The 142,246-nt window shown below is 52.5% G+C and overlaps 1 protein-coding gene across 10 annotated transcripts; it reads left to right on the top strand.

Moving 5' to 3' along the window:
• The first annotated feature begins 61,953 nt into the window (after nt 1–61,953).
• TBX5 (T-box transcription factor 5) lies at nt 61,954–103,457 on the top strand. 10 transcript variants are annotated; one of them, XM_084867353.1, is made up of 9 exons: nt 61,954–62,170; nt 66,021–66,205; nt 67,662–67,756; nt 69,810–69,929; nt 70,638–70,785; nt 74,109–74,261; nt 81,570–81,661; nt 93,457–93,683; nt 102,387–103,457. In XM_084867353.1, exons 2-9 carry the CDS (start codon nt 66,059–66,061, stop codon nt 102,959–102,961), a joined length of 1,557 nt encoding a protein of 518 aa, XP_084723479.1. In that variant the 5' UTR covers nt 61,954–62,170; nt 66,021–66,058; the 3' UTR covers nt 102,962–103,457. The 10 variants fall into 10 exon arrangements, with proteins under 10 accessions (XP_084723479.1, XP_084723476.1, XP_084723474.1 ...); XM_084867350.1 differs by having other exon boundaries at nt 62,054–62,155; nt 102,384–103,457; XM_084867348.1 differs by having other exon boundaries at nt 62,057–62,170; nt 102,384–103,457.
• Nucleotides 103,458–142,246: the final 38,789 nt, after the last annotated feature.

Below are 142,246 nucleotides of genomic sequence, written 5' to 3'. Positions count from 1 at the left end.
GTTAAATAAAACCGTTTTCCCCAAATGCTTTTTTGACTCGTTAGTGTTTTTCTTCTCTCTCTCTCTCTCTCTTTTTTTAATCCCAGAAAGCCTGTATTTTATGAAAAGGCTTATAATAATGGGGAAGATTTATGGGGCGTTTACCCCGGGTCAGACACTGTGCCAAGCACTTTCAAAGCATTATTCCTTTCCTTTTTCTTTTATTTAAAAATATATTTTATTATTTATTTATTTATTTTTTTTTTTACAGAGAGGAAGAGCAAGGGGTAGAGAGGTAAAAACATGGATGAGAGAGAAACATCCATCAGCTGCCTCCTGCGCCACCTCCCCCCCCGCCCCCCGCCCATGGGGATGTGCCCACAACCAAGGTACATGCCTCTGACCGGAATCGAACCTGGGACCCTTCAGTCTGCATACTGACACTCTATCCACTGAGCCAAATTGGCCAGGGCACATTCTCTCTTTTCATCCTCACAACAGGAGAGAGGGGCCCTCTTTTACCGTCATTCTACAGAAGGAGAAACGGAGACCCAGGAGGGGAGTCACATGTGTAAGGGCCGCACAGCAGCCCGAAGGCAGAGGGCAGAGACCAGGTGGGTTCCTCCAAAGACCCAGGTCTTCAGCGACCGGCCGCGGTTGTGTCATCGTGCTGCCTCTGTCTGCCCCAAGGGACACGGAAAAGCAACAGGCGGGGACCGGTTCAGAGAGGCGAGGCCACTTGCGTGGAGTCACACAGCGTGGGAGGCTGCGGAAGGAGCCTCCGGATCTGCATTGCTTTCAGACGGGCCTTCGCTGCCCTGCCCGTGTCCCCCAGGAAGAACCAAACCACCGTCCAAAAACAGCTGCCCTGCAGCCAGGAACAACCCAGGCATGCACTCCGGGGACTGGAGGTGTTTCAGCGAGCCGCAGAGCCTCAGGCCGGGAGCGAGGGCTCTGGAGGCCTGCAGCCAGGGGTGGGGATGGCGCAGGCAGAAAACGGAGGAGGAGAGCCTGGGGACAGACCAGGTCTGGATCCTGCCTGCCATTCCGGGAGAAAGGGACTCGGCGTCCGTGCGAGCCACAGAGAGAGAACCGGCTGGCTGGTCCCCGCCCGTGGCCGTGACCATCTCTGGAGGACGTGTCCTTGAAGGAGAAACAGCTGCGGAGGCACACACTTCCTGCATGAAGCAACCCCGCGCCCCACGGGAGCCGGGGACGTCTGACTTCAGTGTGTGGTGCCTTCCGTGCAGACGTAAACACAGCGAGGCTTTTAGCTTTTTCGTAACAGCCGCGCGGGAAAGGTTTTTTATTTTATTTTATTTTTATTTTTGGAGGTCAGGGACATTTGGGCTTCTGATTTTTCGGTTCACCGAACAAGGTGGGCGGCTGGAAATGGATGACCTAGGAAAAGAGGCTGAACTATTATTTCTCCCGGTGACTAATGATGACAGTCACAAGGATGCTCGTAAGGGTTGTGAGCACATTTGCTCCTTCGTCTCCGCTGCCCATGGCTGAGGGACAGAGAGCTTCGTGAGTCTTTCCGTTGCACCTGCGGAGAAACCGAAGCACAGTAAGATTAAGGGACTCCCCCAAGGCCACACAGCCAGCACCCGGAAAAGCCAGGACTCGAACCCCGTCTTTGTTGCACTCCGGGCACCATGCTAGGAGCCTCGTGGCCAGGGGCCAAAGCTGATGGAACACACTGAACATCCCCCAAAGCATCCGAGAAGCGGCGGCCGGAGCTTCAGGAGCGGGACTCACAGGATTCCTTCCCTCTGGTCTGGCCGGGAGGTGCATCCGAGAGCCGGAAGCTGCTGTCCAGGACACCAGAGACCGGGAGCGTGGAAGCGGGGGTAAGTGCTGAGAGAGGGGCTGGGATTCCCAGGAGGCACCAGCCCCCAGGACAGATGCCGCGTGGGATGTCCTGTTGGCTAGTGAGTGGCCAGGAGAGACGCATTATCCAACTTGTTCCGGCCAACAGAGCAGCCACCACTTGCCAAGGACCCGTGAGCCATGCCCACCGCAGTGGTAAATAAACACTTGGCAGGCAAGAGCACATTTTCTCCCCCCAACAATCCGGGGGTGAGGAGGGGCGGGGGGGGGGTAGGCAATGACTGGGCAACCGTGTGCAGCCCTGCAGATCACGCCCTTCGCAGCCTGGCCTTTGCACACTGGGTGTGTATTACAGCAGCATTCCAGCAGATGGCAGTAGAGTGTCTTGTTTTCGTGGCATCTGCACAGAAGTGAGGTGACTTTTGCTAGTCTTGCAAAGGCACAGTGTGGGCTAGCCGCCACCCTGGCCATGACCAAGCCTCCCATTGGCAGGTGGGCACGCTGAGGTTCGGAGAGGTGCATGGGGTCCCTGGTTAGAACGGAAGCCAGCTTTCAGACCTGGACCGCCTAACCGCAGCCTGGGCTCCCAGCTAGTCACCGGCTTAGGGCTCCTCAGACAGACGATGGGACATGTGTGGCCCAACAAGACGAGGACGAGGCACGAGAGGTGACCTCGCCTGAGGCTCCATCGGTGCTTCTGGAGAGACACGGAGACCTCATCCAAGCGGGAGCTCTGCTCCAGGTCTCCAGGTCTCCAGGCCTGGCCCCGGCCACACAGCACCGGCTTCTGACAGAGGATGCTCCAGATCGGAGTGGAGAAAACCCGCTGCGATGCCTGTTTGGGCTAAATTCCACAGATTTGGGTTTGACTGCCTTCTTCTCCTGCTTCCAGCTGTTGTGGCCTGGAGCAAGGGACCTGTGCCTCGGGAGCCTCGGTGGCCACATCTGTAAAATGGGATCACAGCAGTCCCTACTGCAGGAGAGGAGTGGACTGGAGCAACATGTTCAGCGTGATGCCTGGCATTTGAGCGTGACCCGGTGTGGGTGTGGCATGCGTCTGGTTTGCATGTGGTCGAATCGGAAGCTTTCATCTGTATTATGGACGGACCGCAGCCCAGCCCAGCGGGCAGCGTTAGGCCTGTGGGGGTGTTTTTCTTTCTTTCTTTCTTTTTTTTTTTAAATATATTTTTATTGATTTTTTTTACAGAGAGGAAGAGAGAGGGATAGAGAGTTAGAAAAATCGATGAGAGAGAGTCATCGATTAGCTGCCTCTTGCACACCCCCCATTGGGGGTGTGCCCGCAACCAAGGTACATGCTCTTGAAAAGAATCGAACCCGGGACCCTCCAGTCCGCAGGCCGACGCCCTGTCCACTGAGCCAAACCGGCTTCGGCTGTGGGGGCGTTTTTCCCCCGCTTCCCCGCCACCAGGCCTTCCTGGGAGGCTCTCTGACTTGGGGACGTGCCGTCACCCCTCCTGGGCAGCGTTCTTTGTCTCCCGCGTGCAGCTGGGGATGGGGAGCTCGTGGGGAGTGGGGGGATCGGAATGGTTTGTGCAGCTGTGGCTGCCCGGGGTTCCCTTATGGAGGGAGAAAAGGAAAGGGAGAGAGATGGTCCATCTAGGAACTTTCACGAAGTCCTGAATGTATTTTGCAAACGACGACGATGACTTTTAATAATCCAAGCCCCGCACCCTCGGCCCCGGGAAAGCCAGGGTGCCACCTCCGCCGGCACCTCGGTGACATTTGGAACCCAAAAGCCTGTCCTCTCACTTCGGCCTAACGATGTCACCAGAAGGCAGCGATGGAATTTCCACACCCCCCTCCACTCCCCCCGCGCCCCCCAAAATAAAGTTATTAAGCACGCTGGGGAACTTACAATTTTTAACATTTATTATATAATTGTTATGATTATTACCACTCTAATTTATTTCCCTACTTAAAAACGTTCTGGCAACTGTAACTCATTTTAGGCCGGTCGGTGCAGACCGGGAGACCTGGGGTTATTTAGAGAGAGAGAGAGAGAGAGAGAAGGGGGGGGTCGGGGGAGAGCATTTAGCCAGGTGTGTGAGTCTCAGGTTTCCTCAAAATTGCTCCAGGCCCCACTCCGTATAGAAATAAGCACAGAACAGTGTGTGCATTATATCAATATTATGATAATGTTCACCGAATGCGGATCCTAAGTGATTAATTCGGTCGTTTTCCAAAATTTATCCCCGGGGGTTCCGAGCGCCCCTAAGCAGCCGGTGAATGGACGCAGGCACACGCCTAATCCCATCTTCCGACGGCCCCTCGGAGAAACGCCGCGGCCGCGCAGAACGAGGGGCCCGGGACGGGTGGGTGCCGTGGGCAAAGCAGAGTATTCATTGTGGGCTCCGGCTTGTCTCTCCCCTGCAGCAGGGGAAGGGGAGGAAAAGGCGGGACTGGGGAGGCTGAACGCCGGTGAAATGGGCTGGAGCCTATCACGGCGGAGTCTTCCGCCAGTATTTTATTTATTATTATTATTATTATTTTTAAAAATACATTTTATTGATTTTTTTTACAGAGAGGAAGAGAGAGAGGGATAGTTAGAAACATCGATGAGAGGGAATCATCCATCAGCTGCCTCTTGCACACCCTCTACTGGGGATGTGCTCGCAACCAAGGCACATGCCCTTGACCGGAGTCGAACCCGGGACCTTTCAGTCCCCAGGCCGACACTCTATCCACTGAGCCACACCGGTTTCGGCTCCGCCAGTGTTTTAATATTCTGCAGATGAAAAGCTCTTCTGGCGAGAAGTTTGCCTCTGAGGTAAGTCAGCCTGAGGGTGTGGACAGTTAGAGTGCCAGTCGGCTCGTCATCCGTGGGCAGTCTGATGCTTTGGGTCTGTGTGGGGAGGGTGCCACTGGAGGTCGTGGTGATGGCCGGAAGGAGAGTTTATTGAGCACATACTATGTTCCGGGCACGATGGGAAGGCAGTGGTCTCAACGGAGGAGAACGAGACCCTGAGGGGACCTTTGACAGTATCTGGAGACTTGAAGGTTCCAACGGGCAGGACCAGGGCATGCTACTGGCCCCCAGGGGAGAGAGCAGGGTGCTGCCCGGCACCCACAATGCCCGGGACGCCCCCCCTCGGAGAACTCCCAGCCCCAATGTCAATGGTATCCACACGGAGACACCCTTAGCTCCAGGCTCCAAATGCATCAACTGGTTTGACCTTCGCTACCGTTCCTCAGGTCCAATGTCATTCTCCCTTTCTCCCGCCTCACAGATGCGAAAGGGAAGGTGAAGGTGCTAAGAGGACCGCCCAAGGTCACCCAAGGACGTGGCGCCAGGATGCCAAGCCGGGCGTGTGGGATGCGGAGGGTCCTACCTCCAGCCCTATGACAGACCGCCTCTCTGCGGACGCCCCGTGAAGCCAGTGCGTTGCTTACACACCCAGGACCTGCCCGGATGCGCCTCCATCCATCCGTGTTTATCTCGGTCGGATCACGACAGACGCTGCCACTCGTTCACCCGTGGAGCTCGCATCGGTTCTGTAATCGGGAGGAAACGGGGAAGTTTTTTAAAAATGCCAGGCACCCGGGCGAGCCGTGCATACTGTGTACACTTTGAGCAACGAAAGAGACAGGAAGCCAGGTGCCTCTGCGGCGGCTGCTCTTGACTTTGGGAGGACAGAAGCGGGATGCCAGCCGGGCCGCGGGCGGGCGGGCGGGCGGGCGGGCGGGCGGGCGGGCGGAGGGCACACGGGGGAACGGACCCGCCGCTCCGGTCTGAGGTGGGAAGTGGCCGCTCACCCTCTGTTTTACACGCCGTCTGTTAAATTGCTTTTTTCCTTTATACCCATAGAGCGTTTTTTATTATTTTTCCTTTTCCATAAATTACAGTGATTACAATAATAACCTGCAGTGCCCGTGTGGGATCGCTCTAAAAGCATCTATAACCCGTGTTTATGTAAAGGAGGGCAGACAGTTTATGTGTGTTTTTTTGAGGGGTCTCTCGTAGCTTTTTATAGGTGCGCAGAGAGGTGCAGGGGACGCCCCCCCCCCCCCAAATAATCACTGACGTCAGCACGTACGGAGCGCTGACTTGTGCCAAGAACCAGGCGAAGGGCTCTGCAGGCACCGTCTGTCTCAACGGGCCTCAGGGCCACCTGCACCCCCGTGGGATGGAGGGGAGATGGCGGCACAGAGAGGTTCAGTCACTTGTCTAAGGACGCACAGCAGCAGAGCCAGGATGGGAGCCCAGAGCCACCAGACGGAGAGCTTTCGTCATTCGCCTCCTAAAGACAGTGAAGCGGCACAGGGCTCAGTTGTTCCTTCCAGGTGTGACATTGGATTCTTCCCAAAGCGGGTTTTAGGAGCAGGCAGCATAGACCCCAGTGCCTCCACCAGGGACCTGGGGCCTATGTGCTAGGACACATCGCCTGTGCGGCCGCTGGAAACTGGGCAGAGAACCCATCCAGGGCTCCATAAGGCTCCCCGCTCCCCGGGGATGGGGATGGGGATGAGGATGGGGATGGGGATGGGGACGGGGACAGGAATGGGGGTGGGGATGGGTATGGGGATGTGGAAGGGGAGGGGGAGGGGGAGGGGGGAGAGGATGGGGATGGGAAAGGGGAGGGGGATGGGGAAGAGGAGGGGGATAGGGTTGGGGCTGGAGATGGGGAGGGGGATGAGGATGGGGATGAGGGTGGGGACAGGGACGGGGGTGGGGATGGGGACGGGGGACGGGGATGGGGGTGGGGATGGGGTATGGGGATGGGGATGGGGGATGGGGATGGGGATAGGGGCGGAGAGGTAGCTTCCACCAGCTTAGAAGGGGGTGGGAACCAGGACCCAGAGAGCAAAGGGAGGGGACAAGCACTGGGAATGGCGATAGGTATTTTATAAACTGTTGTTTTAAAAATATATACCTTTTTATTGATCTCCGAGAGGAAGGGAGAGAGGGAGAGATAGAAATATGGATGAGGAGAGAGAATCATTGAATCATTGCTGGGCTGCCTCTTACATGTCCCCCCCCACCCCCCACTGGGGATCAAGCCTGCATCCTGGCCGGGAATCAAACCATGACCTCCTGGTTCACAGGTTGACCTTTAACCACTGTGCCACACTGGCCGGGCAGCTATGAGTATTTTATTTTTTATTATTTTATTATTTTTATATATTTCTTTATTGATTCCAGAGAGGAAGGAAGAGGGAGAGATAGAAACATCAATGATGAGAGAGAATCATTGATTTGCTGCCTCCTGCACGCCCCCTACTGGGGATCGAGCCTGCAACCTAGGCATGTGCCCTTGGTGAGAATCGAACCTGGGACCCTTCCATCCGCAGGCTGACGACGCTCCATCCACGGGGCCAACCTGGCTAGGGCCGCTATGAGTATTTTAAAGCTGCTTTAAGAGCACGAGCAAAACTCAAGGCAGCCGGGGAGGGTGGGCCTGCCCCTCGAGGCAGCGGCTGTAAATAGTGTGTTGCCTGACTCCTAATTAACCACAAGCCACCGTGTCCTCACGAGGGACGGTCTCCCCTCGTGGCTCCCCGGAGGGTAGAGGCGGGTGTTACATACTTGCGTGCGGTGAGCGGGGACGGTGGTGAGACCTCCAGTGGGTTATTACCTGGGAAACAGTGACCAACTCTGGTTACCCCCAGACGGGGCAGCCCCAAGGCCAGGAGGAAGGTACTGGAGGGGACACGGTGCCAGCGGTGACTCCACACCCACAGAACGGATGGTGGGGGGGGGGGGGGCAGCCAGTGCAGTCAGCAAGGTGAACAGTATTTTTTAAAACATCAAGATGCATGCAAAATGGCCTGTGACTTTCAATTTTACTTAAATTTTATTTTATTTATTTTTAAATATGTTTTGTTGATTTTTTTTTTACAGAGAGGAAGAGAGAAGGATAGAGAGTTAGAAACATCGATGAGAGAGAATCATCCATCAGCTGCCTCCTGCACACCCTCTACTGGGGATGTGCCTGCAACCAGGTACATGCCCTTGATTGGGACCTTTCAGTCTGCAGGCGGACGCTCTCTATCCACTGAGCCAAACCGGTTTCAGCTACTTAAATTTTAAATACACACAAGACCTGACAGGTCTGGGATGAAGGTGAGGCCAAGTAAGACGCCATCTTTACTTAAAACCGTGGCTGAAGAATTTAAAAAGAAACCCCACCCGTGTGTAAGGAAGGTGTAGTCCTTACCCATTTCTGTCGGAATCTCCAAGTCACACGGTTTCTTCTGTGTGGTGGTGTTCATCCTCACCCGAGAATATCTCCCCATTGATTGTTAGAGAGCGTGGAAGGGAAGAGGGGGAGAGACACACAGAGAGAGACATCCATGTGAAAGAGACACGTGGATCAGTTGCCTCCCACATGCATCCCCAACCAGGAATCAAACCTGGGACCCTTCGGTCCAAGGGCCGACACTCTATCCACTGAGCAAACAGTCCGGGGCTTATGCACTTTTTTAACATCCATTAACAGCTGGCATGGATAGGATAGTAGCTTCAGGTGCACAGCTCGGTGACTCAGCATTTCTGTGCTGCAGGAAGTGGTCCCCGCCATGCGTCCAGCCACCATCTGTCACTGCAGAAGCTGCTCCGACGTTCCTGACCCTCTTCCCTCGGCTGTGCGTTCAGTCCCGTGACTTATTTCATACCTGGAGGTGTGTCCTTTTTAACCCACTTCCCCTCTGCTGCCCACCCCCGTAGGTGTGTTCTCCGCATTTATGAGTTTGTTGCTGCTTCATTTTGCCTGTTCATCTGCTTTATGGGATGTTTTACATCCTACACAGAAGTGCGATCAGACTGTCTTTGTCTTCCTCCGTCTGACTGACTTCCCTCCTCCCCATGCTCTCTGGATCCAGCCGTGTAGTCTCAAATGGCAACATTTCATCTTTTTTCGAGGCTGTCTAGTCACTATTTTTTATTTATTTATGTATTTATTTATTTTAAAAAATATATATTTTATTTTATTTTTTTATTTTTTTATTTCTTTTTTTTTTAAATATATTTTATTGATTTTTCACAGAGAGGAAGAGAGAGGGATAGAGAGTTAGAAACATCAATGAGAGAGAATCATCGATCAGCTGCCTCTTGCACACCCCCTACTGGTGATGTGCCCGCAACCAAGGTACATGCCCTTGCCTGGAATTGAACCCGGGACCTTTCAGTCCGCAGGCCGATGCTCTATCCACTTGAGCCAAACCGGTCCCGGCAAAAAAAATATATATATTTTATTGATTTTTTACAGAGAAAGGAACGGAGAGGGATAGAGAGTTAGAAGCATCGATGAGAGAGAATCATTGATCAGCTGCCTCTTGCACACCCCCTACTGGGGATGTGCCCGCAACCAAGGTACATGCTCTTGACCGAAATCGAACCTGGGACCATTCAGTCTGCACGCAGGCCGATGCTCTATCCATTGAGCCAAACCGGTTTCAGCTAGACACTGTTTTTTAATCTCAGGGTCCAGTGGCTTCTGGGCTCCTGCTTTCAAACGTGAGGCGCCTGAGTCATTCATTCTCAAATGACTATTGCACATCTGATGCCCCCATAAGGCGACCAGAGATGGTGAGCTGTGCCCGGCTGTGCCCACTGCTGTGTGCCAGCCACACCCACCTGACCCCAGCGGCTCGGAAAGCCGGGGCTCCTTCTGCCGGAGAAGCCTGGTTCCATCTCCAAGGCCCCCTCCTCGCCTGGCCCTCCCCACAGAGTGCGCCCGCTCCCGTGTATGCAGGAGAGCTAACTAGAACCGAGGGCGGGAGAGGAAGCTTTGGCTCGAGTTTAAACTTCAATTTCCAACCAGTCGGGAGCAGGTGGTGGGCCAGGCCGACTTCAAAGGTGAGGCTGCCCTGGGCGGGGGAGGCGCCAGGTGTGCGGCCGGAAGGGAGGCATCTGTGGGCCTCATGTGCGGGCGGCCCCGGCCCCCGGGAGCCTGGTGTGCGGTGAGAATGTCTAGCTGGGGACCTGGGGCGCAGTCCCCAGAGCCCCTGCCTCTGGGCAGAGGCGCGGAGGCCCCTGGACGGAGGAGCCCGTCCGGAGGGATGGAACCTGGGCGCCCGCCACCGCGGGGCGGGCATTTGGCACAAGGGCACCCACACATGTGCCTTCCTGAACGCCTCCTGGCGGTCCCGTGAGGCAGGCGGGATTCTTCTCCCCATTTTACAGATGAGGCAGCTGAGGCTCAGAGGGACGTTCACGCAGCCGGGAAGGAGCAGGGCCCTGGCTGAAGTGCCTTCATCTCGCCTCTATCCTGTGCCTTCCAGCCGAGACCTGGGGGGGAGTCGGGGAGCCGAAGCGGTGCTCACCATGAAGGCGGTGCTTCGTCCACAGGAAGTCTGAGGCCGGTGGGTTGCAGGGCTGTGGATCCAGCGGTCCAGGGGGCATCCAGGGCCCGGACTCCCTCCTCCTCCTCCCTCCACTGTCCTCGGAGTGTGGAGCTCGCCTTCGGCAGCAAGACAGCACGTGCTCCCTGGCCGGCTACATCGGGAGACCTGCGTTCTCAGCATCTCTCTCAGAAGGACACATTTTCCGGAGGCTCCGCTTCTGTGGCCTCCGACGGGGCTCAGCTGGCAGTTCTCACTGGGGTCTCTCCCGAGGCCGCAGTCAGAGGGCAGCGGGGGCCACCGTCCCTCAAGGCTCCACTGAGCTCAGCGTCCAACACACACTTAGTCTGGGAGGACTGGAGGAAGGGAGGGAGGGAGGCCAGGCACCCCTGTCCCCTGTCGCTGCAGGCAGCCTCTCCCGGGGCAGGGCAGAGCTCTGGTTGGGAGCGGCAAAGTTTCCTCAAACTGAGCCTCAGAACCACGCAGCATCCCTGAAAGCATCTCCTGGAGTCCAAGCCAGTCCCGGGGCCAGCCCACGTTCAAGGGGAGGAGACCCATCACCACAGGCCCCTTCCTCCCAGCACACCTGTCCTTACGTGTCCCTGGCCAGAGTCGGGTCACTGGGCCCTTCCTCCTGACAAGGGCCTTGGGGTTGGCCGTCCCATTGGGAACGTCCCCAATAAGGGCTCACCATCAGAGTGTTCTGGGAAGTCACCAGGGAAGGCTGGCCCTTGCCTCCCAGACACAGCTGTGACTTTATCGTGGTTGATCCTTCCCTGATCCCTTCCCCAGCGTCCAGGCACCTCCTTATCTCTCCCGAGACAGACCGGGGAGTCAAGAGCCGAAGACTTAGCCCGTTTCTAAACCGCTGCCCATCCCCTGTTGTAAACACACCAAGGCTAGCACAAGGCTCTCTCAGATGTGGTAAAAGTTCAAGTTGATTTCCGAGGGACACAGACCAGTGTGCTGTCTGTCGGGGGACTGTCCCGGTGCCGGGTTCAGGTTCTGGACTCCGAGGAAGCTCTCCTGCGTCCACAGTTGCTTCTCCATGAGCTGAGGGGGGAGGGAGGTGGCCTGGGGTCACAAACTGAGAACCGGACCAGTCAAGCGACCTGTCTGCCAGGAGGTCTGAGAGAAATGGCTTAGCCTCCGAGAGTTTGGGACTCCTCATCCATCCATGGTCATGATCAAACCAATAAAAACGGTTGTTGTGATGCCTGAATGAGATTTTTCCTTTTGTCTTTCTTTTTAAATATATTGTTATTAATTTCAAAGAGGAAGGGAGAGGGAGAGAGAGAGATAGAAACATGAGATGAGAGAGAATCATTGATCAGCTGTATCCTACACATCCCACCCTGGAGATTGAGCCTACAATCCGGGTATATGCCCTGACCAGGAATGGAATGGTGACCTCTTGGTTCATAGGTCAACGCTCAACCACTGAGCCATGCTGACCAGGCTGGATGGTCAGAACCAAACACACAGTAACATATAAACAGGGCGTCGCTGACCTCAACAGCATCATCCAGCAACTGATGAAATCAACAACAGTGACACACACATTCTTCACAAGCTCACACGGACACTCTAAGACAGATCTCAGTCTGGCCATAAAACACACCTGACCATGAATACAAGGATAGAAACCATATCATATATACCCTTAGATCACGTTAGATTAAACTAGAAATCAATGGAATTTAAAACTAGAAAGAAGGGTAGAAAAATCCCAAAATATTTGAAGACGATACAACACTTTCTAAACACACGAATAAATAAATCTAGTAATGGGCTCATCACCGTTCTTATGAGAGAATGGACCGAAGGTGAGGGTAGGATCAGAAGCCAGGACTTGAGCTCTATCCTTGCCTGGTCTTGTGTGTGTTCCTGGGAGATTCTCAATTTTCTTATCTGAACAGGATAGGAGGGTGGCCTGCACGTCTGTCTCACAGGATGGGGGGGGCTAGGCGGGGGAGGGAGGGCTGGGGGGAAGTTCAATGGAGATAAGAGACGTAGATGAGATTTGAAACCCATCAAATGCTCTGTTGATCATTATGAAAGAGGAGAGGAAAAAGAGAGAGGAGAGAAAAGCGAAAAGCAGGGTTTTTAAAGGATGGGGTTCCAGTAGCCGCCTGGCTCCCCGGGAGCAGATGCTGAGACAAGGTAGCTGACCGAGGAGGTGGTCCCCAGGGAACAGGGGAAGTGGGCAGGAAGGCAGGGAGTCAGTGCAGGGTTCGTCATCAAGCGAGTTACCCCTGGGAGCTTAGTTCACCGGGGAATTGTGGGAATCAGTATAGACCAAACACCCCAAAGCAATCCACCCTAGTGGCAAGAAAGCTGTAGTATTTATCCACCACCTTCCATTAGCCATTGACGAGGGCTGCCCTGGGGCAGAGGTGGAATTCCAATTGCCCAAGAGCAAGCAGGGCAGGCCCAACAGGCTAGAGCAGGTGCTCCGGTAAAGAGTCTCAGGGGCCTCCCACGGGAAGGTCCACCCTCGTGCTGAAAATGAGAATATGAACGGATATGGGCGGGCACAACTGTAACGGATGACCTCAGCTACTCCTAGATTCAACCTGCTAACTGGGCAGGACTGAGCGTGCCGCCATGGTCCGTGGCGAGGCCGTCTATGCTCATGGCGTATCATTCTGAAAATCCTCACGACCTCGGAGGCGGAGCCAGATGATTCAGAGTGCCCAGATGATTCAGAGTGCGTTGCGCTCTGGGTCTGACGTGGAGTGCACATTTGATTGCCATTAGGCATTGTCATTATTGTCACAATAAAGTCAGGGTCTCTCACCGAGAAGTGAAACTCGGAATCTCTTCCTCGGTGACTTTTTAGAAATGTATGTTTTTATTGATTTCAGAGAGGAAGGGAGGGAGAGCGAGAGAGATAGAAACATCAATGCTGAGAGAAACATGGATCGGCTGGCTCCTGCACGCCCCCTACTGGGGATGGAGCCTGCAATCCGGGCACAGGCCCTGACCAAGAATGGAATTGTGACCTCCTGGTTCATAGGTCAACGCTCAACCACTGAGCCCTGCCAGTCGGGCCCTCGGTGACTTTTGATGGGCCTCCTTCGACATCTGACTTCCTTCATCCTTGAGAGGAGATGCAGTCAGTGGGGTAATCAAGAGTGCTGGGTAGGCTGAAACCTGTGTGGCTCAGTGGATAGAGCATTGGCCTGCAGACTGAAAGGTCCCAGGTTCAATTCTGGTCAAGGGCATGTACCTTGGTTGCGGGCACATCCCCAGTAGGGGGTGTGCAAGAGGCAGCTGATCGATGATTCTCTCTCATCGATGCTTCTAACTCTCTATCCCTCTCTCTTCCTCTCTGTAAAAAATCAATAAAAATTATTAAAAGAGAGAGAGAGAGAGAGAGAGAGAGAGAGAGAGAGCGAGCTCTGGGCACTCAGAGTCTCTTAGCAGGAAGACCTGGGCAGCCAGAAGCTTTGAAAGGGCACCTTGCTCCCTCCTGGCTTAGGACCCTCTCCCTTTTCTCAAGGCTTGGCTTTCATGCATCTGGAAGTCCTTCTTATCCCACCCAATTACCCATAAATCTCTTTTTACGAGGCTTTTCCCACCAACCCAGTCACTTGACACGTATTAAGGAATCCATATTATTGAGGGCGAAGGAGGAAAGTCATTTTCTCCCTTCCTTTCTTGTGGGCCTACAAAAGAACTCTTTTCATGTGCGTTTCATAAGTATCAGAAAATGTGGGCAGGCGAGCGAGCGAGGAGAAGTATAAACACACTGACTGACCGAGGCACCCGGAGATAACCAGCTCCACGTATGTCTCTTTAAACATTCCTCGGTGCACAGACGCACCGCTACCCTCGGACTCGTTATCCTTTCATTCCCTTTCACAGGAAAGCCTTCACGTGGTTCCCATTTCCAAAGCTGGCCGAGAAGAAAGAGTGAAAAATCTACCTCCCACCTCTGTGCCCTCAGCTGCTCCCCAGCCCGCCCCCCGTCCGTCCAGCCATGGCCACGTCCGTGGGCCTCTTTCTTCTTTTGTCTGCACGGGGGCTCATACTGACCCACCGGGGCTGGCCTTGGCTCTTTCCTTAGCAATGCCTCTCAGAGATGGTTCTCCTGCTGAAGCCGTGGTAGAGCGTCGGTCTGCGGACTGAAAGGTCCCAGTTTTGATTCCGGTCAAGGGCATGTACGTTGGCTGCGGGCACATCCCCGGTGGCGGATGTACAGGAGGTGGCTGGTCGATGTTTCTCTCTCATCGACGTTTCTGGCTCTCTGTCTCTCTCCCTTCATCTCTGTAAAAATCAATAAAACATATTATAAAAAAAAAAGAGAGAGAGAGATGGTTCTCCTGCTCCTGTTCAGGGCTGTGCCATATTCCCCTGTGGGGATGAGATCACGATTTCTCTAACCCAGGGGTTGGCAAACTCATGAATCCACAGAGCCAAATAGCAACAGGACAAGATTGAAATTTCTTTGGAGAGCCACATTTTTTTTAAACGTAAGCTTCTTCTACCGCTACTTCTTCAACATAGACTCGCCCGGGGCCTTGGTGTTTTGTGGAAGAGCCACACTCAAGCGGCCAAAGAGCCGCATGTGGCTCGAGAGCCGCAGTTTGCCGACCACAGCTCTAACCAGACCCCCACTGCTGGGCATTTGAGATGTTTCCAATCGTATGTTACCCCAAACACGGTTGCAATGACTACCATGGTGGACATATCCGATTTGCAAGTTATGTCTAGAGATGGAACTGCTGGTCCAGAGAGCCAGGGCCCTTGTTATTTTGATAAAAACATTTTGGCATTCGGAAGAAAACACAACCAAACTACTTCGTCGCCTGGTTGGGTGTTTTAAAACTTTCCTGGAGGAGGAGAGAACCAAGATGACGGCGAAGGTAAATGCCTGTCCTCCCGGCCGGCCACAACCACATCAAAATTACAACTGAAACACAGAGCCGCCACCACCACCCAGAACCGCCTGGAAGCTGGCAGGCCGGGACGCCTGCAACTAGAGAAGCAAAGAAAGAAGCGCATTGAGGCCTAGGAGCAGCGGAGGCAGGGAGCGGGCTGGCCCTGCACCCACGTGGGCTGCTTTTTATATTTTATATTTTATTTTATTATTTTTAAAAATATATTTTATTGATTTTTTTTTTTTACAGAAAGGAAGGGAGAGGGATAGAGAGTTAGAAACATCGATCAGCTGCCTCCTGCACACACACCCCCCGGGAATGTGCCAGCAACCAAGGTACATGCCCTTAACCGGAATCGAACCTGGGACCTTTGACTCTATCCACTGAGTCAAACTGGTTTTGGCGAGTGCTGCTTTTTTTTAATCAGGAGGGAGCTCCGGGAGGGGGGGGGGTGTTGCTCCCGTGAGAAGCAGGGGTCCCAGCCACCAGCGGGGGTGGCTGAGTGACCCAGAGGCTGCTAGAAACCCAGGAGTCCCTCTTAAAGGGCCTGTGAACTTACATGATGTCACTTCCTCTGCGCTCCAGGGCTCGGTGGTGGCCTTGGGGGAGTCCAGGGACAAACAAGGAGGACCTGGACTGTGTGACATCGGGGCAGGACCTCAGGGACGGCTTTCTCCCAGACAGGGGTGCTCCCAGGGGTCACTGTTCCTCCCGCATCGCGGAGCTGAAGGGCAGCCATGTCTGAGCCACACTGTTAGCTCCGCCCTGCTGATTCCCTGAGTTCCCGCCCCATGCAATCCACAGCCCCACCCAACCTGCTCGCAGCGGCTTTTGCATATGAATGGCCTGTCCTGGCTCAGGCTTCAGACTTGGCTGAAATGTTTAAACCAGCAGCAGCTGGAGCAGTGTGCCCCCAACCATCCATAAGAGGCCCAAGACCCGGCACTGGCACCGGCCTGCCTTGTTCACAGCGGGGCCTCGCCTGGCCACCTCCAAGCCCAATATAAACAGGAGGAAGCTGCAGATCGCTGTGGCTCCTGCCTGGAGGCCTCAGGCAGTGGCTGGCTCTGCCCCTCCCCGGAGGCCCCAGCGCCAGTGCACCGGGGGGACAGCTTCAGACTCCAGCAGATTACAGCTCTACACGCCCCCCAGCGACACACTCAGGGGGCAGACGCAGTGAGCACCAAAGCACCCCTGAAGCAAGTCCTGCTCCACAGGGTGTCTCCTGCACAGCAGCTCTTCCCTTGTGGCCATAGCCTGTCCTCACAGCCAATTGGCCTGCAGGTCAATGCCTCCCAGTGACACCAACAGCAATCAAGGCCCAACGACCAGACTGTGCACACAGCCCACACAGGGGCGCACCCAGAGTGCCCAGCTCAGGTGACTGGGAAGACTGAGCCACCATAAAGATTAAAAAAAAAAAAAAAGTCTTGCCTGGCCAGTGTGGTTCAGTGGTTAAGCATCAACTTATGAACCAGGAGATCCTTATTCGATACCCGGTCAGGGCACATGCCTGGTCAGGGCACATGCCCGGCTTGGGGCCTAGATCCCTAGTTCCCAGTGTGGGATGCGAAGGAGGCAGCCAATCAATGATCTCTCTCATCAATGATGTTTCTAGCTCTCTCTCCCTCTTCTTCTCTGAAATCAAAAAAACATATTTTAAAAATTTTTCTTAGTGACGAGGAAGAGACAGAGATTGTGCGTGAGAGAGAATGCATGAACTCTAGAATGCATGAACTCTAGCTGTATCCCTGCTCACGTCACCTAGCTTCAATTTGGGAATGGTCCGACTGTACTGCCCTTTGCAGAATTAAAAACCATTGCGGAATTCGAACTGCTTTGTAGCCAAGGAGAAAGTCACTTCCAACCATGGGATTCAATGAGAAATATTGGAAAAATTCTGCTCATGCATTAAGGAGACCGAAAAGGATGAAGAAACCCAGGGAGGGCCCTGGCCGGGTGGCTCATTGGCTGGAGCCTCGGCCCAGACACCAGAAGGTTGTGGGTTTGAGTCCCAGTCAGACACACACCGAGGTGGAGGTTTGATCCCCCAGTCACATATGCATGGGAGGCAACCAATCAATGTTTCTCCCCCTTTCTCTCTCCTAAAAATCAATCAACATACACTCGGATGAGGATTTAAAAAAGACACACCTCGGGTTTTCTTTTCAATCAATAAACTATAGATCCCTTTAAAGTAGGTTTTCTTCAATAAGAATTCAATGCATGGGCAAATAAATGATTTATAAATGACATTCCTCCCTTTTAAAATAAACACCGCTGCGCCAGAAATTTAGATAAATAAAATGACATCTATTTATCAAACGGACTCTTCTGTGCCTCCTCACCCACGGCCTCGCTAAAGGAACGGTTATCTAACCGCCGGGTCAAAAGTGCAAGAGTCCAGACTTATTAATTCTAAGCCTCGCCAGGCCATTGATTAGCTCCGTGGGGGGAAGAGGGGGAGGGAAGGGCCCGTGGACCCCTCCGGCCCCCGGGTCTGCTCCCCTCCGGGGTGATACGGCTTTCCCGGCCTCGGCCTGTGTATTTAACAGTGTTTGCATAGTGCTCAGATAAAAGGCGCGGGGTGAGACTTAAGTGGTTGTTAAAATTGTCAGCCCCAAAGTCATCAGAATTCCAATTGATAACCCACAGTCTCAGTGAGAGGAGAATCTGTTTGCTTAGGGAGGCTGGCTTTCCCTTTTTAATGACCAGGAAACTCCCCAAGTCTGCCCTCATTTGGGGGCGTTCTTATCCCCAGAACCTTACATTTAATTAGTTAATTAATTTATTATGATGATGATGATTATTATTATTATTGTTATTCCTATAAGCGCTGAGCTGAGCGAGCAGGAAGGCCTCAGCGTGAGCTTGATGGGAGCTCAGAAAAGACAGGGTCCAGGACAGAGGGTCTCAGCGTGATGGAACCGCCATGGGACTGTGTCCCAGGGGGAGGGGCCACCTTGCTAAGGCACATGAGGAGCTGGGTACCTCTGCGTTCAAGTCCCAGGTGTCTGCACTGTTGATCCATTGCTTCTTTTTTTTTTTTTTTTTTTTTTTTTTTAAATTTCAGAGAGGAAGGGAGAGGGAGAGGGAGATAGAAACATCAACGAGGAGAGAGAATCATTGATCGGCTGCCTCCTGCACGCCCCACGCTGGGGATGGAGCCTCCAACCCAGGCATGTGCTCTGACCGGGAATGGAACCATGACCTCCTGGTTCATAGGTGGACGCTCAACCACTGAGCCATGCCAGCTGGGCAGTTACTCTTTTGCTTAATGGCTCCTTGCTGGAACCCTCTCAGGGGCCATCCCCCCATTTAACAGGTAGATAAACTGAGGAAGAGACCACCCCACAGAAAGGCAAGGCTAACAGCTAGAATGCCTGATGTTTGTTCTATTATACAAGATCCCTGCTCCTCAGAAACCTTGCAGCCCACTTCCATATTCTACTAGACCCGTGGTTGGCAAACTGCGGCTTGCGAGCCACATGCGGCTCTTTGGCCCTAGAGTGTGGTTCTTCCACAAAATACCACGGCTTGGGCAAGTCTATTTTGAAGAAGTGGCGTTAGAAGAAGTTTAGGTTTAAAAAATTTGGCTCTCCAAAGAAATTTCAGTCGTTGTACTGTTGCTATTTGGCTCTGTTGGCTCATGAGTTTGCCGACCACTGTCCTAGACTAAAGCTGGCCTCAGGTTTACAAATATCTGCCGTGGTAAGAGAATGGTCCGAGAGTCCTGGGCTCTGGCTACAAAGGCAGCCCACGTTCTTAGGGCTGAAACCCGCCATCGCTGCTCTGTGACCATGGCAAGTAAATCTCCATCGGCCTCGGTTTTCCCACCTATAAAATGGGGAGAGAAATGGGACTTACCTGGAAACGTTGTGAACGTGCAGTAAAACAATCCACGTAAAGTTAAGTTACGCGGATTAAATAAGAATTGCTATCAGTCTGGTGTGAGCACAGTGCCTGGCTCCCAAGATACCCCAACACCCGGTACTGTTATCTTTGCTGCTCCCGTCATTCCTGTGGAAAGGTCACGAGCCTGGGAGGCTGAGTCGCCGCCCGATGGGACAGTTCCTCCAGAGAGCAGGCACGCTGTTCACTCGAAGGTGTTGCTGGAGGATGAACGAGAGCACAGACACACAACTCTCGGTCACAGAACAAATCTGGAATAAATGGTAAGCATGATATTTACCTGTGGCACTTACCTCCAATGAACCCTACAGAAATGGCGGGAATGATATGTGTGATCACGTGACGTTTCACAACGTATTTCCCTCTCTGTGCCTGCAGATCTGCTTCTAGGAGTGACAATGACGCCCGTGGCAGAACGCAGACCGCGGGGGCGTAAGGAGACCCTGGGCTGTGCAATGGAGCAGGATAAAATCGCTGGTGCAGCCTGGCCAGTGTGGCTCAGTGGTTGAGCATCAACCCATGCACCAGGAGGTCGCCGGTTCAATTCTCCATCAGAGCACATGCCTGGGTTTCAGAGTCGATCCCCAGCAGGGGGCGTGCAGGAGGCAGCCAATCAGTGTTGATGCTTCTCATCAATGATTCTCTCTCCCCCTCTCCCTTCCTGTCTCTCTCTGTTTCCACTTCTTCTCCATCTTCTCCAAAGCCAGCTTGCAGGGGTTTTGTGGGCTTGTGGCTCCTAACACGGACTTCTGGCCATCCCTAAGGGTTTCGGCAAGGGAGGGCAGTCACTAACTTTCGCGAACGTGGCTGGTGCCAGGACCGCAGCCCATCATGAGGGACCTCCGTCCCCTCCCCCGGGGCTCGGTGGCCCCGCTGTCAGAAGTTTCAGAGGCCATTTGGAATCACTTAGCCCCAGGGTCACCGGGCCTCTCTCCAGCCCTCTGCGATGCCCAGCTTTGCCATTTTCTCCTTTCAGTTTCGCTGGGTTTGTTCATTCATAACAGCAACCAAATGTCCCCCAGGCCTAGAAGGCCGTCCTTCTCGCTCCCCTTGGCGACGTCAAGCCCCTCTGTGTCACCTCCCGGCCTCTCAGAATAGCCTCTTGCTGGGAACCCACCTAACGGACTCCACCCCTTTCCAGTCCCCTCGGGGCCGGCCTGGCCGCTCTCCATCCGAGGGGAATGGGCGCCTGGGAGGCAGCACCCCCGCCTTTCACCCGGGCCCTGCTCCGGTGAGCAGGACAGAATCCGGGTTCACCAACCCCCAGGATCCGAAACCTGTTCCCCAGCAAAGGAAGCTTAGGGAAAGCTACCAAACAAAAGCCCCCGGGGGTGGGTGGGTGAATGAACTTGAACTCTGTCGGTTGCACACGTGGGAGAGAGAGTGCAAGTATCTTACTGCTGAAGAGTTTCCAACATACATGGAAAAGACACTCTGCTCACCCACCAGGATGTCACCATCCAGCTTCAGACACAGACACGGCGAGGGAGATACAAACCTTCCAAAATACTGTAATCTTTTTTTAAAAATAGGCTTTTAAATGGATTTTAGAGAGAGAGGAAGGGAAAGGAGAAAGAGAGGGAAACATTGATGAGAGAGAAAACTATCCATTGGTTGCCCCCTGAATGCTCCCTACTGGGGATCGAGCTGGAGACCCGAGCATTGCCCTGACCTGGAATCCAACTGCCACCGTTTTGGTGCTCAACCAACTGAACCGTACTGGCCACGGCCAGAATTCTGCAGTCTTGCTGCCCAGTGTTCACATCTTGCTGTAAGCACACCATCTTTTTAACGCGTAGGTAATGTGCACACAGAGACACACACGTATAAGGAATACAGAATCATAAAAATGCATCCTACTCTCAATCTGCTTTTCTCACTTAAAATTGTACTGTTAGCAGCTCCATAGTATTCCATCCATAGACAAAGCACAATTTTACCGATCTCCTATTTTTTGCATGTCTGAGCTCTTGACTTTTCTGTTATTATACATTTCACTGCTGTGGACATTCTTATAGATAGTCCGGAGGCCCAGTGCGCTAAATTCATGCACTGGGGTGGGGGAAGGTTCCCTCAGCCCAGCCTGTGCCCTCTCCCAGTCCGGGAGCCCCACTGACCGGCATTCTCCCTGTGGAGAATGGACTGACCACCAGGGGGCAGCTCCTGCATTGAGCATCTGCCCCCTGGTGGTCAGTGCACATCATAGCAACAGGTCGTTTGGCTGATTTGCATATTATTAGCCTTTAATTATATAGGATGTGTGTCCATATTTCTGGTTATTTCTTTAGAAAATTTTTCTGGAAGGAAAACAGTCATGCCTGCCCCCTTCCAAATGAACTGCAAACTGCCAAGGCACCTTCAGCCAAGATGTTTCTGTTTATGATCCCCCCAGGACTGCAGTCGAGACTCACTGTTTCAGTTAAGATCAGGCCCCAAAGCTCTGGGCTGGAAGGCCCAGACACTTGGCACGTATTTCTCATTATAATTCTCCGTCCCCAAATCAGAGAGGCCTGAGGAGAGAGAGAAGGAGCAGTGAGAAAGAGGAAGAAGTGACTCCAGTGGGAAAAGGGAATGACAGGTGGGCGGCAGAAAAAGGGGAGGAGGGGAGAGAGGAGAAAGGCAGAAAGAGTGATGGAAAAATGGATGGATGCATGAGTGGATGGATGGATGGATGGGTGGGTGGGTGGATGGATGGATGGATAGGGGAGGGACAAAGGGAGATGGTTGAATGCAGGACAGAGGAAGGAAGGGAAGGAGGGAGAGAGGATCACACAGGGGCAGAGAAAGAACAGGAGTGAGTGTGGGTGGAAAGATCAAGAGGAAAAGAATGGGTTGTGCTTGGCTAGAGAGCTAGAACCAGTGGGACAGGAGACAGAGAGGGGCAGACAAACCCACGGTCATTATTCTAAACAAGGAACAAGACACTGGGACCAAGGACTCTTCCCAAGGGGGTGCACATAGCCTTGGCTCCTGGCCACCCCACCTCCCCTGAGCCAAGGCCACAAGCACTGAGGGTCCTTTCCCCCCTTCCCCTTACCCCCTACCCTCCTACCCTCTGCCACCTGGGAGCCAGTCTTCCCTCGGAGCTTCCCAGGTTTCTCAAGAACCCGCTCCGTGTTTAAAAACCATGTGAACAAACACTCAAATACCACTTGGGAAAAACCCTTTGCCTATGTGATTTGAGCCCAAATGTAGAAAAGGGGAAATTTATAAAAATTAAGTGGTGACTGTGTGGGGTGGGGTGAGAGATGCATGGACAGGACAATGCCTTAAGGTTCCCTGCGCCCCGGCCGTGGAGGCCACATGGACAGCCAGGACCAAAATAGGCCCGCCTGGCCCCCAGCTCCGGGCCCAGCGGGGCCCGCCGCCAGAAAAGCCTGCCCCTCCGCACGGAGCAGAGCGGCCAGGGCCGGCCGGGCCTCCGGGAGACCATTTAAGGCTTTGAAAGCCTCCTGCCCTGAGATGCAAGTCCAGCGACACCCCCGTGCTGGGAGCGGATGAGCATGTTTTGTGCCTGGGACATCTGCTATCTCTGAGTGGAATGTAAGAGATGTCTGAGCCTCCCTCCTCTTCTCCCCTCTCCTTCCCCGCCACCCTCCCCTTCCCTCCCGCCCCATTCTGTCCCTAAGCAGCTCCAGTGACCCTGAGCAGGACTTGATCCTGCAGGATCCCCAGAAAACCAGCCCATCAAGTTCTGGTTGGTTGGTTGGTTGGTTGGTTAGTTGGTTGGTTTGGCAGCATCTCCTACAGCAAATAGCGATTGGAAGGCCACACTTTCCGAATGCATCAGGGATGAACCACACAGTGAAAAGGCCAAGTGAAGAGCCATTCCGATTGTGAGCTGCCTTCGCAGAAAACAAAACAATTCACAAGACGCCCACCTGGATGCCTGTGGTTGAGGCCGGGGGAGCGGGAAGCAGAGAGGCACTAACTGGGGCCGTTGCTTCTGCTTTTCTCTGTTGGATTTTTTTTTTTTTTTTATCACATGCATTTATTATTATTAAAAAAAAAAAGAAAAAGAAAAAGAAATCTATAGTTGTTGCTGAAACCGGTTTAGCTCAGTGGATAGAACGTTGATCTGAGGACTGAAGGGTCCCAGGTTTGATTCCAGTCAAGGGCATGGTTGCAGGCACATCCCCGGTAGGGGGTGTGCAGGAGGAGGCAGCTGGTCCATGTTTCTCTCTCATCGATGTTTCTAGCTCTCTATCCCTCTCTCTCTCTTCCTCTCTGTAAAAAAAAAATCAATAAAATATATATTTTTTAAATCTATAGTTGTTGCGATTGTTACTGTTATTTAAAGTTTGGCAGGTTTGATTCAAATCCCGCCTCACCTCCTACTACTAGCTGTGGGGCGTGGACACGTGGCTTCAATAGTCCCCGGCTATAAAATGGGGCAATTGTATTGCCCGCCTCTTAGGGTTATTGCTAAGTAGGAGCGTGCAAGCCCCAAGCACCCAGCTGGCATGTGTGTGCTCACAAGGCCCCTCATCATCACCGCCACCACCATCATCATCATCACCACCACCACCACCACCATCATCATCATCATCATCATGTCTGGTGCTGGTGTCAGTGGCGGTGCCCCTGCCCCCAGAGAACCAGGCTGATTGTTTGCTTCCTGAGAGCCAGGAAACCCGGTAATATCGCCCACCGGCTGCCCTTTGAAGTAGGGCGGGGGAGCCATGTGTGAGGGTCCTGAAGGTATAGATCTTCCCCCGCAGATCATTAGGCCCGCGTCTGTCACATTTATTTTGAGGAAGCCGGTAGGCAGCGGGTGGGGGAGGTTAACTGCCCTGTGGATCCTGGGCGGCCCTGGTCTCCAGATGGGGGGGAGGGTCCGCAAAGCCTGGAGTGACCCCTGCGGAGTGGTGAGGCCTGAGGGCCCGGGGCCTGAGGCCTGATGAACGGAGAAGCTAGACTATCAGCCTGGAGGAGGCTGGCGCAGCCGTAGCTCTCGGCCCCGGACACTGGGCCACCAGGAACCCCCAATTCTCCCCAAAAACTCGGGAAGGCACCAGCCTTCGTCCTCGCCTGCGAGTCAGGCTGGCCTCCCTGAGCCTCACTCCCAGGGCCAGCCGAGGGCCACTCTGTTTGAAACCCAGAGGCGAGGATCCTTTTATGGGGCTCGTGTTCTTGGGGGTAGACGGCACCCCAGGCCAAGCCAGTGAGGGCGCCCCTCCCCTCCACCATTGGGCTTCTGACTCCCCACAAACCTGGAGGAGCAGCCAGAGGGCCCCTGGGGGCTGAGCTCCCTGCAGCTGTGAGCCGCCCGAGCACCAGTTCACCTTTCCCAGCCCCCAGTGACCCGTCCGAACGGTGGGGAAAGCAATCGTTACACCTCACAGACCTTTCTGGAAGGATTCAAACACACAATCGATGCTAGGTCCCTATGATTATTCCTCTTCCGGTGGCACAGGAGCCAAGATTAGCTTCCTCCTGAGAATCCTTTCCTGCCCCTTACCCTGCCATCTTCCGAAGGAGAAAACAAGTCCATCCATTAACCGGGATGCCTCCGCTCTGACCAGAAAATAACCTGGAACACACAGAGGCCGGGGCAGACTGGTAGAAAGTGACCCCCCCCCCCCCCCCGTGGATCGGAGAAGGGGGTGATCTCTCCACTCCACACTGATTTTCTGACCACCAAAAATACTCCTTTTTACAGACCCGCTGCGGCTCTGTAGATTAGCTGCTTGGCTCCGTGCTCAGGCACTCAGCGCCCACCCCCCAGAGCTCCCCGGCCCGGGCAGAAGGTGTGACTTCAGACATAATGGTAAGGATGGGGGGGGGGGGGTGCAGGCCTGTGTGTGAGGTGATTGTAACCAGAAACACCTCGGCAGGCATCTCGCTGCTGTCCTGAGCGGCTGCTGGCAGGCAGCCGGGCCGGAGCCGGGAGCCGGCCGAGGTGCCCTGGCTGGCCGCTGACCGCCCCTCCGGGCCGGCTGGCCGATAGCTTATCGGACCCACTCCGGGGCACCCAGTGCCGCCACTGGAAACGCGGCTGGTGGCCGGTGCATCCTCCATGGAGCCGGGCGCATAGGTCCCAGGACCCGGCTGCATCCATCCCCCGCGACTAGGTAAGGCTCCAGGTGGGTGAGGAGCGAGCAGCTGCCCTCTCACCGCCCTCGCCCTCGGGGCTCTGTGCGCGCTGGGCCGGGAGAAGGCTGGCATTTTGTGGGCAACAAAGTGGGGAGCGTGGGGACTGGGAGCGGAGGTGGGGGCCGCAGCAGAGATGCTGGGGCGCCCCGCGCAAGCTCGCAGCACGAGGGCTTCAGGGTGGGCATGATGGACGGGAGAGCAGGAGGTGCTGGGGCACAGGCTGCACACCCCAACTTGTCCGCAAAGGTGCGCTTGCTCGAAAGGTGAGCCTGACCTCCCCCAGAGCTCCCCAGTTCTGGGGTCCCCAGTCTCCCCGGCTCCGCGCCTGCGTCTGCGCCTGCGCTGCACTCGTTTGCTTCCACCGCTAACCCGCGTGCGTGTGTCCTGGGGTCCCCGCGTGGGGCAGGAAGGCCTGCCCTGGCAGCTGGTGGGGTGCATCAGAGAACGACAGGGTTTGGGGGCCCGGAGCCCGGGCTAGCCTCCACGTGTGCTGTGCCCTCCTAGACTGGCTGCTTACCCTCTCTGGGCCGGGCCTCCACCTCTTGCCGGGAGAAATCCTAACAAGGAAGCGGGTCCTTGGGGCTGAGTCAGAGGACGGTTGGAGGATGCTTGCGCCACAGAGAGCTGTAGTTTTAGGGTTCGTTATTGTTAGAAAAAACGTGCCCTCCCTTCGGAGAGTGCAGGGCAGCCAGCGGGCTGAGAAGCGCGCTCCCCAGAAGGGGGTCCGGGCCACACAGCCGTGCCACGGCCCCGCGTTGCCCCAGCAGGCAAAGACCGGTGGGCAGAGGGGCGGCGGGACCCCAGGATCCTCCCGCGAGGGTTGCAGGCATCGCGTTGGCCAGGGGCGACTCCCCAGCCTTTAATTAAGGGGCTCCGGTCAGGGGCCCCGGGGAGAGGGCGGCGGGAGCTGGGGCCCCAGCGCCTCCGCTCCAGCGCGCGCCCCGCTCACCGCCGCCCGGTGCGTGAGGAGTTCACGGGGACAGCGGACCCGCGGGCAGCCTGGCAGACAGACAGACGCCGCGGTGCCGGTGCCGGGCGGTCTCCGGTTGCGCCCGGGTCTGTGAATCAAAGGAGGGGCGTCCTCCTCCTCTCAGCCCCTCACCCTTCTCTGCGAGGGCTCTGGCCGGTGGGCTCCTGCGGCCGGAGCCCTTCCCTGGGGCACTGATCCGGACGGAGCTCCAGCTCTTGGCTTTAAGCAAGGGGCCTTCACCTGCTCAGGGGGCCCCCTCCCCTCCCGTGCAAAAGGGCCTAGTTCAGTGCTCTTCGTTTCTTTTCCGGGGTGCAGTAGGTCCGCTTTTCATAGGGCCCGCACTCCCCCAAAGGTTAAGAACCCCCGGTCCCCACCAGGAGCTCAAGGCCTTGTCCTTGGTGCCCAGTGGAACATTCCAGATTGTGTGTTCTTCTCTGACATGTACCCTCAGGGCAGTTGGCTGTTAGGGAAAAAAAAAACACACCTGCATGTGCGTACATGCACACACACACACACACCTCAGAAATGTCCCTCCCAAAAGGGTAAAGGGAAACTGAGGCCCAGAGAGGAGTGGCCACTGGCTCAGGGTCAGACAGCCCGGGAGAGGCCAAAAGCAACACCCAGGCCCCAGGGGCCTGAACCGAATGCTCCTACGAATCCTAAGGGTCCTGAGTCCAAAATGTGGCCCAAACCAGCCTCCAGAATGCCCCGGGTTAAGGTGGCGGCTTCTGGCGGTCAGTGGTTCCTGGCTCACTCTGAACTGGTTGAAGGACAAACCCTGGGCGCAGCGGGAGGAGGAAGGCCCAGCGTGGCTCTCTCCTTAACCTTTTGGGGGACAAAGTTATCCCGGGAGAAGCTGGTGCAAACTATGAATTTTCTCTAAAAAAATACACCAAAAGCACAGGATTCTGCAGGCAGCCCTCGGTGCTCTGCCGGCCACCGGGGCCATCCATGTGGTCACGGGAAAGGCCGGTTTGGGGAGCCCCTTGGGGGTTCTTTTCAGAACCCTGTCTTTTCAGAAGCTGTCGTGGGGAGTGTGTGGGGAGTGTGTGCACACACACACACACACACACACACACCCTCCATCAGCAGGCCCACTGGGCAAGCGGGCACTCGGTCCGCAGACCCCCGGGCTGGGCACCCGCAGCCTCGCCAGGAGGAGAGTTCAAGTCCCCAGCCCCCTCCCGGCTGACGTGGTCCTCCACACCCGGCCCCTTCAGCTCATTGTTTATCCATCTGAACGACCCCCCCTTCCCCCGCATGCTCCCCCCCCACTTTTCCGAGGTCGACTATAAAAATAAACTATTTTTCCTTGTTAATAAATCTCCGCCCGGCGCCCTCTTTTAAAGAACTCAAAAAAAAAAAAAAAAATCCCTGCGCCCAGCGCGAGCCCAGCAGAAAGATTAATCTGGAAGCAGGATTTATGTGGCGCGGGCATCCTCAAACAATTGGAGTCATAAAGTGAAATGAGATTCGGAGGCGGGTGGGGGAGGGGGAGGCCCCGGGAACCACAAACACGTTTGTGCAGCTAAACAATGTGGAAACTCTTAAAGACCCCTTTTCTGCAGACATCTTGCAGCCACGGCGCTTCCCTGTCAGCCCGCGGGAAAGGGGGAGAGATATATTAACTGAAGACACGATCTGAAATTACTTAGGGGTTTTAAACATGCGGGCAATGGGGGCGGGGGCGCCGATAAACTGTTGTCCATATTTCCTTCTCTCCGTGTATTATTTCCAAGCTATTTCACCCCCTTCCCCGTGTGCCCCCTCCCTCCCCGCCCCTTCTCTTCTCTCTCCATTCATTACGTTGACTGGTGTGCAGTGGCCGAAGCCTGGAGGGACCGGGAGGGAGGCGGGCGGGCAGGTCCCTGATGTGAACCGAGGCGCGGGCACGGTTGCTCGGTTGCTCGGTTGCTCGGTCTCTCCTGTGCGTAAAGACGCGCGGGCGGGGCGGAGCGAACCGCCTGGTAGGGGCTTCCGTCGGTCACATCCGCCCTTAGGGTGACCTTTCTCAGGACCCTTTCTGCCATAACCTGGGGACGCTCCAGGTTCTTGGGGGCTTTGGGGATTCCCGTCAGTATTTTTTAAGCGTGGCCCCGGGGCAGGGTCTCTTCTCGCCTGGAGAGGAAGGGCGTGTGAACACGGATCCCCAAGCCATTATAGGCCCCAGCTTGTTCTGTAAGCTTAGAGCTGGTTATGGCCGCCTCCCAGGCTTCCTCCCCGCTCTGCCTGGCTAGACTGCGGGGGCTCCGGATGTGCAGTGAGGGGAGACACAGACCCTCCGTGTAGAACTGTGAAGTCTGGAGAAATTGCCCCCCCCCCCCCCCCCCCCCCCGCACTCAGCGTGAGCGACCTTGGCATTCAGAGCACAGGACTCACACGGTCCTCAAATCCTCCCACGACGAACCAGGTGTCCCGAGTTAATGAGCGGTTTGGAGCTCCGGGTTGCCCATCTGTAAAATGGGGCCATCGCGGGGGCCGCCCCTTAATCGTTGTTGGGGAATTAGAGGTAAACCTTGGTGAAAAGCGTAGGTGGTCAATGAGTGTCAGATGTTATTGCGGTTATCACTTATTACGGCGGAGTGTGCGCGCCTGGCAGGCCCTGCGATTCGGCACAGGGGACCCGGGCCTGGGAGCGACAGGGGACCGGGAGCCGGGGAGCGACAGGGGGCTTGGCCAGGGAGTTCCGGAGGAGATTGTATTAAAGTGAGGGCGGAAAGCCTGGTTTCTGGACTCAGTCATTGATTCAATAAATAGTCCACGAGTTTCAGACCGCGTTCTGGGCCTGGGGGCCTCGGCTGCGACCAGGACGGTCCTCTGCCCGGCGCGCAGCCCTGCGATCACCAGAGAGGCCGGTTTTGGAAACCAAGGGGCGCCGAACCCCTGCCTGTGCCCTTCCTTCCCGTCTTCCTGGCCGCAGGCTGATGCAGTCGGGCATCAGCAGGCAGGGCCCTGCCCCCAGGGCCACGTTATGCGGGGGCACACGTACACCCCGAGGCAGAGGCGGGAGGCCATCGGCTCCACGGAGGCCGCCGGCGGGGCCGCGCAGCGCCAGCCCGGGACCCGCCGCGCAGCCCGGCGGCCGCGGTGGCCCTCGCGGGGCCGGCGTGTCGCCAAACGTTTCCAAACGTGCCTGGGCCCCAGCCGGGGGTGTGAGGCAATCCCTGCGGCCCGCGCCCCGCGGACCCTCCTTGTGAGTGCGTTTCCAGCCGGGCCGCGCTCGTCAGCGCCGCTTATGTAATCCTCCCGGTGCGCGCGGGCGAGGCGCTCTGGGCGCGCCCCGCGGCCCTCCTCGCCCGGCGACCCTCCCGCCCCGCTCCGGGGGGGCTCGCTCCGGGGGGCTGGGCCGCCGATGAAAGCAGGCCGCCGCGGTGCCTCCGAGTGTGGCGGAGGCGAAAACTCTCGCCCAAACCCCGCGTTTTTTAATTAAAACAAAACGAAAAACTCGACTCCACTTTTTTACCTTGACTCCGAATCGCCGCCCCGCAGATTCCCCCCATCACACGCCCCTGGGATGATCCGGACGAATTTGCCAATCACCCAATTGTTCTACCGACTACCCAGAAGGTCCTGGCGTTGGCCAGGCGGTCACATCTGCTCGGCTTGGGCGTTTGTCCCATCCGATCGATCGTCTGGCCAGAAGGACCCGCTCTCCCTCCGGGCGGCTCCCGCGTCCTCTGCACGCTCCGCAGGCCTGGCCTTTGCCGGATCCCCACGCCCCGGGCTGGGGTGGGAGAGGGTGAGGGGATGCGGGGGGTGGGGTCGGGCCTCCCCTCGGTCTGTTCTCGGACTCTGTGGGCTTCGGGGCGGCTTCCCCGCTTAGGGAAGAGCTGGCACACTGACCCCCAGAACCAGGAAATTAAACCACCGGGACACCGCCTCTCTAAACTGTCCCCCCAAACCCAGACTATTAAGTGTATATGGGAGAGGGGACGCTAGTGCCAACTTTTCCGGAAAACTTTCTAATTTTCTCTCATTTGCATTCTCTGGAGGAAGGTGAAGACGCACACTTTTGATCCTGAAAGGCAAACAAAACAAAACAAAACAAAACAAAACATCTCCGCTCTGTATTTGTTTGTTTTCAACAACTTCCTGTTGCCCTTGGCGACAGGGGCCCCTGCAGCCAGCGGGGTCACGGGCAGCAGGCGCGGGCCGTGCCCGGCCGGTGTGTGGACTTCCGCAGCCTCAGCCCGGTCCTGCCCGTCAGATCTCCCGGCGGATGTGGATTCGCCGGAGGCGCCACTCTCTGGCCAGGCCGCTTCCTGGGGAGCCTGCGGGAGGGGCCTCTCCGGCCTCCCGCGCCCTGCTGAGCCCTAAAACGGGGGCGGGCTCCCCGCAGCAGCCCGCGGGCGCTCCCCTGCAACTGGGATGTTTGGAGAGGAGCCGCGGGGCCGCCCGGGCGGGTGGAATAGCCCGGATGCGCGGGGCTCGCCTCCCTCCCGCGCCCAGGCCCCAGGCCGCATCTCTGCTTGGGGGGAGGGAGTCCGGAACCGCGGAGCAATCCCTTCCCCTGACTGCCCTCCGCTTGCCCGGGACATTTTTGAGGGCACAGGCGCCCCTGATATTTTCTACAGGAGAGGGGGGTGCACTGTGTCTTGTGTCGGCATCGGTGTGCGTCCCCTCCAGCTACGGGGAGAGGAGAAGGTGGGGTATGAGAACCCCCCCCTCCTACTCTCCTGTCCCTCTGTCCCTGACCCAGGCTGTGTGGCTCCGTGTCCCTGTCCCAGGCCAGGCCCTGGGACACCCCGGGGGTTCCAATGGCTTGAATCTGGGGTCTCCATCGCCTCCCTGGGAAAGGAGAGCCGGGTTGTTTCTTGCATCCCCAGATGTTCCTGTCACTAGACCTGGTCCCCACCCTCGGCCCCCACCCACCTGCCTTCAGCCTGCCAGGAACCCCACTCCTCGGAGGGGCTGCTGGGGAGGCCATTATCTGGAGCCCGGAGCCTGGCCGGTATCACTTGCTGAGTGACACTGGCGGGCGATGGGACCTCTCTGGACCGAGGTGTCCCGGGGAACCAGGCTGATATCAGCGCTTCCCCCAGCGGCTGGAGGAGGCCCCGGCCCCATCGGGACTGGTCTTTGCTGGGGCAGCCGGGGGTCTGTGCCCAGAGTCCTCCGCCAGAGCGCAGGCAGGCTGGCAGCTGCCCGCTCTGCTCCGCCAGAGGGTGCGAGCTTAATAAAATAAATAGATTGCCGAGCTGTTCCAGAAACTGCGGCGTGTGGCTCAGGGCCGCTCTGCCTGAGCTGTTCCGGTCTTGTGTGTTTCTGCCTGTACCGCCGCCCCCGAGCTGTGGGTTCCAATCCAAGCTCTGCCTCCTTGGCGTTGGGTACCTGCGGGCGAATGTCTTTCCCTCTCTGTGCCCGCCCCGGGCCCCGTGCACCGGGGGAGCTGGGCCCTGCAGGCCTCCGGGGTCACTGCGGCGGCGGGTCAAGCCGGCGGAGAGGCGCCTGGCGCCCGGAGTGAGACGGAGAGATACAATATCACCGTACATCGTAACAAACACATCAGCACAGCCCCGCACCATATACACATCCCCATGGAAGGCAAGCGCGGCATCGGATCCGGTATTACGACGTGTTATATTGTATTATAATTCTGGGCGCACGTGTGAGCGCCGGGAGGGGCCGACCGCCCCGGCCAGGACAGGCTGGGCCACTGTGTGCCCGGGGACACCCAGGGCTGGCCGCCCCACCGGCCTCGTTGGCGGGGTCGCAGCGCCAGCCCAGCGAGCGCTTCGGTGGAGATCCAGGAGCGCGTTCTTTCTCCGCGGGGCGCCGGGCTGAGCGGGCTGTTCCCGGCTCCAGCCGGTTTAGGAGGCTCTGGGCCCTGGGAGGCCCTGGCCAGGTCCCCATCTCGGTGGCGGTGGCGAGGAGATGGTGCTCGGAGGCCATGTGTATCCGGACACACACACACACACACACACACGCACACACGGCCGGAGGGGACCCCGCAACACCTCTCCGTCCGTCCTTCCTCCCTCTGCTTGTCCTTGGGCGCGGGGCAGGGGCAGAGCCCGGACCAGACACGCTGGCGCGGTGGGAAGCGAGACCAAAACTTCGCTCGGACCCGCTGCTGCTCGGGACTGAGCTGGCGTCCTGACCAGCCGTGGAGACCCGATCCGGGAGCCCTCTCTAGGGCTCGGCACAGCCACCCGCCAGCCGCCCGGTGCATGCGGCGGCAGGAACATCGGCGCGAACACCACGTCGCTTGCACTTTGCACGCGGAGCAGTTTGCCCCCAAGAATCATACGCACACGGAGGTGCTGGCGCGCCCCAAATTGCCCGGCACGTGGGCTCGGAATTATTCGCACGTCGATAATCGCTCACACATGGTGTTTGCCTTTTTCTGGGCCACGAAAACCTACGCGTAATTGTCCGCGGGCGGGCCGTCTTTGCGCGCGCACAGCTCTTTGCACGCGCAATCGGCGCGTCTACACTTCCTTGTACCCGCACCTCGGGGCGCCCCGGGGCCCTGGCGAAGCGCTTGGCTCACACCCACGGCCGCAAGGAGGGAGGGCGAAGTCTCCCATCGTCTCAAAAAGTCCCTCCCGAGAAAACCCTCTCCGGCCGCGCCGGCTCTTTGTTGTCGCTGTTGTTTTTCGGACAGAGGAGGAAAGGCAGACAGAGGAGGGAAGTCAGACAGAGGAGGGAAGGCAGACCAGGGTCCCGCTGGGCGAGACAGGGGGACAGAGGGCAGCCAGCAGGTCCCCGGTTTTAAACTGAGGCCCCAGGGCGGTTCCAGGGGGACCGGCGGCGGCGCACCCGGCGCGGAACTGTCCGCCGACCTCCCCGCCTCCCCGGGCCGGGCCCAGGTGGGGCCGGTGGGACCCGGGGCTGGCGCTCCGAGGGCCGGGGAGCTGTGTTTATTTTCTGGTTATTCTTGGCTGCCGTCCACGCCATTATTTGCAGCGGCGGCGAAGGGAACTTCTGGGAGAGCCGGGGCCTTGGAGGGTGGGGTGGGGGTCCCTCTGCCGGGCCCCACGAGTTTTATGGCATCGGAGCTCGGAGGGCGAAATTACAGGAGGAATCAAAATGTGTAAATTATAGGTTTGCGTTGTAAAGAGGCCTCAGCGCGGCGGCGCGGGGAGAGCTGGTTGTGGGTTCTAATGGGACCGGAGCCCTAGCGGGGCGTGCGCGCCCTGCGTCCCTGCAGGTTGCGACTCCCTCCCCGCGCCCGCCCGGGGCTCAGGGGCCCCGGGGCCCCAATCCCTGAGGCCTCACCAGCCAGACAGAAAGGGGCCAGGCCCGCGTCCCGGCCTCCTGAGCGCAAGGCCTGGGTCACAGGGAGTTGGGGCCCAGCGTCCGTCCCCCTTTTCAGCTCCTGCCCGCCCCGGACGCCTTCAGTTGGGCTCGATAATTAGGTTTAATTGAAAAATGCCTTTATATGCCTGGCCGTGAGCGAGGGCTTGTTTAAGAGGTTAGAAGCATGTGCTGCCGCCAGAGTGAGTCGCGGGAGTTTCCGAAACATTGCCAATCGGAAGCGGTGGGCCATTTCCCATCACCCAGCTTCCTCTCCTCCCGCAGGTCTCTTCCCCTCCCCCTCACCTCTTCATTTTCGTTCCTCCTTTCTTCCCTTCCTCCCTTCTTCCTTCTTTCCTCTCCTTCCCTCCTGGATCCCTCTTGCCTGTTATATACTCAAGTTTTCTTTCTTGTTTTCTTCTTCTCCTCACATTTGCAATATTTCACCCCCTCTCCCTCTTGCATTTTTCTCCAGTGTCTTTTCTGGTATTTACACTATTTTGCATTTCCCCTCTCCTCCTGCACCCTCCTCCTCTTTTCTGTCCCCTCCTTCCTTTCCCTCTGGACTTCACGTTCCCAGTTCTTGGCTTAGAAGGGGCAGCCGCTGAACGTCAACTTTCGTGATGATGGGAAATCCAACCCAAACAGGTCACAGGGCCCGTGGACAGCCAGGCCGGAGAGGGAGCATTAGCGCCAGCAGCACACCTCCTCCTGGGGGTCCCTCAGCCTGGCAGCCTGACCAGGGCTGGGTGTCTTGGAGTCCCCCCAAGAGACAGGGGCTGGCAGCCTGGCAAGCACTCACAGGGTCCCCATGGGTGAAGTCCCAGCTACCAGCAGCCCGCCCTGGGCACAGTGGCCCGCCTGTGCGTTCCAGGTCTGTGCGTGTCTGCTGCCCGCTCCATCCCCACCTTTGTCCTGAGTGCCCAGGAGGAAACCTTGCCAGGAGTGAGAATTTTGAGAGCAAACCTCCAAGATTACAGCCTGCTGTGCCCTGTGTGCGGAGAGCACCTTGCTCTCTTGGTTGACGGATTTCTCCCCCACCCCCACCCCCAGCCCAGGTCTCCCCCTTCTCAACAGCTGCTCCCCCATTGTTGTATTTATTAGGTAAATATAAACCACATAAATATACCTGAATGAAAAGCGTCATGTTCCCTAATACGCCGCCCAGAGCCGCCGACATCCATCTTCCCACCGGCTCACCTCTCCGCTTTGACCACGAGGGTAGGAATGCCACCCGCTTGCCCCCTTTGCTAAGTGATGAGAATATTAACATCTGACCACGCTGCTCCCAGAGCAGCCCCCGCCCCCCGCCACCTTCCCAAGCTTTCTTATTAACCAGAGGTCACTTCCTCCCAGGCCCCAAACCTCGGCCTGCCTGCAATCCGGAGCGGAGCAGACGGGCTGCAAACATTGACATCTCTGAGTGGGGGCAGCGCCAGGGTGATGCTGGCCTCGCGAGCGGGGACAGGCTCCCCGGGGACCCATGCCGGGGACCCCTGTTTCTGGAGCCGGAGGAGAGCCAGGCGCTCCGGCTCCCGTGTGGGGATCACGGAGGTGACTTGGGGAGAGAAATGCTGGTAGCTGGCGGAGTCACACTTCATTTTCCTGACCGCAGGCTCTCTGCTCCTGGCTGTTCTGGAATGACCCAGCAGCTGCCTTGTTTGTAAGCCACTGATCGCCCAGCTCCCTGAAGCTCAGAGAGCACTAAGCAGACTGGTAATGATGAACATATCCCATTAGCCCTGGGGAGGGTGGGGGAGAGAGGCGCTCTTGAAGATGGATTGGGAGAGGGTAAGTGGTTTCAACCAGTATGGGGCAATTGGGTGCACCCTCCTCCCTCCCCAAAATATAAGGCTCAACAATTTAAAAAATATATATTTTATTAATTTTTTAAAAATATATTTTATTGGTTTTATACAGAGAAGAAGGGAGAGAGATAGAGAGTTAGAAACATCGATGAGAGAGAGTCATCGATCAGCTGCCTCTTGCACACCCCCTACTGGGGATATGCCCACAACCAAGGTACATGCCCTTGACTGGAATCGAACCTGGGACCTTTCAGTCCCCAAGCCGACGCTCTATCCATTGAGCCAAACCGGTCCCGGCTTTATTGATTTTTTTTTTAACAGAGATGAAAGGAGAGGGATAGAGAGCTAGAAACATCGATGAGAGAGAAACATTGTGTGCTGCCTCCTACACACCCACTATCGGGGATGTGCCCGCAACCAATGTACATGCCCTTGACCGGAATCGAACCCGGGACCCTTTAGTCCTCAGGCCATGCTCTATCCACTGAGCCAAACCGGTTTCAGCAAGGCTCAGCAATTTTTGTCCAAGATGTTGATCCTACAGACCAGCTAGCATGGCTCAGGGCTTGAGTATCAACCTATGAACCAGGAGGTGCTGGTTGGATTCCCAGTGAGGACACATGCTCAGGTTGGGGGTTGGATTCCCAGTGTGGGGCGTGCAGGAGGAAGCCGATCAGTAGCTCTCTCTCATCATTGATCTCTCCCTCTCCTTTCCTCTCTGGAATCAATAAAAAAAAAATTTTAAAAAGATGTTACTCTTTCACATGCAAAATGACCTATGCAGGACAATTACTTGATGGAAGTAGCAAAGGGGATCTGGAGAAACGAACTCTGGTAAAAGGAGCGGTGAAATATTATGCAGTGATGAAAAAGAAGGAAGCCTTTGTATGGACATATAAGCGAAGATCTCTGGGATACAAGTGAAAATGACTCCATTAAAAGCAAGAAGTGGACCACTTTCTGGCATGTACAGAAGGGTGTACAACAAAACAACCAGCCCTGACTGGTTTGGCTCAGTGGATAGAGCGTTGGCCTGCGGACTGAAAGGTCCCAGGTTCAACTCTGGTCAAGGGTTGCCAGCACATCCCTAGTGGGGGGGCTGGGGGTTTGCAGGAGGCAGCTGATAGATGTTTTTCTTTCATTGATGTTTCTAACTCTCTATCCCTCTCCTATCCTCTCTGTAAAAAAAAAAAACAAAAAAAAACAACAATAAAATATATTTAAAAAAGCAAAAACAAAAAACAACCACCGGTCACCACAGTTACTTCCGGACACTAACGAAATAATTGACAGAAAATTTGACTCTTCGCCGTACACTCTTTCGTCCTTGTTCCGTTGACTGACCTTGGCCATCAGAAAGCTGTCAATGGTGACACAAGAATGGAAAATGGTTGTCTCCGAGGTCCTTCTCAGCAGCCCCCAGAGGGCCCCTTCTGTCTTCTCTGCCTTCCAGAGAGTACTCCGCATCTGAGGAGCCTTCACTCTGTGCCGGCTGTTTAAAAAACACGCCATTTCGTCCTCACCTCAGTTCCGCCAAGAGGCAGCCCCGTGTTACAGGTGTGTAAGCAGACGCTCAGAGGCTCATCTCTTGCCCAAAGTCACAGACCCTTGGGAAGATGCTTTTGAAACCAGATCGTCTGTTTCCCTAAACTAAGGTGATCAGACGTCCCGCTTTTGGCGGGACAGTCCAGATTTTTAACTATTTGTCTCACGTCCCAAATTGTTAAATATCTGGACTGTCCCGCCAAAAGCGGGACGTCTGGTCACCTTACCCTAGCAACTACAATCTCCCTGACCCCCTTTTCTGCAGCCTCCTCCTTTCCCATGTGTTTTTCTTTTTCCAAATCCTCCAGCCCCTCTCCCATCCCTCGGTTTCCACCCTGTCTCCCACCACTCACAGCTGAATAAGTGAAAATAAAATGCTTGAAAGAGAACAGCTGAGTCCAGACCGAGGCAGGTCCGCTGGTCGTAAGTGCAAAGGCACTTTGTCACAGACACGGCGGCAGAGGCACTGAGCGGGGGCCTGGGTGGGAGACAGAAGTAAGTCAGGCACGTCTCGGCGGCTCACGGGAGACCCACCGTGGGCGCGGTGCTTCCAGAAGCTTTGGTCCCAAGGCCTGCCCTTCTCTCCGTCTCCGACCACGGTTGCCATAAATCCTAGCGGGTCATTCCCGGAGCCGCTCTAAGCCCTGAGAGCTAATGGGGTGTGAGAACACGGCTTTGGAAAGTTTCTCGGTTCACATCCGACGTGGCACTCAGATTCCTGGGGGAGCCTCGCCGTGGGAGCTGGGGGTCCCCCGGTTTCCTCTTATCTGAGGACGGTGCTTCCGTGCTTCCGTGTGTGCCGCCTGCAAAATTCAAATGCGTTCCTCTCCTGCCTGGATGATGCCGGGGCCCTGCTTGTTGGCAGATGGGACCTCCTCGTGGCCAAGCCAGCAAATAGCCTTCGAGGGTCTCTAGGATGTCCAGGCCACCACGCATCCAAGATGCTAAAATGTGTGCTAGTTTCCTACCTTGCACGTATTGTGTACAAGTTAAATTCAAACCCTGTTTTAAATTACTCGGGGAAAATGTCTCCATCTGGGCCCTTTTTCCTCCCGTTTTCTTCTGAGGCAATTTTCACTCTGGCCCCTTACTTGTGTATTTCTGGGATGGAATCTTTGCATGGCTAATTGCTTCTTATCTGAGGGATAACCTTTGAGACACAACATATAGCCTAGTTACCGTGGTCGTCAAACTGTGGCTCGAGAGCCACATGTGGCTCTTTGGCCCCTTGAGTGTGGCTCTTGCACAAAATACCACAGCCTGGTCGAGTCTATTTTGAAGAGGTGGCATGAGAAGAAGTTTAAGTTTAAAACATTTGGCTCTCCAAAGAAATTTCAATCGTTGTCCTGTTGCTATTTGGCTCTGTGGACGAATGAGTTTGCCGACCACTGGCCTAGTGTGTGAGAGCTCAGGTGCCGGCATCCAGCTACTGGGCCGTGACTTTTTAGCTCTGTGACCTTGGGCAAGTCCCTCAACTTCTCTGCCTTGGCTTTCTCACCTGGAAAATGGGGCGATCACAGCACCTGCCTCAAAGGTTTCCTATGAAGCTTACATGGGACAAAACAGGCAAAGCATCTAGGATTGTGCCTGGCTATTGATATTAGATTGAATAATACATCATCGTGCTCCATTCTCTCTGTCTTGCCCCATTCTCCCTCCCTGACCTTGGCCATGGTGTCTAAGGCCAATAGAAAAAAAGAACCGAGGAATTTCGTTTCTACCACCAGAGAGTATCTTAAAACTTAGGACATTTGAAAAAGGGCAAAAATGCCAAACTTCCCTAAGCTTGGCTTCTTCCAAATAGATGCATGAGGGTTGTATAAAATAGAGCTGATCTTTCTGTTACGTGTATTTGCGCGCGTGCGTGTGTGTGTGTGTGTGTGTGTGTGTGATAGGAAGCAAATGCCTGAACCCAGAATCGGGCTATTGGAATGTGGGTAGACCTCAATAAGGAAGGAAATTTGCATTAAATTTGAAAATGTCTGTGGTGATATTGAAAAGCAGGCCGGTGCTTGCAAATCTCAGGCTGCTGCACACACCGTAAACTATCTGCTGACTTTGAAATGGATTCCTCTGGATGAAACGCGTTCCCGGCGATGGGCGTGCCTGAGCATTGTTTGCAGACGCTGGCTGCTGTGCTGGTGTGCAATGTCAAGGTGCTCCCTGCATGCGGAGAGAACCTGGGGTCCGTGCGGGGAACTCGCAGGCTGGGGCTGCAGTGCGGGCATGTGGCTGCAGTGCGGGCGTGAGGCTGCGTCGCTGTACTTTGTGGAGAGCGTGAATGCTGGGTTCTTCTTGGAGATTCTTTTGGAAAACAAATTCATAGTTTTTTGCAAAGATCACAATACAGTTGGACAATAAATGATGCTGTTTGTTTGTTTGTTTGTTTGGTTGGTTGGTTGATTGTGAGTACATAAAATCTGCCCCTTTTCCCTGCCAGGAAAGAAGCCAAAAAATAACAAGGAGAATAGCGAGACCAAGAATATGCTGGTGTGAGCTTCTCAGCCACAGAAACAAAAGTTGTGTGTGTTTTCTTCTTTATACTCGGAAAAACGTCTTTTACAGACAAGCACATAGAGTAACATCTCGAAGTCTGTGCACTTTGTCCCAGGAAAACCACCTATGTGGTCATAGCCACTTTAATTTTTAAAAATAACATAAGTAAAATGTCATAAAGTTGAAGTATTTTTTCCTTTTTGATGTTAACCCCCTCGCCCCCATCTCTTCCTCTCCTGGGGGTAACCACTACCATCATTTTGATAAATACCTGCCAACCACGTTTTTATGCTTTTATGGAAATATAGGCTTCTCTATCAGTGCTACCAAGTGGGGTCTGTATTTCTTGATTTGCACACGTATATAGTTCTACAATTGCTTTTTTTCACTCAACGTATTTCCGAGTTTAATTTGTCTTGGTAAATAGACACAATATGTCGTCACAAATATTATTTAACTATATTTCATTCATTTTAATTGCTATATAGCTATTTTTTAAAAAAATTAAAAAAACAGATATTTAGAGAGAGGTGAGAGAAATATCTATGTGAAAGAGAAACATTGATCAGCTGCCTCCTGAATGCTCCCTGCCAGGGATGGAGCCTGCAATCTGAGTATGTGCCCCAACTCGAATCAAACCGGCAACCCTCAGGTGCCCAGGACAATGCTCCACCATGCGAGGCACACCGGCCAGGGCAATATAGCAATTTATTACATAACAGTAACGGTAGCTAACACATCCCTATATATGCCAGCCACTGTTCTAAGCAGTTTATATGACAAATTCACTTACTTCTCAAACCTATGAGAAGGTTCTACTGTTTTCCTCATGATCTAGAGAAGGAAACTGAGACAGAGTTCAACAACTACCCCAAACCACATTGTCTCTTGATGGACATTTAGTTGGTTTCATTTTCCCACCGCTATAAACAACAATATATTGAACATCTTTGCTCCTGCTCCTTCACGTGTGCCAGTTCAACTCCTATGGGCAAGGGTTCCTCGCGAGTCAATGCCCAAAGGAATCTCGGGGACTCTGAGTGTCCACACTGCTCACTTTAGCAGCCATTTTCTTTTTCTTTTCTTTTCTTTTTAATATATTTTACAGATTTTTTACAGAGAGGAAGAGAGAGGGATAGAGAGTTAGAAACATCGATGAGAGAGAATCATCAATCAGCGGCCTCTTGCACACCCCCTACTGGGGATGTGCCCGCAACCCAGGTACATGCCCTTGACCGGAATCGAACCTGGGCCCTTTCAGTCCACAGGCCGACGCTCTGTCCACTGAGCCAAACCGGTTTCGGCATTACCAGCCATTTTCAAGGTCACAGCGGCACGTGGAATCTTGGGCAGACCTCGCCTCGCCGGTCCCCGGGTTCTTCCTTTGTGGAGGGAGACATAAAGGCTGGCTTGTAAAGGCCGAGGTGGAGATTAAAGGGGCTCTACGTGGCAAACACTCCATAACCGGGGGCTGTTCCCGGGCGCAGCCAGCACGTTACTGCGGCCTCGCACCGCGGCGATGCTGGCCAGGCTCTTATCGAGGACACACATTCCACAGCTGAAAAAGGGTCTTTAGGGCTGAGCTAACGATGCTTCTTAGTTGTTATGACTTTACAGGCTCGAAAATAAGCAACAGGGACTTCTGTTAAACTTTTATATCAAAACCACATCAAACAGGCCGGGGTGAGCAAAGTGAAGCAGAGACTTCAAATGGGATGGGGCCGTTCCGGGCCGGTGGCTAACTGCTGTGCGACTCCAGGCAGCTCCCTCGACCTCTCTGGGTGCCTAGATCTCGAGATATTTCATGGGAAAATGATTATATCTACTTGCCTTGCAATATGAGGCTGCTGCTCTGAAGAAACACAATTTACATAAAAGTATTATTTTTTTGTTAACCCTCACTGGAGGATATTTTACCAGTGATTTTTAAGAAAGAGTGGAAGGGGGAGGAGAGGCAGAGAGAGACACATTGATGTGAGAGAGACACATCCATTGGTTGCCTCCTGCATGTGCCCCAGCCAGGGCCAGGGATCAAGCCTGCAACCTCGATGCATGCCCCCTTGACCGGAATCGAACCCTGGGCCCTTCAGTCCGCAGGCCGACGCTCTATCCACTGAGCCAAGCCAGCTAGGGCAAGACATTTTCTGCATCTTACTCTGGCTGGGCATTCAGAAACCATTTTTCTGTTGCCTACGTGTCCCCAAAAGTTCAGAGACGTTTCTTTGGACTTTGGACATCGGGACATCCGGGGAACACGTTATATTGATGTGTGACGAACACTTCTCACTGCTCTGCCAAGTCCTGGTCCACGAGCACACGCAGGCTCTGATTCCCTGTGTAAACCCACGCAGGCAGTAGAACGCCGGGAGGGAGAGAGACAGGCGCCCAGCTACAACTCAATCAAACAGCTGTTTGGCAAACCATTGGTGACTTGATGTAATTCAATTAGTTGTTTTCAAAACAACTTGCCCGACTGAACTCCCTATCTTTCCTTTGTCTCGTTGCCATCCCTGCCAAGACGTTCGAGCCCCGCGCTGCGCCCGTTGTGTTTAAAATTTCTTCAATCAGTTATCAGCTACATTCAGCTTCTTTTTATGTCAAAAATAGCCCGCTGGTAGCCTGAGCGAAGCCAACTGGCTCCCCTTCAAACTGGTCCGTCTGAGGCTCGGGGCCACAGGAAATGCTCGGGTCCTGCTCGGAGCCGAGACCCCATTGATGTTGGTTGGAGTGGGGCCATTTTCATTTGCTAATAAAGCCGCAGAGTCCGCGGTGAAGAACTGATGAAAGATGCTGGCTGCCGCGAGCTGCAGAGAAACAGCGAACGCACCATGTCCTGGGGGTGCTGGTGGGGGAGGGAGGAAATCAGACAGCGAGCTCCACCAGGGGTCCCAACCGGCCGTCTCAGCCAAGTCCTGGGGGTACAGCGGCTGGCTTCGCTTTCCAACGGCTGATGATGTGGGGATAATGGGAATAATGGGGCCAGAGAGAGAGAGAGAGAGAGAGTAGGAGAGGGAGAGATGGAAGATGGATAATGAAATAGATCTTTTATTTGTATATATCAGCCCGGAGAAGAACCGAGAGCAGACAGCCCTCAAAGACAGAAAAGAGAGCATGTCCTCTGGTGGGGAAAGGGTTAGCCGATCGGTTGAATCCCAGGATGCACGGAGGTTGTATCACGTGAGGCAGAAATATGACTTTGTAACTGTCATTAGTTGGGGGTATGATGACATGGTTTCAGGAGATGCGAATGGGTGTCAGACTGACAACGCGTGGGCCATGGTGGCTTTATAATGTGTTTGTGTGAATTTGTGTGTTACGGAATCCATTGCCTCCCGCAATTCAGTCGTCGTTGGATTCTTGTCATCATTTCCCCCATATTAAAAAACTACCTACTCTATTTTCCTTTTTCGGCACAGTTCTGACCCTAAATATCCACGATGGGCTCATCCAAAGCAGCCATGCATTGCTGGGTTGGTCTTTATAAACATAATATACATTAAAGCGAATATGTACATTTAATTCTTTCCCTAACATCCGTCTGATTATACCTAACATCATCTCGAGAATGGCCAGGGCTTATGGGACACTGCAGGGGGACGGCTAAGAGGATCGGGGTTGGTGTTGGTCAGACCTGAGCTAAATCTCAGCTCCAGTTGTTAGCAACTGTGTCACTTTGTTCGAGTCCCTTCCCCACTGTTTCCCCATCAGTAAAATGGGGATGATGAGGCCACCTTTGTGGAATTACTGGGAGAATGAAAGAGATCAAGAGTTTGCAGGATGCCTGGGACCTAGTGAGTTCTTTGACAAATAAGTTAAAGCTTGTGCTGGGCTGAATTGTGTCCTCCAAAATGTCGATGTTGAATTTCTAACCCCTGGCACCTCGGGATGTGACTGGTTTTGGAGGTTAGTCTTGTAAAGAAGTGATTAAGGTAAAATAAGGACATACAGGTGGACCCTCATTCACTCCGACTAGTTTCCTCCTAGAAGGAGAGACCAGGACACAAACAAACCCAGACTGAGGAGAGACCATGTGACAACAAAGGGAGAAGGTTGTCTACAAGCCAGGGAGAGAGGACTCAGAGGAAACCAGCCCGGCCGACACCTTGATCTTGGCCTTCTAGCCTCCAGAATCACGTTTCTATTGTTTAAGTCGCCCCGCCGGCACTGCTGTGCTATGGCAGTGATGACGAATGCATACAAGGCATAGTGAGGGTGTGTATTCATGGAACGCCCACATTTATAGTCCTGGTGATTAGCCATATGCAGACACGGACGTGGGCTCTACTTGGATCCAAGATGATGACACAAACCACACACACACACACACACACACACACACACACACACACAAGAAACAAAACACAAAAATAGTGGAAACTGGATTGAGGGAGTGCCGCCCTTCTTGGCAAATTCTCTGCAATGCTGTCATCCGGGAATGTGGTTATCACGCAAGCAGGGTGACTAATCCCCAGGGATCGCAACCCGTCGTCATTTTTAGGTAAAGCTTCTCGGATTCGGGGAGAGGCAGTCGTGTGCAACCAGGCTGAAGTGCTCTAAAGAGCGCCTGGCCCACGGTCAGGTTCGCGGTGCGGTGCTTGTTGTCAGATGTCTCTGATGGGCTCCGAGGCCTGAGGAATTAATGTTCCCTAAGAATCTGTTTCCAGCTACTCTCCTTGGCAGACGGCATTCATCCCCCACCTCACAGCCACATGCTCTTCCAATCACCCACTTGGCTATTTATACGATTTAATGAATTCCAAAAAAACATTTCTTAATTATTATTATTATACATGCCAGGCTCTGTACATTTCATTCCCTGCCAGCTGTGGGTACAGTTGGCGGGCTGGGGTATGCAGTGTCATGTACTGTCTCGGCTTAAGTGGATGTTTGATGGTTGGTCTCTATAGCAACCATGATCAATGAAGGCTCATAAAGGAGGGTGAACTTGGGTTGGGGATAGGGGGAAGGAAGGAGAGGCAATTTCAAGCAAGGAGAGGCTGAGAAAAGTTGGGTGGCATTGTGTTGTAATAGTTTGTTGTATGTCTGTCTCCTTATTAGACCATGGGCAGACCATTGAGTGTAGGGACGGGGTCTCAGTCATCTTTGTGCACCTATTGGCTAGCATACTGCCTCCAGTAGAGTGGCCCTATAACATAACATCGCGATAATCACCAGCCTGTGCAATTCTTAATTTACTTCACTCAAGAGACGGGAACACAACCCTAACTGGCTTGCGCAGAAACAATTTAAAAGGGGAGGAGTTTATTCGCTCATTAAAGTTGAAATCTGAGGGCATGTTGGCTTCAGGCATATTTGGATCAAGGATCTCAACAAAGACTCATCTTCTTTTGGCTCCATTTTCCTCTCTGCTGGATTCCTCCTCAGATAAGATGTTTCCAGATAGTAGTCACTAGATGCTCTGGGCTTAGAGCCGACCAGGCTTATAGTGTACTCAGCCTTCTGAGTACACACACATAGACACACAGATATACACACAAATAATTTTTAGTGAACCCTCTAAGTTAGGAACATGGTCCGCTTTTACTCTAAACAAAACGATGTTCTCTTATGTAATCACAGCACGATGATCAAATAAAAAAATATATAAGGCTGAGTCAATACTATTACGACATCCTAAATCCCCATTTCATTTCCAACGGTTGCTTCACTAATGGTCTTCTAGATTGTCCTGCCCTCCTGCCCCAACCCATTCAGAATCCATCCCGGGATCCGGAATTCCATTTAGTCACCACGCTGCTCTCCTTGAATCTGGAAGCATTTCTTAGCTTTTCTCTCTTCCTTGAAGTGTGCGGGCGGGTTATGTTGGAAGAGGTCCCTCTCTCTGGGTTTGTCTGATGTCTCCATGTGCTCTTTTGCGAGCATAACGCTAATCCTTGGGAAGGCGATGGCTTTTTCATTAGACACCTCATATAACGCCGCTCCAAGCCTTCGGGTTCTGTGAACTCATGGACGTGGGCTTTGAAGGAAGCCCATCCAAGTTTCCTGTGTTCCTGGCTCGTGGTTTCATGATGCTCGTTGGCCAAGCTTTTATGGGTGCTGGGTGTTCAAAGGCCATGTGACCTTGGAGAGCTACCTTCAGCCCACAGCCCACAGGTCATCTTCGGCTCCGAGCGCTTCCATAAACCTGCTGCCAGATTTGGGTCCCTCTTAAGATTAGTTCAGGAAGGCAGCCTTCCTGTAAAAACATAGAAGTCTTTGGTCCCCTTTATTTAACCATTTACACTCAAACCATGACCATTGCTTCATATTCCAACCTGCTGAATACACTTCACACCCTTGGATTCATTCCAATAATTGAGGATTTACTCATGGGCTGCTCTGACACCAATGACAGCACAGCTATGAAGCCTTTCTTCTTTAAATCAAATCGCTTTTATTCTCTGAGCCCCAAGTGTTCTCATCCACAAACAGGAGATAATAACATTACCTATGTCCTAGGTTGTTAGAGGATTAAATTTGCGTGAAAGTCACACAAGGCTCAAATCATGTTCCGTATCTCCAATGTATTTGTATGTGTCCATGTGTCTCTAGTTGCCTCTCTCTATGGGGAGAGTTCACTCATTACTTTGCAAATCAACACCTGCCAGATTCTTCCTAAAACAGCATTTGAGAGAAAGCTGGGCACGAGGCGGCTAACGTTGAGTTGGGCAAGCCCCCTCTCCTTTGTGGTAGACCAGCAGGACAGTAGAGTATGAGCTTCTTGGGGACAAAGTTGTTTATTGATTTTGTGACTTCCGAGATGCATTATGGGCACACGTACCAATCTGCCCATATTTATTTAGATTCAAAGCCCCTCTTAGTAGCCCTGGAGGGTGATTTTTGAATAAGAGGGGGGCTAGAGCGTGAAATGGATTCCAGCTCCGAGAGCCCAGATCACTGCCTGACGGACCTCTCCGTCCATCCAGAGAGAGCAGCGGGCGTTCACGGAGCGCCCCTATTGGAGCTGAAAGGGGCGTTAGGGACACAGCAGGGAGCCGAGGCTGAGTGAATGAAGGCCCACGGGCTCTTGATCCGATTCACCCCTTCTGATTCCAATTACACGCCATCTCCAGCGATTGCGTTTCTCCCCGTGCCAGGCACCCCGCGAGCCGTATCTGTCATCCTGTCCGAGCCCTCCAAGGTGGGTGTTCGCAGTTTCATCTTCTCAGATAGAGTCATCGGGGTTGAGGAACAACCTCCTCAGGACCCACTTTCCTTCCCATTAAAAGGCCCGAGCGCTTTGTTGTGGGTTAAGAGGAGCAAGTTTTCTCAGCTTTACACATGGACCACAGAGGGGAAGCGCGGGGATTCCCACATCTGGTGGCCCGCTGTCGGTGTGCGTTAAGTGTTCGACACGAAGATCTCATTTAATCCTTTAATCCTCTCAGCAGTCTTGGGCGGGAGGTTCCAGGATGTCCATTTTGCAGGAGAGGAAACTGAGGCTCGGGAACCGGAGTGACTTCCACGTGGCCACCCAAGTCTGTCTGTCTAGGCTCAGAACCATGACGGCCAAACGCCCTTTACCAGGGTCCAGCCACTGAGCCACCGTGAACAGGTGCTTTGCCATGGATAATCCTCGCACCCTCCCACAAGCCTCGGCCAAGAGGGATGGGGTTGTTTTTACACCGAGAGCCACTCACAGCATCACGGTCCCTCTTCCTCCATGTCAATGACATGAGACATCAGCTGAGTGCCTGGGCCAGGAGCTGTTGCAATATCGGCACCTACAGAAATGTTCACTGATGAACAGAATAGATCCAGAGACATGGAAGCATGGAACAGACTGAGGAATCTCAGAGGGAAGGCAGGAGTGAGAAGAGATCAACCCAAGAACTTGTAATCATATATGCATAACCCCTATGGACACAGACAATAAGGAGGTGAAGGCCTGGGGCAGGGGATGTGGGCAGGCTAGAAAGGAGGTCCGGGGGGGGGGGGGGGGGGAAGGAAGACATATGTAATACTTTCAACAATAAAGATTTCATTAAAAAAAAAACAAAGACACGTCCACTGAGTGGCCGCGGGAATGCATTCTTCCAGGTGACTAACTGTCCAGGGCCGCTGAGCTGTAGAACGTGGCTGTGGCTGGCATGAGTGTCCACCAGCCTGGCTCCCCGGCCACCCACCTGCAAGCAGATGGTAATGACTTTCTCCGCCAGAACGTGGCCACGGAGATGAAAGGCTCTATTTAAGATTTCCCAACCCTTAAGCAAGCCACCTCGGCGCTCGGGCCACCCTTTGAACTGCCGTCATAATCGAGCGGGAGAGGAACTATAAGTCCGCCCCGAGTCAGCCGGCCCCCCATTAATGCTTAATCACCTCCCGGGGCCCTCTCGGGATATTGCATCCTCTCACGGTGCGCTCTCCTTTCAGGGGTGTGAAAGGGGAAACAAGGCTTTGATATAAATAAGCAGACACTAATAATATTCCCGGGAGGAGAGGATGTTGTTAGCGGGATCCACGCGGGCCGCGCACATCTCTCCCCTCGTCGGAACGTGGAGGGCGGCGGGTAAATGACGGAGGAGGCCTCGCAGGCCATGATGGGCCGACACCCTTCCCCTCATTGTCTCTTCACATAAACCCAGGCACGGCTGCTTTATGGGTGAGGGGGGGCGGGGCCGGGGGGGGGGGGGGAGCCGAGCCGGGACCCGGGACAGCCTACAGCTGCGTCGCCATAAAACGGGGCCGAGATAGCGCCAGGTGTTCCGGCCGACACCCTCGCTGTGGGCTTGGAGCGGCTGAGGACCTTTTACAATCTCCGCCTCGTCCGCTGCCCCTTTCCAGACGCTTTCCCGGGAACACGGCGGGAGTGGGTGTCTCTTTCCACAGAGACGGGTCCAGCCTCACCCCAGAGACGTGAACGGGGTGATCGCAGCTGAAATTTGGGGGGATTTTTCTCACTAAAGTCTCAGGTTCAAGGATGCACACCGCATATGTGTGTGTGTGTGTGCACATGTGCAGAATCTGTTCTTCAAAACTAGGATCAAAATAAATGTCCAGGGCCACAATGGTGTGTGTGTGTGTGTGTGTCTGTGTCATGGGGGTAACTATTAGTTATGGAGCCCTCACTAGGCGTCAGCTGCCTGGCACATCTTGTGGCCACTTACCTTCTCCCAGATCCACCGACGGGCGTCCTGAAGTTATCTTGAATGTAGACGTGAAGAAACTGAGGCTCAGAGAGTGGGTCAACCTACCAAGGCCACGCAGTCTGAACCTGTCAGTGCAGGGCCTGGGACCCGGGTCTGTGGGCCTGGAACCGCAGGACGGTGCTCATCAGGGACGTACCAGTCACCTTCCTGTGCCACGCGTGACTTCGTTTAACTTGTATCACGCCTTTCCTCTGCCGGCTGGCCCACGTGACGGCCAAGGACGTGGGAGCTCAGAGGGAGAAGTCATTCATTAGGGGTAGCGACAGGCATCAGGTCCTTTGCTGCCCCCGCTTTTTTTTCTTCCCAGAATGACTGTCACGTGGGCCTTGCCCTCAGAATGTCCCTCTGGCCCATGCATGGTTGTGGATTTGTTACCCGGATGCTGAAAACATGCCCACGGGTCGGGCATGCTCTGTGGGTGAGCACGGAGGGTACAATCCCCTTGCTATGGGTTGAATTGTGTCTCCCCACCCCCCGCCCCCTGCCAAATTCACTTCACACTTGGAAGTCCTAACTCCGGGAACTCTAGAATGTGACTTTATTTGGAGATAGGCCTTTACGGTGACAATGATGTTAGAATGAGGTCAGGTGGCCACAATGCAATAGGACTGGTGTCTTTATAGAAGGCAGAGATTTGCATATGGCTATGCACACAGGGAGAACTCTATGATGACAGAGATCAGGGCGCGGCGTCTACAAGGCAAAGAATGCCAGAGAGTGCCAGCAAGCTTCTAGAAGCCAGGAGGGGGGCATGGAACCAACCTTGAAGGAGCCAACCCTGCCCCACACTTTGGCTACAGACCAGCCGCTAACACTGTGAGATAATGAGCTTCTGCTGTGTGAGCCGCGCGGCGCATGCAGATGGTTACAGCAGCACCAGGATAACAACACGTCCTTGGAGGGAAGGGAGGCCGGGGATGGCCCCGAGGAGACACGTGTTCCAGCCGCAGCTGGTCCTTCTGCAGCGGCCACATCTGTGCCTCTGGTGGCCAGGGGCCGTTCAGAGTGGCTCCTTCTGAGCCGCCCCTCCCCGGAGCAAGCCAGAGGACATGCCTGATTGGAGTCAGGATTCTCCCCACTTGAAAAGAGCGGCGTGGGTTTTTACTAGCGCATCTGGGAGCATACGCCATGCAAGATGTTCACCAGCATCCGAGCGCACATGGAACGCATCACCGAGGCGCGCGCACGTATCTGCTCATTTCTGGTTGCAGGTTAAATAGCAATTACAGATCGCGGCCGGCGGTTGCACCAAATGAATCACCATAGCTCCCATGGATGGCTCCCTCGCCTGGTGCTTTCCCAGCATTATCTCATTTAAACCCTTGCAACAGTTCTGCGAGGGCCACCATTGTGGTCCTCTTTAGACACGCGGGAAAACGGGCTCCTCGGAATGTCAGACACTTGCCCGTTCGGGCAGGCTCTTCCTGGTGCAATGAAATGGCGGCCGGCAACACGAGGCTTTCCCTTCTTAGAACTCGAAGTCCACCGCTTCCTTCCCTACCTAAGGCCAGAGGTCTTCTCTCCCGTTGTGTCTGGCCAAAGTCCCCACAATAACTTATGATTGGGTAGAATTTGAACACGTGACTACTGTTGAACCAATCGTGGTGGCTGGGGCTGGAAGGTGCTAATTGGTCATCTACTGGGTAATGAGAGTGAGAAGGGGTTGATTCCCAAGGAAAACCAGGGTGCTGTAAGGGGAGGAGAAAATGGACGCTGTCCACTGGGACAACTTATGCCATGGAACCACCCCCCTCCCCCTCGTGTTTCTCAGAAGGATCGCTCATTCTGCTTCATAAAACCCAGGTCTGTGTGTTTTCAGATTAACCAGGACATTGTTTCAGTCGAGACCGGGCCCCATAGGGATTTCCCTCACTTCTTGTCCTCTCCCATTTCCATGGTTGGAAGTCAGAAGCACCCATCTATTTCTGATGCTTTAAAGAACCAACCTTTGAAAGTAAAGTCGGGGCCAGAACTTTTGCCACTAAACGCCTTAAAACTCCCTTTCCTTGGCCAAACCTGGGATGTGGGGATCGTCGGGGCTGGATTCAGCTCAAGGCTCTGTATTAGCTATCAACCGCCAGACTCATGCTGCATAACAAATAGCCAGGGGCTACAGCAACAGCATGTATTTTTGCTAATGGGGCTACAGGTTAGCTGGTAGGGTCTGCCAGCTGGGGCTTCCCCAGGTGCTGGTGATCCCCTGCAGGTCAGCTGAGCCGTCTGCACAGCATCTCTGATCTTGGCTGGGCGTTCTTACTTATCTCAGCCTTTGGCTGGGACAGCCCGGCTGACTCAGCTCCCTGTCACCCTCCAGCGGGCTGGCCCCGCTGTACACGGAGAAAAGGAAGGACGAGAGAGCAGAAATGCACGGTGGGTTTGGCCATGGGGACAGTAACTAAGTTGGTTCCTGTCCCATGGCCAAAGCAAGACACAGAGGCCAAGTTCAGAGTCACGTGGGAGGGGCTCCTCCAGGGTGTGGGCATGAGGTGAAATGACATACGTGGTGTCATTTCTTTTCTTTGTTTGTTCGTTAATCCTCACCCGAGGATATTTTCCCATTGATTGTCAGAGAGAGTGGAGGAGAGAGGGAAAGACAGAGAAATAGTGATGTGAGACAAACACATTGATTGGTTGCCCCCTGCACACGCCCCGAGCAGGGCATGAGCTGGGGAGGAGCCTGCAACTGGGGTATGTGCCCTTGAGGGAATTGAATCCTGGATCCTTCAGTCCGCAGGCTGACGCTCTATACACTGAGCCCAACATGACAAGGGTATGATATCATTTTTTAAAATTTTTTATTGATTTTCCACAGAGAGGAAGGGAGAGGGATAGAGAGCTAGAAATGTTGCTCAGAGAGAAATATTGACCAGCTGCCTCCTGCACACCCCTTACCCGGGATGTGCCTGCAACCAACGTACATGCCCTTGACCGGAATCGAACCTAGGACCTTTCAGTCCACAGACCGACGCTCTATTCACTGAGCCAAACCGGTTTCGGCATGATATCACTTTTATTTCCCCTCCCACCACCACCTGAGGCTGGTACTCTTAGGAGACCCATTGTACAGATTGAGACACTGAGGCTGAGAGGGGGGACGAGACGTGCTCAGTTTCCACTACCAGGAAGTGACAAGGTCTGGATTGAAACCCGTGGCGATGTCTGGGGGCCACACCCCCACCCCCAGCTTCCTCTCTAAGCCGTTCCCACCCCAGGTCTTTGCTCTCTGCGTAGCTCCCGGCCACAGGTTGGGTCTAGACCTGCTCTAAACATAATAGAAGTAACAGAACACAAGGAAGTCCTTCTCTACAAGCCCCGGAGAGAGGAGCAGCTCCCGAGAGGGCTCCTTTAAGCTGACGTTCCTCCGAGCTCCAGCGACTGTCCCTCCCTCGGAGCCCAGGTGCCCTCCCTGCTCCTGGGAGCCTCGGCCCAGGGGGCCCGGGAGGCCAGGGGCCGGGCGGCAGGCCAGCGGGATCAGCTAGAAACAGCTCTTTCTTTTCTGCCCGGGACGGGTCCACACCCTGGGTGCATAAATTCTTTCTTTTATTTTTATTATTATTACAGCTCAGGGTCTAGCGTGGGCCATAAATGGATTTAAGAGGCTGCTAGAGTATAGAATTTAATATAGTTGGCACCATTAAATAGTGGCACAGCGAACCCACTTGGGGAAATCCGGACCGCTCCCTCCCCACGGCCCCTCTTCCTCACCCCTCACCTCCCTCCTGATCACAAGGCTTCCTGGAAAAGGTCTGTGGGCCCGTCCCCACGGGGGAGGGGGGAGGGCGGAGACAGAGGGCAATAGAGCGGAGGGAAGAAGGCCAGGGAGAACACACCTTTCGCAGAGTGTCTGCAGCCCGGGGGGAGAGGGCACTGGGCAAAGGCCCAATCAGGGACACTTGGGAGGTGGGACAGACCTTTCTAGATAAGCGTGGCTTTTCTCGGCCTATAAAAACGCTGCTTTCACTTATCTGCCTGCTCCTTCTCCAGGCTCCTGGGGACAGACAGATGGAGGGGGACAAAAGAATGGCCCAGCCAAAACCGGTGTGGCTCAGTGGATAGAGCGTTGGCCTGCGGACTGAAAGGTACCGGGTTCGATTCCGGTCAAGGGCATGTACCTTGGTTGCAGGAGGCAGCTGATCGATGTTTCTAGCTCTCTATCCCTCTCCCTTCTTCTCTGTGAAAAAATCAACAAAATATATATTTAAAAAAAAAAAAAAAAAAAAAAAGGATGGCCCAGAGGGCAAGGGAGGGATAGCCAGGGGAGGGGGGAGGGAGGCACCTGGGGCAGGGACAGGAAGCAGCTCAGGCCTCCAGGAGCCCAAAGTCCAAAACCTGCCGCAGGGTTCTGTTCTCTCCAAGCCCATCGCCATTCGGACTTTTGCTCTAACGCAGTGTTTTTCAACCTTTTTTGGGCAAAGGCACACTTGTTTCATGAAAAAAATCACGAGGCACACCACCATTAGAAAATGTTAAAAAATTTAACTCTGTGCCTATATTGATTATATATAAAGTAATTCTCTTGAATAGGAATCAAATAAACACAAAGAAAGTATTTTATAATTACTTTATTATGAAATATTAAGTAAACAAAATAGTGAAAAATTATAAAATTCTTGTCTTGTCTGCACCTACGGCACACCAGGCAACATCTCGCGGCACACTAGTGTGCCGCGGAACAGCGGTTGAAAAACGCTGCTCTAACGTGAGGCACAGACGTAAGGCGGGTACTGCAGTGTCCAGCCTTTCACTGGCTCCCGATGTATGTTTTGACTGTGTCTCCACCTCTTGGGCTCTGAGCCCATCGGTTCTGATACCTTTATGTTTCACTCAGTAAATATTTATCTAGCACCGACTATGTGAGAGGGACGAACGCCGTGTCTGGCTCAGCGGATAGAGCGTCGGCCCGCGGGAGGACTGAAAGGTCCCAGGTTCCATTCTGGTCAAGGGCACGTACCTCGGTTACAGGCTCCACCCTGGCCCTTGTCGGGGCATGTGCAGGAGGCAACCAATCATGTGTCTCTCTCACATCGATGCTTCTCTGTCTCTCCACCTCCCTTCCATTCTCTCTAAAGGTCAATGGAAAAGGCACTTGGCGGCTGGACTTGGCCAGTGGATGGAGGGTGGTGAAGGCTGGGGGACTCTGTCGGGGGGGGGGTATCCAGCAGTCATGCAGTGTGGTCTACATGGGGCAGAAGATGGGGTTCCAGTCCCAGTTCTGTTCTAAAGTCTCGGGAAACTCTGACAGTGCCTTTCCCTGTCTGTCTCTGCGTCTTGAGGCCTCAGTTTCCCCATGTGTAACACTGAAGAGGTGGACTAGCTGTTGCTGAGGTTCACGTGGGATGGGTCTGCGTCAAAGCCCGGGGTGACAGGTGGCGAGGGGAGGGTTCTGGAAGTGGCTTCTCCCTCGCCAGCTGCAAAAACCCACACGTCCTTCCACCTCCTGAACCGGTGACTCGCAGCCTGGGGGGCCGTTGAAGGGAGGGGTTCTCTCCAGGGGAACCTCACCATGCCGCTGGTGAATAACTTCCAGCCAGGCTGCAGGAGAGGAGACGGGAGGGTCCAAGGGGCCGGTGGACTCACTGGCTGAATGCAGATCACCAAGGAGCTCTTGTGAACGTTACCGTGCAGAGGAGCACGTGTGTGCGTGCAGGCACACGTGGCTCATGCGTGTGACTCAGGATGAAGGCCTTTCATTGCGTGAGAGGCTTTCTGTGTGTGACTGTGGGCGGTGTGGCCGCTTGTGGTTGTGTGTGGCTGAGTGAATGCATGTGGGCAGGTGTGAGCCTGTAGGTGGCTGTGTGACCGAGGTGTGTATCTCTGACTCGGTGTGGCAGGTGGGTGTGTGTCTTTGTGAAATGAGTGTGTGTGTGTGTGTGTGTGTGACAGTCAGTGAGTGTGTGTATGTGTATGTGTGATGAGTAGTATGGCCAGCGCCGTGTGCCACAAAACCACCACACTTACATATGTGGGGGGTGGCCCTGATCGTGTGTGTGACAGGATCGCCACACAATCCGGTGACTGTGCATGGCTGTGTGTGCCCAAAGTGACTCCCTATGAGCCCAGGGCACCGTTTGACCTGTGGTGACCCCTTGGGGACAGAGGCTGTGAAGGGGTGTCAGCAAGGGCCCGGGGCACAGGGCCCAGGCCAGCCAGCTGCCTCCCGGCCCCAGGGCACAGGTGGCAGGAGGAATCAGGGCCCGGCTGCTTTCAGGCGGGGCTGGTGGGGGGTGGGCTCAGCAGCCCAGTGAGAGCTGCTCCCCTGGTCTCCCCCTGGTGTCCACACAGCCTGGTGTCCACACAGCTCACCCGGCCCACGGACTTGGGGGATGAGGCTGGAGGCTGTGTGGGCGTAGGGTCAGCAGCACCTGATTGCTTGGGACCAACTTCCCAAAGTAAACGCGGTTAGGACGGGAGACCACCTGTCCTGGGGCAGGTGCGCGCGCAGGGGATGCTGGGTAGTTGCTGGACATGCCCGTGCACTCACACTCACCACCCCTCCTTCACGCTGCCTCCTGTCTGTCGCGTGTGGATGGGGCCCTTTCCTTTCTTTCCGTTCTATTTTGCATGGGTTTCAGTGCACACTTAGCGGGGAGACAGCCAGACTCTTTACACCGTGAGTCCCTGGTATTTCCGCACCCACCTGGCAGCGGACATGGCTAAGGCCATGCTATTGACCTTCTTCCCCGGCTTTCCTGGCGCTTCCAGACGGTCAGGGTGTGGGGGCTTCCCCCAGTGCTGGGGCAGGGAGGGAGGGAGGGGGCTCTTCTCTGACGCCGTCTCCTCCCAGGCACCTTTCGCCCAGTTCCCAGGAAGTGGCTGTGGAATTCGTTTCCAAATATAGAGCCCGGTGGCCTGGGAGCCCGCAGGCAGCCCCCGTGGCCTCCCGTCGGCGCGGGGCGGCCCCGGCTGCCTTCCCGGAGGCCAGCCACCGCTGCCCGCGTGGAGCTGTCGGTAAAATAATAATCATAAAAGCGGCCAATAAAAGCCGAGGGGAGTTGAAGACGGGGTTACGGGCCCAGGGCACCGTCTGACCTGTGGTGACGTGTGGGCGGTGGCCGCCCTGACGCACATGGGCATTCCACAGCCCGACACGGACCCACACGGGCCCGAACTACATACACACACCCGTGGGCTCGCATGTACAGCGCAGACTCACGGATGTTTGTGCGTAAGGGGGCGTACAGGAACGTCCACAGCTATTTTCAATGCCCACCCTGGAGGAGGGACACACACGGACAGGCACACAGACTCCCACACAGCCCAGGGGCACCCCAAGTCCCTGCTTGGAGGCCGCACTGGCACCACAGAGGCTGGAGGACAGCGGGAACTTAAAAAATGTGCTTTATTCATTTCGGAGAGGAAGGGAGAGGGGGATGGAGACATAGTGAGGAGAGAGAATCACTGATCAGCTGCCTCCTGCACGCCCCACACTGGGGATCAAGCCTGAGACCTGGACACGTACTCTGACCGGGAATCGAACTGTGACCTCCTGGTGTGTAGGTTGACGCTCAACCACTGAGCCACGCCCACCGGGTGACAGAGTCATATTGAGCCACATGGAAGGAGTCACACAGCCGCCTCTCCGGGTGCTGAGCGGGGCCTGGAGCTGAGTCACAGGGTGGAGCCTGGGGCTGGTCCTGAGCTCGGGTTGGGTGCTGTGGGTCAGGCACCACGGTGGGCCTGGCACTCACCAGGGCGCACGTGAAATCGGTTCTTGGCAGAGCTGTTGTGGGTGAGCTGGAGTCAGAAGGCCCCAAACAGAATCTGGTGTCCTGGCCCTGGTGAGCCTGGAGATGGGGCAGCCTTAGAGGAAGCACGTTTTTGCATGGGGGTGGCGGTGAAGGTCGGGGTGGGGGCGGCGGTGGGGATGGGGTTGGGGGTGGGAGTCAGGAAGAACCAGCCCCTAGAAGACCAGCGCTGCCTGGCCCCTGGTAGAGGAAACCGAAGAGAGGAAGTGAAAGAGCGGGGACCCCTGGAGCCTCCGCTTGGGACCCTCCTCCCAGGTTTGGACCTCAGAGCTCCCCACTTTCCCTTCTTAACCTGGACTGTGGCAGCCAGCGCCCGGAGCCAGCGTGGGGGAGGTGTGCCCTGCTGCTGGACAAACACAACAGGAAGAAGAATCTAGAAGAGGGACAAACAGAGAACGTGACTGGACTGCAAGTCCTGAGGCCGGGCGCCAGGCACAGGTCCCTCTGGGTCCCCAGCCTGAGCCCTGAGGCTCTGGGACCTCCCCGAGGCCCACCACTGGGACCCTGAGGCCACCAGACTCCACGGCTCAGGAAGCGCATCTCAGCCCCGCCTGCTCCCTCCGCCCTGAGACCAGAGGCTGGGAATCAGCGCCCAGGCCCCTGCAGGCCGCCCAGCCCATTGCGGCCTCTGCACCTCCCAGCGTGGGCCTTTGCGGACCTTAGCAGGCTGAGCCCACCGCCAGCTGCCCACCTCACTGGGAGGTGCGGGGGTGGGGTGGGGTAGGGGGGTCTTTTTCAGCCTGTGACTAGTCCAGTCCTTGCCCTCTCTGATCCACATGAGCCAGTGGAACCCGCTGCCAGAATGTTAGCTATTATTGCACCTCCAGTGCTAACTGGTTGTTGAGCCTCAAATGCTCACATTCTCTTGCTTCCAGCTCTTCTGAGACTATGAATGCGAGGTGCGGGGAGGGAAGGGGACAGGGGTCTTGAGGTGGAGGGAGCCTCTGTTGGCTGCGGGGCAGCCCGGCCAGCCCCGGGCTTTGGGGGCAGAGAGGGCCCAGTGGCTGCAGAGGGAGGAGGCGAAGTGCTGTCTTTCCTGGCCAGCTGGAGATGAGTGGGGCACAGAGGGAAACCCGGGGTAGCCCCCCAAAAGAGGAGTCACTCCCACCCCATGGCCGAAGGCCTCTGCGGCACCGGGGCCAGGACCCCTGCGTCTGGTGCCCCCTCAGCGGCACCCTCCATCCCCGCACGCTAGTCCGCCTGGGCTGCTCAGCACCCTGGTCCTGCTCAGAGCTCGCCGCCTCCAAAATGCCAAGGGCATCGGCCACTGTCCGTCCCCAGAGAAGGGCCCGTCCTCCTGGTTCGAGAAGAAGGAAGTGCATCCCCAACACCCGCCCAGTGCTCCTCCCGCAGCCTCTCGTGGACATGCTCTCTCTAGAGGGAAATGGAGGAGAATTTATTAACAGACCTTGCAGACAGGGACGCCGCCAGACTCCCTGCCGACCATCCTCCTTCCCTTTAGGGGAGGTCACTCCGGGAGTCTGGGGCGGGTGGGGGCGGGGCAGGCCGTGCGATGAGATGCGGGGACTCTGCCATGGACACGTCCTGCCCGCCGCTGCCTGCACTGCCGCCCCCGGGTCAGCGCCCTGAACCCTAGGCGGGGCTTTCCCTCAGGATCCCAGCCTCCCCCAGCGATGGCACTAAATCTCCATTTTCTCCGCCGCTGAAAAAAGAGGGGGTTTTTCTGCCCCTGCCTCCTCGGGGAACCTCGGGGAAGCTACTTCGAAGGGCCTGGGGACAGCCCGGCACCCCAGGGACAGCGCCTTGCAGGCCTCAGGACGCGCTGCAAATGCTGCAAACGTGCATGCTGGTGCCTGGGCGCCTGGTTGCTGTTGGATGGGGCAGCTCTGGGGTTGCCATGATGGACAGCAAACCCAGAGCCCTCCCCGCTGCACCCCAGTGTTTCCCGGGTGTGGCTGTGGCCGGGGAGCGCGCGTCCGGAGTCCCCTGCTCCAGGCCTTCTGCGGCCGCTGCCCCCGCAGGACGGAGACCCGCACGCAGAGGCCGCGGAGGCCCGAGGCGGGTGCGCCCGCCTCATCCCGGGCTGAAAGGGAAGAAAAATTAGAGGTCTCGCCCAAGCAATCGTTTTGGTGACGGATCCCTCCAGTTTGGGGTTTGGCCGCCCTCCGCACCCGCACCCCCACCCGCCTCCCTTCACCTCCTGAACGTCATTACTAGAGTTTTCACTCGCAGCTCCGGGAGGGCTGGCCGCCTCCATCCGCCCCCTCCCCGGGCGGAGCGCACAGGGCGCCTGGGCTGGGCCTGCAGCCTCCTAACCAGCGAGTCTCTCCCCACAGAGCAGGGTGCGGGGTTCGGGGTTCGGGGTGCGGGGTGCGGGTCAGCCAGCAGGTTAAGCTGGCGATTCCGGCGTCCATACAACAGCCCCCGAGGCTCTCTCCACCCAGGGAGGCCCCAGTCCGAAAAGCCGGGCAGATGGCAGGACTTTCCCAAACCACGGGGCTGGCCCGTCATGGCCATGGGTGTCCCCTGAGCCCGTGGTTCCCGGGGAGACAGGGAGCCGCTCCGCACTGGCTCACAGGGGCCACGGCCTCGCCATCCGACCTCCTTTGTTCTCTTTGCCGCCCTGACTCTGCGGTGTAGACAGAAAGGAACCACGGCCCCCAGCCCCCTTACACAAAGCGCCTTATGAAACGTGGGATCGAATTCTCCCCGGTGGGGACGCCTCGCTGGCCTGCTCGCTCGCAGGCTGGGGCTGGCTGGAAGCAGGCCGGCGGGCAGCCAGAACTGGAGGCGCAGCTTCATCTCTGGTTTTGAATCCGGCCCTTTGAGCAAGCTTAACACGTGTGGATTTAATTTCCCTCTCTTTCTTGCTCGCTTTTCTCCCCCCACCCCAGCCCCTCCTTATGAGAGAACAAGAAAAATAGTCTGCCGTGTCGACAGCGCGACACCGTTCCCTTTGCCAAAGAAAATTTGTCTTTCCAGAGCCCCGAGAGCAGCGGGCTCCCAAGTTTCCATTGCACCCTCCCGGTGAGGGAGGGGGTCTCCAGACAGCCCCCCCCCACCTGCACCCCAGACCTGGAGTCTCTATCACCCGGGTCACAGCCGGGAATTCTGTGTCCCCCACATCCTGGAGGCCTTGGGGTGTGCTGGCCGCGCAGACGCGGTGGCTGCACCCTGAGGTCTTTCTAGAGGTTCTGGGCGGTGGATATGGCCGGAGTCCTCAGGCTCAGGCTCAGCACCCAGGACGGGCGGCCCCACGCTCTCTCAGCTCAAGACCCGCACCCTTCTCTCCCACTGGGGACCCCCAGATTGGAGGAGCAAGAGGAGCGCTCCGTTGCACCCCCAGCTCAGCTTGTTCGCTATCACAGCTGCCCTCCCCCCCCCAATCATGTTCGGTCTCCATTTCTCATTTCATGAACTAGATCAAGGGACAAAAACCTCACCCGCCAAACTTGGGGAGCGGGAGGCACAGGAAAACAACACCGACGTGCACGATGATGCTACGTACAATACGTGGGAGTAATTGTCGGTGGAAATATCGGGGGGAAATGGGTATTAAAATAACACCCACAGCCGGTCTCCTTCTCAAATACATCCGGTCCGAAGGGGGGAGGCGAGGCAGGGAATGAAACACTGGGGAGTCGGGACGGACACGGCAGCCCTGGAGAAAGCACAGGAGCCAGATGTAACTGGGCAGGAGGGAAAGTGACCCCCTGAGAAACCAGGGAAATTCCCACCCTCGGCCTGACCCTCGCTTTCAAAAAATGAGTTGGCCAAAGTTTAGTTTTGTCATCGTTTCTATTGTTATTCGGATGAATTTTCCCAGCCCCGGAGCGCACTTCTCCCTACTTCTCTCCTTCCTCGGAGACCTGAGTCAGGCGGGCCAGAGGGAGAGGCGCAGAGATGGGGCGGATTCTTAAGCCAGCTCTCTTTGGAGAGAAAAGAAGACCGTGACTTTCTTAAAAACAAAATAAACAAAACAAAACAAAAAAACAACCAGGCACGACTAAAGAGGAAAAAAAAAATAAGGCCAAGAGCAGTGGGTCCTGGTTTTTGTTTTCGTTTTGACGTTTTAAATAGGAACTCCCTTCTCCTGCCCGGGGCGGTGTTCGAACGGGGCAGGGGCGCTGAGAATGGGGGGGGGGGGGATAGATTTGGGAGCAAACGGAGCTGGCGGGGTCGGGGAACCCAGGCCTGGCCTGGAGGAAGGGATGTGAGCCTGGCAGGCTTTTCCAGTTACTGCCAATGCCTGGGGAAGAGAAGGAATATTCTCCAATCGCGCCCAAGTCTGCGCTGCGGAAAGGGGCCTGGGCTGAGCTGGGGGGATTCTTTGTGCATCTTCGGGGTGGTTTGGGGCCCCACACCGGGCATTTGAGAGAAGGGAAGGGAGTCTTATGGAAAGGAACTTGTCTCACTCAGGGTTTTGCCTTCCCCGCAGCGCCAGCGGGACCCAGGCCTCGGCTTCCGGCCCACCTCGGCCGGCCCTGAGGTCAAATAGCAACTCCTTTCCAGGCTTTGGGTTTGGGGCCTCGGGTGGCGATGCACTTGGCATCGGGGAGCTGCCCTGCACCCCCGGGCCTCGGACCCGGGGAGAAGACGGGATGAGTAGCTCGGGAAACGAAAGCGAAGCTCAGGGAAGCCGGTGCGGCCTGGCCGAAGCGCGGGCCCCGGGCGCTGCTGGCTGGAAGCAGCCGAGTGCGCGGCCCGGCTGGCCCCGGCGCCCGCATCCGCCGCTGGGACCGGCCCTGCGCTCTCCCCCTCTCCCCGCGGGCCTGACCTCATTAGCTCCGGGGGTTCAGTGACTGCGTCCCTGCACTTTCTGCCGCCGCTGCGGCCCCAGAAGAACCAGGCCTGGAGCCAGGCCAGGCTTCGCAAAGCCCGAGGGACTGGGGACGCGCGAAAGCCGGGACCGAACCCCGAAGCCGGGGGCAAGTCCAGCTTGCGAAGCCCGGCTCCCTCGGGGCCCCGCGGCGGGAACTTACCCTCCCGAAGGCCGGCGCTGCTCCGGGCTCAGGGCTGGGCAGGCCCGGAGCTCTCCGCTCCCCGTAGCCGCCGGGGGCGTCTCCGCAGCTCATTCCCGAGGAACCCCCGAGTTCCCAGCGGCTCCCAGCGGCTGCAGAAAGCTCGCTGCACCCTCCACGGGGGTGGAAGTTGTGCCCATGGATGGGAACAGAAATAACAACAAACGTTATTCCAGAACAAAATAGAGCCCCTGATCCCTCCGCAGGCCCCGGAGGGAGCTACCGTTCTCTTTGCAGAAATAGCCTCTCTCCATGCCCACCCATGCCCACCCGTCACCCCCTTGCACCCTGCTCCCGCCTGGCAGCGCTGGGCCGCCGAAGACCCCACAACTTAGCTAAAGGGCCTTTGGCAGAATGGACGATTTCTCCGCAAGAAACACTCAGGCCCGGGCTTTCTGTCTCCCTCCCAGCGCCTCTGTGTCACTTCCCCTCCACGATAGCCCCGTCATGACTCCAGAGCTGGCCTGCCAGGGGACCCCGAGCCACCCCGTCCGTCCGTCCTGTCCAGAACAGAACCAGCCAGGGAGACGCCCAACACGCCCTTGCCCGGAGCTCCTCCTCAAAATAAAAAAAAAATTATAATTTTTAAATAATTAGGGGACTCCCCTGCAAGAGACCTGTCTCCCCTGGAACAGCCAGATGGCTCTCGGAGCGTGGGCTGAGGTGGGCTCCCTCCCGCCTCCCTTCCCCAGAAGGCCCCCTCCCCCGCCCTAGGAAAATCAATCTTGGCTCAATTTGTGTCTGAGGTCCGCCACCCCCATTTCCCCAGAGGGCGCGGGGGTTTGTTTATTTCTTTATTTATTCCCGTGGCCCTGGCGTCCGGGACTGGTGGCTGCGCGGACCTGCGGACTGATAGGCGAAGATGGAGAGAAATTAACCTCCCGCCACTGCCCCCCAGCCGAGCGTGACAGCGCGGACCGGTTGCGTGACTCGTGACGTCTCCAAGTCCTATAGGTGCAGCGGCTGGTGAGATAGCCGGTATCGCCTGGTTGCCTCTTTATTTTATTGGGGTATGCCTGGTAATAAACAGTAATATTTAATTTGTCGAAGACCACAAACCAACCTCGAGCTGGGAGGTACATGCGACTCTTGACAGACGCTGGAAGAAGGTTTGGCCTAAAAGGAATATCTTTTGGGGGCCTTTTTTCAAACTCGTCACTGAGCCCCCCACCCCAGTGAGGCGTCACGCCTGGCTTTTGCACCGGATAGAAGAGGTGGGATTTTTGGAGGTGAGTGTCCCCCCCTGGAAAGCTCTGGGGAGGAGGGGGGGATAGGTTTCTCTTGCCTCTTCGCCTGTTTCCAGCCCCCCAAGCTTCCCGCCCCAGCTCCCAGCAGAATCCCCCCTCTCAGGTGCTAGCTCTCAGGGCCATGGGAGAGTGTTGGCTCTTGCATTTTGCCTTCGGGGTGTCACCTGGCAGGAACAGATCCCCCCTGGGGGCTTCAGAACCCCAATTTCGCCCCGTGGCCCGCACCCGTCTCTCCGAGCCACAAACTTCCGTGACTCTGGCCAAAGTTTGTGGCTCGGAGAGTCCAGATTTTCCCTCTCCAGAGGGGCCGGCAGGTTATTTATGGGAATTTATTTTATCCGCAAATCTCGGCGCATTTACGGGGATTGCAGAGGTCTTTCTGGATTTCCCTTTCCTTTTGCCAGAGATGCGGACTATCAGCCTCCTCCGCCTGGGGCCATGTTTGTTTCCCCGTCCTTGGCCGGGGGTCTCCTCCTCAGCCAGCCCCGCGTCCTGGGAGCTGACACTTCGGAAGAGCCAGGGTGTTTACACAAATAAATAAACAGCCTCGGTGACAGGCTGAGCGCACACAAACCTGGATGGTGCAGAGGGACCAGGAAGGAGCAAGTGTCCGGGCTGCTTCCCTCCGAGGCCGCCCGCCCGCCCGCCCGCCCGCCCGCCTGCCCTCCGCCAGGGCTGGGCAATTCGCTCTGCCATTCCGCAGCAGCGACGCATCAGGCCTGCCTTCCCCTCAGTCCCCGCCACGGAGGATCCCCCCCGGGGTGGCCGGTCTCCGGAACATTTCTCCTTCCTGAACCCCTCTACCCAGACCCTGGCCTGCAGGTCCCCGTCGCTTGTCAGAGTCCCAGGAAAGAACAGGGTGAGGGGGTACAGGAGAGGAGAGCAGGAACCCTGACAATTATCCCAAGCTCTTGGGCTCCAATCTGGGTCGGCTCAGACCGGGATACCGACTGTGTTTACGCTTCTATTGACCTCTTCAACTCGACCCTCAAAAATAAAATATTTGGGGGGGGGCAGGGAGAGAAGCCAAGGGGAGATGAAAACCCCAGCCAGCCCCCAATGACTGTTTGATTATTTTAATAAAACTGGGCATTGCCTGTGTACACAGCCAGCCAGGGAGGTCTGGTGGCCCCGGGGGTAGGGGGCCAATGGTGATTTCTTGGCATCTTTGATCTCCACCCCCATCCCAGCACACCTTCACCCTGCCTTCACCCCGGAGTCGCTGAGAGTCTGGGTGATGAGTGGGGAGGGGGAGAGATGTCAGGGCCGCTAGCTGCCGGCTGGGCCAGGCGGGGTCACGTAGCTCTCCCTCTGGAGGTCAGCGCTGGAAAGAGAACGCGGGTGAGGCTGCAGAGGAGGCGCCGGGCGTGTGTGTGCACGAGTCTTGTTGCGTTTAGACTCCGTTTAGACTCCGCTCTCTGCACGGCCCCCGGCGCGGAGATGACTTCCCGGGCAGAAGCCGCCGGCTGGTTTGCGATGATTTGTGCAGGAATTTTTGCAGCCACCGAGCCGCGCTCGGAGCAGCAGAGATGGATGGACGCTGGGAAGTGGGTGGAGAGGAGGGGGTGATCTCCAGGTCTGGGTTTGAGAGTCGTGTTGTGATGTGAGTGTTCGGGAAATCTAATGGAAAATGTGGTTGGGGGAGGGAGTGGGAAGGGATAGGGAGGGAGGAAGGAGGGAGGCAGAGGGGGAGAGAGAGAGAGGGAGGGAGAGAGAGGAGCTAGTTGGATAGGCAATTCCAGTACTTTGTAAGCACCAAGGCAGCCCAACGTCACTGAGCTCAGCTGAGTCGGCTTGTATTTCTGAGAGAGAGAGAGAGAGAGAGAGAGAGAGAGGAGTATCTTACCTCGGATTCCGGAACTTTAACCCTGAAAGCGGCGCTCGGCGAGGACTTGGACCATTCCCACGGCTTCCTCGGGTCTCCCCACGTTCCCTCCCTGGGGCTTGCAAGGAGGAGCAGGCCAAGGGGCTTATCCTTTGAGCCCCCCGCCCCCCGCGCTGCTGTTTTGCGTTATTCGGAGCCCTTCTGGCGCCTGACAGCTCGGGAGTCTGTAGGGAGAGCGGCGGCGGAGGTGTGTGCGGGCCGTGGCTCCGAGGCTGCAGCGCCGGGCGCCCTGGTGCCTGCAGCACAGCCCCGGTCCCTGCTCAGCCCGGAGCACCATGCCGGCGCCCCCGCCTCCCCGCGGCCGGCTTCCCTGCTAGGAGCACCGGGGACGCGGTGAATGCACCGGCTTCACCCAGTGAGGTAACCCTGCGGGCGGCTGGCCCGGGAGGGAGCCCAGGCGAGTGAGCTCCGGGCGGCTGGCCCGGGAGGGAGCCCGGGGTCCGCAGAGTCCGCATCTCTCAGCGGTTCCGCGGGGCCGGTGGCCGGGCCCGGGAGCGGGGAGCGGGGAGCCGGGAGCGGGGCGGCTTCCGGGACGCGCGGCCTGGTTCTGTCAAACTGCATCTAGCTCCCTCCGCCCGCGCCGAGCTCCGGTCCCGGCGAGGGCGCGGGGGTGGGACCCTCCCGCGGCCGGAGGTGCTGGGCGCGCACGTGGGTGACGCGGCCCCGTTATCTTTTGTTGTGAGCGGACCGCGGGGCTCCCCTCGCCGCCTCCTGGACACGCCAGGGCGCGGAGAGGGACGGTCTTGGGAGTGGGGCCTGGGCAGCAGTCCTCCGCCCGTTTCTGGGTCTCCTCCGGTCGCTGCGGACGAGGATGGGAGATTTGGCTTTTGGTTGGAGAAGCCGCGGAGAGTGGAGGGGCGTCCCTGACGCCTCCTTCTGCCCTCCCGGGTTTGGAGAGAGGACATTCCTACTGGGGAGATCGCAGGCGCTCAGAGCCGGGACAGGCCGGCTCCCCGGGGCTTGAACAGCTCCGAGGCCGCGGTTCTGTGCGTCCCAGCCTCCGATGCCCGCAAGCCCGGATCGCGCTGCGCGTTGCGTGGGGCCGAGGCGGCCGATTCCACGGCCGAAGACCCGGTGTCGCTGGGGCCCACGTTGCCCTCGCCAGTGCCGGGCTTGGGCCTGCGCTTCCCGAGAGCCAGGCCCGGCTGAAGCTCGGAGAAGCTCCATTCGGCCTGGCCGCCGGACAAAACGCCCGGCCCCGGGCTGGGCTGGAGAGCGGAGGAAGCCAGCGAACGCGGGCTGCCCGCACCCCGGAGCAGCGCGACCCCCTCGGAGCTCCTTGTTCTTAAGGTTATTGAGGTGGAGGAAGACAAGAGGCCTCTAACTGCTCCAGGACTGGTGATTGTAAGGCCCGAAACGGATGAAGGATGAACGCGAATTCTCTTTTCCTCTGCAAACCTTCCCCCTCTGGAGTTTCTGATTTTGCAAGAGGCGGGTTGCTCGGATGTGCTGCCTGCGGCCGGCCGGGGACTGTTCGGGTTTTCAGAAACACGGCGCTGATGACCTCCTGCAATTCGACGAAGGAAAAAAAAATTCTCAAAAGGACACTCGGTTTTTGTTTTGTTTTTGGTTCCTACCCAATGGCTTCCAAAAATACCCAGGCCTTATCTTTATTGGCTCTTCCAGAAGTCCGGACAAATTTGACGGGCAGCTGGCTTATCGAGGGGAGCCTGCGCAGGGCAGATGCGGGCTTGTCTCCTGCAGGTCAGACGCGGGCCTTTGGAGAGAGGCCGTGCGTGATCATAAAGCAATAATAACGATGCCAATGAGAGGACCTTCTGCAGCCTCCTGCCGCCAGGAACGGAGGCGCTGGTAGCTGGAAAGTGGGGCCCAGCAGCCCCCTTGCCACTTGTACTGCACTTCCAACCTTCTCTCTTTCTCTCTCTTTCCCTCTCTCTTTCTCTCTCTCTCCCTCTCTTTTTCTCCGTCTCTGCTTCCTGTCCGCAGCAAAGGACCCCACGCGGTCACAGGGCCCCGGGCACACCATGGCCGACGCAGAAGAGGGCTTTGGCCTGGCGCACACACCCCTGGAACCCGACTCCAAGGACCTACCCTGTGACCCAAAGCCTGAGAGCGCGCTGGGGGCCCCCAGCAAGTCCCCGGCGTCCCCGCAGGCCGCCTTCACCCAGCAGGTAAGGAGACCGAGCTCAGGGGCCTTCAGCAGGAACCAAAGCCCGTTTTTAAAAGGAGAGGGGCAGGGATGGGTCGCCCGCTGCCTCTAATTGTGCCCTTTCCTTTCGACCCCCACTCAGTCACACCTTCCTCTGCCCTGCCTCCCCCACTACCAGCTTATTCCAGTCCACTCCATTAGGAAGATTACCTTTATGGCAGGAGGGTTTGGGTCGTCAGAGAAGCCTTGATTACCCAGCTATTTGGGGCCAAGGAACAAGAACACAGACCCTTTGCGCTAGGTGTAGGCTGGGCCCCGAGCGCCTCATTAAGGGCCAGGTCAGCGGCTGCTTCAGGCCAGCATGAGCGATGGCTTGACCCCTCTTCAGATCTTCCGCAGCCTTAGCCTCCGCCCGCCTCCCCGCGCCGCCGCCCGCCCGAGCTGCCCCGGAGCCAGTGGCGCACCATTTGTCTTGCGCGGGGCCTGGCTGTGCGGGGAGGGCAGGAGGGCGCAGGGAGCCCCGGACTCGGGGGCTGGGAGCTCGCCGGGGCCCAGGTAGACCTCCGTGATTTTAAACAAGCTGTCGGGGGCCACAAAACGAAGTGGCTTCCCCAGAAAAGGCACTGGACAGGGCGAAAGCCCTGCTGGAGATGCTGACATCCTTCCGTCCTTCCCGACTAGCTCGTCGCCCCTGTGCTTTGCCCTTCACGGGTCTCAGGAAAATTCGCCCGTTGGTAGAGTAGCGGTGAGAACCGGGCATGCGGTTTCCGAAACCCCCTCTTTACAGAAAAGCAAATCTGCTCACGTATGGATTATTGCAAAACGAGGAGTTTGTATATAGTTTTTTTTCCCCCCGTCGCTTTTGTGAAGTAACTCTTAGTGGAGAGCGGAAATGTTAAATGGCTTAAGAGCTATGCTCGCAATGAAAACAGCTTGCGGGAGGGAAGCTGGGCGCGCAGAGGGCCTAGGTTTATTGATACAGACCTTGGAAAATTCATCTTTGTTTTGGACGGCGGGTACCTGTGACAGTCTATAAATATTTTAAAATTTAAAACCACACCGTGTCTCTATCTGTCCTGCTTGGCGGTGAGGATAAACACGCACCTACAGTGTCTGCGTGCTTGTAGGCGTGCCTGTGGGCTCCTGAGCCCCCGTGAGCAGAGCCTGAGTGGGTTTTCTGAGACGAAGTGGTTTCTTTAGCTGCATCCTCAGCCCCGGCCCCCATTGGGCATTCTGGAGCACCCCCGCCTGGGTTTCCCCTCTGGGCCGGTGTAGGTGACATGAGATGGAGCCCCCACCCCTGGGGATTCCTGGGGGCTGCCTGGTGCTCCCAGCCAGGGGCTGGGGACAGCTTCCAGCCTCGGAGCCCACTGGCTCCGGAGGGAAGGAGGAGAAGTGTCGGTGTTTGGGGCCAGTTTGGGGAGCGAAGGCCCACAGTCCCCGGGCTTGTCCACTCGACTTTTCTCTCCTTCCTCCAGGGCATGGAAGGGATCAAGGTGTTTCTCCACGAAAGAGAGCTGTGGCTGAAATTCCACGAGGTGGGCACGGAGATGATCATCACCAAGGCCGGCAGGTGAGCCTCAGGGGAAACTGGGAGAGATGGAGGAAAGATGGCGGGGGAGGAGGGGAGAGAGGGAGCGAGGGAGAGTGTCTGCCTGAGCAGGGAAAGAGGCAGGGAGAGTTCCTCCAGGGGCCTCCGTCAGCCGGGAAATACCCGGAAGGCTCCGCTGCGGAAACAGGTTATTTCTTCCGAGGCCCATTTCCTCGCCTCTTATGTAAGGAGCAGCGAGGCGGAGGAGGCTGTGCTGGGGGATGGAGGAGAGGCGAGGGGAGCGAGGGCAGGGAAACCCAGGTGCAGGGAGGACTCCGAGATGAGCCCGGGTTTCAGAGCGGCTCCCTGGCCTCACCCTCCTTCCCACCCGCCCTGACCTTGGAGAGGGTCCAGAGTCCCCCCGCGGCCGAGTCGGAATCGCTGCATGTATGTGGCGCTGCCTCCCTCATTGTTTACAGAACGCAGGCGCAGCCTTTGAAACTGAACCGGGGCTCGGCCGGGCTCTATATACAGACACCGATAAACACGGCCTTTCGCCCGCAGGCCCCGAGACTCGCCCCGCAGCCCCCTTTTAAAGCCCGCGGACTTTTAGGGGTTTTAGTGGGAATGCTCACCCGGGGGGAGGGGGTGGGAGAGGCGCGCGGAGTGAGATCGCCGTGGTGAGAGCGCCCGCCCGGGGGTGCCCAGGCCCGGGGACAGCCTGGCCACGGCGCCTCCCGCCCCGGGCCGGCCCCGGGGGTCCCCGAGGGCAGAGAGCCCCGCGCCGACCCCGAACCCGGGCGTGTGCAGCCGGGGAGGCCGGGAGGCCCGAGCCGCCGGGTGTGAGAAGGGGGAGGGCGGAGCCGCCCCTCCAGACGCCCCCGGCTCTCCGGCCCGAAGCCTCCCGCAATAAACTGACAACGGTGACATTTATTATTATTCGAAATTAAACAATGTCTGCTCCCCCGCTCGGCCCGGGTGAACTCGGAGGCACGCTCTGTTTATACCAAGAACTGAGGTTTTCTTCCCATTCCGCCGGGAAGGGAAGGAACGCCTAACCCAGCCGCTGCCTCTCCGAGCCCAGCCGGAGCCCCAGCATTTAACTATAAAAGGCCGGCTGGGCCTCCCCGCTCTGAGCGCACTCCCTCCGCCAGATAAACACCCGGCTCCCAGCCACGGCTCCCTTCCCGCCACCCCTGAGCCACCTCGGATCCAGCCACTGAGCCCTCTCAGGCCCGCGAGCCCCGAGAAGGCTGACTTTGGGGCGCACTCTCCCCGAGGCGGGCCGGAGTATGGGAGAGGGCGCAGCGCCCACAGTTCTGGGACACAACCGCCCGATCCTCTTTCTGAAACCAAATCTGGATGGATTTTTAATTCCTTCGCCGAGGGCCCGCGAGTTTAGCTTCTCCCAGGAAGAGAGTCCTGGAGAAGTTGTGGGGCATTTAGGGATACGTTCCTGCGGGGGCTTGTGTTAGGGGTCCCCCACCGAGCTCCCCTCTGGGGGACCGGGCCTGGGTGGGCACCCACCTGTGTCCAGTCCCCGGGGCGCACACACTTCGGTGCCCACGTGACGTGGCGGCGCTGCCCGGATGGGCCAGAGCACCTGGCTGGGTGGAGGGGGAGACCGGCTTTTTACCTAAAAAGCCTCCTCCTGCCCCTACTTTTTTAAAAAAAAAAATAGGTGTCTGGCTCTGAAAAGAGCAGTAAGCAGGAGTGGGAATGGGGGTCCCACGCTGGCCGCCTTCACACCCCGCTTGCTCTCCAGGAGCCCGGCCTCCTGCTTTCTATTTTCTGCCCAGACTCAGTGGCCGGCCAGCCGCTTCCTCACCCTTCCTCCTCCCCGCAACTTCCAGGGAAACCCGGGATGGATCTCGGCCAGAGCGGAGCCGGGGCCACTTTTGTCTTTCCCCGTTTCTAAAGGGAGCTTCCACTGAAATTTGTGGACATGCTCTTCATATGAGCTTTAACTCATTTTAATCCATATCCTTTCTCTCCCCCCCCCCCGTCTCTTTTTCTCTCTCTCTCTTCCCCTCCTTGCTTTTTGCTTTTTCCTTCCTTCACTTTCCTTCGGGATTCTACCTCCTTCCCCTCTCAGGCGGATGTTCCCCAGTTACAAAGTGAAGGTGACTGGCCTCAATCCCAAAACGAAGTACATTCTCCTCATGGACATCGTCCCCGCTGACGACCACAGATACAAGTTTGCGGATAATAAATGGTAGGCGCCCATTTATGGCGGGTTGGGAGGGTGCTCCCCGCCCCCAGGGACCCAGCTGCATTGTCTAAGGTCCTACTGTGCACAGAGGCTGCTGCTGCCTTCCTATTGCATTTCCTTGACCTCACTCCAAGGGGCCAAAGAGCAGCGATCAGCCCCCATTTTAGAGATGAGAAAACTGAGGCTCGGAGGAAGTCACGGGCCTATGTGTACGGCTGCACCCGCGGGTTGTGGGTTGTGGATTTTTCAAAAGGGTATTGTTACCAAGCGCTGGAGGTATTTTGGGGGCATAAAACCATTTACAGTTACTTTTTATGAGTTACCCGCTTTGAACACGCCTTTTTATGAAATTGCAAAATCGGCCCATGGTATTTGAGTAAAACAGGCAAGAGCGGAGAGCGAGGCCCATTCCGTGGGCAGATCTCTCCGCAGCTGCCAAGAGTGCAGAGGCCCGAAGAGGAAGCCCCCTTTGAGAGCCCTCGAGGAGTTTTCCGAGACTTTTCCGCACGCCCAGGCTCCCAGATCCCCGGATTGTTTGTGGGCAGCCAGAGGCTGCGGCTGCTGGGCCGTGCACTGATGCGGTGGGAGAAAAAGAGCCAGGGAGCGAGACCTGAGGGTCAGGCCATTTCCAGATCGTTCTCACGCTCAGCGGCCAGGGCCTGGCGTAAACCCGCCTGCACCGCGTGCGCTGAAGCCGGTTCCTCGGTTTAGGTCGGTGACGGGCAAAGCGGAGCCCGCCATGCCGGGCCGCCTGTACGTGCACCCGGACTCGCCCGCCACCGGGGCGCATTGGATGCGGCAGCTGGTCTCCTTCCAGAAGCTCAAGCTCACCAACAACCACCTGGACCCCTTCGGGCATGTAAGTACCCGGTGCAGCCCAGCCCAGCCCAGCCCAGTGCTCAGGTCCATCCTCCTCCTCCTCCTCCTCCCTCTCCTTTCCTTGGCTTCTAGAACCCACCCTTCTCCTTTCCAGGCTTCGTTTATTTCACCCCTTGGTCCCCCCGACCCCCTTTCTGGATCTGGTCTTCCTTTCTCTTTTTCCTCTCTCATTTCTTGCACCTTCCGTGTTCTCTCGCCCCTCTGAGCGCCCATCGCTCTCCCCCAGACGTTTGCCCTCTGCAGTCCTCCCTGTGATCCTCCATCCCACGCTTTGGCCCGTTTTCCCGGTGGATGGAGGTGGGGCCTGGGGCTCTCATTGCGTCCCTGCCCCCAGCCCGGCCTTTGCTGAGGAGCAGGGATCTTGCTGTGACTGAAGCTGCGCATTCCGGGCCTGGACGCAGGGGCTGGGAGCCGGCCTGCACCCAGTCCCATCTGTGAGGAGGGTGGGGGTGGGGTGGGGGTTTCAGTCCCGCAGGAAAAAACAAACCATGGTCACACTCGCCCAGTGGGCACCCAGCTCAGTGGCCAGACCACTCCTCCCCCCTCCACCCCCCCCCCCCCCCGCCAATCCTGCCTTAGTGTTGGGATGGTCCAGCCCAGAGGGAGCCCAGACCACCTGCCCCCTCCCTTACAGCCGGCAAACCCACCCCCAGCGGTGGCCGCTGCTGCCCCTGCTCCTCTTAGCATGAGGCTTCCCGGCAGACCTGTATCTCCCCCACCCCAACTTCCAGCTTCCCTCCTCCCCAGCAATGCCCACAGCGGGCAAACCTGGACCGGGCCCTAAACCTGGAGTCCCATGGGCCAGAGAGAGGGGCCTGGCGAGCCCCTGGAACGGAGTACAGGAGACCCCACCCTCCAGGAGCAGTGCAGTGTGAGCCCCGGAGGGCGCCGCCCTGTCTTCCCCACAGAAAAACAAGTGGAGGACAAAACACTGATTTTTAGAAAAACGCCCCTAAACTCCTCGTTGAAAAGAATGCATCACCAGGACAGAACTCGGGCTGTGAATTCAGTATTTGCAACCCTCAGGCTGGTGCTGCCACCATACATGCGGGCTCCTGGGTCCTGGGGCCGTTAATCCTCAGAGTAGCCTGGGGAGGGCTGAGGATGGAAGTGCACGAAGCCTGTGTGACCGGGAGCCCGGGGAGGGGAGGGGAGGGGATTGCCAAGGTCCTGCGGCTGGGATTTGGGGGCAGGATGTGAGGCTGGGTCTCCATCCCCAAAGTGCCCCCTGTCCCGCTAGGTTTCCTTAGACACAGGGGACAGAAGCGTGGCCCCGGATTGGGGGGCGGGAGGGGCCTGGGTGGCATGGATTTGAGCGGAGGGAGGCTGGTTGCTGAAGATACAAATGAGAATCTCCCGTGGGCGCAGGCGGGAAGGGGCAGCAGGCCCCTCATGGATGGGCTCAGCGCCGCTCTCTGCGTGGCTGGGGGCAGATTGAACCGGCCCCCGGGGCAGGGACCAGGGAGGCTGGCCCTTCTCCGCGTGGTGGGGAGCCCTGGGGAGCGTGCAGAGGGGTGTTTTCACCAAACAGCGCAGTTCCCCTCCCGTGGAAAGCGGGTGCTTTGTCGCCAGCATCCATTGCACTGCTTCCCCGAGAGCAGGGCCGATCTGAGCTCGGTGGGCGTTGTGCCTGAGGGTACAGAGCCCTTCATTTAGCTGGGGAGAGCGGGGCTCTTTGTGATGGTCCCGCATGCACCTTGCATCCCCATGGAGCTGGGGCCCTAGTGTGGGGACCTGCGTGGGATCCTGGTGGCAGGAAACGGGACTTCCTCCGGCCCCAGCTGGGCTCCCAGCCTTCCCTCTGCGGCTCTGACACGCCTTAGGGTCGGGCTGGGGTGGAGGGGACCCCTGGGTAGGGTTCAGGGCCCTCCTCCACTCGGGGCATCCTGGGAGTCAGGTCTCTAGGAGCCCGGAAGAGGGAGAGAGCACTCCGCAACTGCCGCAAACCCAGGCTCCCAGCCCCGCTTCTCGCCGCCGCCCTAATGAAATTAGGGGCCATCAGATCGCCCTCGCGCTGCGTCTCCGCGCCGCCCTGGCCGTCAAAGCAATTTGGCTAAGCCGGGCCGATGGCCGCGCCGGCGGGGCTACGCCGGGCCCGCTGCGTCTCTCTGTCGCCAGGCCGCCGGGCTGGCGTCGCTATCGGCCAGGCGGGCGGCCGGGCTGCGGAGGCCGAGATTAGAGCCGCTGGGCCCGGACCGGGAGCCGCGGGGGCCCTCCCCCTCCTCCAGGCCGGTCTCCAGCGATGGCCCGGAGCGGGCTTCAGTGCAAATGATCAGAGACCCCCAGACCTCTACCTCCCTACCACTGTGGCCTGCAGCTGGGGAAGAGCAGGCCCGATTCTCGGCCCTCGCCCCGTCGCTGCTGCGGGTGGAGATCAGAAGGTTTTGGTAAAGATCGGGCGTTACCAGCCTGTGGAGCAGGCGGACTAGTTAGCGCCTTAGGAGATGCTCCTCTGGGGAACGGTCCCAGCGGCTGGAATAGCAGCGCAGCCACGTCCCCCAGACCCCGCTAGTCCCTGAGGGCTCCCCAAACTCGGAGTCCAAAGGAAGGAGAGGGAACGCGCCCCAGAAAGCCGAGGCCGTTGCTCTGTCTGGGGCCCCGTGGAGATAATCCCGGTTGCGGACCCTGAAATGTTGATAGAGTCGGAGAAGGAGAACCTCGGGGCAGCGGGTGGGACGGTGAAGGGGGAGGGGCTCCCCTATCTCGCCGTCCTTAGGGTCCCCCACCCCATCTTCTTCTTTTTTCATTGACTCACACTTGGTACGTTCTCCTCAGAGCCAAGCCCGATTTTTATCCCGGTTCTGCCAACAATTCTTGTCTCTTCTCTTGCATCTTAGAGTTGTTGTTGTTGTTGTTGTTTTGTTTTTTTTTTAAAGGGGGGGACAGTTATTTGTATGTTTGATTGTTTATTTCTTCTCTCCTTTAATTCCAAAAATTGTCACCAGGCGTTGGGGGGTGGGGGGGACACAGTTTTTTGCTCCCGTTGGGGGCAAAAGCGCCCTACGTAGGGAGTTAATTTATTAAGCAAACTTTATTAAGAATTCTGATTTACTGCCGTGTGTGCTTTGGGTAGATTCCTGGAATATTACCCTGGCTTTTTCGGTTGGAAATTGTCATTTTTGAAATGTTTCTTTTTAATGAAATCACTGGACCCTTTTCAAAACAGGAGGGGGGAAAAATCGGACTATTTTTCGAGAGCCTCTACGAGGAGGCTCATTCTGGGGGTAGAGTGCGGGGTTTTATCTGGAAACAAAGGGGTTTTCATTTTTTTCTTACAATCTCATTTTTCTGTATTATTTCTAGATTATTCTAAATTCCATGCACAAATACCAGCCCAGATTACACATCGTGAAAGCGGACGAAAATAATGGATTTGGCTCAAAAAATACTGCTTTCTGTACCCACGTCTTTCCTGAGACTGCGTTTATCGCGGTGACTTCCTACCAGAATCACAAGGTAAGTCCAGTAGTCCAGTGCCCGGGGCTGCGGCTCGGTCCCAGGACCCTGCAGGGTCTCCGGCTGGAGCTGCAGGTTCTGGGCGGCTCCGGTCCTCACCGCAGGCCCCAGCGTCTACTCCAGGGGCTGGGCCTGAGGCAGAGCCATGGCCTGAGGGTTGTAGCTTTTTTGTACTATCTTCATGGGTTTGGCAGACTCCTTTCTCTCCCTCCCTCTCTCTCTCTCTCTCTCTCTCTCTCTCTCTCTCTCACACACACACACACACACACACACACACATATACTCAAAGAGGAGACACCTCGCTACACCCAAGACATTTTCAGGGAGCAGAAAGGCCACCTCGCCCATGACTGATGCTCTTGGGTGGGGCCGGGGCCGGGCTGCCCCTCCTGGGGCCGCGTTTCTGTGGAGACCGTCTCCTGCTGCCCGCCCTCCCTCTGCCGTTTGGATGCATTTCAACTCCAATCCGGGCAGGTGGCAAGGTTGCCGGAAACCTTGCGCTTGGGTTTTCCAGATGCTTCTCTAATTGGTTTCAGCGATTTCTGCTCCATGCCCCTCCCCCCCACACACACACCCCACATGCTAAAGCAAGGTTTGCATTGCTACAAAAACAAAAACAGAAACAAAAACCGAGCAGGCTCTGCCACCAGCGCCTGGACCACCCTCCCTGGACTCAGCTAGGATCCTGCAGAGCCACAGCTTGGTGAGGCGGGCAGTGGTCAGTGCGTGGTTTGGGAGAAGGTGGCTGTAGCTCGGGGCGGAGGTGGGATGGTGCCAGCCCCCACAGCTGTTCGAAAGCCAGAGTCTGATGTGGGCATTTCAAAGCCTGGCAGTGACATTGGAACAGAGCGCCCTGTAACCGCAGGTTGGGGGAGCATAATCTCTCCTTGCCCAGCAGTCAGGGCTGTCTTGACTTGTCTGGGTTCATGTCTGTCCTTTAGAAACCTGAGGGAGCGGCGATTCATTATATTGGGGGGCGGGGGAGGGGTAGGATTGAACGATTCCTAAGACTTATTATGGAAAGATCTGGAACCTGAAGGCAAGATGTGGGTTCTGGGAGGGGCCTCAGCCACTGCGCCTTGCGGACTGTTAAGAGTATTAAGCAGTGATTTGGGGTTAGAGGGCTGCTGTAGGGGAAAGTAGAGGTTCCATATGGGATCAGTGAGGGTGGGTCACGTGAACAACTTAAGGAGATGAGCCCGGGAATGGCCACACCCCTCCCCCTCGCAGGTCCTATCCCCACCTGCGAGGTAAGGACGTTACAGGGGCTGTGGGACCAGGCGAGGGAGGCCAGCAGGGTGAGAGCACCCTGTGTAGGTCACTCAGTCCTGGTGTGAGGGGAGCCCCGGGGAAGCAGGCAGTTAGAGAATGCTGAGGGTCAGCTCCCGATGCAGAGTGTTGGTGACAGGCTGGCTGTGACGGATGGGCCCCTCCAGGCCACAAGGCCGGTCTGGGAACCCAGGTCCGGGGAGAGCTTCCCTCCCGAAGACAACTCGCTCGCCCCCCAAACGCAATGACTTTTTAAAAGGGAAAGAGGATTTGACTGAGTTCTCCCCATCTGTTGAACTGACAAGAGCCAAAACGTTAAGACTAAATACGCTGAAAGCTGCACAACCCTTTCGGGCGAATTGGAGTCTGGCTGCTGGGGACCTGTCGCCCAGTCGCTGCTGTAAACCTGTTTAGCTTGTGGTGATGGTCACAGGGAGAAGAGTGGGAACAGCAGCAGCCAGGATGCTCCTAGCCATATATCTATATTCTTAAAGGCGCCCGGGCCTGCCAAAGGGTCCAGAAATATATAAAAGCCCCACTTCTCACAGAAAGGAAGGAAGGGGTGGACACAGGACAGTGACCTGCCAGAGACACGTGGCTGGGCAGACCCTCTGGGGGAAATGCCTCAGCTGTGTGTAGTCACCAGCACAAAGGTACATCAGGGGGATTTTCTCCGTTTACAGTTTTACTGAGGCAGGATGGCCACACAATAAACTAGAATATGGCAAGTACACATTTGATTAGTTTGACACCTGTATGTACCCAGGAAACTAGCGCCATAACCACTTGTGCCTATACCCTCCCCCCAAATTTCTATTTTTCTCATATGTAAAAATTAAATTTATTGGGGTAACATTGGTCACTAACATATAAACTTTATATGCATGATGCTATAATGTGGTATCTGTGTGCCCTGTAAAATTTCTACTTAAAAGAAGTCTTCTCCAACGAATGTATTTGCTGATGTGCCTGCATGCAGGACCTTGTCCAGTGGGGCCTGTGCGTGTGAGCGCGGAGTGAGTCTAGGACACGGTGTGTGTAAATGCTCACGCATCTCCAGACAGGCGTTCGGGTGTTTCTGAATTGGTGACCACACACAGGAACCGCTTCTTTTCTTTATTGGTTGGTCCAGGGAGCCCAGCTGCGTTGTACATGTTAGGCCTTTTCAGCCAGCCTGGCGGCGGGATTCGGTGGGAGACAGCTTTCTGTCACTCTCCCTGCGGGGAGGTCTCCCCCTCTTCAGTTGTGGGGAGCGCAAGGCACCTATGTTGTCTGTCGGGAGGAAGTCCAAAGCAGCCCAGTTTTCCAGGCCAAGTCCGGGGCCGCTGCGGTGTGACTTCACTCAGCGGGCCAGGCGGAGTGTGATTTGTGGACTCTGTGGCTTTACGGGTAGAAGCCGCCTGAGCCTAACCACTGGCTGCATCGGGTTAAGGTGGGACTCCAGAGGCAGACGGCTGGGTCCACTTTACTCTGAGCAAGTTACTGAACTCAGCTTTCCCCACCTATAAAATGGGGACAGCAGAAGATTTTCGTGTTCTCGCTGTGAGGATTCCACGAGAATCCAGGGAAGGGTGTGGCGCAGACGCTGGCACAGGGTGAGTGACAATTCCATTGACTGGCTCCGTCGCTGGTCAATAATTCCCAGCTCCATCCAAAAGGCAGGCTCTGGAAAACTCTTTCCTACGCTATTTTATTATTTTATTTACTATTTATTTTTTATTTATTTTATTTTTTAAAATATATTTTATTGATTTTTTTACAGAGAGCAAGGGAGAGGGATAGAGAGCTAGAAACATCGATGAGAGAGAAACATCGACCAGCTGCCTCCCGCACACCCCCCACTGGGGATGTGCCCGCATCCAAGGCACATGCCCTTGACCGGAATCGAACCTGGGACCCTTCAGTCTGCAGGCCGACGCTCTATCCACTGAGCCAAACCGGTTTCGGCTATGCTGACTATTTCAGAATCCAAAAGACTAAGATTTCAATAAGTTCTTATTATCGTGGTTGCCAAACCACAAACGGTCAGTTTTGGGGGCTTCGTTCGCCCACTGATTGTGTCGTCAATTCCAGGACTACCTCCAGCATTATGCTCTGATAAGTGAGTAGGGAGAGAAGAGCAACCGTGTGACTGATTTGGCAGGGCAGTTTGGGAAAACAGGAGCCCCCATTTTATTTTATTTTATTTTATTTGTGGCCCAAAGGGCTCAGGTACCAGGTGGAGGCGGGTAGGTGACAGGGCCCGCGTCTCAGGCTGCAGCCACGCCCCGGGTGCTCACGGGCCCGCTAACGACACGGATGTATTTCCTCGGCCCAGCTGCGATCCCGAGCTGGATTTGGGAGTTATTTCCCCAGATGGCTGACAGCTTGAGAAAGATATTTAAACAACTCGAATCTTCCCCAGCGACGCTCGCTCCGTGAAACACGTTTTTGTGAGGTTTTTGCTGGGGTTGTCAGCAGCTCCGGGAGCAATCCCTAGAAATACTTAGGTGTTAAAAAAAGGTCACGTGGGCATTTCATTTCCCTGCTGCTGCAACAATGGCCGTGTATGCGCGCACGGCTGTCCCCCGATATTAACTTACGTGGCCATTAAAAGGCATTTTCCTCCTGCTTAAATCATTGTGTAAGGAGCCTGTATTTATGAGGTACGAGCTTGCTGGTCGGGACCAGGAAATGAACCCCTAATAGAGAGACATAATTAAGATTTTTGGCCCTCGTGAGAGTTTTTTCTTTTCTTTCTTTCTTTCTTTTTTTTTTTTAAAGCAAGAATTCACAACAATTATTCTCATTAATTTTTACAACCTCTGTCTCACTGGTTGGAGCTGGCATTTATATCTGGATTTCCCCCCGCCCTCCAGCCCTCCCCCAGATATCCGGGTCTACGTTCACTGCGGAGGGACCATGGGAGTGAGTTTCAGGGGAGCCTTTTGGTAGAACTGGGCATCATGGTGTATCTGGTCGTGTGTTTGTGCGCCCGGGAGTGAGCTGGCTGCCAGGTAGAACACTTGAAGGCAAGTTCAAGGCCAGGGTTATTGTACGGACGAAATAAAGAAGACATTGTTCTTAGGAAGTAGTGTTGACCTATGGGAAATAAGACGGACATTCTCACCTGAGCTAAGCTGGTCTGCTAACATCCCTCAGGGGTAGTGCTCACATGCATAGAATCTATATTCAGTCTCCAAAGCAAGATATACGCAAGATCAACCCACCTTAGTGTCTGGGCACCATCTGGTGCTTATCCCATGCAACCGCATTTTGGAAGCAGTGGTGAGAAGCACAAGGATTAGGTAGAAGTAAACTGAGGGGCAAGAAATGGGTTTGAGCAAAATACTTTGGTAAACTATCCAAATCCACCCATTTCTTTTTCTCTCAGGTGATACTTTTGTCCTGAGCTCCCAGGAGAGAGGTGACATCACGGACTGGGCATTCATTCAGAGCTGATGCCACATCCATGTGTCCTCCGTCCCTCAGGGACTGGCTTCAGGGCCTGCAGGGAGGGGCACAGGGAGAGGGGCAAGATCTAATTTTCTAAGTAGATCGTCAGTGATGGGATTTTTACTTAACTTTTTTGAGAATCTCCCACCCCCCTCTAAAAAAGGAATTTGTGGTCTAGTGGGCTATATTTTATTGTGACAAAACCTGAAAGGGAAAGAAAGCCCCAGTAGGTGATGGGCTTTTAGACTCAAAACAGAACTGGACTCAGGAGTGCACATTTTAAAGACAGTTGGTTTTTTGTTTTGTTTGTTTGTTTGGTTTTTTAAAAAATATGTTTTTATTGAGTTCAGAGAGGAAGGGAGCGGGGGAGAGAGAAACATTAATGATGAGAGAGAATCTTTGATTGGCTGCTTCCTATACATCCCCTACTGGGGATTGAACACCCAATCTGGGCATGTGCCCTTGACGTGGAATGGAACTGTGATCTCCTGGTTCATAGGTCGACGCTCAGCCACTGAACACACTGGCCGGGCTTAAAGACCATTTTTTAAAAGGGATTTTGTAGACTCTGAAGAGTCAAGTCAAAATCAGAAAGCTGCAGGAATGGGTATAATTTTTTTTTTAAAAGATGAGGCGATGTGTATGCACATAAATAAGCATACATACATATTAAAAAATTTTTAATAAATTTTTTTAGAGCAGTTTTAGGGTCTCAGGGAAGTGAGTGAAGGGACACAGATTGGCTGCATTCCTCCTGCCCGCCCCCACCCCCATGCACAGCTGGCTCACTATCAACATCCCCACCAGAGGGGACATTTGTCACAATCGGCGAACCGACACTGACACATCACCACCCCAAGTCCGGTTCCCCCTAGGGCTCACTCTCGGCGCTGTCCGTGCTGCGGGTTGGACAAGCGTTCAATGACATTGCCCAGCACCACAGATCACACAGTGTCCCTGCCCAATACCCCCTGTGCTCTGCCCACTCGTCCCCGCCCCCTCTCTACCCTGGCAGCCACACTTCCTCTTATTGTTCCCATAGTTATGTCTTTTCCAAATGCCATAGGATTGGAATCATATAGCATGTTTTTAAATATTCAATTTGCATATGTTTTTATCATGAACACACGCATATACATTCATATCATATTGCTCATGATAGAGCGTTGGGAGTTAGAAGCCCTTACTAAACCATCTTTTGTGGAAAACAGGACATACCAGAATGTCTGCCCCCAAATGCACTATTAGAGGGCGCCTTCATTTATCACCCCCATGAGATTCTGAGCATCTGTAACTATACTATGGGGGTAGATTGAGATGATTTGGGGGTTACGTGAAAATGATGGAGTCACGGAAAGTTGTTCTCTTTTGATTATCTTTATTCCACCATCAGGGAGACACTCTTAGTTTAGTTGGTACTCTCTTGTGATTGAAAGGTGTCTAATCTCCCCTTGTAACAAAGAGAAAGCCCGCCTTGCGTTTAGAGCTTTCCGTGTGTGCCAGCAGAGAGAATGGAAAGAATTGCTTTCTTTCTGTGGAATAGCAAGTGATTCTGGTTTGACATAGACACGATATAATATTTTGTACTAAATACGTTGAAGTAAAAACTGATTAGCTTTAAGTAAAAATATTAAACAGACCAGTGTACAGGTGTGATTTAGAGATGACAACGACCGTGAAGGTCAAGCTTGAGTGACTGAACCTCGGTGTCCATAGAGCGATTTGATACATATAAATTAATTCACACCCAGCTGTCAGGAAATACTTCTGGCAAATGCCCTCTCATCTGGATCTGCTACTGTTCACTTATCCTCATAGAATGTGTGTTGATGGTTGACATGGAAGTTCTGGGCCTTTCCGTGTTCTGGGCCTTTTTCTATGACTAAACTTCGTACATTCCAACAAAAGCATCCAAGAAGAGGGCTCTTTCCCCCTTGCCTCAAAAATGAAAGAGGTTTGGTAATGGTTCCATAGCCATTATATGTGCTATAATTCTATCCGCTGGTGCTTATTTGATTAGACACCATTTTCCACCTGAGCTAGCAGAGTCTCCCCGGAAAACAGAAATGAACACGAGACATTGCAGGACGTGGAGCAGTAAGCGAGCCCTCCCGAGTGGAGGCTGCCAGCTGTAGGATGGGTGGCACCGTGCCAACGCGCACACCTTTCCGAAGCGGAGGTGGGTGCCGGAGAGGCCCAGATGGTGTTTGGAGCACAGAATGCTAAGAGTAAATCAGCAACAGCCACCACATGGCCACAGTGATGCTGAGTACGACTCGAATTAGGTAATGGGCAAAACAAATCCGGTTATTTCTCTGTTTAAAAGGAGTCTGATCTAGGATATTTTTCAAAGCTTCCGCCTGAATCAAGTTATGGGTCCCGGTGAAGCTTGAGTGACTGAACCTCAATGTCCACAGAAATATATATATAGCAAAATATATATATAGCAAATTAAGCTATATATAAATATATACATATATATACCTTAATTTGTCATATATATATATTTCGTTGTTGTTGTTGCCAAAGGCTGCATTTATGCAGCACCATCTGAGCTCATGTCCAAGGTCGTCTCATAGCAATCACGCTCTCTCCTTTCTTCAGATCACCCAGTTAAAGATCGAGAACAATCCCTTCGCCAAAGGCTTCCGGGGCAGCGACGACATGGAACTGCACAGAATGTCAAGAATGCAAAGGTAAGAACGTGGGTTCCTGAGCTCCCTCCTGTCCACGTGCCCCCCAAACAGCCCGTGTGAGCCACCGGCCACAAGGCGCCTCCCTCCAGCAGCCCACCGCGTACAGAGGAGCGTCCTTGAGTCCTATTTACTGATCAGCCTCACATGTGGTTTCCTCCGTCAGGCAACCGGGACAGTGTGTCTGGAAGCGTGGGGGTGGGATGTTCAGAGATCTCGGCCCCCTTCCTCTGCCTAGGGAACGAAAGCTACCATTTGCTCCTCTTCCTTTGCCGTCTCTCTCCTCCTAGCGGAGTCCTCTCTCTCTGCTTCCCCATCAATCACGGCTGATGAATGATTTTCTTTTTGGCAACAGCTCTTGGTCAATGAAAGGGAAGTTAACGACTTGATTTCCTGGGGCTGAAATACAGACAAACTCGACACCACGTGGTGTCCAGGGCACCGGGGGATTGGGAGATGGTGATAAAAATCACTCCATACGTTTACATATCCTGTGGTCGCAGTCGCTGATATGATGAATAGATGGGGCTGTACAAATGTATATAGTGGGAATTTGGCCTGATTTGAAGGGATTGCCAATTTCGTCAAACACTCTCTCTACCTCTTGATATGTTTCCAAAATAAGTTACCAGATGGCAAGAGAATTAGAAATACATCTTGATCCCTTTGACCAAGAAAGTGTGTTTTTTTCCCTTCCCCTTGTGGTGGGTTTCGTGTTTCAAAATAAAATGAGATCATTTAGGAAGCTTTTCCTTATCCTCTCTGGAAGACACAGAAAGGGGGAGTCAGGCAGATGGACAAACATGCTCAGTCAGAGGGAGGCAGGGGACTGGAGAGAGAGAAATGCCGTAGCGATGTGGTTTGAACGCTGGGTTGCTGTGGGTACTGATCTTAGATAGCAGGCCTCCCAGATCTAATTTTGCATACTTTAAAAAATAAAGGGCAAAAGGACAAAGGGTAATGAAAGATGCAGATTTCCAGTTTTAAAAGAAATAAGTCTCGGGATGTCATGTACAACGGGGATATTGTCAATCATATTGTGATAAGCTTTGATGATGGTTATTAGACTTAATGTGCTGGTCACTTTGTTAGGCATATTAGTGTTGACTTTCTGTATACCTGACACTGATGTAATATTGTCTATTAACTGCATTCAGTAAACATAAAAATGTCATTATCTTCACGTGTACACATGGACACTACCCTCAGATCTTCCTGCCGTCATCATTGGTTTTCTTCATGAGCACCGATTAGTATGATGTTTTTTTGTAGCTAAACATTTGGCATTAAGCACATCTCCATTTTGAAACTGGAGTTGGATTTAGTCTCTGGTCAGTAGAAAAGTTGACAACAAATACCACATACAGCTGAGAGGGGTCAAACTCCCCGAGGCCTAGGCCCCGAGGTCGTTTTTATTCCGACCATGTCCAAACTCCCAGCCCCGACTGCAGGTTCTGCAGGTTCCTGCTGTTCAGGCCGATTGACCATGGACAAAGGTTTGTCTCCAGCAGGGAAGGGTCCAGGTTGTGCGGTGGGGACTGGGTTTAGGGCACCCAGTTCCAGTCTGAGATCTCAGGGTTTTTCCAGCCCCACTTCCTCCCTCCTCCCCACAAACCAAGGTGCTTTGAATCAACTCCTCAAATTTCACCAGTTCCCAGGTCCTGCTGATTCTCCCTTCTTTCTTTTTTCTTTTTCTTTTCTTTTTTTTTTTTTTTTTAAATATATTTTATTGATTTTGTACAGAGAGGAAGGGAGAGAGACAGAGAGTTAGAAACGTCGATGAGAGAGTCATCGATCAGCTGCCTCTTGCACGCCCCCTACTGGGGATGTGCCCACAACCAAGGTACATGCCCTTGACCGGAATCGAACCCAAGACCTTTCAGTCCCCAAGCCGATGCTCTATCCACTGAGCCAAACCGGTTTCGGCTGATTCTACCTTCTTAACGTAGCTCAGAATTCTCCTCCCTTTCTCTGTCCAGTCTGTCTATTCTAACCACCACCGCCCCTGCCGGCGCAAGCCTCCTCACTTATTTAGACCTGCTTTCCGCCCTGTTCGCCTCCCAGACATTCTCTGTAGCTGCTGAAGACATCTTTGCAAAGCCAAAGTCAGACTAGGTTACTTCACACCTACAACATCTGGCCTCCCCTTGTTTTCAGTGTGACGCCCAGACTGCCTCACGCGATTGACAAGTCCTATGGCCTGGCTACTCCCCTTGCTCTGCCTCTCTGCTTCAGCCTCGTTCCAAACCCACTTCTTTTGGCGGCATTTGTCTCTCTGAACAATACGTTTGGTCTGCCTCAGACTTGTCCCTACCCGCCACTATTGCCACCTTGTGGCTTTCCCTTCCTCCAAGAATAAGGTGACCAGACGTCCCGCTTTTGGCGGGACAGTCCCGATTCTTAACAATTTGTTCCATGTCCCGCGGCGTTTTAAAGAAGTCCCGAAAACCTTATCCAAGAAGCTTCTCCTGGTTGCAGGCTGCGTACTCCCATCTGCCCCCGGGACCCCTCACTGCTTTCCCGGGTCAGGCCCGGCCCCTGCACGTGGGGAGCTGATTGGCAGGTGGTAACGGTGGAAGGAGAGGCAGGTGGGAGGTGCAGGAGTTTGAGCTCAGATGTCAGTGATCCTGGGGACTCTCCCTTAAGTTCCAGCCACACGGGAAGAGATTTAGGCAGCTGACTCTCCTTTGGTCTGAACGGGCTGTCCTAACCAGCCCCTGGCTGCGGTGGGTTGGGGAGGGTCTGGGTAGGTGACTTTCCTGGTAGGCCCTGCAGATGGGCGGCGGGAAGGGGTGGCTGGTAATGGACAAACCTCTCAGCGAGAGAGCCACGCGGGTCTCTGTGGCTGTGTGAGGGGCTGTGCTGGGAACAAGAGGGCTCAGCAGTGAGCAGGTGGGGAGCGCACAGGGCCCCGTGCCCCGTTTTCCCTGGACGTGGCCTGTGGGAAGGACAGGGGACTAAGCAGCGTGGCTCCAACAGGAGGCTTTAGAGTCAGACAGACCTGGGTGCATCCTCACTATGCACGTGACCTTGGGCAAGCGGAGCCTCAGAGCCCTCAGCTGTGCAGTGGGCACAAGTGAATGTGGCGCTCGCTTTCCAGGTTCTTGGAGGAGTGATATGAGACTGTCTGGGGGGGGGGACTGGTCCAGCCTCCGTAAATGTGTCTGATCTGGAGACTCCCCACTGCTCCCAGTTCGCCCTTGCTCAGAGTTCATTCTGAGCTGTGGCCCCTACTCCCAGGTGGCAGCAGGTAGTGACGAGTGTCCCAGCAAGGTGACTGTCCGGAGGCGGCTGGGTGAACAGCCAGGCGGCACGGGCAGGCTCCCTGTTAATCTTCTAATCCTGTTTCCTGCTCCCCGCACACCCCGTGACAGCCGCGGGGAGAAAAGCAGGAGGGGCGAGATTTCCTCCAAGTTCAACAATCGGAAGGAGGGCTGAGCGTGAACTTGAAGTCAGCCCACAGAAGTCACTCTTGGATTAGCTTGTCCAGCGCCCGGGCACTCACCCCACTACCTCTCCTCACCTAACTCCGTGTTTGGGAGAACACAGACGGCGCCTCAGTGACCTTCCAACGTTCATTTATAGTTTCTAGTTACCGAAGCAGCAAGTGCTTCGTATAAAAATGGGAGAGCACGAAGAAGAAAGGAAAATCATTTACAATATGCGCCAAGGTTATTCTGAAAGGTCCGTCTATGGCTTACAAAGCATCTAATCCTGAGATCCAGTATCCCCCAAATTGCAGTGCCCCTCCCTGGTGACAAAGGAGGTGACCGGAGAGGGTCCACAGAAGACAGGAGCGTCAGCCTGACCGCATAGACATTGCTTAGAGCGAGAGGAAGGCAGGCGGGAAGGAGAAGAGGAATTAACTTAAGGTTGATTATTTAAGGAAAAATATTAACTAAAAAGCAGTAGGGCTGATTGGGTGAACGTTGTCCAGATGCTATGAAAATGGCGGAAATTTGGGGAATGTACCTAAATGCTCATCTACTGAGAAAGGTGTGGGAGCTTCGCGCTGTTTGGAATGGTCTAGACCAGTGGTCGGCAAATCGCGGCTGGCGAGCCACATGCGGCTCTTTGGCCCCTTGAGTGTGGCGTTAGAACAACTTCAAATAGACTCACCCAGGCTGAAAACCGACTTCTGCGCATGGGCCATGAAGTTTCAATCGCACTGTACGTGCATGCCTGCACGTGGTATTTTGTGGAAGAGCCACACTCAAGGGGCCAAAGAGCCACATGTGCCTCGAGAGCCACAGTTTGCTGACCACTGGTCTAGACTCTGAGTGTTCATAGGACATGGCTTTCTTCCAACTGTGCTGCCCTGGAAGATGCGCTCAGACAATTGCTGAGGAGTCCAAGATGCCGGGACCAGTGGGGTGGGGGTGGGGGAGACGGGCGGGGACAAACAGACAGACATCTTTACGGAGAGATGGGCCCTAGGCCTTGTAGGGAGAAGGGGATTGGAATCCGTTGGGGAGAAGGGCTGTCTGGTTTGAGCAGAGGAGAAGTGGGCAGGGTCAAGAAGCCTTGGGGTGTGGAGTTGGGGTCAGATTCTAAAGATTTCTGCAAGCCACCTGGAGAGGCGCTGTGACAGGGTGCCACTGGGGTGCTAGAGGGAGAAGGGACCACGGGAGACAGCATCCACCTCTGCCGTCTACGCCCTCTTGCAGAAGGGGAAAATGAGGCAGAGACTCGTTCACTTACTCAGTTTCTGAGCTACTGATGTGTTACTCAGCTAGCATGCATTAAGTGCCTACTGTATGCCAGGCACTGGGCTGCAAAGCTGAATCAACACGCAAGGAACAGGACCCACAGATGAAAAGCAGGCTCTGGAGTTGGGTCCGGACTACCACATGGAGTTCCCTGACTCCCTGGGCCGCTAGGTCCTCACCTGAGAAATGGGGATAATGATGGAGCTCCCGCAGGGCTGCTGCGTGGGAGACATGCCGTGATGCATGTCCTGACTGCAATCCCTCCTCTAGAAGGAAGTCAGAGAGTGCCCGAGTGCTGTAACACGGCCCTGGCAGGCACGGGAGCCCTTGGCATGGTGTCTGCCCAGAGTGAAGCTGGACCGATGGGTCAGTGCCCTGTGAAGCCAGAGGCCAGGCTGGCATGCCCAGGTCACACGGCTGTCATGCAGAGGCTGGCTTCCTTAGGGGGAGCCGATCCCCCTTCCGCCCTCCTCCTCTCACAGCACACCCGGAGTGGGGACAAGCCTCTCGGCCTCGCACTGAGTCTGCAGGCCCTTCTGCCACACACTGTCCCTATGGGGCATCACTGGGGCCAGCAGATGGTGGCCATGCCCCACCTGGCCTTGGCGATGTCTTCAGAGCTCCTCACGGAGGGCTGAGGTTGCCTGTACGTCCTCAGTCTTCTTCTGGGCAGCTGCTGCTCTGGGAAAGTGGTCTCCGGAGTGGGGGGACCCTGAGGCTCCGCTGTGGCTCGCCTGGAGTTTGAGCCCCCGAACTAGAGAGCGGTTAGGAACACCTGGAGCCCCTGGTGCCCTGGCTAGACCGGTCCAGGGACATCCCTACACACCCGCATTGAAATGGACCATTCTCCCAGCCTCCAAGATGCTCACGCTCACCTCCTCCATCTTCTCCCTCTAGGGTGTGGCGTAAGCGGGGTCTCAGACCCCCTTTGAAAATGCAATGAAAGCAAGGGACTCTCCGAAAAACTCAATACCTAAGTACAAAAACCACTGAAAAATTTCCTGGGCTTCAGGGGACCCCTAAAAAGTGACGTCCTTCTGAGAGAGCCTTCCCACCTCCTCCAGCCCTTCCTTCCTGATCTTAAATTCACGCCCAGCTCCTCAGCTCAGACGGCTGCTTTTCAAAGGGCAGACTCAGTGCTCTTGTATCTCTTGCTTGTGGTTGAAGGTAACCCAAATGCCCCGTAATGAGGATGGGTTTCCAGGTCAGAGTTCCGGAGCGCGCTGTTCTCGGTGTTGCTGCACTGTTGACTAGCCATTGGCTCCCAAGGGCGGCGTGGGCTGATCTCAAACGAGAGAGGCATGCGTTTGGGAAGCAGAGCAGCCTCTGTCGTGAAACTGAGGTTTGTCCCGGGGCTCCATGTTGGCTCATGGCTGTCCCATCGAGGATGAGGATGCTCAGAACAGTCCTCTTCTCCTTTTCCAGTTATCTGCATCACTGTCTCCACCTTCTCCACCCCACCCCTGCCCAAACATACCTGCTCATCCATCCATCATCCATCCATCCATCATCCATCCATCCATCATTTATCCATCCATCATCCATCCATCCATCCATCCATCCATCCATCCATCCATCCATCATTTATCCATTCATCATCCATCCATCATCCATCCACCCATCCAACATCCATCCATCCATCCGTCCATCAGTTATCCATCTGTCCATCCATTATCCATCCACCCATTAATTCATCTATCCATCTATCCATTCATCCATCTTATTTCTTGATGCATCTCAAACCAAGTTGCAGACCTGCGTACTTCCCATCCCTATAGACTTCGGCATGCCCAGCATTAACTAGTAGGATTCCATTGTTGTTCACAATGCTTCACTTCAGGTGAAATTTGCACACAGTGAGCTGCAAAATCCTCACGTGCACCATTCACGTTCTGACAAGTGCACATACTTGTGCCTATACCCCCCAAGTCTCCGTCATCAGACAGCACCCCTACACCCCTGAACTTCCCTCACACCCCATCCCAGGGAATGCCTGCCTCCGTCTCCCCGCAGAAGCAGCCGGGGTTCTGAGTCTCTTTCATGTTGTAGGGTTCAGTGTAACTGGCATAAGGCTGCTTTTTCTTTGGAAACACCTGATGTCATGGTTGCACTCCAGAAGGCAAAGATCAGAGTCTCTGGGGGCGAGCTCAGGAGTTGGTATTTAAAAAAAAAATCCCAGGAGATTACAGGTATGCAGTCAAGTTTGAAACCCACTCCCCTGAAGAGATTTCCCGCATCTCAGCTCCTCCCCACTCTAAGCCCTGAGCCCTAAATGTCTGATACATGGGGGAGGAGGGCTGTTCATAGACCATTCAAAGCCCTTGCAAGATAAGAACTGCTTCAAAATACAGTAATGTGTGATTTATAAGGTGGTGTTTATTGAGCAGTGTGTCCCAAATATATGCCAAGCCTTTCTTTTTTTTCTCCCTCAGCTAAAAATATGTTTTTGTTGATTTTAGAGAGAGGAAGGAAGAGAGGGAGGGAGGGAGGAAGGGGGGGACAGAGTAAGAGAGAGAGAGAGAGAGAGAGAGAGAGAGAGAGAGAGAGAGACATTGATGTGAGAGAGAAACATTGATCCATTGCCTCTGGTACGCACCCCAACTGGGGACTGAATCCCAAACCTACTGAGAACCAAGTAACAGAACAAACGTAGACGGGAAGGAGAGCGTGATCATTATCAGCACGGAGCTAAGTCCAACCTGGTGGACCGTCCCGTTCCTCCCATGTCCACACATTACGTCAGAATAGCTTCCCCAAGCGCAGGAGAGTTAATAAATCGCGACAGCTGTGGCGGGCTTGTGGGCCCTTTTAATCGCAGACCGAGTGCTGGCCCGAGGAAGCCGGCTCCCCCCAGAACAGGAATGCCACAGTCGCTGGCCTTCCCGCTGCACTGCTTGTTTGAGAAAGGCTGCCAGACACTGAGTAAGCAGCGCAGGGCCCAGCACCACCGGCCCCGCGCTCGCCAGCAGCGGCCACCTGCTGCAGTGAAAGGGCCAATTCAGACGCTGCGGTGGAAGGTTCTCAGGGGCGTTCGTTAGCTGGCGGCACGCTGTGGGTGCAGCTTGGCCCTGGCTCTCAATATTCCCTTGTAACGTTTTACAACCCAGACCTGGCAACAATGGCGTCATTCATTGCACTCGCTCACGTGGAACAGAATGTGAGAGCCCGGGAGAGGCTGGTCTGCGGGCTCGACACCCAGAGTGAAAAGAGGTGCTCAGGACTCTCGGCGGGTGTCCTGGGAGCCCAGATTAGGCAGAGCGAGTTGGCAGGATGTAGGCGCAGCTGTTGGTACAGCCGAGAGCAGTGGGATTTGACGGTAAACTACTAGTTCCTGACACAGTAGGACCAGTAGATTGGCCGGGAGAACCTGACATTGCCCGGGTGTAGCCAGTCCCCAACTCTGGTGTCACCAGGAAGTCTTTATCACAGGAGGGTCGTGTTGCCCACGAGGTGGGTGTGAAGGCAGCAATTTCCTATTATCAAGACTTTAGAATAGCTGCCCCGGGCTGGAGCGCAGCTTTACGTCTTAGCTGTGTCATCTGGGGCAAGCTGCTGCACATCTCTGCAGCTTAATCTCTTTACCCTAAAGCAAGCATGTCAAACTCAGAGGCTATCACGGGCCAAATAGACAAGGTTTAAGTCTATGTGGGCCACAAAAAAAAAAGCAAAAGCTTCAATTTTTATAGAAAAGTAGGTTTATTTTACTAGAGACATGCTGAATACAAAGGACTGAAATAAATGAGTCACATCGTTAACATAAAATAGAACATTTTGATAAAGATTGTTTTTTCTTGAACATTAACTTACCAGACACTGAATGACTGCACAAATTAATAAGCGTAATGCAAATAAACCTATTTTTCTTGTTCTCCAAAAGGGAAATATTTCCTGTTTTGCACACCAAACAAATCAATACAAGACTATTGACGTGGCAATCGGCTGCTAAAATATTCGCTGCTATCATAGTATTAGTGGAGAAATGGTGTGCCTGTGAGTAAGGGGTAGGCTCAAAAAGGAAATGAATGATAGTAATCCATCATTGGGGAACATTGTGGTTTGTTATTAATAATTATGTATAACAGGATATTGCAAAAACTAAGTTACAAAATTATTAAAATGTTTCTCACACACTGTTATACTGGCTGGGCTGCAAAAATATTTGTTGTGGGCCGCATGTGGGCCGCAGGTCGGTCTCGAGTTTGACGTGCTTGCTCTAAAGTAAATCTAATCATACTGATGAAATGGAGCTCTTGTCAGGATCAAATGAGGGAAAGTATATAAGTCAACCAGTACAGTGGCTGGGACATTAGAAGACACTTACAGAACAACATGGATGATGAGGAAGATAAGGATGGTGGCAATGATGGTGATGGTGGTGGTGGTGGTGGTGGTGATGGTAATGATGGTGATGATGGTGATGATGATGATCATGGTGGTGGTGGTGGTGATTGTTGATGATGTGATGATGGTGATGGTGGTGGTGGTGGTGATGGTGGTGGTGATGATGGTGATGATGGTGGTGATGATGTGATGATGATGGTGGTGGTGATGGTGATGAAACACCAGCCCTCTGTTGCTGCCCTCCTTTCCAGAAACACAAGGCTTTTCTTTTTTTCTTTTCTTTTTTAAAAAAATATATTTTATTGATTTTTTACAGAGAGGAAGGGAGAGATATAGAGAGCTAGAAATGTTGACGAGAGAGAAACATCGACCAGCTGCCTCTTGCACATCCCCTACTGGGGATGTGCCCGCAGCCCAGGTACATGCCCTTGACCGGAATCGAACCTGGGACCTTTCAGTCCGCAGACCGAAGCTCTACCACTGAGCCAAACAGGTTTCGGCCAGAAACACAAGGCTTTTCAACTTTCACTTTAATCCTCTGTGCCCTGGATTCTTCAGTGATGCTGTGGAGGATATAATTTATCTCCTCATCACAAGGATTTGAGAGATTTGGCTGTATTGCTACTAATCATGTTCCTTTGACTGGCCCATTGATGAGCCCAGAGAAACTGCCCAAATGTTGTTTGGTGGCAGCATTTTCGTCCCTTTGCCTCTATCGGCTCGTCCCGATGGAGAAGTCTTCACCTTCACCTTTCTGGGCCTCTGTTTTGACACCTGTCAGATGGGCTTGCAGACATTGTATGCCAGGCACTGAGAGATGTGAGCGATGGGTGGCGGGAAGGATGTTTCAAGCTCGCTGGCGAGAAGCAAGCTGTGAGGGACAAGAGGTTATTGGGGTGAAATGGCTTTCCCATTTCTGTGCGTGTTAGTAATCAAAGGCAGGACTTGCCCTTCCCAGACAGTAATTTTGCACTTTGGCCAGAATGTAGAATTCCTCAGAGCCCATTGATACATTTTCTTGTAAACTCCCTCAGCCAATGTTTTTGGGAGGTATTTTCTTTAATTAAGAAAAACCCATCTCCATTAAGAACATAAAACTAAGAGAGATTCCCCTCCTCTTGGGGAGCTCCGACAGTCCAGTCCTTCTACTAAGCAGACCCAAATAGAATTGCCAGCAAGATTTGACAGGTTTTATGTTTTATTATTATTATAATTCTTTGTCTTCATTTTCCATGACGTAGCTGGAGCCACAAAGAGAGAACTATAAAGCTAATTTCATTCCTTTCAGCCTGCGGGCCCCAGGGAGAGATTCTGAGTGGTGTGGCTGTGCAGGACGGCTCCAGCTTTGGTTTGGGGATGGCACATGCCACGGGAAAACTGGGCTCGGAGACCCCCGGGTGTCCTGATGGTGTCTGGAGCCTCATGGAAACTTGGCAGACACTGTATGTCCCTGCCAGGCCACTCTGACGTGCTTCCACATGGCAAACAAAGGCAGGACCCAGAGTGGGCTGTTACACCCCTGAGGGGTGGGAGTGGTGAACTCCCAACCCCTGCTCCCCTAACAGCACATTGTGTTTTAAATATTGACAGGAGTAATTAGGAGACTGTCTATAAATCATTAAGGGGACTATTGGGTTAGGTGTCGGGTGCTCTCTTTATAGCTCTGTGGCCATGAGCAAGTTGCTTAACTCTCTCCGGGCCTCAGTTTCCTAATCTGGAAAATGGGGACAAGAACATCACCTACTTCCTACAGTCATGGAGAGGATAAAATAGGTCAATGAGCCATCCTTCAGAAATGTGTTAGGTGTAGTGTTTTCTTCCGTGTGAGGATTTCAGGTGCACTCTTCAATTTTAATGGGAAAGGATTTATTTTATCAGCATTACAGGAACCATAATTAGCATTGCAAGCCCATAATTTCACAGATATTGCTCAGAGTGAGGCTAAACTTATTTGGATGCAATTTTAATTTTAAAAAATGCACTCAATTAAACAAGAATTGGTTCGGGTCATGATAAAAAGCACGACCACGTTTGGGACTGACTGATACAGACTTCTCCTGGGGAAGGGATGCTGAACCTGTGTAGCGCCATGGCCCTCCCTGCCATCCTGGTGAACACTGTGGCTCAGTTCTCAGAATGATATGATTAAATGCATCAATAAAACGCACAGATCGCACAGGAAGCCAGTTCTATTAACAATGACAATAACAATGGTGGCTGTCGTTTGTTGAGCACTCGTGTGCCCATTATTATTCAGTTTTTCACGGGTATTAAGTCACTTCTCTCCACACCCCTCTGAGCTGGGGATCTGTATTCTATCCATTCAAAAATAAAGGCATGGAGAAGTGAAATATGAAGTCAGTGGTGACAAGTACTGCAGCTCAAAAGGAAATTCTAAGGCAGGAAGCAGCAAACTCTTCAGATTAGGGTAATTTAGGATCATTCCTGACTATCCTAGTGGTCAGCTACCATTCTTGACCCATTTACCTCTCTGTATACAGGTAGAACTATTCATAAACCTAATTGCCTACTGTAGAAAGCATGAAAAGTTAGTGCCCAAATATGTATATCCAAGACATACGATGTACTTGAGTATAATTAGATCATTTTGCTCATCAAAGACCCCTTTGTTTCTTATTGTGATTTTTCTGGTGGGGTCTTCGACCCGTGGTTCAGCCAGTGTGGGGAGAGAGGGGCCCACTGGAGCGGAGCACTGATCGATGCTATTTCCCATCTTCTCTCTTTCAGTAAAGAATATCCCGTGGTTCCCAGGAGCACAGTGAGACAGAAAGTGGCCTCCAACCACAGCCCTTTCAGCAGTGAGCCTCGTGCTCTCTCCACCTCATCCAACCTGGGGTCCCAGTACCAGTGTGAGAATGGTGTGTCCGGACCCTCCCAGGACCTCCTGCCCCCACCCAATCCGTACCCCCTGCCCCCGGAGCACGGCCAGATTTACCATTGCACCAAAAGGAAAGGTGAGTGGGCACCCCCTGCCCGATGTGCCTCTTTCTCTACTTCTTTCCCTTCCTTGGGGGGAAATAAGTATCCACAACTACATTTATTTCTTTAAAAAAATGCAAACAATACTAACATACATAGAGATTGCAAGAAATTAAAACCAGCCGAAACCGGTTTGGCTCAGTGGATAGAGCATCGGCCTGCGGACTGAAAGGTCCCGGGTTTGATTCCGGTCAAGGGCATGTACCTTGGTTGCGGGCACATCCCCAGTAAGGGGCGTGCAGGAGGCAGCTGATCGATGTCTCTTTCGCATTGATGTTTCTAACTCTCTAACCTCTACCTTCCTCTCTGTAAGAAATCAATAATATATTTTTTTTAAAAAAAAAGAAAAGAAATTAAAACCATACCAGCACACAGTTCTTCCCCCAATTCTAGCCCCTTCCTTGGGGAACACTTATTCCAAAGGTCCAGATCTTTTTTTACTCATTTACACACATGCACACACATAACTAAAAACAGTTTTGTTTTTATGTTTAGCAGTTGATATCCAATTGTATGTATTTTGCAAGTTGCATTTTTTGAAACTTCAGAATAGGTTGTAGCTGTGTGAGGCTGGAGTTGCCTCGTTTCTTTTAAGTGATGAAGCGGAAGTGCTGCCTCAGGAGGAGGAAGTGGGTTTCTGTTGCCTCTCGGCTAGCGGACAGGCGGGCAGCTGCCAGCGTCCCGGAGCATCGCGCGCCGTGCTGCTGGGGTGGGCCTCCCTGGTGTGCCTCTCAGTGCACCGGCCAGGCTTGCTCCCAGGGGGTCCTGAGCTCTCCTTTCCTCTCCAGACCAAAACCAGCACAGAGGGAACCAAAGAAAGCACAACTGACTTTCCTTCTTCTTTGCATCCCCTTTCCCCATGTACCGGGCACTCAGCATGTCCTTTGTCCAATAAGAATGGGTGACTCTTCCTCAGCCATTTGAACCCAAAGGGACCAGATTAAGGAAGGGAATCTCTGGTGGCCCGTTTACTTTGAGCCAGAATCGAAGCAGGTTATGTGTTGGTGTGGTTGAGCTCAGCGTGCTGGAACCATCGCTTGGTGCTGACTGTAGCCGGGACTGTGAGGACGGGGAAGGCGATGGGGCCACGGAAACGCAGGCTGGAGCCTCACCTCTCCCGCCAGCTTCCTGTGTGACCCCGGCAGGTCTCCCAGCTTTCTGCTTTGTAAATAGCGCTGTTTCCTAAAGCACCCTGTCCTGTGAGGGCCCAGGAAGTGGTAGCTGTGATGGTGTCAGTGGCAGGCATCCCTCCAGGAAGCGTGTGCTGCGGTAACTAGAAGGCCGCTCACCCAGGCGAAGGCTGGAGAAAACAGACACAGGGGAAGGGGCCATGGAGCCTCATGCTAATGCCCGTGGTTTGCAGAATCAGACAACTGGGAGGAATCTTACCATTGCCAGCTGCAAATTTTCATGCTTAGGAGCCTGTTACTTAATTCCTATAGGCCTCATTTATTTATTTTTTTAATCCTCACCTGAGGATTTTTTTCTCATTGATTTTTAGAGAGAGTGAAGAGGAGTGGGGAGAGAGAGAGAGAGAAACATCAATGTGAAAGCCACTGATTGCCTCCCACACCTGCCCGGACCAGGGCCGGGCTTCAAACCTGCAACTGAGGTATGTGCCCTGAACTGGGAATCAAACCCATGACCCTTTAGTCCACAGGCTGACGCTCCAACCACAGAGCCAAACAGGCCAGGACTCTTCTATGCCTCCTTTAAAAAAGGTCTGCACACAGGGCTGAGGCGGGACCTGTCTCGTAGGCTTGGTGTGACATGTCGTGCTGTCAGGCTGCTGTTAGCGCAGGGCTGACTCCACAGCTCAGGGCCGAGTCACTGTTTCGCTCGCACAGGCCCAGACCCCAGCCTCGAATTAGCTGTTGTATCGCAAAGCCCCAGCAGCCAGCACGATGCCTTTGGAAGTCCGGTGCCCGGTGCTGGGCCCTTTAAAAACACACACCTCAGTCATTAGAACCAATGCAAACGATGCTTTGGTGGCTTTCTCTGGAGCCGGGGTTACACGAGGAAACTGATGGGCTTGGCTCTGTGACATGTACTCATCTTGCATTTTGAAGGAGGGAAGAGCTGTGTTTGGTCCAAGCCCAGGCTGGGGAGCTGACTGGGGTGAGGCTGGGGGTTCGGATTTACCTGAAGCTCATCCAAGCTATAGGATCTCAAAGGCCTGAACAATATCACCCACCAGGCCTCCTGGCCCGACTCCCAGCAGGTCCGCTGCCGGATGGGCTGCAGACCAGATGCCTGCAGACATGTCTGCATCTTCAGGCATGAGCAGGGTGAAGTGTCTTACGGTGCAGGTTCCGGCCTGGAAACCCTATTTCCTATGACACCTAAGGGTGCCCTGCCTAGGTTCCAGACAGCGACCGTCTCAGTAACACTAGTAAGGAGGTGCTTCTATGAACCAATGCACAGGTGGGGAAACTGAGGCTCAGAAAGGTAAAACCACAGGCTGGCGGTTCTCCAAGGCGGAATTTGAACCCACGCCAGGTCTGCAGACTGCGCCTGGGCCCCCAACCACCGCGCTGTGGTGTCACCTTTGCTGATCGGCCACAACCTCAAAATGGCATCCTCTGCTGCAAGTTTGCTAGCGAGATTGGGTCAAGCGTGCTGATTAGGAGCTCAGCAGGTTTGAATTAGGGAGCTCTGCCTATTAAATTAAGGCCAGACCGAAAGAAGAGGAGGAAGAAGTTGCAAAGAATGAAGGCGCTTTTTTTCCGTCCAGTATTTATAACAGCATCCTTATAAGTGCATTCCTGGCCGGTGACCCGCTTTCGATCACGGGAGCCGTGGACTCTCAGGGGGGATCTGGCGGGATCCCCGCGGGAACGCATGTCAGCTTCCGGTGGAGGCCGGCGTTGGTGGCTGGTCCATTGCAAGACAGCGCCATAGCGGACACTTTCCCGCTGTGTAGCCCTGGGCAAGTTGCTTTGACTTTCTGAGCCTCAACTACCTTTTCTGCAAAATGGGGATAATAATAGTACCCACCCTGTGGGCTTGTTAGGGGATGAAATGAGATCCCCCACATAAAGCGCCCAGAACAGAACCTGACATAGCAAGTGCTCAATGAGCGTTAGCCGCCACCGTCCCGCCCTCACGCAGCTCACTCGTCCCAGGAGATCAGACACCAGGATGACATAATTATATGATGGTTTGGGAGAAATGGCGACCGGGTGCCGTAAAGGAGATACACAAAGTGCTATGACCATGAAGGGGTATCAGCCTAGGGGGGTCAGGGAAGAGTTTAGCTCTGAGGAGCTGGGTAGGAGAAGAGGGTGTTACTGAGTGTCAGGCACTCCCCCCCCCCTCGGGGAGTGAATGACAGGCTGGAACTCGGTGAGGGGAGGGCAGGGGCCAGCAGGGAGCCAGCCCTTGTGAGCCATTTGAAGGACTTCAGCTTTTATCCGAACACCAGCGGGCAGCCATTGGAGGGGTTTGAACTTAGTGTGACAGGACGTGGTTTGTTTGGAAGTGTCACTGGGCTGTGATGGGTGGGGCCAGAATGAGCGCCAGAGCTCAGGTGAGAGGCGGTGAGGGGCTCGGGAGTGAGCTGATGGTGGCTCAGACCAGGATGTGGGGAGAAGGGCGGGAGATGTAGGTGGAATCAGGATGCAGTGACAGGCTGGAGATAAGAAGGTGAAGAATTACCCCCTTTTCACGGGTGCAGAAACTGAGGCTCAGAGAGGTGGAGTAACCTGCCCAGTGTCACCCAGCTGGTAAGCGGCCCCGCCCCTCCAATCCATCCACACTGCGATCTACACACAGGGTTGCGTGGGACACACCCTGCAGGGCTCCCTTCACCTTTCCAGAAACCTCTGCCCTTCTCACCTCCCTCCGCCCCCAAAGGAAAGCTCCCAGAGACAGGGACATTCCAGCCAGGCGCTGTCTGTCCTGCCTGCCTGAGAGGACAAAAAGCAATTCATCATCAGCCTCCATTGTAAAGTGATAAGGAATCAGTGGAGGTTTCCTTCCAGTTTGGGATTCCCATTAAGTGATAACTCCATGGGTGGCTTTCCCCTGGCCCCGGCCTGCCCCGCGCACTATCTGACTTCCCCTCATTGTCTGCCTCCCTTCCAACGAGAGGCCGCGCTATGCAATGTCAGAGGGCCAGGCGGGCCGGAGGCTCCTAGTGTTTGGGCCCAGCTGTCTCCAAACTATCTGTCCCGATGGATGGAGCCGGGACGGTCTTTTATCACTGCCACTCAACCCAGCCAGGACCCCGGGGCCTGGGAGAGCACTTGTCTGCCTTCCTCCCCCCCCCCCCCCACCTTGATAGCCCCCCACCCCACTAACAACCCAAATAAACATTTCAGGCAAGCCGTTCACTGCACTGGGTCTTCAAAGGGAAGTCAGAGGAGCGAGGGGAAGGGGCATTGAATATAGTAAGTGATTTTGCAGGGTGCATTTTCTCAGGGTGATGTGCCTTTAAGAGCGATTTCACACGACTTTCTTCACTGGATCCTCCGTGCTCTTGGAGCCAGAGGACACGTCCTCGCCCATTCTGCGGGGCAAGCAGAGGACTAGGAGGAGGGCTAGGCTGCTGAGGTTAGTGCGGTGCGGGCAGATCTGGGCTGCATCATCAGGTTTACACTGATGGGCACTTACTTTGCGCTGGGCACTGTGCTGGTGCTCGGGAGAGGAGCAGGGTGGCAGAGCCCCGCCTCCATGAGATGTGTTCCACTGGGCGAGGCAGGTAAGCAAGTAAGTAAACCAGTGGCTTCACATAAGGGCTGAGTGAGATATGAGCTGGAGTATTTTGCTTCCTAATCAAGGATAGTCCTACAATAGCATTCCAGTCCTTTCTACTTTAAGCCAAGAGCTAAAATCCACCCACCCTTTTCCGTCCTTCCCTCTTTCCCTCCCTCCCATCTGAACAGGAGTTCCATGAAAGCTGCAAGGCTGAAAGACACTGTTAGGTGAGTCAAGCCTGGAGATAGCCCCACCTTAGAGTTGCTGAAGGTCACTCAGCCAGGCAGGGGCTGCTCACCACTCTACTCTGGGGCTCGGGCTGAACGAACTCAGTTGCCAAGGGAAATGGCCCATGTGGGATGGCGGCGATATCTGCTCAGTGGGGTTAGCAATTGGGAACGCAGCTGTTTCCCAGCTCCGGGATCCACCCTAATTCCTTCAGGTATTGGATGACCTCCACCAAGCCACCTGCCCAGCCTCCTAAGGGGGAAAAGCCAGTACGCCAGATATTTAGACAGATGAGATTTAAACACTTCCTGTATGTGCAAGCAAGCTAGACTGCTTATTAACAACGCCATTCCTGCATGGAATTCCTGCAATATTGCCATGTACAGTCAAAAACTGAGATTCAAATGGTCCCGGTGGTTCATCCAAGGTCACATAGCCAGCAAGAGCCAGAGACATAACTCTGTGCCCTAAAAGTCCGTGTTCTGGATTCATCATTAAAGCCACTTTGCCCAGAATCAGTAGCATCCAGACAAATGCAAGGGACCAGGTTCCCCCCGGTGCTGGGCAGTGATGGGTGAGCGGAATCCGGAAGAGCTTTCCTGCTCTCCGGGCACACAGCTGGGCTCAGGACCTCTCTTCCCGCACACCTTTCTGAGACCACGCTGTGGGCTCAGCTCAACTGGGACTTGACCCGAGACCACAGCCCCTCATCCCTATCACCCTGGAACAGGGGTCTTCAAACTACAGCCCGCAGGCCACATGCGGCCCGCAGAGGAGTCTGATCCGGTCCGCCAGGTTTTTTGGGCAGTGAGCGCAGCCGAGGTGTTACAGTAGGAATTAGTAGTTCATATAGTCCGGCCCTCCAGCTCTCTGAGGGACCGTGATGTGGCCCCCACTTTAAAAAGTTTGAGGACCCCTGCCCTGGAAGGTAAACATGGCTTGGCAGGGAGAGAGACCTTTTGCTGTGGATCGTTTGTGGTGGTTCCCAGGAAAAAGACAGAAACCAAAGCATAGCCCGAAGAAAGGAAGATGACATCCAAAGCATTTATCACAACCTGAAGCTTGGACGCTCGCTTCGGAATGTCTTTACTGTGCGGTGAGGTTCTAGAGGAATTTGAGAAGACTCGGGACCCGCTTTCATCAATGAGCCAATATCGAGCCTTCTTCGGACTCTGCAGCCGATCATTGGGGTATTAAAGACTGGAATGTGTAATTTTACGATTTTCCAAAATGGGCTCCAGCCCTTTCATATTATTCTATTATTCTTCCTTTTTTTTTCTTTTTTTTTTTTTTTTACTTGTAACAAACCTGGAAGCGGATCAGAAACTTGGGAATGGTTAGCTTGCCTTTTTTTTTTTTTCCCTCTTGCCAAGGGTACCCTGCAGCTGTACTTGCTATTATTGAAAAGGGGAACGCCCTGGTTAAATGGAAAACCCGAAGGTTCTGATTCCAGCACCAATGGAAACATCCAGATTTATGGGTCTGGGGGGGGTGGAAAGAAGAATGGAGGGAGGAAGTGACCAGGACAACAAAGTGGAGTGTGGCCGTATCTATAAGACACCAAAGAATGCCCAGTGGAAAGGTGGACAGTGTGGTCATCCTCTTCTGCATGTTTTCAACCTCTGGCTTGGAGTAGACAGACACCTGGAAGGGTGGCTGCCCTTTTCACTTTTTTGAGGACAAATCTTTGAGTGTCTATGATGCAAATAGAGGTGTAGGGTGGAACCCGGGCTCCGTACCTTGGCCAGAGAGCTGTTTTGTAACGCAGACCAAGGTCAAAGGATTTATGGTGGGACAGTGACTGACTTAGAGCTTCCTCTCTGAGGACCACCTCCTGATCATAGGTCAGCATCTGTCCTCACTGCTCAGGGGAGAATGGACAGGGGCCAAGGATGTGTACCAAGAATAGGGCTATGACCACCTTTGACCACTCCATCTCTAGCAGCTGGCACAGGTCTGGCACTTGGTAGGGCCCCATGAACACCTGTTGACTGACTAGGTGAATGGCGTTGGATATTGGAAATCTAGAGAGCCAGAAGCAAGTGTGGCAGACAGAGTCAGTCAGCCCTGGCTTTGACTCCAGCCTCTATCCTTCCCAGCTACATGACCTTGGGTGGGTCACTTCCCCAGGCAGGAGACACATGGAGGAATTATTATGAGATTAGAGTTAGGTCACCTAGTAAGTCCTCAATCAGTAAAAGCTATTATTCCCTCCCATCACGGAGTCTGTGTCCTGCCCTTACGTCATCCACCATCACAGTGAGTGGAAGGTTGTCCCAGTATTTTATTTTTCTTCACCAACCCCCTTAAAGACAGAAATATTTCTTAACTCTTATTGATTAGAAAGCAATTGGAAGACAGGAAAGACAATCTCCAGCATGAGGGTATAAATCCAGCTTAAGGATGAAGCTGGGTTGAGGTTTACACTTGAGTAGAAATTCCTCAGTTCTGCTTCCCCTGAAAGAAACACCTGCGGGTGTGTTATTATACATCGGGTCTGCCACGAGACTGACTGGTGCCCTTGAAGATGACTCATCGCATTTAATTCTTCGCCATCCAGTGGAGGAAGTATTCTGACTCTGACTCAGAGATGGTGAAAATTAGCCTGAAATGCTGGTGTCCCACATATATGAAGTGGAAGAGCCATATTCAAACCCAGACACATCTAGACTTCTTGTTGGAGTCTGGATTTAGGGAGTCTTTGAGGCCCTGGAAGTTGTGTGTGTACCCCATTCTCCAAGCTTTGTGTTTCAGTGTATTTTTCTAGGATAGAGCTCAACACTTTTGTTAGTTCCCAAAAAGGTCCATGACCTTGAAGTGGTCAGAACCATCCCCACTCGCCACACTAGGGAATACTAGTGAACAAAGTGGCTTGCTTAGCAGCAGAACAGTCACACATTAATTTGTACCAACTCAGCAGATATTGACGAGGCACTTGCTATAAGGCTTCAGGAAAGGATTTGGAAATTAATTTATTCGAGCTCCCATCCATTTGTCCACTTGCCCATCCACCCCTCCATCCATCGCACAAATGTTTATTGCGTGTCATTTCTGTACTGCATGGTATTAGCAGAGATTTCAGAGATAGATTACTTGGATTCTGATCCTAGTTGCCCTGCTACTAAGCCACGTGAGACCTTGGCAAGTTTGTCAACCTCTCTGTGTCTCCTTTCTCACCTCTGGAGAATGCGGGTAGAAAAGAATCCGTCTCATAGGGCTTACGAAAGAAAATTTCATCTTTTGTGAAGATGAAATGGGTCGTCTCATGGAGAGTACCTCAAACACTCCATGTGCTGTTTCTACTGTCAGTGTGCTGACTTTATTATTATTTTTGTTACTAGGTGTGAACTGGTGCTGGAAATGCCCTGCCTTTGTGGAATTTACAAGCCAGGGAGGGAAGATAATACATAACTATAATTCTTATTTATTGAGTGTGTCCTTGTACCAAGTTCTGGACTAATACACATTCTCCCATTTCATTCTCAACAATTCCCTTTGTTGAAAAATGCCATTATTAATCTTTATGCTTTGCAGATGAAGACAATGAGTTCAGAAAGGTCTGACTTTGCTTAGAACGTCACAGCCCAAGATCCTCCCCATGACAGTCCACCCCTTTGTATCAGAATGGAGGCCTGGGCTTACAGTCTTAAGAGACTTGATTCTTCAGGCTTTCAGCCAAATGGCTGTCTCTGCCTTGAGTTGTGGGGTGGCTGGTCCCGGCCTCATGGGTTTCTCTCCTCCTGTCTTAGCAGATGAAGAATGCTCCACAGCAGACCATCCCTACAAGAAGCCCTACATGGAGACATCGCCCAGCGAAGAAGACCCGTTCTATCGCCCCAGCTACCCCCAACAGCAGGGCCTGAGTGCCTCCTACAGGACAGAGTCAGCCCAGCGGCAGGCCTGCATGTATGCCAGCTCCGCGCCGCCCAGTGAGCCTGTGCCCAGCCTGGAGGACATCAGCTGCAACACGTGGCCCAGCATGCCTTCCTACAGCAGCTGCACGGTCACCACCGTGCAGCCCATGGACAGGCTACCCTACCAACACTTCTCGGCTCACTTCACTTCGGGGCCTCTGGTCCCCCGGCTGGCTGGCATCGCCAACCACGGCTCCCCCCAGCTCGGGGAGGGGATGTTCCAGCACCAGACCTCCGTGGCCCACCAGCCTGTGGTCAGGCAGTGTGGGCCTCAGACTGGCCTGCAGTCCCCTGGCGGCCTGCAACCATCCGAGTTCCTCTACTCCCATGGCGTGCCAAGGACCCTGTCCCCACACCAGTACCATTCGGTGCATGGGGTTGGCATGGTGCCAGAGTGGAGCGAGAATAGCTAAAGCGAGGCCTGCTTCCTAATAGACATTTGCTAGAGAGAGAGGAGAGAGAGAGAGAGCAGGAGAGAGACAATAGAGAGAGAGAGCAGGAGAGAGACAGTAGCCAAGAGAACCCCACGGACAAGGTTTTTCATTTCACCCCACATTTACGCCTGCGCTTGAGACCCCCCTCCCCCAGACTCTGATCTAATCAGTAGCCTGAAATCACAGTTCAAAAAATGTGACTTTGTCGTTTCGTCCCAAAACTTAAAAAAAAAAAAGAAAAAAAAAAAAAGAACAACAACAAAAAATGAGTCCCATTCCCACCACAACCACCACACTCGTCCAGGGGCCACATTCACACCACCTCCGGAGGGCCTCCCAGATTCCTTCTTTTGGTCTCCAGCAAGTCTTGCCTCATCGAGTGTGTTATCCTAATGCAGAGTTGGAGTCTTTTCCTGTCTTGCTGTTAATGTTGACATTGTTATATAATAAATAATAATATATTTTTTTCTTTCAATTTTCTTAATGGGACCCAGTCCCTTACTTTGGGGGAGGTCTGAGGCAAGTTCAAAGTATGTAGCCGAGGAGTTCTCTTCCTCGAAGCCACCCCTAAAACCAAAATTCGCCACCCTCTCCTTGACTAAGAAATGACCTACCTCTGCCATGGGATGTTTTTGAAAAGGTCCCCTCTGTCCCCAGCTTTTTCTGATTGTGTCCTGCCTTCCCCGTCACCAAGGAGCCCAGTTTGCCTCCTAGGGGGGGGGTCAGGATAACCTTGGGCTCCACCTGGCATCATATCTCACTCAGCGTTCCTGTCTTCCCAGCCATCTGTTGCTAAAACGTGGCCTATAGCATCCCCGCCGGAAAGCTTGCTTTGAAAAACTTAAAGAGCCCTGGGTTACACGCAGGCAGAACTGTGATAAGCAAAGGGCAAGCTCCGTGCTGACAAGCGTGGCGAGAAAGCCAAAGTCAATATTCTTCCGGCTACGGAACAAAGCCAGCCCCCAGCCTGCAAACCTCCCGACAGTCCAACTGGACGCCAAAGCCGAAGCCACGACTTCTAAAGAAGAGGCAACACGTGCTCATCGGTCATTCTCTCCGACTGAATCGCCCCAATGCCGACACCAAACTGTGGTTATGGAAAGCAGAAAACAGTGTTTAAAAAAAGTGTGTAAGTAAAGCGTTATTGCAGGGTTCTTCAGATGTAATATTTTACTGGTACTATTTATTTATAAATAGGAGTTCTAATTAAGTAATAACATGAAATCCAGCATGGGAGCTGGTCAAGAGCTTTTAATTTTATTGATACTCAAAAACCAAGTTTGCGTTCTTTTTTTTTTTCTTCCTCCTCTCTTTCCAATGTGCTTTGCTTTCTTGATTTAAAAAAAAAATTCTTTTTTTTTTTTTAACTGACCCTAATAAAAAGAACAGGGTAATATGTGAGGCTGAGTATGTCCATGTCCGTGCGAGTGTGTGAGTGTGTTTGTACGTGCGTGTCTTCAAGCAATTTTGTCTTTTTATGTTGTTAAGGGAGGGGGGAGGGGAGAATTAAGTACTCGTTTCGTATATTTGTGTGCCAATTAATGCCTAATAAATACCATGTGCTTAAAAAGTACAAGGGACTTGAACACCCATTTTTATTTTATTTTTTTGTTCTTTTTACTGATGGGATAGAAGGAAACTAGGTAGAGGAAGGAAGAAGGAGTTGTCTTTCAGAGGCTTTTTTTGCCCCATCTGCTCTCTCTTGCTTGTTTCAAGCTATTTAGAACCTTGCACTTGAGCGTGATAGAGCCGAATATGTCTACCCACTGGCCCGCAGCCCTGGAGGGGAGGCATTTGCTTGCACCGAATGTGTGTCAGCATTGGAAAAGAAAAACCACCAGGAATTCCAACTGACCAAGAAATGAACCGGTCATGCTATAGGGAACACCCAACACCTGGCCTTCTGAAGGATCTCTTTCTCTGAATTAATTTCCGGAACCAAGTATTTGGGAGGTCCCAAAGCATGCGACTTTATGGACCATCAATGGATATTTACTTAAAACCCACAAATTTAGGATTAGCGAGTTGGTCCTATGTAACACATACAGGGCAGAACAGAGCAGCAAATGGGTGAGTGAATTAGTTATGCAAATGGTTTTGAAAATCCCTATTAGGAATGTCACATCTCCTTAAAACAGAAATAACTAGCATGTTGACTACAAATTATTCATTGAATCAGATCCCCTGGGATTTTTCCTGAGTAGAAGAATCCCAAAGAAGTGTGAATTTATTATAAAGAAATGACATTGGGCTTTGTTCCAAATAAATGGAGAAACTAGTTCAATGGCCTGTGTGTCCCCACAGAGCACTAGAGTGTGGGACTCCAAGTGATGGGGCAGTAGGATCACCAGAACTTCCAGAGATTCAGGTTATTAGTCTTCTTGAGCTCGGAGGTGGGGACACCCCAAGATCACACAGCTGGAGTGTGGCAAAGCTCAGCATGCAACCTACGCTTGTCTAAGCCTTGCTTCCTCCTTCACTAAAAGGCGCCATTCCCCCAGCTTCCAAGGACTGTTGAGAGGGGACAGAATATGTATGGAAATGCCCAGTTAAGCAACTAACACAGTAGATGCTCAATACATGCTTAAGAGGCTTTCATCAATGGAATGCAAGTTAAAAATAGTTTTTATTCACTGGCTTAGCAAATGTATATATTAAAAACAATGATACCTATTGCTAAGGAGGAAGTAGGACATCTCGTAGACGGCTGATTGGAATAAAAATAGATAAGCCTTTTGGGAGGAGAGTTTGGCAAAATATATGAAGAGCCTTAAAATCGTGCCAATCATTTAATTTGGTAATTGCACTTTGGAGAATGGTCCGATGGAAATAATCAGGGCTGTGCACAGGATTTCTTCTCTGAGACGTTCCTCATGAATTTTTTAATCATAAAAACTGGAGACAGCCTTAGTATCTAATCGATATGAGGTTGGTTTAAATAGATTAGCGTATGCCTGTATGATGGCATACCACATGGCCATTGAAAACCCATTTGTGAGGATGATTTAAGAAGATATTAAGGATACACTGTAAACAAAGAAGCCAGTTAAAGTAGCTTCTCACTTTTATCAAATACACCTGCATTCTTCACTCTTGGGGGGGGGGGGGTGTGGAAACACCCAGTTAGAATGTATAATCGATAACAACAGTGGTGGCAGAACTGAGTTTTTAAGTTTCTTTATTTTACTGGGTAATTTCATATATATATTTGTGTGTGTGATGATGAAGGTGAATTATCTTTGCGATTAGAAATAGAAATAGTAAGACAAACTAGTTCATTTGTTGGTCAGTGGTCAAATGGGGTCTCTGAGGAAGGCGCACACCTGTTCTACTTTAAGGATGAAGGGATGGACACCTGATACTCCTCTGTCTCCACTGGGGGGTTAGGTGATTGTCCTGGGGTGAACCATTATTCTCTTCTTGACAAACGTAACACACACACACACACACACACACACACACACACACACACACTGAGCCAGGCAGTTGTAAGAATCTCACCTTTGCTCTCTAACCGGCCTGGTTTACACAATTCACTTTGCCACTTGCTGCTTCTGTGACCATGGGAAAGTCACTTCACTTCTTTAACCCTCCACTGAGTCATCGAAATGAGGGGAGTAGGAGCACTTGCCCTGAGAGCTGCTCTATGAGGCTCCATGAGATGATGAGCATAAAGCACTCAGCCCATTGTCTGGTGAGAAGGAATGTTCACTAGCTATTAGCTAATAAAAGGGTGAATTAGTATTAATTATTATTATTATTATTATTATTATTATTATTATTTCTTCTCCTTTTCCTCCTCTCGCGCGTCGTGTGTGCTCTTGGTGGCCCACAGCAGACAGTGTGAGTGCCCAGCCTGTCTCCTGGGCCCCATCCTCCAGGTCACCTACAGTGACTTCCCACTTCCAGCTTTTGTGTCCCTCCACCTGAAGTCCTTCTCTGGCCTCAGGGGTGTGCTTGGCCAGAGAAGGAAACAAGGAGGGACAGAAGTTGGTCTGTAAATACCCCAGTTTCCTGTTGTCTTGGTGGGACAAGTTTGAGTAGGTTTTCCAGACTCCTAGAGGGGCTCGTGGAGTCTCATAGAGCAGCTCTCTGGGCAAGCGCTCTCATTACCCAGTCACTCACAGAGGTGACCTGCCACTACCACACCCTTCACTGCCTGCCTTTCCTTCCTCATCTCATTTCTTACCCACTCACCCAAATAAAGCGCTGCATCTAAACTCCTGTTTAGGGTCTGCTTTGAGGAAAACCTAAACTAAGAGAGGAAAGCTGTTACTGCAAGAGCTCTTCCCCCTTAGACAAGAGGGTAGGAATGCTTGATAAAGGAGAGGGTTATAGTTTCTTACTCTCTTTATCTCTCTCTCCCTCCATCTCTATCTATCTATGCATCTATCTATCTCTCCATCACCATCTCTATCACCATCTCCATCACCATCTCCTTCTTATCTCTATCACCATCTCATCTCCATCACCATCTTATCTCCATCACCATCACCATCACCATCACCATCTCCATCTCCTTATCTCTATCACTATCTCATCTCCATCTCCATCTCATCTCCATCACCATCTCCATCTCCATTTCCATCCCATCTCCATTTCCATCTCCATCACCATCTCATCTCCATCTCCATCTCATCTCTATAACCATCTCATTTCTATCACCATCTCCAGCTCATCTCTATTACAATCTCATCTCCATCTCCATCTCCCTCTCTTTGTTTTCTCCCTCAAAAGCAGAGTCCTCAGTGGGGAAATAGATGGCAACTGCTAGTACACAGGAGTCTAGATTTCAACTAAACTTTTTTTTTAGTTCCTTCCACCCAGATCCCCAAGACTGTCCCTTTATTATAATTAGGCTCCCAAATCTTTCCTTCACCCTGTGAGTTCCCTTCCAAAGCTGCCACCACAGCTCTACAGGCGGAGGGTGACACAACCCTCAGAGCATCATTTCCACGGAGGGTCTATCTGAACGGAGTTGGGTACGACCTGCCCAACCATCCCTGGCAGCCCTGCACCACTGCTGCTTCCAATACATTCCTTCCTTTAAGGCTGGGCCACCATCTAATCTCCATCTCAATAGCCTTCTCATCTTTTGGAGAGTAATAGGGGTTAGTGTTTCAAGAACAAGTGGAAATCTCCTTTAAAAAAAAAAACACATAAAAAACCCCCGACATGGAAACAACTTGAAGATCTTCTGCCTTCAGAGAAGTGAAGGTCAAACCATGGGCAGGAGATGGTGAGTCTAGTTGAATCCTGCTGGGACACAATGCAGGTGTTCTTTAGGTTCAAGTTTGCCCCTAAACAGAGGTCTAGCCTTTCCCAACTCCATCTGCCACCTACTTTCTTTTCCTGGAGAAAAATACAGTGGAAGGGCAAGAAGAAGGAGAAGAAGAAGGAGATGGAGGAGGAGAAAGAGACAGAAAGAGCCAAGAACGGCTTTTGCATTGCTTTAGTTTCTGAAACATAAAAGCTATTCTTTTAGAGTAAATCCATTTTTCCCCGTGGCACTGAGGATAGAGAAATTCCTAGGAAAATAATTTGTCAAGTCTTGACTGATCAAAGATACATATGAAAGGACCCCACTTTTTTTTCTTCGCAAGGCAAAAACCAGCCCCCATCTAAGCTCAGAATGAATCGGCAATTCATTTACTGACTGTCAGATAAAGTAGCACAATCCCCATCACATCTTTAACCGGGACGGGCCCAGCAGGAAGCAATTCTGTGCCCACCGAGTGTACAAGCTGGGGGTATGTTAGTGATTAGAGGGATTCTGGCCTGGGGGAGGCACACAGATATGACTCAGATTCGCAAATGCACCATAAATCTCTCTTTTATTCAAAATGTGTGTTTTATAGTCGTTTCCTGGCCAATTGCTGCCTTGAATAAATATATAACATATCTGGGCTTAGCTTTTAGGCCCGGAGCTGGGGTTTGTCTTGAGGGCCAAGTATTCTTGCTATTTCCAAGAGCAAATAATGCAAATCTCCTTTCTCCCCAACTCACCAGCCACGTTCTAACATCGAACATAGAAACAGAGGTGGGTGCTAATTGAGCCACGAGAGATAACGCAACATGTGGCCGGTGGAGCTAATTTCTCATATTCTTCTAACAGGCTGCCCACCCTCTAAACCCAACACCCCTCAGCCAGGCACACGCAGATGAAGTGGCTACCTCCGAGGGTCAGCAACTGTACTTGGTGAGATCCACTAACTCAGACATTAAGCCAAAAACCTTGATTTGGAAGATAAAGGGTTTATTAAAAAAAAAAAAAAAAGTGTGTTTTTTAGGAGACTTCCATTTGTTCTTGAAACACTAACCCCATTACCCCCCAAACTTCCATCCCATTGCATCAAGATGCCTCCTCTGGAGATGGGAAAGACCAATGACTTTTTTCATTCTTTTCTCCTCCCTTGCCATCAAGTTCAGTTGAACTTGGAGTTCAAGACCTGGAGGGCTTTTATAGCGCTAAACATTTGACTTATTATTCTGTATAGATCGTAAGCTTTTTAAAAGTCAGTGCAAAAATAGAGAACTTCTCAATTACAAGACCCCCCGTCCAGCCCTGTGAAGTGTGAAAGAACTATCTTATCCCCATTTTACAGGTGAGCAAATAGAGGCTTAGAGGGGCTGTCACTCGCCCATGGTCTCATTGCTGCAATAGATAAACCCTCTCACTTTTTCCATTCATGACACTGGGCACTAACAGTGTGCCCAACTATAGAGCCAAAATGGCAGCGTCTCTGCCTCAAATAGATCTCAGTCCCATGTGACAGTCACTGTCTTGTGTCTGGATTCCTGAGAGCTAGCGCAGGACCTGGCAGGAAGTGGGTGCTCAGAGACTTCCTGCCAAACTCCTGAATTCCCGGCAGGCTGGCTGATCTCAGCTGGAGAGAATGTTAATTTTGATATATACAGAGAGGTCCATGAATGCTCATGGGCAGAGGAGATGTTTGGGGAGAGGAGAGGGCGACGGCTGGTCTAGCCTTCAAGTCAGGATCTGGGTGTGAAGAGAGGTGCAAAGGATGAGAATGGAGGCGTGTGGGGTGATGCTCCGTGCGGCCGAGCTGAGTCCGGCTGCCCCGCGTGGAACCCCACCTCTGACACATCTCCCTCTGCCCAATCTGGCACATTTCTCCAACTCCCTGTGCTTTGTTCCTCTCCCTCTAAAACGGTGCCAAGAGGGACGCTGTGAATTAAACTGGTGGGGGCATGAGGAAGGATCTGTGCCCAGCACCACGTGTGTGACAAGCACTCAGAACACAGCATTGATTACAGATTCGTCCATCTCCTGCCTCGTTCCAGAAAGAACCTCTGGCTGCAAAAATATGTGTAATGCACGGACAATTAATAACGCAATGCGGCCAAAGATGATGTGCACATACCAGTGAATTCCACTCGGTCTGTGAGGTACACGGTGTCCCAGAGTGGCCACGGCAATTTCTTGTCCTGTATTGTTTTCTAGGCCATGATGCTTCTCCCATCAAGAGGGGGAGCCTGATTCTCCCCCTTGATTATGGGCTGTCCCTATGGTTTCCTTCTGGCAAACAGAATGTGTGTGTGTGTGTGTGTGGGGTGGCGGGGGGGGGGGTAATGCTCCCAGCACCAAGGCTGAGCTAAAAACAGGCCAGGTCCAGGGTTAGGGACAGTTGGTGACTTCCTCAGTCGGAAAACCACTCATGGCAAGGTCATTAAGGTGCTACCACATCCACCTAACCTGTCCCTCACTGGGACCCTTTAAAAAAAAAAAAAAAAAAAAAAAATATATATATATATATATATATATATATATATATATATATATATATATATATATATTGATTTCAGAGAGGATGGGAGAGGGAGAGAGAGAAACATCAATGATGAGAGAGAATCATCGATCAGCTGCCTCCTATATACTCCTTCACTGGAGATCGAGCCCACAACCCAGGCATGTGCCCTTGAGTGGAACCAAACCAGGGACCCTCCAGTCCACAGGCCAACGCTCTATCCATTGAGCCAAACCGGCTAGGGCTGGGATGCTCACTCTTGAAACACAGCGCTGTGCTGTGAGGGAGCCCGAGGGAGAGCCCATGAGGACAGAGGCTGAGGCCCCTACAGCCAGCACCCACCCCCATCCTGGGAGTGAAGAGCCTCAAGCCACCCTGCCCCCAGCTCCTGACATTGCAGACAGAGGCCCCTGGGCCCCGCGGGCCCTGTCCAATCCCTGCCGCACAGAATCCAGGAGCATAAGGAAGGGTTTTAGGATATTTTGCTTCTCGGCCCGGGGAACTGGAACATCCTGTGTAGTTAATAGAAATATATTTGGCTCGGAGCTTGCTTGCTGCTAAAACAAGGGGAGAATTATAGTTACTTACAAGAGCCCAAAGTATTCGCAAACGACAAACAAGGGGGGTGTTTGCTGAAAACCGGGAGGGCACTTCTCCTGAGGTTCTTGGAAAGATGGCATCGCGCTATGTCATTTTGTGGCGATGTTCTTAAGCCCAACAGCACATCCTAGAGGACTATTGATCCTGGGTTTCCTCCATGTGCTACCAAACCCTACATTACGAACGGGCAGAATCGGGAGGTCTAGAAAGCAAAATGATAAAATCTGGTTACTGAGGTCTCTGCAGGTCTGTGATCTCTGCTTCATCTAGGGCGATATTTTCTAGATATCGGTAAGCAGCTGAGGCCAGGACCTCATCACTAGCACCTAGAGCAGATCCTGGCACAGAGGCCATGCTCTGAAGGCATTGGGTGAATGAATGAAGAGTGACTCAGCCAGTGTTGCTCAGTGGTTGAGCATCGACCCAAGAACCAGAAGGTCATGGTTTGATTCCCGGTCAGGGCACATGCCCAGGTTGCAGGCTTGATCTCTCGTGTGGGGTGATGTTTCTATCTTTCTCTCCCTCTCCCTTCCTCTTTGAAATCAATAAAAACATATTTTTTTAAAAAAAAGAGTAACAGAGGAGGAGAAACAAGAGAGCTGCAGATTCAGATGCTATCGAGACCCATGGTGAGCTGTGTGCCCTTAGGCGAGTTAATTAACGTGTCTGGCCTGGTGGTAAGGCCTCTGAGACAGAGAGAATAACAGCCCCATTCCACAGTCAAGGAAGAGCCACGTGGGCTTTGAAAGGTCCAGGCGGCAGCAGCAGGCCTTTCCCTTTTGCCCACTCTCTCTTTCCGGCTTCACACTCTCCCCTGGCCACTTGAGAAGGACAAGTTTTGGTTTCAAGTGGATCCCCTGGGAATGGGGTCCCAGGTAGGGAGCCGGGGCGGGACCATCTCACCAGCACTCAGGGCTGAGCTAAAAACAGGCCAGGCTCCGGTGGAGGTAGGGTGGGGGTCACCTCCTCACTCGGCAAACAATCCCCTGCTCTCTGGGGAAGCGGGCCAGCAGGGTGCCCTGTCCTGAACGCCTCCCTCCCCCTCTCCCCTCCCCCAGCGTCCATGTCAGGCCTCCTTCTCTTGAGGAGGAACTGTAAGTACTTTAGACAACAGGCCGATAGTGTCAAAGAGATGGATGGGACAGGCTGCTTATCTTGCTTAGAGAGACATGACTGGCTGGGCATGTTGCTTCTCCCCCTCCTCTTCCTTCCCAGCCTGTGAATTTAATCCTCTCTCTCTCTCTCTCTCTCTCTCTCTCTCTCTCTCTCTCTCTCTCTCTCTCACACACACACACACACACACACACACACACACACACACACGTAAGCACACAGGCCCTGGGAGCCTCTCTCTGTTTCTCAGGAAAGCTTACCTGTCTCCCTCCCTCTTGTTCACTATCCTCACCGCTTACAAATCTCAGAGAGCAACCTGGACACAAGACAGTGGCCTTACACAGACCCAGAGTAGATTCTGGAACTTTGAGGTGAGGACAGGATGAGAGAAGGATCTCCCCCTCAGCAGAATTACTTACAAAAAAAAAAAAAAGAAAAGGAAAGGAAAAAAAAGAGAGCAATGGCCTCCTGCTTATCTTATTTGATAGTCCCTGTGCTCCAGACCTCGGCGCGCAGTCTAGATGTGGGAATTGTAGTCTGGAGCGGGTAGGGTTTCTGCGTGTGGGGCTGTGGAAGGTGGCGTGGCAGTGAAGGTGTTCAGGATTCAACCCCAATTCTAAATTCAGACCAAGGGAAGGAATGCCTGCAGCAGGATCGCTCTAGACAATGAGAGGTTGTGAGATAGTGCAGGCACGTGGGAGCACCGGTGACCCCACGGTAGTCTCCTAGAATCTGGCTCCCTGGATACATAACAATGACAGGAGACATTTTTTATTTTATTATTATTATTTTTTAATATTTTATTGATTTTTAAAAATATATATTTTATTGATTTTGTACATAGAGGAAGGGAGAGAGATAGAAAGCTAGAAACATCGATGAGAGAGAGTCATCGATCATCTGCCTCTTGCACACCCCCTTACTGGGGATATGCCCACAACCAAGGTACATGCCCTTGACTGGAATCGAACCCGGGTCCCTTCAGTCCCCAAGCTGACGCTCTATCCATTGAGCCAAACCGGTCTCGGCTTATTGATTTTTTACAGAGGAAGAGAGAGGGACAGAGAATTAGAAACATCGATGAGAGAGAATCATTGATCAGCTGCCTCTTGCATACCCCCTACTGGGGATGTGCCCGCAACCAAGGTACATGTCCTTGTCAGGAACCGAACCTGGGACCCTTCAGTCTGCAGGCCGCTGCTCTATCAACTGAGCCAAACTGGTTTCGGCAAGAGACATTTTTTATTGTCATGATGTGTGTGTGGAGGGACACCATTTAACATCACACAGTGCACAGGACACCCCGAACAACAAAGATTTGTCAGGCCCCGCATGTCAGTGGTGCCCAAGTAGAGACGCACCAGCACAGATGTGCAAGGAAGACTGTGCCACACTGAGCCCAGCAGGGTTTTTTGTTTTTATTTTTCTTTTAATAGCTAAGATTTGGAAACAGCTTCAATATGCACGAATAGGGGGCTGGTTAGATGAGTGTCTTGACCAGGGCTGCAGTTAGAAATCACTGGGAATGAACACATTCTGATATTTAGGCCCTGCCTCCAGAGTTCTCCCTCAGGTCGTCTGGAGAGGAGCCCAGATATCCCCATTTTATGAAGGACCACCTCCCTAACACACCTTTAATGTGCAGCCAGAGTCGAATACACCAGGTTCTGGTTCTCCTCTGAAATAATACGCGGCAGGGAACCAAGAATGGGGTTGACCTGTATACACCTGGACAGCTACATTCCCAGACACACTGTCTGATGAAAGAAGCCAGTTGCAGAAGCATATGTTCAAGGTGGGGCCATTCAGAAAACAAACAAACAAACAAACAAACAAACAAACAAACAAACCAATCCCACTGGAAGTCAACTCCACCAGAGGATTCTTCAAATCACTGAATATCCACATGCAGAACAAGAAGACCTATTTATTATATGATGTACTAGAGGCCCAGTGCACGAAATGCGTGCACGGGTAGGGTCCCTAGGCTTGGCTGGCGATTAGGTCCCAGCAGGTTCCCTGCCTCCTCCTTCCCTCACTCCCTCAGCACCCTACTGTCTCAGCCACTGGTCACCCACCATGTTCTGTGCCACCCCCTGGTGGTCAGTGCACATCATAGCGAGCCATCGAACTGTAGTTCTCCTGTCACACTCGCGAGGATATTTTGCATATTAGCCATATATATATATATATATATATATATATATATATATATATATCTCAAGCCTAAAATAGGTTCTGAAAAGATACATACACCCTGAAATGCTGCCAATGGTTACTTCCTGGGAGGCATTGAGGGGACCAAGATGGGGTGGGTTTCTGTGGCCTTATCTATGAAGTTAACTTTTTTAGGCAAGAGGAATGTCTTCTTAATTGAATAAGTAAAAGTTAGTAGGAAAACTGAGGAGAACATTGGGGAGAGAGGCACTTAAAGGTTCGAAGCAGGTGGTGAGGCTGGGAGGGAGTCGAGGAGGCTCCAACGGGTGGAACTTTCTATGGAGGCATTCCCACCTGCACGCACTCAACCACTCTGCATTTACTGCACACCTACTAAGTGCCAGGTCCTTTGCCAAGTGATGAAGATAAAGAAATGAAAAGGCATATAATTATCTCTTCCTTTAGTGAGACAATTATTCACTTATCAAGTCAAGAAGTATTTGTTGTACACCTACTATGTGCCAGCATTTGTCATGTGAAGGGAATGTGAATGAACAATAACTGTGTATTATCATCATTACTATATGAAATACTTACATATACATTCTATGTACATACTATGCAGGCATTGTGCTAAGCTTTTAAGATAACTTAACTCATTTAATCTTTAAAACAATCTTACACGTATATTTTATTCTTATCCTTATACACAGGAAGAAACTGAGGCACAGAGAGGTTAAGGACCTTGCTCAAGGTCACCCAGCTGGTATGTGGAATAGCTGAGATTTAAACCCTTGCAGCTAGCTTAGCTCCAAAACCTCTGCTTTGACAACCTCCACTGTGCTTTTGGTGAGAAGCATGGACATTATCCTTGCTCCCGTTGGAGCTGAAAGGCGAGTTCTGTGTTTCGGGAAGGGGGGAAGTTAGACTTAGATTAACCACCTGTAAATAAGGCTGATTTATGTCACCGTGTGGGGGCGCTGTGAAGGCTGCCCAGAGGAAGTCGCCATTTGAAAGGTAAGTAGGAATTAGTTAGCAAAAGTGGGAGGCAACAGTTCTCAAGGCAGAGGAAATAGTATGTGCAAAGGTCCTGGGGTGGAACTGAGTTGAACCAGCTCATTAAACAGGAAGAAAATGTCGGTGCGGCTGGAGCACAGGAGACCTGGGGCAGGGGGTGGAGAAGGTCCAAGGAAGGGGCAGGGGCCAGGCCACGCGGGGCCATGAACGTGAGGTAAGGCATTTGGTCTTCACTCTTCAGAGCATGAAAAAACCAAGGAGGGCTTTCAGCCAGGGAGAGTGCCAAGCTCACTCTGGCTGCAGGAGAAGGGGGGATGGGGGATTGGGTACAGTAAGTGCAAAGATGGGGACTCCTAACCCAGCCAGGGAGAGCAAGAGGTCAGAGTCTATTTTCTCTCCGTGCTTATTCCCTTCCAGTTGACACCCCTGATTTCTCCTCTGCTACATCCCCTACCACGGCCAAAAAATCCACACCCCTCAGAACATGGAAATAGAGAATATACCACCTCCCTCCCAGTGACCAGGACCTACTCATATCATCAACCTCACAAAGGATCCTGGGAAATAAAAGATTGAAATGGAATGTTATGAGCACATAGCATGATCTCTGCCACGCCCACCAGTGAGTCCAAAAGGGGGGCAGGTGATGTGGAATGTACTTCTCTAAAACTCACTACTGTCTACAAGTGGCTTTGGAAGGCCCAATACTTTTCCCTCAAGCCCCATAGGTCAGCGCTGAACCACTGAGGCACGCAGGCCGGGCCTACTTCGTTTCTTTAGTCCTCACTTGGCTTGTCTGAAAATAGGAATTGGTATCTTGCTTGCAGGATGCTTTAAGGATCAAATGAAAACAGAACACATAGCAGATGCCCCATAGCTGCCAACTGCCATTACTGTTATTACTATTATACACCCCCCAAAGATGTTGGGCTGATTTCTGTCACTAAACTAAACTCCATGTTTATGATTTTTTTCTCTTCTTTCCTTGCAAAGCAGAGTAGGGCATTCATCTTATGGCATCCCCTCCCCCAAATCCATTCTCAATTGGAATATTCTCCTGGGGTTTCCCCAGAGCCATGCTACCATGCTGGAATTACCCCAGCGGTCCCTACACGAGGCAATAAGAAAGATCTTTCTTTATGCAATAGACAGCTCGGGGGGAGGAGGGGCGCAGTGCACGTGTTTGGGTGAGCCCTCTTGGTCCACCCAGAACAACATCCCCTCTATGGAGTCTGCGTCGTAAATATCTGACTTGCTTGTCCTCACCTAGGAGGGTGTTTCCAAGGCCAAGAGCTTGCTTTCTTCCCACTGATTTACAGGAAGACTTGTTAAAAAGTCCTCTGCTTGGACCTGCAAAGCCCATTCCTGACGTGGAAGATGTCATGTTTGACTACAGCAAGTTACCTTCTGGCTCAGAGCCTCCCTCCCTCTCCCAATTCAGGGCGGCTCAGAGGGGCCGCTGAGTTCCAGCATCCCTGTGGGATCAGCTTGGCCTGGTTGTAACTACTAGTACATCACAGTGCAGGTTCTCCTCCTGCCCCGTTCTGCTTCCTCCCCTCTTTCCTCAGCTGCTGTTCTCAAAGGCCACACATGTCCTGTACGTACGTACGCGCCCTGGTCTCCATCTCAGAGTCAGCCTCACAGTGAGCTCAGCCTGCAACACCACGGCATCTTCAGTGCCAGCCGTGGACATGTAGGCAGCTCAGCTAACATTTGCACAGCAAATGGTGTGGTGTGTTGTTGTGTGTGCGTTTTCTTGTTTGTCTGTTGCTTGCTTATTTATTTATTTATTTATTTATTTATTTATTTATTTATTTTATAATCGCTGTGATTGCAAGCAACAGCAACTCAGCTCAAAGTGGCTTAACCATCAGAGGAGAAGTACAACTCAAGATCCAAAAGCCAGAGCATGTGATGCCTTCAGAACGTCGCCTCTCTTTTTCTCAGCTCTGGTCTCTTCCCTATTAGCTCTGTTCTTAGTCCAAACCTTCTTCCCATGAGACCTCTTGGCTTCCCTTCACGGAACTTCAAGGCCTGCAGAAAGAGGGCCTCTCTTTCTCAGCAGTATCAGCGGAAGTTCCAAGGCTGATACTGGTTTAAAGTATCACTGGCCTGGTTTAAAGTCACGTAACCATCCCTAAGCCAATCAATGTGAATTCCACTAGGACAGTGGTGGGTAGACCGCGGCTCTTGAGCCACATGCAGCTCTTTGGCCCCTTGAATGTGGCTCTTCCACAAAATACCACGTGTGGGCGCGCACAGACAGTGTGATTGAAACTTCGTGGCCCATGCACAGAAGTTGGTTTTCGGCCTGGGCGAGACTATTTTGAAGAAGTGGCATTAGAACACTCAAGGGGCCAAAGAGCCGCAAATGGCTCTTGAGCCGCGGTTTGCCGACCACTGCACTAGGAAATGGAATTCTGATTGACAGGTTCTGGACCCTGGAAGCCAGAGAGAACTACAGTCAGTTCCACCTTAAACCACAATAGGAGTACAAAACAGGTGGATTGTGAAAGGAAAATTGAGGCAATGTTGCCTTAAAAAGAGGAAATGAATGCAGGATAGTAAACACCTTAAATAGAGGAAATGAATGCAAGAGAACCACTACAAAAGTTTGTGCAAAGAAAGTCTATCTCATAACTTCAGTTCTTCCACCTTCTTTCTCTCACCCCACCTCCCAGCTCTTCGATCTTTCTGGAGACCTCGCAGCAGCCTTCTCTGAAGGTGCAAATGATACTGCCAGTCAGAATCTTATAGGCAGTCTACCTATCCACGGACAGAAACGTTTCAATAATCAGGAGCCTTAAAAAGAGCCTGCCAAGCTGAAACCAGTTTGGCTCAATGGACAGAGCGTCGGCCTGCGGACTGAAAGGTCCCAGGTTCGATTCCCGTCAAGGGCATGTACATTGGTTGCGGGCACATCCCCAGTAGGGGGTATGCAAGAGGCAGCTGGTCGATGTTTCTCTCTCATCGATGTTTCTAGCTCTCTATTCCTCTCCCTTCCTCTCTGTAAAAAATCAATAAAATATATTAAAAAAAAAAAAAAGCCTGCCAAACTCCTGTTACTCCTGCAAAGCCAGGTCTAAGGTCACAACCTCCTTCCCTAGCTCAGTCCAGAAAACGATTTTCTAATCACTCTTTTCAGGGTTACTCCATCCGCAACTGTACTGACTCCATCAGGCGTCCTTATCAGACTCTAGTTTCTTCTTTTTTTAAAGTTTAAATGTCTCCTCTACTGACCCGCAAAGATATACACAGGGAGCTCTCCAGAAGAATAGTCTCTAGACAACAGAAACTAAATGTGCATTTATTTATTCAGGCTCAGTTCTCCAACTGGTTGATGGGCGTTTGGCCAAGATGTACAAAACCTGCCAAAGGAAGTGTTATAGTGGCTTGTAGGAATTCGAGAATTCCTCCCTTGGACGGAGCTGGGTGTGATCTTTTGGGTCTGCAATCAATGGTAACCATGGCCCATGTTCATAAACACTTTCTTGTGCTTGCCCTTTATCCACCCTTAATATTAGCATTATCAGTAGTTGTTATTTTAAGTCTCATTTGCTGAGTTCCTGCTGTGCAGCAGCCCCTGAGAGAATCCCCTTACCGATATCATCATTTTCATTCTCCGTGACATTAAGGGGTAGCTATCACTTATTTTGTCGTTGAGTCATTTGAGAATTGCTCAGAGAGGGTAAGCGACTTGCTCAAGGCTACACAGGTAGTTGGGAGTGAAGCCAGAACTCAAACCCACGTGTACTTGGCTCTAAGATTCAGGAGAGTAAGCATTAAATGAGTATCATGCCTGCCTTCTTACAGATGGGAACTTGAGGTGTAGACAATTAACCCGAAATTCACAAGAAGCCACCATGGCATCCAAAAGGGCACAAGGATCGGCTAAGCTCCTGGAAGAGGATGTTCTTAGGAATTGGGGAACAGAGATCAAGGTTCAGAGAGCAGCGAGCTGGAGGAGCACCCGGCCTCCCAAAGGCGTCTGCTTGCAGACACGTGTGTGAATTAAGCACTTGGCACCAAGCGGAGGCTGGACGGACGCGAGCTGAAGCCGAAGCGATGGACGCCAGCGCACACGGAGGGCCCCTGACAGATGGGATATTTCACGTGGGATTATTCATCCACATGATGGATGCGAGGCAGCGGGGCTGAGCCTTGGGTCCCACTGGAACCAGCGTCCATGGGCGAAGCACTCCGCAGCCCCCAGCCCCCTCCGCACTTGGGTTTGGAGCCAGCTCCCCCAGCACTGGCTGTCTGGCTCCCTCCCCCCCCCCCACCCCCCTCAGCAATGAGCTCCACTGTGGAACCTTATCAAGTGTTTCCTGACCAGCAGTAAGTACCTAACATCGCCTGCACTCACCCTGCCCACCCCCCGGCCCCGCGCACCTTGGCTACAATATCTCCTCCTCATAAATCACGCAGCCATATTAACTGTCTCTCAATCAATCTCTTCCAGGTGTGGGCTCAGACTGTGTCTTAAGACAAGTGTCTCTCCCCTCGAGGCTTAGGCGCTAAGAGCCCCCTCGTCTGGGAACAGTTTAAACCCAGATCGCTTCTCTCCCTTCTCAGGGTCTTGGTTCAGACCTGAGACCCGGGGAACAAAAGAGCACAGGGAGCTTCGAGAAGCCCGGGCGAGGGCCAAACAGATCCTGGAGGCAAGAGGCGATGGTGTTTACTGATGCCCCGGGGCTTGGTGAATGTTGAAAAAAAGAAAGTCATTCTCCATTGAGCCCGATTCCAATTCAAACCCAGCCAGTGGCTATCAAATTGCCAAGCCAAGACAAAGAAAGCGAGGCATGAAGATCTATACCCCAAGGCAGGAGGCCTGGCCTTGGGGGGCGGAGGGGTGGTGTGTGCTAGACTCACTCTGATGCACTGGAGACATTCGGGCCTGTGCAATCGCCACCCTCCGCCTTCCTCCCTCCACCTTCCACCCACACACCTGGAGTCACTTGCAAGGGTGGGGAAGCTTTTGAAGTCAGCAGTGAAGCCGTAGCCGGCGGAGGCGGCAGGGACTGTGGACGAGGTGGCCACGGGGCCAGCAGATAAGCAACGCAAACAACTGCGAGTGCCCTCCCAGTCGCAGAATGAGGCATTTCCGACTGCGGGTTGTCGCCTGGGTTTGCTTCCTCAGTCTAGTTTGCAGAGCTATGAAAGATGAGGTTCCCAAACTCAGAGAAACCAGGGAGTGTGAGTGGGAAGTTGTGCAGGAGTTTCCCCAGAGTGAGAGCTCAGGGCTGTCTCGGCCTGAGACTGACTCACCCAAGGCTTCCTCTGTGTCTCCACTGAAAGCCTGCCTGGGCCCCCGGAGTCCTGCAGGTGCAGTCGGTGTGAGCAGGCGTTTTTCTGGTGAGAGGCCCCACAGCTTGCATCAGGGCTTCTGTGACTCCCTCCCTTAAAAAGGTATAAAACATTTTGCAATAAATGAAAAAAGAAAAAAAAAAAAAAGCAAGCAAGCAACTATCAAATAGGTAGAGAACACCAACTCTATTTTTGTTAATAGTACTCATCTGTTAGGTAGAGTTTCCCCCACTAGTCGAGCATCTGAACGGCCATCATTTTTGTTTTGCTTTGCTTTTGGAGGTGATCCCCGGAAGCACCAATAAGGGTGGAGAGAAATTTGAGGCTGTGTCAGTGCGGTTACTGCTGTGGGAAACTGCGACGCAGTCCTGCTGGGACATCTGAGACACAATAGGGAACAGGCCTCCGAGGTGTCTCACCTGGGGGACAAGAAGCTGGAGGACCTGTCCTCCAACCTGCTTGTCATTGTCTGAGGGCTCCGCCTGGGGCTGCCAGCTCCCGAGACTGCTGGTCTACCTCATGAGCGAGGCCAGGGGAGCCTGTCAGGTGCACACTCCCTACAGGAAGCCAGCAGCAGGGGAAGGGTGTGCGCTGAGAGCACATGGGTGAACTCCCCGTGGGACCTACCACATCCATCAATTCACGTTTACTTGTTTCACTGCTGAGCCAATTCCCACATGCAGGAAGGAGACACCGCTCTAAAGATGACAACCTTGGATTTCCCAGTAAATTCAGAACAGGGCTCATGTAATATTAATAACCTAAGTATTTACATAAATGCCGTGGGCTTATAAGTGAGCTTCTGGGATAAAGCATCATAAAACATTTCCGTACAGTGGAAATAAATATGCACAAGGGTCCCGAAGAACAAAAAGAAATGTGAAATTAAGGGACATAAAAGTCCAGTGAGATTTCTATAGCTACCCTGAAGGGATTCAGATAGTTCAAGTCCTAGGTCTGACACCTAGGATTGTGTGACCTCCAAGAAGTTACTTAACCTCTGAACTTCAGATTTTGTTTATTTTTTTAACCTGCCAAATGATATGACAACCTATCACATACAGCTGTCATGAGGATTAAAAGAGGTAATGCAGCCCTAGCCATTTTGGCTCACTGAATAGAGCATCAACCTGAGGATTGAAGGGTCCCAGGTTGATTCCAATCAAGGGCATGTACCTTGGTTGCAGGCACATCTCTAGTAGGGGGTGTGTAGGAGGCAGCTGATTGATGCTTCTCTCTCATCAATGTTTCTAACTCTCTACACCACTCCCTTTCTCTCTGTAAAAAAATCAATAATATATTTTTTAAAGAGGTAATGCATATTGACAATGGCATGGGTTGTATTATTTGTTTAGATTTCTTTTTCCTCTCTACCCTTGCCATTTTAAACCTGTTGATGTAAGGCATGGCCATGTGGCTTACTTTGGCCAATGGATATGAGCAGATGTAGCATGTGTTCCATCTGAGCCGAGACTTTATTTATTTATTTTATTTTTTTAATAGTTCCTTTTTTATTTTTAATATATTTTATTGATTTTTTTTTACAGAGAGGAGGAGAGAGGAAGAGAGCTAGAACCGTTGATGAGAGAGAAACATCAACCAGCTGCCTCTTGCACAACCCCTATCGGGGATGTGCCTGCAACCAATGTACATGCCCTTGACCAGAATCGAACCTGGGACCTTTCAGTCCACAGACCGATGCTCTACCACTGAGCCAAACCGGTTTCGGCTGAGCCGAGACTTTAAATGTGCTCTTTTGTACTCCTGCACTGAACCATGAGGAGAGCATGCCTTGGGCAGTTGATGAAGCTTTGACTTGGATTTGAGAGTTGCAGACTCATAGGGTAGAATTGCACCCAATCAACAGCCTGAAGCAGAGGCCAATAAGTGAGAAAGAATATTATTGATCAGAGCCATTGAGATGTGGGCTTATTTGTTATGCAACAGTATCACAATAATAGCTGACTATTACACAATGTAAAAGATTTGGCACAAGGTCTAACATATTGTAGGAACTCGATAGTTATTATTGTTATTAATATTATTATTACTATTGGAAAAAAAGGGGTTGTTAAGCAAATATTTTTGGGGCACACTGTATGTGATACCCTATGGAAGATTTAGAAATATCATTAGCATATTAAAGGCTTTGAGAAGTCCTGTAGTTAAAAAAACACTAGAAACTTTTTCTGTAATAAACACATCCTTATGTTCTTTAGAGACTTTTGGGTAATAGCAACATGAGGGCCTTGCACTTAGGATGGGAAGTGTTCCAGGTCGAAAATTGGTTTCTTCCCATCACTTGTCTGATGGGGTGTGAGAAGAGCATAGAGATAGATGCGGAAGCCTCACATCCACCGGCGAGGCCAGCTGCTGACTTTTCAGCACCCCATTAGCCAACGTGCAATTCCCTTCCCTCTCCTTGCTGTTCGCAGGCTGAGACTTGGCCAGCCCCACATATGCTCAGTGGGGAGGACGGATGCTCTACAGCACTCAGCGCTGTCATTTCATGTATGCCTTATCACTTACCGAGGATTTCACACGCACAATTCCATTTCATTCTCCCCAAAACTCCACGCAGCGAGTGCTTTTGTTAGCCCCACTTTCCAGAGGAGGAAACTGAGGTTCAGAGAAACTGAATGGAATCGCCAGAGGCTACCCAGCCAACAAGGATGGCACCAGCGCTCCAGCACACATCTGTCTGAGGCTCGGTGGCTGTAAGCCTTAAACTACATTGCCCATGGACACAGAGAAGAGACTGGAAGGTGTACAATTTATTTTCCTCTTTTCTACCCCTGATACACCAAAGGAAATGGACAGCAGTAGAACTGAACTTTCCAGGCACGTGCTAGGGCTTAGAAGGAGGCAGATATGAGGAAGGAAGCCAGCATGGGAACCAAAGAATCAAGTTTATCTGAGATGGACAGGGTCTTGCCTAAGGTCACCTCACTAAGTACAGTCAAAGCAGAGACTAGACCTGGGTGCTCTGACTCCCAACTCAGTACTTATTTGAGGCAGAGCCAATAACTATTCTTATTTCTTTAATAAAAGTCCCCTGTGTTGTTGGAAGCAGCATGAGGCCACGTTGAAAAGAAATGACAGTATGAAGCACCCCTTGCAGATGAGAGTGGTAAATGAGATAGATGTAGCAGAAGTTGTTGGGTGGAGCCTCCAGAGAGCTCTTGCCTTCTCTCTTTTCTTCCTCTTCCCAACATGACGGCTGGAGCTCCAGCAGCCACCAGTGACCATGAGGCCACCTTGACCATGAAGGCCAGTGCTAAGGATGGTAGAGTTGAAAGACACAAGCAACCTGAGATACTGATGGCATCATGTGGTCACCCAATGGGCCCATCCACCCCACCCACCCTGGCTGTTTAACTCCAGGGGGCGCCATTCACTGTTTATGCACAGTCATCCCTGGAGTTGTGCAACATGGTGGTCCTCGCTACCTTTACACTTTTTTTTTTTTTTTACAGAAGAGAAGACACTTCTCTATCTCACTTATTTTATGTCTCACTGACTAGCAGCTGAATGCAATATGGACAGGTGCATTATTCCATCAGGGTTATGTGCCTGCTGTCTTTCTGGCTTCCTCTAGATACACTCTCTTACCCTTTTCCACCCATGTGGCTGACCTGTATGAATCCCTTCAATGGACTCCATGTCTGTGGCTTCCAACTGGTACCAGCAGGAGATGCAAGGAATGAAGGACAGTGAAGTTGGACCTTTATTTCCTGGCTCCTTCCAGGTTGTCTAGGGCTGGCAGTGTCTTGATTGCCAATCTCAGCTTCTATCAGGAGCCTCTCCTTCTCTCTCCTTCTTTCTGGGTTCAACGACATTCCTTTCCTTGCTCCTTCAGGACTGGTGATAGTGACAGCTCCCTGGTGTCATTAGCCCCTTGCTGGTGTCCTTGATCTGGCCCCACCATTATAAATATCAGCTTTATTAAGCTTACCTTTTCTCTCTAACGCCTTGGTTGGCAAACTGCGGCTCTCGAACCATCGAGCCACATGTGGCTCTTTGGCCCCTTGAGTGTGGCTCTTCCACAAAATACCACAGCCTGGGTGAGTCTATTTTAAAGAAGTGGCATTAGAAGAAGTGTAAGTTTAAGAAATTTGGCTCTCCAAAGGAATTTCAATCGTTATACTGTTGATATTTGGCTCTGTTGACTAATGAGTTTGCCAACCACTGCTCTAGCGCACCTTTTCTCTCCAGAAAGCTGTCCTTGAGTCTCTCCTTTTTTCTCTTCTGTTATCCTAGAACTTTTACTCCTATTTACTGCCTAGCTATTTTGAAAACCACCATGCAGTGAGCATTTATTATATCCTGGGTCCATATATGATACCTTATATATTATACATTAGGTACATAAGGTACTGTGTATGAACCCCCACAATGACCCAGTGAAGTAGGTCTTCTGCCCATTCTACAAATGCGGAAAGCAAGTCTTTTGGCCACACAGCTCAGGAAGTGGTACAGCTGGGATATGAACCCAGGTTGTCCAACTCTGATGTTGGTGTTCCTGCTAAGCATGAGGCTGTCATGTCTCTGGCTTGAATGCAATTATAACCGTGGCCATGATTGTCATGGCTAGCTCTGTCTGCCTTCATTGGGCCATGCCCAGAAGAGGGTGTTGGATGTTCAAGTGTGCAAAGAAGACCAGTGGTGTCTCCTAAGTGTGCCTAGGTCATTTGGCAGCTGTTACTCCAAATTAGGGGGTGGAGTGCAACTAAAGTTGGAGAGCCAGTGGTCTCAGGAACATAACTGGGAGAAACTCCTCAATTTTTGACATCCTTCTCCATCTTCTACCTTATTCTTATTACCTGAGGTTGAATGAGTTCCTCTTATGTCTTAAATTTGACCAGCATGTGCCGAGACCTGTTTGGCTCAGTGGATAGAGCGTTGGCCTGCGGACTGAGGGGTCCCAGGTTCGATTCCGGTCAGGGGCATGTACTCTGGTTGCAGGCACAATCCCCAATGGGGGGTGTGCAGGAGGCGGCTGATCGGTGTTTCTCTCTCATCGATGTTTCTAGCTTTCTATCCCTCTCTCTCCTCTCTGTAAAAAATCAATAAAATATATAATATTTAAAAAAAATAAATTTGACCAGCATGTGGGCAATTCACTGACCCCCGTGGCACTGCCCATGCATCTGTAAACCTGTCTCGGAATAGGCTGTCCCCAGCCAAGCTTGCTGAATGCATTTCATTTAGCCTATACCTGGTGGTGCCAGCCAATTTGGACACATCCCCAAAGAAGGGCTCTTGGTCTCCATGGTCTGAAACATGATTGCCTAGCAATTCCATAAATCTGCGTCTGAAAGGCCCAGCAAATTTTTTTGGAGGTAAAAAAGCTAACAAAATTAATCCCTCTCTGTTCCTTGAAGTGGACTCAGATGGAAATAAAATCTTTCCACAAAGTGAGCTTTGGCCCCACTTCCTCCATTTGGGTCCAAGAGTGACTTTCAGAGAGCATGTTAGCAAGAGCCCTGCCTGGGCGCAGGCCTGGGAGCGGGCAGGCGGCTGCCGCAGAGAGGTGGGGTGCTCCGTCACCAGGGAAGCATGCTAATGAGCCGGGCTGTACAAACATTCGTTTCTCATCCTGAGGATAGAAGCAACTGGTAGAGAATTCATCAAACTCCAGACAGGAAAAGGGCTTGGTTCCTGCCTCTGGCACTGCCAGGAGCTCGGAGTGCAGTGAAGTCGCCTGCAGTTATTTGGGGGCACAGCCAAAGCCAGGCCTCCGTTACAAGCAGACACACTGGATTCATTGGGAGTGGGAAAGGGCCAAGCCGTTGACCCAGACTGAAGAATGGAAGGCACCACATAGAGACTCCCTGGGGGGAATACATGTGCCTGTTTCTTTTTCCATTTGAGTTTGCCCTTTTGGCCACCATGTTGGAAGCCAAGAAGGATGTGATGGAGGCAGATCATAGAGAGGGATCTCTCATGCCTATTCTCTAAATCCATTTCCTGCCCTTCTGTTTAACAGATGGCTAAGTACTGCAAACTACAATTCCCAGTGTCCTTTGCTTCTGGTTAGGTTCAACGGCTAGTAGCCTCCAGTGTGGGGGAGGTGGGTTTGGCAGATTGAAAGATGATGAGAGACCTGGCTGGTTTGGCTCAATGGATAGAGCATCAGCCTGTGGACTCAAGGGTACCAGGTTTGATTCTGGTCAAGGGCATGTACCTTGATTGTGGGCATGTGGGGTATATGCAGGAGACAGCTGATTGATGTTTCTCTCTCATTGATGTTTCTGGTTCTCTGTTCCTCTCCCTTCCTCTCTGTGGAAAATCAATAGAATATATATTTTTTTAAAAAAAGAAGAAGAAGAAGAAGAAAGGAAGATGATGAGAAAGGCGAAGGTCATTCTCCCAAACTCCATTCTTTCATATTTGAGGGGCCTCCTGGGCATGGTGTGACTCCAGCAGTGGCTGTATTACCTATGAACTTCCTGCTTTCTCTGTGTCCTTTCATGGCTGCATCTCCCACTGAGCAGCCCCAGCTTCTGGCTCTGGTAACACAGCTTCCTCCCTTGGTCTCTCCTGTCCAGGATCACAGTGGCTTCCTGTTCTTGCTAGTCTCTGAGTTGTCCCCGATGCCCCGTTTTCCCTTTCAGCTCTTCTAATACCTTTGTAACTAGTGACCTACATTCTTTCATTTGAACTTCCTGGTTGGGTGGCTTTGTCTTCTAAACTAAAGATGGACCAATATATGTTAAGACTCTGCAGCAGCAATTTGAATGATATCAAATGAATAGATATTTATAGAAACTCCATCAACTGATGACTCTTGGTTCATTTCTCAGCAGATAGGGGCTCTCATGGCCTCCTCTTGGGTCCCATGGCCACTGGTTGACCAGAAAGCACAGGGCATCTTGACTGAAAGTCCCACCAACACTGAAAGCAACTAGAAGATGAACTTGTATTAGTTAGGGGGCAGTCTAATGTGTGTGTGTGTGTGTGTGTGTGTGTGTGTGTGTGTGTGTGTATGCGTATGCGTATGCATATGCGCGCGCGCATACTGTGGGTTTGAACAAAAGAACTGCTATGGACTGAGTGTTTGTGTGTGTAGCAGTTCTTTTACTCAAACCCACAGTATTTGCCCATAGTAGGTGCTTTCAAGTATAATGTGTTGACTTAAATCTCAATCATCTCCTTCAGAGATACCTTTGAATTACATTTATGGTTACCATGTTTCCCCGAAAATAAGACATCCTCTGAAAATAAGACCTACTTACAGGTTTCCTTCTGAGTGAAATATAAGGCATCCCCCCAAAAATAAGGCCCCCCCCCTAGGCTAAACATGAGAGATTTGGTCCACTGATTCTGAAAGAAATTGAGTCACAAGAAATTCACCAGGAAATTCAGGAATTGGATTGTTATGATGATGTTCCAGAAGATGATGACATGATTGTCATTGAATAAATGAGTAAATTCTTAATACTGTAGGATTCACAGTTTGTCTGGTTTGTGCTGACAACTACCGTACTGTATACAGGTAATTAATTTCCTTTATTTTCATTTAACAATAAAAGTGTACCATATTCTTCTTCATGGAAAAATAAGACATTCCCTGAAAATAAGACCTAGCACATCTTTGGGAGCAAAAATTAATATAAGACACTGTCTTATTTTGGGGGAAACAGGGTAGATGACTGGTTTACCTCCAACACCTTCTCTCCTTCAATAGAAGGGAAACAAACAGTCCATAAGAATATCATCTAGTTATAGACAATAAAGAGAAAAGAGCAGGGTAAGAAAATAAGGAATGACAAGGTACAGTCAAAAGCAGTCTCTCTAAGGGCACACACCTGAGTTAAGTGAATGAGCCATGCAAATATCTGGAGCAGAGTATATCAGGCAGAGCAAACAGCAAGTGCAATGGCCCTGGGGCAGGAGCATGATTTGCATGCTGGAGGGACAACAGAGACCAGCATGAAGCAATTCCCGCAGATTTGAGGACTGTGGTTAGCACTCTGGATTTTATTGTGTTGGGAGAAATTGGAGGTTTTCAGAAGGATGGAATTGCATGCATTTTAGGTCAGATCATTGACTGCTGTATGGAAGAGAGACTGGTGGGGAGCAAGATCATTATTCTGTACAGTCTATTACCCCTATGTCAGTTAGAGAAAGAGTGTATGTTAGAAAGTAAAAGAACAAATGGATGTTGAAAGTTAAAGGTTTGAGTTCAAGACAAAACTGGAAGGGCTGCTATAGGCCCATGAATGACTGATTCGTTGCCAAGTGCGGGGAATAGACAGGATTTACTCTGGGAAATCTGAGGTGGGAACCAATACTTCAAACTGGGGGAGAAGGAAGGTTGTTATAAAAGACATGGGGTTTGAACTAGGCTTGAAGGATGATGTGGACACACTCAAATCCATGCCACTGCAGGATTTCATAAACAGAGGAAAAGCTTGGGCCAGACGGGTCTACCAGTTAGTCTCAGGCCAACCAGGATTATTAATACACCCAGCTGTGGGGGAGTGATGGATGGCTCTTGACTCTATTAGCACTGGCTGGGTCTCTGTATCTTCTTGCAAAGACTGAATTCTAGCCTCTCTTGCTGGCAGAGCCTGGGCTTCTCAATGGAAGGCATAGCAGGGTGCACAGGCAGGAGCATGGAACTGCTTGGTATTTTATTGCAAAAAAAAAAAATAAAAAAAATTCTTGTATGTGTGTGTGGGGTGTGTGAGTGGCTGAGCACCGATAACACTGGTCAGTGTAGTGATTTTAAATACAGCAGGTCCTCAAATTAATATATTCTGTTCAACATAATTTCTCTGCAATGTTGATGAGATGCGTAGGAGCCTAACTCTTGTTTCTATCAATTAGCCTGTGGTAGAACTGGTTTCATCGTACGTCAGTTCCAAGAACCTATCAACGACGTTAAGTGAGAGCTTACTGTATTCTCATCAAGAAGCAATAATTTCCCAGCCTGACAAACTCATGAAAACTCACTTTAAAACGTTCTTTTGCAAGCACGGAGTTCTGCCTTCCCGGCTCAATGGTTCCACTTGTCTACTTTGGGGAGTGTTTTGTCCCCAAGGCTTTGGTGGTCTGGACTGTTTGCTGAATTGCTACTGTGCCCGGAGATGTCAGTTAGCAAGGAGTCATTTTCAGATGCAGAGGGGCTGCCCCTAAAGCCCATTCCAGGTTGCCAAGAAACCAATCCCCAAATCAGAAAAGGCCTGCTGTCCGGCAGGCCCCGGCGCTGGGTGAGCGCAGGGACTCTCCTGAAAGTCGTTTAAAAAACCATTTATTTTGAGGACCCGGAAAGTATTCCAGCTGAGCCCTATTTCATTCCAAAGCCATTTCGTGTTCCAGAGGATTTTAATTCCTGTGATTCAGATTCATTTGCACCCAACTCATCAAAAGGGATTTGTGTGGCTTCCAAATCCACACAGCATCATTTGATACCCAAGAAACCTCACGGCCATACAGCCTCACCAGCTGGCGGTGCTCCGCCAGTTCTGACCAGGATCCAGAAGACTTGAAGCCCAGCAGGCAGAAGCCTCCGTCACTCGTTGGCAGCGGATCCTTTATTTTCTATTTTGTTTCCAAATCGAGAAAAGGATAGGTCCCTGGACAGCATTTTAAAGAGGTTCTTCTCAACCTCTCCATTCTCTGTGACAAGAGTGATCACTCATTCATTCAACAGGCATTTAGCGAGTACTTACTGTGTTCCGGGCCCTGAGCTAGAACTGGGGACTCATGCCCTGCCCTAAATGGCATTTGCAGTCTAGGGAGGGAGACAGACGGTAAACCATAATGACATGTCAAGTAACTGAATTGCAAATGCAATTTTTCAACAATCAACAATTGTCTGCTGAACATCTATCTGTACACGCTTGACTTCATCTAGGCATCGGAGGCACAGCAGTGAACAAAACAGATACAGCCAAGGCTGAAATGAGACAAAACACAAAACCCTTAGCTCAGGGACTGTTATTACGAGTTTAGCCGCCTTGCTCTAAATCGTCAATGGCTCCCCAATGCATTTGTAACTCAATGTTCCATCTCTTTGGGTTACAAATAGCCAGGCTTTTCTTCTTTATCAAAGGAGTCCAGTCCTGGTTTTACCACTTACCAACTGTGTGATTGTGGGGAAATTGAGGCTCAGAGCTGTGAAGCAACTTGCCCCTGATCATACAGCCTGCAAGGTGGCACTGGGATTCCAAGTCAGCTCTGCATGACTCCAGAATCCAGACTCTTGGCTGCAAGTTTTTATTTATTTCTCCTTTATAGAAAACCAGGCCTCAACTCCATCTTTCTTTTCTTTTTCTTTTTTCTTTTTTTAATATATTTTATTGATTTTTTACAGAGAGGGAGAGAGATAGAGAGCCAAAAACGTCGATGAGAGAGAAACACCAACCAGCTGCCTCCTGCACACACCCCACCGGGGATGTGCCCGCAACCAACGTACATGCCCTTGACCGGAATCGAACCCGGGACCTTTCAGTCCGCAGAGTGACGCTCCACCACTGAGTCAAACCGGTTTCGGCCTCCATCTTTCTTAAAGAAGAAAGTGGGAATAAAGTGGTGTGCTGCAGGACCCCTGGGCCTGTTTCTGTATGGGCTTCCCCACTAGCCATCTGCCTTCCCGTCTCAATTCGGGTAGGTTGGGATGAAGAGACCACCCCAGATCACAGGGCATCATCGTGTATGTTCTTCTGCAGGGCTAGACTGTGATGGATGAGGGCCCCAGTTGTGGTCAGGGTTCTCAGCTTTGCCCCTTAATGGCTGTGTGGCCTTGGGCAGGTTACTTCACCTCTCTGAACTTCATCTGTAATATGAGCAAGATAATGAGAACATCTATTTCCGGGGGTTGCTAGAAGGATGAAATGAGCAAGCACCCAAAGGCATGACGGTTATCGTCATTGTTATCCTGGAGATGCAGGTTCAAGGTTAACCAAATGGAGGAGGTGCTACTGCTAGGACCTGCTTCTAAACTTATAGAAGGTTACGGAATTCCTCTGGACTGAACTGTCTACTTTTGGTGTCCTCTTGACCTGCTCATTCCTCTCAATAGTCTCTGCCTGTTCCCTCCTGTGACTGGAGCCTTTGAACTCAGTGATTTTGGCCAGGGAATGAGAAGCCCGGCAGCACTTTGGAGCAATAAGAGTTAAGCACTGGGCCTGCTCACAAACGCAGAAAAACTCCACAAACACACAGGAGGAATCGTTCCATCTCTGATAAGGAGTAAGGAGGGAGCAACTCATTCCATATGGCTGGCAAGAGGGGCGGACAGGAGCGGGCGGGCGGGGTCGGCAGCGTGCATGGTCTTGGGGCTGATGAATGACCCGCTGGCGGGGGACAGGCAGACCAGCCTCCCCTTCGGAGGGATCAGGAGAGGGGGAGGAGAGAGGGAAGACCTGAGTCCTGGGGGAGGAGGCGAACCGCAGGCGCCCACCGCATGTTACTTATGGGTGGCAGAAAGAATACGTGTCAACAGCTGTTGTCTTGAAAGGAATTGCAGCTTTAACCAGAGAGGGATGCGGGAAGAACAGCGTTCATTATTTTTCAGCTTTGAGACAATCTGGGTAAACTCGGGATGGATCTGAGAGAAAAACCACACAGTCTGTATTGCTGGGCCTCTGGGCAAGACTGAAGAATATGATTGTGCCTAAAACTGGTGCCTGACAAGAAATGAGATCCCTCTCGGGCTGAATTGGACTGACCAGCTGTTTGGCTGACCTCAGCCATGGCTGCGGGCTCCATGTCCTACCCTGCCCTGCCCTCCAGGCTGGTGCCCGAGCTGTGCCCTCTGCCCGCAGCACCGTCTCTCTTCATTTTCTCAGAGCTTTCTAAAACATCACTGCCAACCTGTCCAGTCTCTCCGCTCAGCTGGTGGGTAGCAGGGCTGGGATTTGGACCCAGGCGGCCCACCTTCAAGGCCGATGCACTTGATCGCCATCCCAGGCACTTCTCCTTAAGGAGCGGCCGTTCTCTACTCATTTTCCTGGTCAGAGATGCCACTCCAGCCTTAGGAGCTGGATGAACTGGTGGTCTTCTGGTCTCTTTAGCCATTTAGCTGCCCTCTGTGGGGTGTGAGAGTCACCGGTGCCTGCTCAGACTTCCCTTTGACAAAGAGCTTCCTGTTCAGATGCCCACAGCCCACAGCTGGGGGAACACCAGATCCACCTTGGTCTCTGGCTGCGGTCACATTCTCGAAGGCATTGGGCGTGGCCATTTGCGTCTGTGGGCACGGCTTGGGAGCGCCCCATGGGTTGACCCGTCATTTGGGTTTGTCTTCCTTCTGCCATTTTCCCAGCCATGGAGAGGGCAGCCTCGTCCCAGGCCTGCTGTGTTTCTAGTCCCGAGCTCTGTGCCTGGGAGATGCTGCATATCTGTGGTGAGGTCCTATCTTTAAAACGCTAAGTGACAATGTTTTGGTATTTTGTTACTTACTGTTATGCTTCAGACAGTGGCTGCTCCGTTTCGCCACCCCTGCCTCCATTCAAGCAAGGTTCTTCGCTTTGGGAAACACGGAGGCAGTGGAAAACAAAGAAAAATGGAGTATCACCCTGGCTTTTGAAGTTCTAAATCCTATCCTTTTCCATGGGGAACTTGGGACATAGAGAGTATATTTGGTTTTTATTATGAATAAGAGTGAGCTTTCATTCCCTGAATTAGAAAGGGACACCCGAGCTAGGAGGAAAAGGAAAGATAAAGAGGATTGGAGGAGGAGAAGGAAGAGGGCCTAAGGGGAGAGGAGCCAGTGGAAGAGGCTGAGCAGACCTGAGGGTGCAACTACAAGCCAGGTAGGATCTGAGCAGCGTGAAGTTGTCCAGTGTCTGCTCCAGTGAATGCTGGGACCACACTGGCTATGCTGGTGGGACCTCATTCCAACCACAGACAACATGCCACACGTTGGACATCCTGTCCACAGGGCTCTGGAAGTCACAGCGTGACTTTCTCCTCTGAGCAACTCTTCCTCTCATTGTCCCAGATGCTCGTAACTTGGAGAGCGACAGAGATGAGGGTGGGGCCCTGAGCGTTTCTAAGAGGGGTGCTGTGCACAGCTGAGCTGGGCAGTTGTAGAAACGCTGTTCTCTGGGCTTCCAGCTTTATTAGGTCTTGGCTCAAATGTCACTCCTCGGAAAGGCCTTCCCTGGCTTTGGATGAAAGTCCCAGTTATCCTCCACCTTAAGAGTTCATTTCCTCCCTTTATCACCATCAGACATTGTCTTCCATGTTTACTTACTGGTTTAGCGCCTCTGTCCTGCCTAGAAGGTGCACCCCACAACTGTAGGACCAGGGGGGCTGCTCTGGTGCCATGCCCAGTGCTGGGTCCAGGGCAGGCCTATTGCCATCGTGAAGGAGGAATTCAATACTCTGGAAGGAATAAATGAACTCCGAACACAATCCTAACAGGCAGACCTCCTATGGGCAAATGGATGAGTGGATCTACTAGAGGGGCGTGAGATGTGAGGGTGGGAATAACTGATGAAATATTGGTTGGGGTTAAACCAGTTATGGGAACAGGGAGAAGACCATCTCAGTGGGAACTAGGGACCATGTCTATGAGCTCAAGAAATGGAAATGGTCCCGGTGGACATCTCTTGCTTGGTGAACAGTAGGACGGCCCTCTGCCTAACATCCCCCACCCCACCCTCCGCGACTACGCGGTGGACCTTGGCCAAGTTTGAAGGTATAGCCTCATCTCTGCCGACTTCCATTTCAATCGGATAAAATTCCTGATGACTTAACTCCCTCTATGGTCTTTAAGAGCATCTCAGCCGGAGCCACAAATCACTCAAGGGCCATCCCGGATGGGGAGTGCCATCGGCCTGCTTTCTGCGTGGGTCCTTCGTGGGCAGTAAATCAGTCCCCTCAGCTTACTCTGCCCTTGGAGCCAGAGCTGGGAGCTGCTTGCCAGAGTTAGTCAACAGGCCCAGCGCTGTTTGGAGAGGTGAGTCTTCTCTGAGCAAAGTGGAGGGCTGGGGGGTGCCTGGGCCACAGTGAGGAAGACCAGTACCTAGGGGTACCCTCAGCCCCAGTGGTTGGTCAAGGGGAGGGAAGAGAGGCCAGTCAGAGGTGGGGGCTGGTTTCCCTGGCAGGCTAGGGAAGGACAAACAGCCTAAGAACAGTAGAGACGGCATTTAATTAATGAGTATTCTGGGGGCCTCAATGAAAATATACTTGGAACTCTATTCCTGAAGTAATCCATCTTTTTAAAATAAAAATGAAAGAACACAGACAAGCCAAAAGAAACAAAATACATACATGCATAATCCCTCTACCCAGACATAACATTATTAACATGTGGTTTAGCTTTCCAATAATTTTATTCATAAATATATATTATTTTTATTAAAATGGAGTTATACAGTATATACTGCTGATGACTTGTCTTTCTCACTTAGCATTATGTCAGGACATATTTCCTTGGAAATAAGTGGAGAGCTACCTCATCATTTTTGATCATTACATAAGATTCCAATGTATGGATGGCTTGTCGTTAAATAGTAATTTAACCAAGTTACTATTGTTGACATTTAGGCCATTTCCAATTTTTTTTTGCACTCATGAATAACAGTGCTGTGAGCGCCCTTTTACATCGCTGTTTTCATATATTTCTGCATATTTCTTTATAATAAATTCATGTAAGTGGAATTGCTGGGTCAATGGGTAGGCATGTTGTTATGATTTCTTGATATATGTTGCCAAGAAGCTTTTCTAGAAAGGTATATCAATTAAATTCTCACAAGGCATATTTACGAGAAGATGCCTTGATAGAAATTACCTTAAAAGGAATAGATGTGCAGAAAAAGATAACCAAACAATATAGCAATATAAAAATCGAAAGCTGAAGCTGTTGCTTTAATTTTCCCCCCTAGAGAATATATATTTTACTGCACTGATTCAGATTCCAATTTTCATCTAATCTTGATCTTGCCATCTAACTTCACCCTCTTTAGAAGGCTTGTTTCTGGCCTCTGAACTCTGGGATGGCAGAGGTGATATTTGCTTTATTTAATATTGCATGTTGGTGCCTATTTCAAGGCCTGGCATACAATGGACATCAGTTGTGTGACAAATTATCCCAGAATTTATTATCTCACATAGTTTCTGGGCGGGGCTGGCTCTGGGTCTGGTTGCAGTCAGGTTGTTGGCAGGAGCTGTGGTCTAATTTGAAGGCTTGACTGGGGCTGGAGGACCCACTCCAAGATGTTTTACTCCCATGGCTGGTAAGTCATGCCTGCTGTTGGCGGGAGGGCTCAGTTCCTTGCCACATGGGATTTGCACAAGGCTGCTGGAGAGCCCTCACAACATGGTGGCTGGCTTCCCTCAAGAAATCATCCAACAAAGGGGGGCAAGCTACAGTATCTTTTATAAAAATATATTCTTTTTTTCCTTTTTTAAAAAAATTATTTTCAATTACAGTTTACATTCAATAGTATCTCGTGTCAGTTTCAGGTGAACAGCATAGTGGTTAGGCAAACATATACTTTATAAAGTGTTCCCTCAGATATTTCCAGTCTGCACCTGGCACCATACTTAGTTATTACAATATTATTGACTGTATTTTCTATGCTGTATTTTAGATCCCTGTGACTATTTTGTAACTAGCAATCTGTATTTCTTAATCTCTTCACCTTTTTTACCCAGTCTCCCCTCCCCTCTGACAACCATCAGTTTGTTCTCTGCTTCTATGAATCTGTTTTAATTTTGTTTGTTCATTTAATTTGTTCTTTAGATTCCACATATAAGTGAAGTAACATGGCATTTGTCTTCTGACTGACTTATTCCACTGAGCATAAATCCCTCTAGGTCCATACATACTGTTGCAAATGTTAAGATTTCCTTCTTTTTTATAGCTTAGTAGCATTCCATTGTATATATGTACCACAGCTTTTTTATTCACTCATAAAAGTGGTAGTATCTTTTATGACCTAGCCTCAAAGTCTTATTTCACTGGTGACCTTCCTCAGCTTATTCAGTGTGGGAAGGTCCTACATGAATCAGTTCCAGGTGGCAGGGGTCACTAGGGACCATGTTGGAGGCTGGCCACCACATTTATTAAAATTCGCTAAATAAATGATGGAGCAAAATAAAATTGAACTGGAAGAGGCCAATAGGGTTCTCCATGCCTTTCCAACTATTCCGTGGGAATAATAATATAGAGGTGGGATAACTATCTGAGAACTGAGCTTGAATGAAATTGTGTATTTCCTGTAGGAGCTGCCAATTATTCCTGCTATGAGTCAGGATGGGCCAGCAACAGCTTAAAACTCCCAAAGACATGTGGGAAATTCCCAGGGGGTTGGGTCTTGTGGTTCAAACCACAGGCCTAGGAAAAAGCTGCTCCTTGCCACTGGAAGGAATGCCAGGCCTTCATGTCAATCAAGACAGGGTGGGTCATTTGGCCAAGGGAGGTCACTCTCATCATTGAAATACTCAGTAGTTTATGGCCTCTATAAAGCTATTAGTCCCGAGAGATGAGGGGAAAGTGGTTAACAGCACCCTCTGCCTCTCTGGGTCCATTAGCATTAAGGTTGTAAACTCCACTCCGGCCATGGGTGAATGGTTTTATTATCAATCAATTACTCTTGCTTGTCAGCAAGTCCCAAGCATCCCACAAGCATAGAATCTGGCCAGATAACCATGGGCACTTCAGGCAATTTGGCTCTATATACCTCAGTTTCCCCAAATGTCATATAAGAGATTGGACTAGGTCAGAGGTTCCCACACGTCTCACTACCATCGTTTATTTCCTTTATTTTACCTCTGTTGTGTTTATTTCATGCTTTGAAATTATTTCTCTACCAACCAGAATTCCTTAAAAATCTTTCTCTCCCCCAGTATTATTTAATATTATTAAGACAATTATCCTATATAATAAAATTGTAATATGCAAATCGACTGAACAGCGCAACAACCAGTCAGTGGGGGCCAGGGTCAGGGAGCAGGCAGCACCAGGCCAGCCAAGATACATGCCAATGGGCAGAAGGAGGGAATGGGAATGGGATGGGGTGGGAAGGGGGACAGCGTCCAGCGGTGGCCGAGGGGCGATGGAGGAGGGGGTTGGCACCATCCCCTGATCAGCCTGTCCAGTTGCCTCCTGCAGAGGGAGGCCAGACTGTCCTACTGATGGCTTAGGCCCAGGGGAGCGGGCCCAGGGGAGCAGGCCTAAGTCATCAGTAGGACATCCCCTGAGGATTCCTGGACTGTGAGAGGGTCCAGGCCGGGCTGAGGGATTCCCTCCCCTCGCAATGCACAAATTTTTGTGCATCAGGCCTCTAGTCTTTATATATAAAAAAAGACTACATAGCTGACAATAAAAAATTCTGACCACCCTAGGCAGGGCTGCGCTCAGAACATATGGGATCTTGGCCAAGTACCTTTTGCAGGGCTCTTTGTAAACGACCTGAGTTACCTAACATCAGCATGGCAGGGCCATTCTGATAGTTTGATTCCATGAGAGGGATTCCAGGTAGGCCTGTGGGTGTGATTTGTACCCCAAGCTGCCCTCTTGGAACTGAGGCCAGTCTTAGGCACTGTGGCAACCCTAGAGACACAAGTCCTGGAGCTTCTCAAGGCATTTGGTTGACCTCACACATGGGCTAGACTGCACATGTGTCAAACACAAGGCCCGCGGGCCAAATCCAGCCCGCCAGGCCTTGCAATGTGGCCCGCACCGCGCTGTCATCACTGCACTCCGCTGTCAGTTTATGACATTGTCAGTTTATGACTGTTCAGTAAACCATTCGGCCCGCGATTTAGGCTGGATTTTAGATTTTGGCCCCTTCTCTGATTGAGTTCGACACCCCTAGGCTAGAGGGTCAACAGTCAAGATAGGAAGGAGCAGGGACCAAGACCCATGTGGGTCCCATCCAGACTCAGCACTCTGCTCAGAGCCGAGCCACCGGAGTCCCAGGCATCAGAGGAGATGGGATCTAGACTAATTCAAGGAAGGTAGTCCCAATTTTGGGGCCTAGCTTCAGGGTTCCCTTTCTCAGCTCTAAGGACTATACTGACCATGGCCTAGCCAACATGTCCATGATAAGTTGTAAACATTCTGGCCCAAAGGAAAATCAACACATTTGTGTTAATCTGAGAGGCTGAATCATTGGCAAATGAACAATTCTGTCCATCCTTTGGAAATACAGAATGAAAACTGACTCTCAGTCTTGGTACCTTCTAAGACTTCCAGCAGATAAAGACCCCAGTTAAGTTAGCACATGTGGCACTCTTTATTGAGCAGTTATTTTGCCCAAGACCCTTTACACACAGTATTTCTCATCCTTTATAAGAATCCTGTAAGGAGTCTCTCTTTACAGACACATAAACTGAGAAGCACACCTTCTCCAGGCAGAGAACTGAAGAAACAAAGAGCCTCCAAGAATTATTCTCTAATAATTGCACCCAACATTTATTGAAGGTTCTCTATGTACCAGGTATTGCTTGAGCACTTTCACCTAATCCTCACAGCAATACTTTGACAGAGGAACTATCATCACCCCCATTTTATAGACGAGTAGACTGAGGTTTCGAGAAGTTAGATCATAGGCATTGTCACAGAGCTTGCACATGATGGACAAGGGATTTGAGCTCAGGCTGTCTAGCACCAATGCTGAGTTCTTAGCCCCTAAACCACACTGCCTTTCTTTGACCTTGCTTTCCCAAGGTTCTATCCCAAGAAGACCTGTTCAGGGAGTCTTCCAGAATGAATGTGCTTGTATAGCCAAGCTACTCAGTTTAGTCTCTGGAAGTAGAAAACTAGACTTGAAATCCTTAACTCACTCCACCACTCTGGGCCTCAGTTTCTTCCTCTGTATAATGGGGATAATCTCATCTTGTTGGAGGCTGCTGTGGAGGTGAAGTGACACAGGGTGTACAGGCTGGGCTGGGCTCATAGGGACTTGCTAGCATTTCTATTCTCAGCCCAAACTTCCCAAGGAAGTGGTGATGACTTATGGCCAAAGCAATCTTGATTGCTCATGCAAAATGGAATTAAGCTCCCAGGCAAAAGGTTGGGGATGCATGCTAATAAGAAAAGACTGGTCCTCTTTTGGCAAGAGTTGGAGTAGGCAGAAGTGGAACAGGTTAGAGATTTAAAGAGCATATGCACTTGTGTCTCAGGCTGGGTTTTCTAGAAACAGACACTGAGTTGCCTGCATTGGGCCAAAATGGCCAGGCATCTACAACTTCCATATTTGTTTCTGGAAGGGCATGACCTTGGGAGAGGCAGCTTTCTGCAGAGGCTGAGAGAGACCTGAAGAGGCTGGCTACTGGGGGTCATCTGCTGACCACATCCCTTGTGACTGGACAGCAAGTTCTTCTTTGAAGGAGGAACTGGAAGGCACATTTTTGTATCTACCAAGGCTGATGGGGCCAAGGATGCTGGGAAGGAGCAATGAGGTAATTGGACTGAGCAGATAAACCACATGTTTAGTCTACTTTCGTGCCCTTCCCTCTGCCCAAGGCTGGATCCATTGTGTCTCAGTGTCCAAGTCCTGCCTGGCCATCAAGAGTGCCCTATAACACCTCCCACCTGACAGCAGATGCTGGCTCCTGTCTCTGCAGAAACCCTCATGCTGGGTGAAGAGTCATCTATTCCTACTGGAAATTCATTGAGTTCTCTGCTAAGCCACTCATGACCAAAAGGCTCAGCCTGGAAGCATTTGGGGTTGTTTGCCCTTCAGTCTCCACCATGTGAACACACAAGAGGCCAACCCATGGCCAAATACGGCTGTTCCTGGGGAGCCAAGAGCAGGAATGACCAGGCCACGCCCTTCAGGGAGACCTCATGAGCCCAGGCTTAGGCCCACGGAAAAGCCAGGCTGAGGGCCTGCGAAGCTCTGCCTTTCTGATCCTGAGATGCTGAAAGATGTTGGCACACTCAGGGGTTTCTGGAACGGCTCAAGAAGAACAACTCAGCGTTGGAAACCAAAAAGGAAGCCAGTGACAGAGGCAGAGTGAAAACAGAATGGCAGGAACTGTGGGGACAGCCATTATGTGAGCTAGAATTTGGTGACTCAAAATAAAAGTATGACTAATAACTACAGTGTACCCACATACAGAATAATTAGCTATTTGTTTAGCAGTAAAGTATTTCTGTAATTAAAGTTGTGTAAATGTATATAGCTATTTATTATTATTATAGTTCATATTTATTGAACCCTGCTGGGTGCCTGTATTACCTCATTTCATCTCCCAATAACCTGATAAGGGAGAGGCTGTTATTGTCCCATTGTTTACAGATGGGGAAATTTAGTCTCAGAGAAATTAACTCACTTGCCAGTTCAATAACAAATTGTGGAGCCAGTTGGAATAAGTAGCAAGCCTACTCGGAGCAGGAGTTGGCGTTTAAGGTCACGAACTTAGAGCCAGATCATTTGGGTTTGACTCCTTGCTGGATCATCTTTCAGCTGTGTGACCCTGCACAAGTGCCTTAGCCTCTCTGTTTCTCATCTGTAAAATGGGGTTGGTAATAAGGATGTACTACAGATAGATGTTGAATGGATTAAATTAGTTAGCACATGTGGCATTCTTAGTACCTGGCACATAGTAGGTATTTCATCACCGATGACCTTGACTACTATTTTGTACCAATATATTCATAAAGCTGACCCCAGAGTTCCCACCTATTTGAATCCTACAACAGTAGTGAGAATCATGGTATCCTTTGACCTCTGAACACAGAACATAGGGTCCACAGGAACCTTTGTTACAGTGGCTCAAAGGTGGCGGCCCTGTCAGGTAACTTAGAGGTCTAGAAGCCATTTGCTGAGCTCATGATTCTGCAAGCGAGTACCCTGTGGCTCCATGAGGTGCTTTTTGGTAGGGCTGGAGAATAGGCTTTGGCTTTTCGTGGGAGGAGCTGAAGGTCACACTGCGAAGGAGGGGATAAAAGCATCCATGTTGGCAAAGAATCCGCCAGTTACTATATAACCTACATTAGGGGTTGGTCCCAGTTTCAAATATTCTGCCCATGTCACCATAAACCAGCGACATGTTCTAGAAATGCCAACCTTTTGGCATTCAACTGTATCCACAGTGAAAGAGAAAACTTTTTTAAAATTTCACTGTAGTTAGAAACTCAGAGCTGTTGGGCAAGTGTTTAACTTGCAAGTCTGGGGTCTGAGACCTGGATTTAAATCCAGACTCTGCCGGTTACTTGCTGTGTGACTGTGAGTAACCTACCTCCCCTCTCTGAGCCTCAGCTCCCTCATCTGTAAAATGAGACTCACAACAGTTCTGTCACAGGGCTGGTGGGAGGAGTAAGTGCGACAACAGGTGCCAAGCACCTCCCACAGGGCCTGGCCCGGGCTCCATGAGTGCTGGCCTCAGT

The sequence above is a fragment of the Pipistrellus hanaki genome, assembly GCF_964339955.1.
Source record: "Pipistrellus hanaki genome assembly, chromosome: 19".
NCBI classification, from domain to species: Eukaryota; Metazoa; Chordata; class Mammalia; order Chiroptera; family Vespertilionidae; genus Pipistrellus; species Pipistrellus hanaki.
Note: the sequence above shows the minus strand (reverse complement) of the source record. Positions and strands in the feature narration are given on the sequence as shown.

Coding starts and splice junctions, on each gene's coding strand:
- TBX5 (XM_084867350.1), top strand. CDS start 66,059: ATGGCCGACGCAGAAGAGGGCTTTGGCCTGGCGCACACACCCCTGGAA. Junction 70,786..74,108: donor ACCTGGACCCCTTCGGGCAT/GTAAGTACCCGG, acceptor TATTATTTCTAG/ATTATTCTAAATTCCATGCA. Junction 93,684..102,383: donor CCATTGCACCAAAAGGAAAG/GTGAGTGGGCAC, acceptor CTCCTGTCTTAG/CAGATGAAGAATGCTCCACA.